This window comes from Cryptomeria japonica, chromosome 7 (genome assembly GCF_030272615.1).
Source record: "Cryptomeria japonica chromosome 7, Sugi_1.0, whole genome shotgun sequence".
Taxonomy (NCBI): domain Eukaryota; kingdom Viridiplantae; phylum Streptophyta; class Pinopsida; order Cupressales; family Cupressaceae; genus Cryptomeria; species Cryptomeria japonica.
Genome location: NC_081411.1, coordinates 639525601 through 639669779, shown reverse-complemented (window position 1 = coordinate 639669779; position 144179 = coordinate 639525601). Strand labels below are relative to the sequence as shown.

The 144179-nt window shown below is 35.8% G+C and overlaps 1 protein-coding gene across 1 annotated transcript; it reads right to left on the bottom strand.

The window, feature by feature from the left end:
- Positions 1 to 13956: 13956 nt before the first annotated feature.
- On the bottom strand, positions 13957 to 16380 carry LOC131057334 (U-box domain-containing protein 1). Its single transcript, XM_057991472.2, has one exon. It carries the CDS (start codon positions 16313 to 16315, stop codon positions 14252 to 14254), a length of 2064 nt encoding a protein of 687 aa, XP_057847455.2. The 5' UTR covers positions 16316 to 16380; the 3' UTR covers positions 13957 to 14251.
- Between the last annotated feature and the right edge of the window lie 127799 nt (positions 16381 to 144179).

Here is a 144179-nt window from a genome sequence, read left to right as displayed (position 1 = left end):
ACATACAGAGCATGCGCTGAAGTGTAGTGAGCCACGCTGAAGCGCCTACGCAGGCGCTAAAACGTCTGCGTACGTGCTGAAGCAAATAAAACTAGTAAAAAAAGATAACAATCAACACATAATAGAGAAGGGTTTTATACCTGTCTATCACATTGATCTGAATTGTTCACGCTGAAATGCGTGCGCTCGTGCTGAAACCTTGAAAATAAAAAACCTGACAGATTAGCAGGTAAAATTTTCAAAATTCAAATTTAAAAATCAGGGCGGGAATTTTATAAAAATAGTCACACTAATTTAAATCGCTCGCATCGAAACACTTGTGCACGTGGTAACCAGACAGACAGACAGAGATTTTTTAAATTTTAATAGGGGGCGGGAAAAAATTAAATGTTACAGGGCGGTCAAACTGATGCGTTTGCGCTTGCACCGAAATAGATTTTCTGTCACGCTAAACCTGAGTCACTTGAGTTGATTTGTAGTCTCTCACGTTGTTCTAGAACCTGCATCTCAGAACTCACAAAAACTCACAAAAATATTAGTTTTCAGGGACATGGGTCCCACCGGTCGTGCCAAAATGAAGAAGGTGAAAAGGAGAATGAGGTGGATTAGTTAGTAAACATGCAAATCAAACATGGAAGCATATGAAATCAAAGACATAACTCGAAAACACATAAAAATATGAATAACATGCATATACCTCACAATCTTTTTACTTCTCCCTCAGATTGAGTTTGATGAAGTGAAGGCGCCCCTTGATGATGCTCCACTTGATGTGCTCCTTTGCTTGTTTGATGTGGATGGCTCTCAAAATATTGTGCACAAATGGATTAAGATGGATCTTGAGAAATGATATGGATGAGATGATTAAGTGTGGATGAAAGATGATTTTGGCATGGTAAGGATGCTATGATGACTTTTCTAGGCTCAAACTAGCAGCATAATATTACTAAACTTGGAGATGATGAATGGAAGGATGGAGTCCTCAATTTATAGGAAGAGGAGAGGAAGAAAGGATGGCTAGGATTGATCCAATATGAAGGGCTAGGATTTCTTGTGAGTTCACACAAGGCCCAAGAGAGCGTGTGGAGACCAAGAGATATGCCTTAAAGGCATTTCTTGTCTCCACACTCCTCAAGGTACATTGGGAAGACTTCCCAATGTTTCTTGAGAAGAGCAAGGGATGGGACATTCCTCGAAGAATGGGGAGGAGGAATTTAAAATTCTTTAGAAAGGGATGATCATGGGGATTGGAGGAATAAGAAGGAATTAAAAATTCCTTGGGAGAGGAGATGCCTAGAGGAATGTGAGATTTTGAAAATCTCACATTCACCTAGGAAAATAGCATTTAAGGATAGTGGTTGGATGAAAGGGAGAACGAGTTAACTTTGTCGCTAATCATGATGATTAGCCACTAGCAACTCATTAGGAGGGGGATTAGATGTAAGGTTAGGTGGGATAGAATTTGTAGGAGGATTTGACTAGGAGAGAGAATGAGTGGAGGGAATTAAAAATTAGAAGAATAAGGTTAAGTGAGTTTAGAGAATTTCTAGAAGAATTTATTAGGTTAATGATGGATTAGGAAGATGATTTGTAGGAATCATGTAGGTTAACTAATTAATTGAAATTAATTAGCTAAGGGGAGGATTTGAGAAGATTTATTTTTTAGAAGAATAAAAAGAGGAGTTGATTTATTAAATAAATCAATCACATACTATAGTGACAATATTAATTATAATTAATTAATATTGAGGAGAATTAGAATTTTCATAATTAATTATGTGAGAAATTAAAAATAATTAAAATAATTATTTTTAAGTGTCTACACCCAGCAATAAATCTTGAAAGATCTGACAATTTCTCTCCAACCATATATGCCAAATAATAAAAGAAGGGCCAAGAGACCAAGCAACTTGAAGAAAAGAAGTTTTGGTCGAGGCCTTGCTCCAACGTGCAAAACACTCAGCCAAAGAAGAGACATGCCAACAGGATTGGTTCCATAACTCCCACCAAAAGTGCCAAATATGTCTAGTATAGGAGCATTGAAAGAAGAGATGAGAGACACTCTCTTCACTATTACAACACAACACACACATCGAGGGGCCCTAAAAACCATGCTTACATAAATTATCCCAGGTGAGGCACCAGTTGTTGACCACCAGCCACATGAAAAAACTACACTTTGGCCAAGAGAACTTATACCAAACTTGCTTCCACCAAGGGACCTGAATGTCCCCAAAAGTCTGCCACACCAACTCAACATAGCCAGTAGAAACAGAAAAATTTCCAGACAAATCATTACTTGCCCAAGCCAAAACATCATTCCCCACCAGGGTGGTACACTCACGAGACTCAATAATTTGAGCTAGCTCTTTTCTATCTTCCGCAAAACCTCCAAGTGGCCATTCAGAAGGATTTTTCCAATGAAAAAGAGCCACTAGCCCTCCATTATGAGAAATCTTATAATGATCAACAGTATCCCAACTAGCAACAGTAAACATATCAGAAAGAGACTGAAGATGAGGATGAGTAGAAAGGATAGGAGGATGACCATCCCAGGAATCCAGCCAAAAAAGAGCTTGAGACCCTGTATGAGACCCTGTATGACAGATCCAAAAGAGCCCGTTCTTAACTAACTGAGCCCCAAAATTCAAAGTATTCCAGATCAAAGAACCACGACCCTCCATGGGAAAGCGAGGAACATTAAACACATTAACATTTGGAAGATACTTATGGGTGAGAATACGAGCCCAAAGTTGATTCTGACTAGTGCATCAGCACCAATATAACTTAGTAGCAAGAGCTTGCCCATTTAAAATAGCAGAACGTAAACCAAGTCCACCCTCATTCTTAGGCCTTCACACTGTGTCCCACTTTACAATGCTCCATTTAGAAGTTGACAAAGTACCACTCCAAAGAAATTGCCAAGAGAGGGTATCAAATTCCTTAAGGAAATACATGGGAGCAGCTTGAACATAACATCTGTAAATAGGCAAAGCTTGAATAATAGATTTTAAAAGAGTCAATCTGGCAGTAGTAGATAGCCACCGATGAGTCCAATGATTAACCTTCTAACACAACTTGTCAAGTAGAATCTACCAAGAAGACCTGGGGTGTCTTCCAACAGTAAGAGGAATACCCAAATAAACAAAGGGAAGAGACCGAACCTGAAACCATAGAATATCAACAATCCTCCTCTGAATGACCTGAGTATTAAAGAAGTAGATGGAATATTTATGCTCATTGACTTTCTGACCAGAAGCAGCAAGGTAAATATCCAAGGCATGTCGAAAAGATTCAACCTCCCTAATACGAGCCAAACCCATAAGAGTAGTATTATCTACAAATTCAAAATGTGAGATATGTGGCAAACCATTGCCCCATGGCCAACCATGAATAAGGCCCTGAGAAGCACAAAAATTAAGAAAACGGCCCAAACCCTCAACCATAATAATGAACAGGTAAGGCGAAAGAGGATCCCCTTGGCCAAGACCACGAGAAACCCCAAAAGACTCTGAAGGTTCGTCATTCACAATAACCGAGAAAGACGAAGAAGTAACACAACTCATAGTTTAATTCACCCACTCTATGCTAAAACCAAAGGCTAAAAGAATTTTCTGAAGAAAACTCCACTTAACTCTGTCATAAGCTTTGGCCATATCCAATTTGATGAACATAGATCGCTCCTTTGAGGTCGCCATAGAGTGAATAACCTCAGAAGCCACCACCACCCCATCCAAATTTTTTTTACTAGCCACAAAACCCCCTTGCTCCTCAGAAATCACAAGAGGAAGACAAATTTTGAGCCTCTCTGCAATCAGCTTAGTGATAATCTTATATACCACATTACAAAGAGCAATCGGGCAAAAAAACTCAAGTTTATCAGCACCATCCTTTTTGGGGATGAGAATCAAAAAAGTAGAATTCAAAGCTCAGAGCATCTGCTTACAACGAAGAGATTCTTGAACCACCTCCAATAAATCCAGATTAATAATATCCCAAAACTCCTGAAAAAATTCAACAGGAAAACCATCTGGGCTTGGAGATTTACCTTTGTTCATTCCGAACACAATACCTCTAACTTAGGCAATGAAATCAGATGAATGAGAGAGGCATTCATAGCATTGGTCACTAGAGAGGGAATACAGGAAAGAATCAAATTCTCCTCATCCATAGCAGGAGGGGAATCTTTAGTAAAAAGATCAGAGTAGTATTGACGAGCCTCACGAGACAGAACTGACATAGACAAAATATGAAGCCCTTATGAGGTAACCAAAGAGGAAATATACCCCTTATTACGACGATCCTGAATAGAGTGGTGAAAAATAGCAGAATTCCTATCCCCTTCTTGAAGCCAATCAACCCGAGCCTTTTGTTTCTAGAAAATCTCCTCACGAAGCTCCCACTCCTCTACATTGTGCACAGCTTGGGATTCTACTTTTCCAAGAGCGTCTGAGAAACCATTATCCTGTATCTGGCAAGTAATCATAACAAGATGTTCCAAAGCACTCCTCTTCTAGGACTTAAGATGACCAAAGCATTACATATTCCATCTCTTAAGGTGATATTTGACATATTGAAGTTTCTTGACAAAGAAATAAATAGCTATGCCAAAAGAAGGACCTCCCTCTCTCCACCACTTAGCCACTAAGTCATGCAGTGAAGAGTCCTGAAGCCACATAAGCTAAAATTTAAAATGAGGATTCTTTGGAGCAGCAAAAGAAGAAGCAGAAAAATTAATAGGCCAATGATCAAAACCTTTCCAGTCTAAAATTTTGGAAATAGTAACCAAACTTCCGCCAACCCAGAAACAAGAGACAAGAAACCTACCAACCATTCAAAAATTGCCTCATCTCTATTCCATCTATTATTCCAAGTAAAAATCCCATTAGAGGGCTTAACATCCACTAAAGCAAGCCCATCCACCTGAGCTTGAAAAATATCAGAAGATGGACCCAAATTTGCAATCTAGGCAACCCTCCTCTCTTCTCCTCTAGACTCAACACAGAATTAAAATCACCTCCCAAGATCTAAGGAAGATAAGGAGCACAAGAGCAGACAAATCTGAGATGTGCCCAAAGCTGGAGTTTACCTCAGATATCAATTGTAGCATAAATATTAGTAATAATAATAGTCTCCCCAGAGTTCAATGTGGAAGCAACCATGGAGATAGAAGAATGACTAGAAATCCACCAAAGGGGATTAATCTTACAAGGATCCCAAAAAGAGCCAGACCTCCAGAATTACCGTGAGAGCCAATGCATTGACACTGACCAAAATACCAGATATGAGAAGCATATTGAAGCATGACATCAACAGAAACCTTAGTCTCCTGAACACAGGAAAAAGATGCCCGGAGAATTAACAATAATCAAATCATGAATAACCTTTTGATGAGAGGTGCTATTCAACCCCCTTACATTCCAGGAGAGAACAATCATGGAGGAGATGGGGAAAAGTGAGCATCAATGGTCTTAACAGACCCAGACTCCTCCAATAAATCTCCAGTAAGTTTAATCTTTTAAATATCCTTCTTTCACCCAATTGTAGAAGAATGAGCAAAAGAACCTTTCCTAAGAGGGCGTTACATTGTATGCCAAGACTGTGAGAAGAACCCTTACTCCTATCACAAATTGCCTTAGCCAGATCTGCAAGAACCATGTCATCTTGCAAAGGCTCATCTATGGTCACATTTTGATCCTGAACAACACGTGGAACATGCACCACAATAATATCTCGTGAAATGTGGGAATTAGAACCTGATTCCTTATTCAGAACAACATCCACCAGAATTCCCTCCTCTAAGGCCAATGAATTCAATACCTCAAATCGATTGAGGCCCTCATCAGTTTGCCTATCTTTGAAAGATCTTTTCTGGCTATGATTCCTTGCCCGAGATTTAACAGGAACACATCCTTCCTTATCCTTACCCAAATCAGTATCACTCATTGGAGCTTTCCCTGTGTTCTCTTCAACCTCCTTAAGTGGTGAAGAAGGAGAGGACCTATTAGAATGGGAATTTTTATTAACCTTAGGACATTATTGTTGAAGATATCCATATTCATGACAGACGCAATAGTGGAAAGGTAAGGACTCATAATCAAGTAGCTGAAAGCAAGAAGAGGAGCCAAGAGAGATTTCAAGAGAATCTAGCAAGGGGTTATTCAAGTCAATTTACACACAAATATGAGCGTAAGAAATTACCTTACGATCAAGGGTTTGTTGAGCAACCATAGTAGGCTTCCCAAGCAGAGTAACAATCCACTGCAGAATATCATCCCTCCAAAACTCCAGTGGAAGTCGCAGCAGGCGAACCCAAATAGGAACCCTAGAAGGCAATTCCTCATCAGAGTTAAAACTCATATGCTAGGGTTTGATAAATAGCCCCACATGATTATAGAAATAGGGTCCTCCATCAAATACCCGATTTCGATCAATATGATTGAAAAAAGAGACCATAAAGTAACTATTTGCAGCGAGAATAATATCCATTTCACTCTCAACCTGCCATGATTGTCTTATCCAGGCTTCTAATGCTGACACAAGAATACGAATGCTAAGAAATTTGTAAATGAGAGCATGATGACTCCAATACCAGACATCGTCCATAACTAAATCCAGAGAAATAACCAGAACCGGACGATCTTGACATCTAGGGAAGCAACCATTAACTTTCTTCATTTTTGAGCCCTTACCCTCATAAAAAGAGTTTGGTTTTTGTGCATGCAAACCCAAAGAAGAGCCATGCAGACCCGAAGAAGAACCATTATGGGGCACCTCAACACCAGCTACCACCAAACTGACGGATACCACCCACGTCGCCATGGACAAAACCATCGATAACCCACACACAAACTGCTCACTCCCCACACCCATAGTTAGCACACAGACCCCAACACATAGTAGCACACAACAACTCACACACACACACATCACACATGACAGGAAGCGTGGCTAGGGAAGCCCTAGCGTGCGCAGGAAAAACTCTGTGCCACAGCGCTCATAGAGAAGAATACATTTATGGCTTGTTCTTGCCCTTAGAGAAATACACTAACTAACATGCAGAAAGGGATAATTTAAAAAAAAATATATCCTAATGCAATCATTACAATTAACTACTCATATGCAATAAACATCCTTTAATAAATAATATTTAACCATCTTAACATAATCTTCAAAACACAACACAAATGGAAATAATCACAATACATCTAAGAATTCCCTAGGGTATCTCAATGCCATTACTTAAACTAACCATAAGCAATAACATAACATCATATGTATGATAACACACTTGCATACTATCTCTAATGTAATATATTATTTCCATGTACACATGATCGTTCACTACTCTATAACATGATTATATCCATCTACTAATCATACATTAACCATCCCTTTTAAGTTCATTTTAAAACACCAATACCAAATATTCCTAATCCTAATCACTTATACATTTTTATCATCATAAACTAATCCCACAATAATCTATCACATTTCCAATATTACATGAGATTATATGCATATCCATAAATCAATTTCCATTAATAAACCAATATCACAAGTTACATAATTTATTCTCCTAAAATGATATTCATCATTTGCATGAATACAATATCCTTCTCCAATAAGGAACATAGCTCCCATTACACTATAATTACATCACAAGTACAATTATATACATATGCCATAAGAATCATTTACATCAATCTACTACAAGTATCAATCCATAGTTGAGAAGACAAGATATCCGCATCCATGCAAGAGCATCCAACGAGGAACATCCCAATGAAAGAAGGCATCAAACCACCTGACCATGTTGAACCAAATAGGATCTACCCCCCATGCTAGGAGATGACACAAGATCACTCACACTCTATGTCTAGGCTGGCACCTAACAACCAAAGGAAAGACCAAAATAATACATGCAAGAATACAAGACATAGAATCCATTCTCAAAAATTCCAAACATGAAACCTCCAAATGAGATATCTCTAGAGGAAAAACATCCAAAACAAGGCTCAAGGCACTAGGACTTACATGTAGTGAAAGAGTGCCATCTTAAGACAAATGGGAACCTGGGCATGTATCCTGGCCATCCTAGATGCACACGCGGAGCCATCTTGACCTTAATGGGGGTAAGAGAGATTAGCTTACTTGGGTTGCCAGGGACTTCCCAATCCTATCCTAGATCTCTACCACTGGGTGAGGTAGAGAGGCCACCATCCATTTATTATCTTATTAAGATAAACTATTCTACCCAAACCAAAGAATTATTATATTAAGTTATCACTTGATTACAAATTCAAACTCCCAATGAGATATCTGTCGATCTAGACCCCAAGTAACCTGACTGTCCATCCTCTTGCGATCTCGATCACTCACTTGGAAGCCTACCCCCCCTCACATGCACCTAGACCTTAGGGTGGCAAATACATCAAAGTAACACCATAACCGCAATAATTAAGGGTCTCAATAGATATAAAAGTGCTCATTGCATCATAAAGAACATACTGCATGAAATAGGATACATAAGGCCTCATACATTACAATAGCCTTCACCAATGCATAACAATCAAAGAACCAAACATGAACATAAATCAAATATGAATCCAAATAATTTCCAAATCCTTAATAGAGAGGCAAAACACATTCCACTAGAGTCATAAGAACAATCCTTAATAGCGAGGAATTCCTCCCTCTTGCCGTAGCAACTCAATACTTAAGAAACACCTCAACGGTAGGGCTCAAATCCTTTCACTGGAGCACAAAAGAAATCATAAAAGATCAAATTATATCAAAGAAAACTCAAAGAAGCTCAACATAAACCACCCATGCCTCTAGAGAATGCACAAAACTCAAACAGTCACTCGTATAGCTCAAAACTGACTTTCTATGACCTCCAGAGAAGTCTAGAGCTCCCAAAATGTAGCTCAATGCCCCTAGAATGCAGTGCAACACTTCTAGTATGTACCATAGCATTCTAGGACCATATGGTAGCGTTTTGGGTGCATTTGATAGAGTTTTGGGTATTTTACTCAATTTCTCAGTTTTGGGACTTTAGCTCTCTTGGCACATTCCCCAGCACCCTTAGGATGCATAATGACATTCTTGGGCCATATGGTATCACTCCTAGTAGTTCCTATATAATTTTTGGGAAAGAGGTAAAAGACCATGCAAACAAGACTCATATGGTTAGGACACTTGCCTAGATCTGCAAAGGGGTCAAAAAAGACCCTCAAAACCAACCTAGTAGGTCTGAAAACTCCAAAAATCAAAGAGGGAATACAAAATTACAAGGTTGCAGACTCAGGGAAAGAAAACTGCATAAAGAACCTTCTCCCATAGTGCTCAAAATGGCACTTAGAACACAAAATATCAAAGGAAAGACCTAAGAGATCAACAACAACCTCAAGAGACATCACAATTGCTAAATCAAATTCAAATAAAATCACAGACCCTTCCAAATTAACTACATACAACATGTACAAGTTATAGTGGAATAAAAAGTCTTCCGACAAGCTATAGGGAGTTCAAAATCCCAAAATCACAAGTCTATAGCAAGGAGATACAAAGAATGCATCACACAAGGAAATACCATAACAAATTCAATATTATCATCACATCTCAATCACAAAGAGGATTAATAACTATTCATAGTGAAAAGACAAAAAATGCACTCCCGACAAGCAAAATTTCAATCTGAAATATAGATATCTACAATTTCTCTTTTCAAAATCCCTTTCTTCCCAAATATTTTCCAATTACAATTTCAATCTCTAAAAACCTTTCTAAAACCCAAGAAAATCTTTTAATCAGGCACGAAGTATACAAGCTTTCGAAAATGAAATTTGCAAAAGGAGAGATAAAAGTTCCAATCGGAAGATCACACTCCAAATAAATAGATAATTTGGCAAAGAACACAACAATCAGAAACCAAGAAATCAATTCCTCAATCTAAGCTTTAAGCAATTTGAAATCCATTCCAAAATTCAACCGAATGGTAACCTGACAACATTCTCAAAAAGCCAAATAAATAAAAATTAAACTTCAAATATAGGAAACTCTCGGCCAATTAGAAAGTTCATGGAAACCATATATTATACTACCATCCCAAATATCAATGCATAAATAATATTTATCCAACTTACCAAGCTACCGACCAATAGTAAAAGAGGGTAAGTAGGATAAATAATAAAAATAAATAACCAAGAAGATAAATAGGAACTAAAATAATATGATTATCCAATATAAATAAAAACCATGGGTATAATTAATTAAATAAACCCCATGTCTTCAGACATGTAGTTCCGCAGGTAAAACATTTCATTGGTGAAGCGACCACGAAGGTTCAAATCCCTGCTGGGCCTTTGTGCTCGCAAGGCCTTGTGCCTTCGCTGGGCTGTTGTGCTCGTGGCTTTGAACAAGTGAAGTGTGGGGATGAGGTCCCTTGTTTGTGGCCTCACTGGTTCATAGCTCCAAGTCAAAAGTGTTTACCCCTTAAATAAATAAATAAAAATAAAATAAATCCCATTAATTAAATAATCAAAATAATATAATTAAATAACCTCAATTAATCAAATTAATAGTAATTAATTAATCCCTGATAAATCATAATAATATTAAATCATTATTCTAAATATAATACCAAAGGACAAATAATAATTATTCCCAAATAATAATCACACATTAATATTTAAATATTTATATCAGCTATTTATTTAATTAAATATTATTTTAAATTATATTAATTCATTAATTAATTTTAACATTATTAAACAATATAAATCAATTAATCAATTAATTAATAATAATTAAACCAAACAATAAACACAACTCTACACCTCAAGAATAACCCAAGGAATCACGAGACGCTAAACAACAACTCACACCAAGACTCTAAAATGACAAGGCAATCAACTTAAACCTAGAGTATAGAGTGGGTTCTCATGTCATCTCCGATCAACTTGCCATTGGGATAAGACACGCTCAGACTTGTGAGGTGGAGTCGATGTTTGGTACCTGCAAACCTTTCATCACCAACACATATAGAACAAAATATACAATAATATTTCATAAAGTAAATAGACAAGTGAAAGGAAATCACAATGTCATATCATGCTTAGGAATGAGTGTTATGACATCATTCCTTATCACGAACACAGTAGAAGACACTCGCAAGCATCAAACAATATCATAGCCATCCTCATCATAAGATAGGGTTAGTACATAATATAATGCCATCAAATCAACCTAAGAAAACATGAAACACACATATGGAACAAGTACATCTCGATCATCAAAGAGTAATCCATCAACACAATAATCTAGGAATGTCATCGTCTCAAATAATCATGATGATACACACAATATAATATGTTTAATATTCATAATAAAGAATCTAAATCATAAGAAAAATCCATAAGCATCAGATCAAAACGTCACAATAAAGTCTAAGCTATGCTGAAATAGTCTAACGATGCATAAAACAAAATGATGAATCAAGGAGGGGCACTACATTTAATTTTGAAAAGATTGAAGTTATTTATTTATCTATTTAATTAAATAAGTCCACACACTTCCAATTGAATCATAAATGAAAGTCAAGCAATACTAGCACAAAGTAGTGATGAGTGATTCATTTGTCCACAATGATCACTATGAATAAGTTGTAGATGGCATTAGGCTCTCTATGCCTAGCCTAAAGCAAAATGACTTTGACTATGTTTTCTTGAATAGAGCATTAAAAAAAATAGAGCACATTATAGAAACTAACTTACATTAAGGTAGACAACAAGCACAATTCAATAGAAGAAAACATGACATTACACAAAAATTAGAAAACATTATAGAAATACATTAGTAATTAGAAATACAATCTAGAAGCTCATACTAAAATCCAAACCTAATTCATAATTGATGATAGATTGTTCCTTTTTTCTCATTGTGTAGACTACATATTCTTTTTATAACTATTTATTACATTAGAACGGTTCAAGTCTAGAAATTTATGTCACAAAGTTTTTAATAAATTTAAGTTCATTCTAAAATTTGAAAAATCCCCCTTTTTAAAGAAATCTATTTTAAAAAATTCTACATAATCTTACTTTCTATTTATTTAAACAATTCATCAAATGATATTTGAAGAACCTAACCTCAATATCAGGTATAAACATTCTTAATAGAAATAATTAATCACTTGACAATCAACCAAATAACACTTATTGTCAAAGTAGATTCCTAGAACACTCATGGACATGATCATTTAGTAATTCATGTCAACTATTAACAATCAACAATAAACAAATCACTTTAATGACATTCATTACCACCCTACGTCAATATTTATTATCTCTTTCACTTTTGGGCACGAGAAAACATCAATCGAACTTCTCGAAGAATGTGTTTACAATCGGCCAAAGAGATTCTAGCCCTACTTAAAACATAATCTCCAAAAGCTCAGTGAAACTTAAAGAGCCAAAAATAACCAGTCCATGCATAGATCACATACGCTTATAATCCATCATACATGTTTGATCCATATTATTTGAACCCAGGTAGAATTTAGTATAAAAATCAGATTAGAATATGGACAATAAAGCAAAATTTCCCAAGTACGTTTTGATTTTTATTAGAGTAATCTGGGTACAAGAACACTGTTAATCGACAGGAAAATATATTTGATTTTGTAGCTTCTAGCAAGATACACTTTCAGATGATCGTTTCCATTTTTTAATTGGGTAATTCTTAGAATGATATGCTTCACAATTTCTAAGAAAATATCCTCAATATATTATCAGGTGTAATATTCATAAAATTAGCCAAATAGTTGCATTCCCTTGTCAATGCACCAGCTAGTTATTTGGACTTGAGGAGGAATTTTGTAGGTATTGGTTAAAAAATTATCAATTCTAGTATACGTACTGGGATATCAATTCGACATTGTACTTCAGTCTCACTTTTGTTTTCATAAGTTAGAATTAAAGGGATGCACACATTCAATCTGAATCCTGGTTCCCCACATAATATAATACATATCCATTAACTACGAAAGTGAATATGAATGGAATTGAAAGATTTGCATTCAATCTAGCATAAGGGAGCCAGTTCAATTCAAAGTTCAAATTGCTTCAGGAATCCTATAACAATTTAACCAGGTGTTCTCTCTTCATTCCAGAAAGAAGCTATATCTAAGTATATTGATTTAAAATAACATTGAAAGGATAATTCTGCGGACAGAAATGACATTCTTCGTTCGTAGTATAATTTTATTAGACATATAAGCTTAGTTACCCATACTCTTATTTACAAAATTAAACTCGCTATACCGAAAGGAAAGATATCTCAACAGTTCTAGATTTTTTGGTATGTCAAGCTACAAGAGGCTGAGAGATCTCTGAATCTCCACACAATTGTTAATGGATAAGTTTCTCTCTCAATTCTTTCAACCCACAGGTTAGATCCTAATCGAGATTATTTTCTCAGTATTGATTAGAAGGATTAGGTTTTTACACACTATTAAAAGCTTTTGAATAAAAATATACAGCTGGTATGAGTTGTACACAGTTTACATAGAAGATTGTGTTTCTGATTCAATCGTGTTTATTTTTCAATTGATGGTTCAGATTCACTTTCTTCTTCCTGATGAAGAATGAGGAATATCAACTAATTCAAAAACGAAAAAAAAACAATCTTATCTAAAAATAGAGATCAAAAAGCTTTTCAAATTCGTTTAATTGGTCGTAAGATGATCGTTACAGGTTAGATGAGAAATAGCAAGCACATGATGAAAATCAACCCTGATAACATTGAGGGATAATGGTATCAGAGAGAAGCAATATAAAATTTATGATCCGTTGCAAATTTTTAATTTTTTTTTTTTGAAATAATACATAAATATTAGCATCTTTATTTGGATTACAATATTATTTTGAGGATTTTGAATCCTGATAAATAATATGATCTAAAGAACAGGACAATTGAATTCAACCAGTTAAATTACAATTTTATATCGAATTAGAAACCAAACACAATCATGACAATTCAAGCAACATGAATTTAACAGGCTAGATTCGGCAAGCAATAGACAATAAATCCTGTTATGTTCACAGAATGCAATTTCAATATACGGTGAAATTCAACAACAGAGCTCGGACTGTTTACAAGGGATGAAACTATACATAAAGGGGAAAAAAATCACTGTAACAATTCACTCACAACATTTAACATTTCATTCAAGAATCTCGAGCATGGCTCAGTGTAAATTAACAACAGTAAGCTTGTTTTCATACTGACTAAGGATTTTAAGAAGAGATGTCGCTTTGCGCTTGGCACGAACGGACCCGGAAGCAGCTAAGCTCTGGAGACTCTCAACACTGGAAGAAATCATCAACAAATGATTCACCATTTCCTCCCCACCACTCTTACAAAGCGCCAACAGCACCGAAATAGAGTTCTCCTTTCCCTTAGGTGACCCCAGCCGAAGGAGCTCCACAAGCACTGGTATAGCGGTCGTATGACCGAGCGCTCGCAAACCATCCACTGAAGCAGCCAAAATGGAGAGAACAGCAAGTGCATCATCTGTTATACCGGCCCGTTCGTCCGTTAGAAGCTCAACAAGAATCGGTATAGCGCCCGCCGCCACGACCAGCGGCTTATTTCCGTTATACAGCGAAAGATTAAAAAGCGCCGTTGCGGCGTCCCTCTTTCCCCTCGAGCTCCCCTGTTTGAGAAGCCCAACTAATCCCGGTATTGCTTTGGGGCGACTTCCGATCGTGATCTTGCAGTCGTCGATAACGGAAAGGCTGAAAAGCGTGGCGGCGGCGTTTTCACGGGACTCCATTGACGTTCCATTTTCCAGAACTTCGATGATTTGGTCCAACGCGCCGGCCGCCATTATCAGCGTCCTGTTGTTGTCGTAAATGGAAAGGTTCAGCAGCGCCGTTACGGCGTTTTCCTGCGTTCTGGCGTCTTTTGATTGGAGTAGTGAAACTAGAAACGGAATCGCCCCCGCCTCTGCAATGCACCGGCGATTGTCCATGCCCGATTTGGCGAGCAGTCTGAGCTCAAATGCTGCCTGCCTTTGTATGTCCAGTGATCCCGTCGCAAGCTTTCCGACCAGAAAAGCTGCCGTCATTTTGATGGCTTCTAGGGCAGCCTGGCTGCTGGAAATGGGATCTTTGCCTGGTTTTCCGACGGAATTTCCAGCGTTTAGTTCGAAAGGTACGCCGTTGTCCTCGCACCACTGCGCTATGAGGCTTCGCAGGGCAAAATTTGGGATGAGGCCAAGGTGCAGAAGCTTTTGCCCGCTTTTAGGACAAGTACAATGGCCTGATTCGAGCCATTGGGAGATTGAAATCCTGTCATATGTGTGCCCTGTGGCTACAATTACAGGGTCTTTCATCAGATCTAGGGAAATTGGGCACTTGAATTCGTCCGGGACTGTGAGCTTTTGCCGGCCGTCGGTGAATCCTGAGCTGGAGGCCTCGGAGAAGCTGGGAGAACAAGGCGCCAGGTCGTCTTCTTCTTGCACAACCCCAAAAATGACGCATTTTGCGTACAGAAGCATGCCGATTATGTTATTGAGAGTCGAAACCACGACCACCCCGCCGGTCCCCGCTTGCACTGTTACCTCTGCATGTAGCTTTCCTAGCTCGGCCTGGTAATCCGCCGGAGATTTGAACCCTAGACGTTCGAAAATGCGGGGAAGCCTGTAAATATCGGGGCTTCTTCTCTGTTCAAAGCTCTTCATTAGTTCAACTAATTCATTTCTGAGCCTCTCGTCTTCTGAATCGACATAGGGTTTCGCTTTCTTGGCCTGATTGTGCACCAGCTCCACCTGTTCTTTGATATCCGCCGTCACATCCAAAAGCCGAAGCGGCAAAAAATCTAGGGCTTTTACGATTTCCATCGTCATTTCATACAATTGCAAAGACACAGATTCATTTTCCATGAGATTCCAAATACAGCTCCGCTTCCTGCATGCCTCTATCATAAGCTTGATTTTCTGTATTACTATCGAAAGTTCTCTCAGGCATAATATTGCAGAGGGAGGCAGTGGGATGTCTGTGTCTTTTATCTCCTCGAATAGCACTGAAAGAAGCTTAATTCTTCTGGTAATGGTCGCCACATTTTGAATTTGAAACATCTTTGGCTTTTCCATGGCCGCAATGTCGCGAGACTGTTGAATTAGGGATTGAACGAGGGACGTTGGGGAAATATTTGCAGGCACATGAGCTGTGTCCGCCATGGAAGGCATGTTCAACCTCACTGGAATGTTTAGATTTTCTGGTCTTGATTCCCGAGATTGTTTTTCCATTCTTCTTTCTACGTTTCTTGTAGAATTGCATTTGGGTATTTTGCTTACAAAAGGATGGGAATTAGAATACGTCAAATTGTTTACAATTGTTTTATATATAAAATTCTCTCGTGTTCTTCCTAGTCGCCACTTGGAGGCTTTGCCCTTAAGGACGACTCTTGCTTCATCGAGGAATAACTGTACACTAATAACAAATGCATTAAAACAAACGCAAGCAGCTGTGACCGGCCCATTTGAATCGGCTTGTGCCGTCTACCAGCCTCTTTGTCCGATACATGGAAATCCAATGATTTAATATTGGATGGTTGACAACATAGTTTGTAGGTTTTTTTTGCGTTATTTATTTGCCTCTAAATTACTTAAGTCCTTTTTTCCTAGTTCAATTAAAAGTAGCAATTGTATTTATAAAGGTTTAATGGGGTATGTTGATAGGTTGTTTAATGGGTTATGTTGATAGGTTCGAAAATAAAATATAGAATTGTAAGCTAATGGGTTAACTGTTTTAAACTTTTATTTATTGAAAATGTAGAATAATTGAAAAAGAAAAAGTATCAAAAAAAAAAAAAAAAAGTGTATATAATATTTAAATTTATGTTTAATATTACTTTTTAGTTTTGGTTGTATTATTAGGACAACTTTTAATGTAATTCCTTAGCTTATTTTGGTTAGATGCTACTGCTCAACTTTTTGAGTAGTAATTTGTGGAACTAGTGGGCCCATAGATGTAAAAATTGTTGCTTGTTTTATAACAGTTTTGTCAAATAATATTTCTAAATGAAATTCATAATAATGTTTCATTTAAATAAAAGTTGGAGGCAAAATTAAAGGCAAATAAAAAGGAGAAAAAAAATGGTGAAATCATGTGTCATTTTTCTCAATAAAGAATTAATGCTTATTTCCAGCCCCTCCTTTTTTCTACACCTTATTTTCAATTATTAAGCACGAGCTACTCGACAAAAGTAGGAAAAGGTTCTGAATTTTCCTTTTCCTATAATTAAAAAATAACATGGGGAAAAAATAGACTTAAGTAGCTACATAGGGACATGGAGTTCTTATGAAAGGGAGGATACTATTGCATTCATTGATTTCTATTTTTTAATTAGTTTAACCAATGAATGCATACAGTTATAATTTTTCAACAAAAATATTATAGTCTAAATTGAAATTTAATTTTAATTTTAAATAATAAAAATATTATTTCTCTTTATTCTTATTGGTGTGTGTAAGTGTAAAATTCATGGGGGCTTCACTTAGTGAACCTAGGTTATATCACCTGCATTCATGGCATACTAAAGAATCCCCCTATTTTCAAAAAATATTGCCCTAAACTCCTTTTTTTCCACCCCCTCCCAATACACAACTTGAATTAAAAGCCCTCCTATTTGCACAAAATATTGCATTTTTTCATAGCCCGAATAAAAAACCCCCCTATTTTCACCAATGGGCAATATATTGCACCCTCATTTTGGGGATATTAAACCCCCCAATATGAACACACGTGATATGATATTTGCCTATTTAGTGAAGCCCCCAAGGTAAGATTCAATTTTCCTACAAAAAATACACATTATAATGCATAGAGAAGGTACATTATTTATTGCTATAAAGGTACATGTCTCTACATAAATTGCATTTCTAATATTACTATTAGCAAATTTTGTACTAACTTAGTGATTTGTTGGATTAGCGGATGATCAACTTTCATAATAGGAGAGTTGTGAAAATTATCACAAGCAATAGAATAATTGCTAAAGAGGTTGAAAACTTCAATTTTCATTATAACGTGAACAATAAATTTATATTGTTCTCCACTCACATCTTACCCTATATATTTCATGATGCTACAATACACCTGTTACAGGAGTTTAAAATTATATAATTTGTTTATTGTATGGGTCTACACATCAAGTGACAAATTTCTCATTTTTTTGACCTCTTTATTGTGAGATTGTTTGTCTTTCATAATTAAGTTCGACCACTAAATTATTTTGCTAATGGTTTTTTTTTTCCTTGCCAATGTCTATTTTCTAATGTCACATTTATCCTCATGTAGTTGTTAATTTTTCACATCTTTTAAAACCAACCTCATCAAAACTCATATTTTTAATTATATTCTAATATTGGCGAAATTAATTTAATAATTTATTTTCAATTATATCATTTTATTTAATTAATTTTTATGTATTAAATAGAATAATATAAATTTTATAATATTTCTATTGTATAAATTTAATATTAAATTATTTTAATATATAATTTAAAAAATAAATTATTTTCTATTGTATTGAAATAGATGTCCTAAATATATTTATTTAAAAGGTATCTAAAGATATGTATCTCTTTACAGTGTTTATATTAAATTTGATACTTATTTACACAACAAAATATTAATATTTAAACTTTTATCTAAGAAAAAAAAAATAGAAAATGGGAATTATTTTAAAGTTTGGTTTTACTTGTATTTTTAAATATAAAAGTTAAACTTTTAGCTTTAAAATTTTAAATATAATTTATTTTTAAAATATTTCTTTTGTTTAATTTTTAAAATTGAGCTTACTTAAATTAATTTAATAATATTTATGTTCAATTTTTTAATAATCTCTCTCTCTCTCTCTCTCTCTCTCTCTCTCTCTCTCTCTCTCTCTCTCTCTCTCTCTCTCTCTCTCTCTCTCTCTCTCTCTCTCTCCACACACACACACACACACACAACACACACACACACACACACACACACACACACACACACACACACACACACACACACACACACACACACACACACACACACACACACACACACACACACACACACACAAAGAAAGACACACATACATACATATCCATTTCCATTTACCTATCTCTACTTTCCTCTCTAACTATTAGTAGGAACTTGATACATTGCATCCCTTTTTAATTTGTGAAATCGTGAAAGAGGGTGATTTTGGTTGTTTGATTGTTCACTTGTCTTGTCCTTTCAAAAAAATGAATTAATATTGTCAATTTAGGAATTTTATCCTTAATGTGGTCACTAAAAGGAAACTATAAAAAAACATGAAATTCTATGTACATAAGTTCTACATCATCTGTGATAAACTCCACACTCATGCAAGAAACTCGTGTTGTGGAATCATTCTAACCTTTGTAAGATTGATTTGGATGTTTGTTTACTTTGAGACTTAGTTTACTCCACTCTCTAATGCATGCTAAAGTGTAAGGATTGGTTATATTGAAAAATTCCTCAGGGAAGTTGTTAGATTACAATGGTTAATATTTTGCCTTGTAAATTCCTCTATTTACTAGCTTTATGACCTTTCATGAATGATTAAAGATGTTAAACTCAAGTGTGAATTATCCTAGATGATTTTGATGTAAATGATGATCCCTTTTAGTGTTTCTAAACAAAATGTTCTTATGATTAAATTCTCTTTATATTATAGATGATATATGATTACTTGACGATGTTTAAATGCCTTAATAGGATCCCCATAACTAAAATGAAAGGGTGAGTTTAAACAATTTAAATTTTTTAAAATATGAATGTAATGTTAGTCATGCATCATATAGGATCAAACTCAATTAGCATAGGATTGACCTTAGATAGAGGATGTGGAATCTTGAGGTAACATGATTAGATGCATGAAATGTTAATTGATGTCAAGGTGAATGTGTGGAAACATGAGTAGATAGGAACATGATAAGGATAAATGTATGTACTCATGCATACACAAGAGTGAATGGGGATAGATAGGGATTGGTGAAGGATGCAAAATTAGAAAAAATGTATGTCATATCTCATTATTTAACCATATTAATGTATTCCATCAAAACTAGCCCAAACTCAATAAGAATTGACATAGGTAAGATAATTTAACCATTATATTTTTACCCCACTTTTAGGTGCATGCAAATATTAAGGTAAATATACATACACAAAAAGATATGGGGTACTTATGGATTAATGGAATTGACTCAATATATTTTTTTGTTCTTCATGTTTCACAAGCATGCTCCATAGGAACATGTAAAGGAAATAAAACATGTGTATTGATTTTCTTATATCATACATAAGTAAACATAATCATAACTACACATTAATTTTCCTATATACATAAAAACAATATTGTGCTTCACTTTTCCATATTGTTAGCAATAAAAATAAACGTTTTCTGACATTCAACATATCATATTGATCATAACAAATAAATGATCAAGAATTTAATGATTGATGTAAACTAGTGTTTTGTGTCATTTTCTTTGTACATTACTTAAATGCATGTGTGCGTGCATGTGCATGAACACACACAGACAAATACAATTTTAATAATCCTAACATTTTTGTTAGATTTTAATCTTTTGACTTAGTGTCTACTATGTGAATAGTTTATTTGTAGCCTTTTATTAAATATTTTATTTATTATTATATTTGTAGCTAGTTAACATAGAAATATACACCAAATTATTTTAACATTTTTCCTTTTCCTATTTATCATTTTTTTGTGTGTGTGCTAAAATAGAGTTATTGATGGAGACTATATTTTAAGGGTCACTCATGACCATCCTCTAATTTTCAAAGTTCAATTCATTAAAAAGGACAAACTGATATGTCCTAGGTGTCACTGATGAACCTTAGGAAAACCCTAATTATAAATAAAAGCACCCAAAACCATATAAATTCACTAAAAAAAAAACAATTACCCCAGAGAGGGTTACCTAATGTGACTACCTTTGCAACACATCTAGAATTGAGTTAAACTAACATCTCTAGCCTTGGGAATCACCTTTGGACTAAACGGACAACACGAGCTCTCGGGGTGAAACCAAACAAGATCAGTAGACACTAGCATGCCATAAGGACACTACCATAGTGAAATACTTTTATCTACCCACTTTGGTGTCCTTGGGTGATGCTAGAGTCTAAGAAACATATTGGTGTCCTCCTGACTAGTGTACTCATGCTAATGTCCCTCAGACACGTGTTTGTCCAAAACTAGTGAGCTTCTCAGTTGGGGTGTATGAAGAACTAGACATAATAAACACCCTATTGAAGTTTAAATGAACATTCAATCCCTAAATTAGGAGAAAATGGGAAAAGAGTGAGCAAATGAGTCAACCTTAGAGACACCAAATCATTAGACAACTCCTACAAGACAAGGCGGAGACTGAGTGGACTCATTTCACCACTACTTAATCCAATTCACCCACAAATAGAAAAATTAGACTCTCAATAGTCCATCATAACTAAAATCCAGGATTGTACTCCACGAAACACAAATCGGGTGGTTTTAGTTAAGCCCTGATTGGCTCGTAAGGGCTCAATCCAATAAGGGCTTGGTCAACACCTGATGACCACCATGGGAGATGACTAACTCTATGTCCAGTACAATAATAAATGCATCTACATTACTTTTAATCACTAAAACAAGCATTACTATGATAACATCATATTATATCATCAAATAAGAAGCATACACGATCATTCTTGGTGGCTAGTTCTAGCATCGACCCACTAAAGATACATCCATTTATAACAATATACTACAAGTTACATTCATCTTCTCTTGGAGTGTCCCAAATACAAATTCATCCATGATTACAATTATCGATACCAATAAAATAGGTTATAATTTGCAAGAAATGAGAGAAAGAGAAGAACACATGTTCAAGAAGGAGAATGATGTTGAACACTACCAGAGGCTAAGAGCGGGGGGGGGGGGGGTTGAATCAACATTCACAAAATATCATCAAATTAAATAGATTCTAACTTTACCATTCATCAAAATTAATGAGCTAAAAATAAATTACAGTAACAACCAAAACATTCACACCATGACACTAAATTTTTATGTGGAAAACCCAAACTAGGAAAAACTACTATGAGAATTAAATTCACAATATATAATAACGGTTTAACTATTGGCCAGTCTTCCTTCCAAAGAGATCTTATTTCTCCAGACATGCAGACTGAGATGCACAACCTTAAGAAAGATACAAAAGAGAGACTTTCTCTACTAAATATCACTTTTTTAGGGCAAGATACAAAAATTATCTCATAAACTGATAAAGAATATAGATTAAACTGTACAAAAAATGTATTTGTTAGAATGAAGATAATAGCTCCATGAATATACTTATTTGACTACTTTGTTGATGTAGGAGCATCCCTGGTTCATGACAATCTTGCATCAACCAAAATTATTTTCTTTCACTTTGTTCATGTTTTACAGTTTCGACATTTCTTTTTGCATTTCTTTGCATTTTCTCACTAGATCTTGAAAAGTTGGATTTTATTCATGGACATGTTCATCTACCTTATCCTAAGTTTACAGGACATTTGGATCTTCTTTTGGCAAGTTATCACTTCCGAAATCTGAGATAGTTTTTTGGTTTAGAACACCGAAACTGTTTGGATCTATTTGGCTTTTGGCAAATCTTGCGGATCACTTTTGTAGCTTGTGGAGCTTTATTTCGTTGTTTCCAAAGTCCCTTTCCATGTGGCAAACCTTCCCATGGGTCCGCACTTCGTTCTATGGATTTTTTGAATGGATCTCTTTGGCAAAGGCCGACCTAGTTGTTTTACACGTTACATCTTGTTCATCAGCTATTGTTTCATCCTGGGCCAATGTGGATCATTATTGATCATGTAAATCAATGAATTAAGCATTTAGAAAGTAGTCATTAGAGCATAGAATAATAATCCTGAGGTGAGGAGGTTCAGAGTTGGCTTGCAGTCTTTCTTGAGTCGAATGTTGCATAACATGCATGTTTTGTACTCAGACCTATGAGTTGAATCATGTGAGCCTGCATGTTGGCGGTAGTTGTAATTCATTTTATGATATAATATAGTATGTTTTTGCATTACCTCCATCACATTGTGTTTCTTTTGTTGTGTGAAGTCTTATTGCACAGTTCAGTCTATTCTTTTTGAGGACCCTCCTGTAGTGACTGCACCATTTGTATACCTCCAAATTATTTCTCTTTATCAAGTTGCATACCAGTCATCTATCCATCTTGTATTTTCATTACTTCTGCTTGTCTCATATACCTTTTTACTCATCTACATCTATTATCCACATCTATTACAACCAATATACACCAATTGGATCAAGAACAACTATCACTAGGTCAGTCAAGCATGTATGTGACGTGTATTTAGCATCAACCCAAAAATATATTTTTGAAAGGTAAAATGATAAATACCAAGTCGGAACTCCTTCCAACTAATATCAAAAATATTTTGCATCCAACCTCTTGAACCAAAAAGCAAAAATTGGTACCACCCAAGAACTGTCTTGTGCAACACACTACTTATCTCAGACCAAAAACAAATAAAGAGGTTCACCCAAGTGAGCCATAACATTTTTTTTAACGAAAAATAATCTCCTAAGATATATTTAGAACAAATACTTATTTCAATCCACAATAGGTTCCTCCAAAGCAATCACTAGAATTATTTTCTAGACCAATTGAGGAACAATAGACCTCCAAAAAAAATTGACACATCATTCCATATCTTCTTATCAACATAGTGTCAAGAGAACAAAAACATCTGGACCACCAACTAATCCTATCCAATATCCATATCACCAATAACAACCAAGGCAATATGAGATTGACAAAGGTTTGACATCAATGACAACAATGACATCCAAACGTGTAACAATATCCCCCCATGTCATTGATGACAAACCAAAAAAGATCTTCATTCTCTCACTCCCCCTAACACCATTTTCTCACTTTTCCATTTCTCCACCTTTGGCAACAATGACAAAGGGTAAATACCTTTTAAAAGAAAAAACATACAAAAGCAAAAACAACAATCTTCTTCAATGGAGAAATAACAAATAAGAAAGAGGAAAATGTCAATTAAACATTTCCAGGCCAGATGTCCTTGAGTTGATTCTTCAAACCAACAATAGATGAATTCCAAGAATACATAGTAGCAAACAACATCTTGTTCTGAGTCTCACAGTCAACACACAAATTTATATAAACATAAAAGATATCTGAATTAAACACACTTTTTTCAATTTTTTTGCATCACTCAACATTCTAGAAATAGGGACACACTCAATTCCATAGAAACTTTTAGTCCACAAAACAACTTCACATAGTCTTCCCTTTTCTTCTATCTCATCACTAATCAGGAATGAAGATCCTGAGCCTTAGCTCTAATGGCACCATTTGCATCTTTATAAATATTGAAGGTCAGTGCCAACTTTGTAAACTGAGACTCAATAGAGTCTATCTCATCTTTAAATTATTTTGTATCCATAGGCCACCTAACATAGTGCCTAGATATAATTGAGTTATAGTATCCAACATATTTTGAAAATTAACCAAATTCAATTTTATATCATGGTGTGCCTTCAAGAACCCTTAAGTCATCTTCAAGAACCCTTTCTTTTCTGGAAACAATGGCCATTCTCTCAATCTAAAATTCATTTAATGTTTTTGGAAGCAAATCTACAACATTCAGAGGAACAAGATTGTTCAAAAGAAAATAAGTAACACAAGCCTTCTCAATATTTTCCCGATCATAGGACATAACAATGAGATACAACTCTCTGACTCTTTTCAGATCATCAGACTTAGATAACATCTCAAAAACTTTCTTTTCATCAAATATGCTTTGAGGGGAGGAAATCACCAATTCTCTGACTAAAGCACTCTTCTTAACATTAGTCTTCTCTAGATCTTCATCATCACTTTCTATTTTAACAGCTTCTTCAGATCTCTTTACAACTCTTTTACCTTTTGATACTTTGGAGGAGGAAGCAACTGCATCGTTAGCTGATCCTTTCTTTTCTTTTTTTCCCTTTTGGTACCAATGTAGTTTCATTAAATCTTCTTCCACTAAACTTACCCACAATCTCTTCAAAGGTTCCAAATCTTTTTTCATTTACATCCTTAGGCATCTTAAGTAAAATTTCCATAATATCCATGCACTCATCTTTTGATACCTCATAAGGAATCTTGTCAACCCATGAAGTTCTAGGGACAACAACTTCAACAAAGAAATTTTCCTTATCCACAAGAAAAATGATATCATCTTTGTACCATTCAACAATCTTTGGAGGAATTTGGTTCCTCAAAATCAACTCTTTTCAAATATCTAAGAAAAATTTATGACAGATAGAATTTAAGTTACCTAGGTATCCTTTTATCTAAACATAATTGGAACCTCTTCTCCAAGAAATTTTATTAATTCTAGGAAAATCATTAAGAAAGTAGAATACTAAACACACAATAAGTTATCCATATCGGAAGGGATACAGTTTTGTCTTCATCAGTCGAAGATTTTCTAGCAATTTTCACCTCAAAAAGTTCGCACAAATCATAGTCAACATTCTCCTTTACCATCTTGTAAGATACATACACCATTGTAGAAGAGGTTGAACCCTCTCGATTCCTATAGAACACTTTGTATAAAATTCCCATGTTTGCATATCTTATAGCGAGGTTATTAATAGTGTCAACTCGCAAGGCTCTTTTGTCAGACACAACATAAATTATCTTGTTCACCTCATTATTCTTAATAGATTTTAGAGCAGGTATGGTTCTGAACAAACATAACCCAATTAAATCAATCAAGGCCAATTTAAAAATTTGATATGGTTGATCTAGCCACAAACAACCTTCATGAATTCTACTAAAAACTATTCTTATAATATCTTCATCATGAAAATTAGGAAATTCACTCCATGCATCCAAACTGTTGTACCCTAGAATAGCATATTCATCCCTAAATTCTTGTTTACCATCTACGAGATGAGCTATCTTGAAATTACTAAGCTTTCCATGATCACATTCTTCCAAGTGGACATGAATATAATTGAAAATATCTTCCTTACATTATTACATACCACATTGTTAGGAATAGCGGGAAATACTCCAATTTCATCATCACACACTGAAATATGTGGTCTAAATTCTGAAGTAGGTGTAACATTTTCATTGTTACTAATAATTCTAGGATTCTCCATTTGAGAAAAGATTTACACAAGAGAAAAATACCTTAAACTTTCTTCTTCACCTCTCCTTGCACTCTATTGCTATTTGATCACATATGCACAATTTTTTTTTGAACAAGTAATATATAATCGTTAATTAGGGTTTCAAAAAGCTAATACACTGTACACTCACAATTGCCAATTTTCTTTTACAAAACGTCAAAGTTGCTTAAAATTGACTAGAAAATACTTCCACACATCTATAATGATGAGAGAAACCCAACACTAATCAAAGAGGGGATGAAAGTTGTTCTTTTAAGATCTCCCCATCAGACACAATTGTCTGAGTTAATTACTAGTTGAAAAGGGTTTTCACCCATAGAAGGTGTGGATCCATCCATAGTCTTCTCTTCAGTCTCAACATCTGATTTCTTCACCCATTTCATCTCCATCTTCTCATTTTCCTTACTAATGTCAATCTTCCTTTCCTAACCATTAAATATTTTGTTCTACTTATGCAATTTCTCACAATATAAGCCATTATGTTACAATTGTGACATATAGAGCCTTTCTGAGATGTCCTATTATTCATCCTGATGTTCTCAAAGTTTCTAGTTGTCCCGTGCTCAACAACTTTGTGTCCAAATATTTTGTAAGCATAGAAAATTCCATTAAAAGTATGAACATAGTTCAAATTTCTATATTCATTCCTCTTTACTCTACTTCTACATTTGGTAGCCTTATGACTAAACTTATTACAAGAAAAAATCTTATGCCATTTGACCGATTTCTATTATAAATGTTGCAGTCATTACCTCTATGCCCAAAACTATTACAAGTGAAATAGTTACCATTAAAGGAAGAATACCTGATAGGGGTAGGAGGAGATTTCTAAGAATTTCTAAAGCTTCAGTTATTTTGAACTTTATCCTTAAATTTTTCTTTGCCTTTGTAATTTCCTGAGCTTTCACCTTCTTTAAACCCAAGTCCACTTTTATCTTTATTCTATTTCTAAGAATTTAGAACTACATTCAATACTTCACTGCCACCTTTGAGCTTTAATCCATTATCAATATGATCTTTTCCAATTTTTAGTTTTCTCTGAGTTTAACAACTTCTTCAGTGAGATTTTCATATTCCCTAGTCTTCTCATCAAGCTAGGTTTTGTATTTATTAATAACCTTCTTTCCTCTATCCAACAAGGTTCTTAAAAAAATCTTTTCAACTGCCTTCTTATGTTATTTTCCACTGCCATCTAGATATGCTAAAGTTGTTCTAAACTTGTCGTCCATGTCAATTATGCAATCCACATCATTCCATTAATTCCAATCCATATTATTCAATTATTTTTCAAATATAGTGTTCAAAATATAAGATCCACCTTAGTGGGTAAGATGACTCTTCAAGAATTAGAGTTCTGATGCGAATTGTTGAACACTACTAGAGGTTGAGAGAGGAGGGTGAATCAACATTCACAAAATATTATCAAATTAAAGACTTTCTAACTTCACCATTCATCAACATTAATGAGGTGAAAATAAATTACAGTAACAACCAAATAATTCATGCCATGACACCATGTTTTTATGTGGAAAACCCAAACTGGGAAAACCCACAACGAGAATTAAACTCACAATATATAATAATTATTTTACAATCAGCAAGGCTTCCTGCCAAAAAGAGCTTTTTGATCTCCAGACTTGCAGACTAAGATGCATAGCCTTGTTAGAAATTGACACTCATTGGATTCATATGTTGTCATTGATGGAAACATGGTAACTTGGCAACAAGATTCATAAGGAAGCATACACCGGTATTCACTAGCATTAGGAGGCATTCACCGACAGACACCGACATTGGAGAATTTAGGGTTACACCATCACCGACACTGGCTTCCAACACTTCAGTGAAGTCGACATCAGGCTTGGACCCGAAGGAAGTTTTATTTGTAAAATCATTTTGTATAAGGCCAACATAAGGCATATTGTTTGTGAAGGGTATATAGGTCAGTTTGTTAAGGTCATTATAGATATAGATGAAAAATATTGTAATAAGGATATAGGAGATTGTGTAATGCAAAGTATATGTATGTAGATCATTTTGTATGCGAATGTTATATCATGCAATGATCTGTAGATAGCTTGGAAAGCATTCTTGGAGGAAAGGAGATACCGATAGAAGTGTTCAGGGTTTATGAGCTGGTACAAACAAGAACTATAACCAGAACTCTTTCTGGCATAGCAGATGCATTTTGTGAGTTCATTATTACTGTGTTATTTCAGCATAAGCTTGTAGTCAGTGAGACTCTTTTGTGATGAGTAGTGTGCTCTAGGCAGCGTGCCTTCCTGCATGTGCAGGCCCCCATTTTATGTAATATCATTTCATATGGCCAATGAACTGATATTGTGGGTGACAAATCCCACCATGGTTTTTCCTCTTTGAGGTTTCCACGTATAAATTCTGTGTTATGGTGTTCGTTTATGTGGATGGTTTATTTGCTTCAATTTATATGTTTCTTCATTTACCGATTTATATGTGTATGTTATAAAAGGGTAAAATTATATCTTATTGGCAGAACACTGATTCACCCCCCCTCTTAGTGTTCTTGGATCCCAACAAGCCTCGGGTAAGATACAAAAGAGAGACTTGCTCTGTTGAAGACCACTTCTTTAGGGAAAGATATAAAACTGATCTCATAAAGTAAAAAGAATAATAGATTGAACTATATACAAAATACATATGTTATAATGCAAATTAATGTTCCATGATTATACTCATTCAACTACTCTGTATACCTCTGAATCACTTTTCTTACTTACTTCACATACTAGTCACTTATCCATCATGCATTCAGACTAGTTTTGTTTCTCTCATATACTTTTTTATTCATCTACATCTATTATCCACATCTATTACAACTAATATATACTAGTCAGATCAAGAACAACTATCACTAGGTTGCCCAAGCATGTATGTGACGTGTACATAGTATTGACCCAAAAATATATTATCCAAAAGGTAAAATGATATAGAACAAGTTATAACTCCTTCCAACTAATATCAAATACATTTTTCATCCAACCACTCAAACCAAAAAGCACAAATTAGTACTGCCAAAAATCTATGACCAAAAATAAATATCTGATTCACCCAAGAGAGCCATAACATCTGTCTTAACCAAACATACTCTCCTAAGATATATGTTGCAAAAATATTTATTCTGGTCCATGATAGGTTTCTCCAAAGAAATCAGTAGAAGTATTTCCAAACCAAGTGAAGAACACCAAAACTTCAAAAACAAATTGACGCATCATTCCATATCTTCTTATCAGCATAATGCCAAGAGCACAAAAGCATCCAAACCACGAATTAATCCTATCCAATATCTAGATCATCAATAAAAACAAGGGCAATATGAGGTTGACAAAGGTTTGACATCAATGACAAAAGTGACATCCAAATGTATAACAAACGAACTATTCAACCACTCATGATGCATGTCCTCCAATCCCCAATGGTGGTTGGCATTTCCACCCCACCATGTGGAACTTGTATGTCCACCCCATCATGCTCATCAAGATAGTAACACGACCTTAATAATCACACACTCAAGCAAGTAAGGTAAGTAGGCTCACATAAGAGAAAACATAGAGTAACACTCAACATGAACATATAATCAAACAAGAACATAGTGCTAAAACAATATAAGAATAGAAAGAGAGGCATAATCTTAATGTTATCCATTTGTATATCAAATATGAAAGCACTCAACAAGGAGAAATCAACACCAAACATATCAAGTATAATCCAGTCTCGTAAACCAATCACTCAAAGGAATCACAAGGCCAAATGGCTACCAAATATGGATACCTCTAGAATTTGCCAATAAGCACAATCACATGGAAGAAAAATCCCTTTTTGGGTGCTACTCATACCTACAAGGCTCGGTACATAGAGAATAAGAGCGAGGAGTTTCATCTTGTATCCTGATGGAATGGCTCACATAAAACTAAGTTGTCCTCTCATATGGATGAGGAGACTCAACCATGCCAAATCAATGTCCCATGAATGGCCAAGCCTTCCCAACTCATCCAAGGTCTAAACAAGAAATCAAGGCCACGAGAGGGGCATCCAATTTACCTTAGTTCATTTTATTAATGTTTCATTAGATTTCACTTGATTACTAAATGTCCAATGAGTTACCACGATGGTCCCTTTGTACCTCGACCCCATTGGACACCGCTCCCATCATTGGTCCTACTACACACCCTCGGCTAAAAGAAATCACTACATGAAACTCATAAAAAGATACCAACATGAAAATACAAATACAACAAAAATTGAGCTCAAAATTTCCAATATTGATCAAATGAACACGATACACATAATGGACATATTAACATGCATTCAAAATGTACTCGATTGGCCCTAATGCCAAGATAACAGATCCAAATCGATCTAACAATTAAATTAAAATATATAGTACTAATACTCCACATAATAGTTTTACATTTATAGCATCCAATTTGCACTTTTATCAAATGCTCAAAATGACCAAATACTTGTCATGGAGGAGGCCATCCACCATTGGTGGACCTAAAAAAAGCTTAAATTTTAAAACATATCCAATCAAAAGTTTAGGAAAACCCATTGGTACATAGGTGAAGAACAACCCAAAAATGCAATAAAATTGAAACAATAAAGGCATCCAAGAAAAATGGGGCATACTTTCCTTTTGTAAATCTTGATTTTTAAAATTTGATCAATATAATTAAATACTCAAAGAAAGAACTAAATTTCAATTGTAGAAATATTAGAAATCATTAAATAAATTGTATGAAATAAGAAGAAAACATCCCAATGAGAAAAAAAGGAGAAATTAAATATTCCTAAGTTCAAGTAGATAAAATCTTGAAAATTGAAAAAGAAGGCCAAAGATATTGAAGGAGATCACAAAATCCGAGCAAGATAAAGAGTTTCCCTGAGCCACAAATCTAAAGAGCTTCTACCCACAAAATTACTCCAAGAAATTCCCTCCCAATACAAAAACCAAAATCCCCATTGTAGGGTTTGAGAGCTCCAAAATTTTAAAATAAAACTAAGTCCTCAAAGATGAACTTCAAAATACAATATAAACTTACCTTTTTGGAGTTCAAATATAACAATATATACAATTAAACCAAAAGGGTAATTATCTCCCAAAATTCCCCAAGGGTAAAATCATGCAAATCTCAACAAATTAAATACATATAATGCATTACTCAGATTAAAATAGTAAATTACCACTATATTATTTAAATATCAATAATATAAGCACTACATTAGTGACAATTCACATATGACTGACTATGCACAAATAGTGCCATTCACAATTATGCATTGGGGTAACCACACATTACCAAATTGGTAATTGAAGGTATAATTAAATAAAATTAAGGAATATTATCCAAATTAGTAATGATCGCACATTACCAAATTGGTAATTGATGGTACAATTAAATAAAATTAAGGAATATCATCCAAATTAGTAATGATCACTTAAGGCTAGGCAACATATTTGGCTAGTGTGTTATCTCCTATAACCATTGTCGGGGATATGAGCATGCTTAGACTTGTGGTGCTAGGTGGAGTCAATTCTCTATACTTGCACCAACAAAAAAATACAAACACCTATGCATACATATACATGTAATATAATATAGTTGAAATAACCATTAACATCCCCCAATTGGGGTCACATAATAACATTTTTAGTAACATGATATCTCATCAAACTAATATAGCATCATCAAATGAACATACTGCTAGGCATTTAATCTCTTAAAAGAAATACAATAACATAAAATATGATTTATTACTTTTAAATAAACTAACCAAATTAACACCACTTGTCACATTCTAGTTCTGATTAATTAAGAAAAATAGGTTTTCAGGATCCGAAACCTTTAACAAAGGAAATTAAGATAAGTCATCAAAGAGTCCAGAGCATAAAAAATCGCTTACAAAATGACTAGCAAAAAAGCCAGCATACCAAAAAGATAACAAAGGAAAGAAACATCAAAGAAACTAGGAAGGCACTACACAGTTATAGTCTTCAGAAGGTCCTCTGCCTTTTTCACCAACTGGTCATAGGTGGCCACAACAACTTTGAGATCATCTAGGTCCTTATTAGGCTTCTTTTCTTTCTTTTTACCTCTGGTTCTAGTTACGGGTCCTTGAGCATCTCCTACGCCTTTAGTGTCAGGGTCAATATCCTGGGTTTCCTTCTCCTCGTCCAATTTGCTGATGAGAGTTTTAGTATTGCTAGAAGAAACCTTCAGGATGTCTACACTTTGCTTTGTAATACTCTTGAGGAAATCCTCAATTTTGCTAACTTTACTAATAGTGCCTGATATAGTTTGATCCATAGCATCAGCAAGAGTTTTCCTCTCCAGCAGGTCTTTCTCTATTTTCTCAAATCCGGGGTTGAAGGAGTCTCTTATATTTTTAGCTTTTGCAATAGTATTTTTTAGATCCTCAATATAATCAGCCATAGTCTTCCCTTCCCCAGTGTTGATAGTTTCTAGTATCTAAATTCTGTGGTTGAGCTTCTTGTTGTCATCCATAGCTTTCTTGTAACTAGTTATTAACACTCCATGGTGTCCATAAAACCTTTCATACCCTCAGGAGGAGGGTTCGGGGGAAGATCAATCTTACCGGAGTTGTCATGTTCCTTTTTTGGAGTGTCACTAACAGTAGCTATGTCATCAACCCTATGAACCTCTCCAATGATCACCTTCTCTAGGTTATGTTTAGCTTCCGAAATATTTTCCTTCTTATGAGCCTCCAACTCCTTCACATTCTCCACCTTTATCTTATGCTTGTTTCTAGTCTAAGTATGGAATTTAGTTTTCTTTTTCAGAGAACCCTGGGGTTTCTCCTTCTCTGATTCTTCAGAGACCTCCGAGGAGGAGGAGCTAATCTGGAGGATTTTGCCTTTAGGTTTTTAACCCTTTGAGGAAGAAGGTCTAGTTTGCATGTATTTCCTCTTCTTACCAATTTCAAATTATGAGTCATCCAAACTCTCCTCAGAGTCACTAGTTGGGTCACTGTCGGAACCCTCATCCATAGAAAAAATAGAGTCTGACCCATCCTCCTCAGACTCAATATAGGGTTGCGGGCGAGCAATCTGATTAGCCTTGAGATGGTCGTAAATAAGAACCATTAAGCCTTGATTCATGGTAGTGTCCCCATAGGGTTTTCTTTATAGGCCTTAATGGTGGCATTCATAGAGTATAACAGAAAATAAGGAAAGTTAACCTTCTCATCATGCCTAAAATCCTTCAGCAAAAAAAAATGGTAGCCGTATACTTTAGTAAATTGACCATCCAATGTAATACAGCACATTATAACAAAGAGGACCTCCCACCAAGGTTTAACAAAAGCCCTAGGGGAGAGTAAGTTTTACTTAGCTTCACTAGTCATTTTTTCTCCTTGTCAATTTTAGGATATCTGTCAATGGCCTCCTTACTCACTTTTTTGTCTCTATAGAAGTTGCTTCCTTCCCTTCAGAGACCCGTGGCTTGGGTGATAAGATCTTCATCTATGACAACAGACTGGTCTCCCATTTTCAAAGTGCCTTTTCTCCAGTTTTTGCAGAAGAAACTGGTGACTGTGCCATCTCATCCATGGAGTCTCTCCATAAATTTAGAAAACCCACCCATCTGCAAAATATTCCAGACCTCCTCCTTCTGCTTCCATTCTTTGCAGTTGCTAGGTTCGTATCGACGTCTGTTTCTGTCCATGTTTTCGCTGTTCAGATCAAAAAAATGAAACTTGCTGAAAGTTTTATACAGAAAGTTTCTCGGAGCTACCAAATTTACCCAGAAGGCATGGGAAGTGATAAAATGAGTATTATAATAAATGGTGCTAACAATATTATAATAACTCAGAGTACCCCATTTAATCCGTTTCATTATTATTTTTTCCATCAAAAATCTTTGGAGTGCTACTATATCGGTCATTGAAAATGATTAGTCTGACATCCTCAAGGAGTCCTTATTCTCCCATCCATGTAATCATTTCATCTTTATTGACCGCTGTGTTGGCTGCCCAGTCAGCAGACCCATTGGCTTCATGGTAGATATGAGATATGTAACCTTTTTCAAAAGTGATAATAAGGTCTCTAGCGGTTTTTAAAATATTATTGATAGACCATGAGGGCTTAGAGGTCCCCTTGAGACATTTAATGATGTTGTTTGAATCCCCTTCAATCCATATGAAGGGGCAATTCCATCTTTTAGCAAGGAGAATTCCTTATAGAGCTTCCATTTCTTCTGCTTTGTGGTTTGTTTGACTCCCTATTGGGACAACAATCGTTTCCTTTCATATACCTTTGTCATCTCTAAGAATAGCTCCACAACCCACAGGGCCCGGATTACCTTTTGCAGCACCATCAAAATTGACTTTGAACCAACCATGAGGGGGAGTTCGCCATCTTGCTTCAAGTCTTTTGTTTTGCTCGGGGTTAGAGCTGCCAGCATTATTCAAATTCTAGGAACTTAAAATGTTAGATTTCAGGGGGTTGGTCGAAAAACAGGGACCCCCAATTATCCCAATATTCTCCACAATTGCCAATTGTATTTTCTGGAACACAATATCCTGATTGAGGGATGTGTCCCTAAAGATATGATTGTTCCTTTCTTTCCATAATCCCCATAGAATGTGTGGAAGTGATAGCTGCCACAGAGATCTCAAAAAGGAGTTAGAGCAATGGATATTCTAGGAGTAGAACAACTCATTGATAGTTTTAGGAAACACCCAATCAATGCTAAAAATTTTAAGAAATCTTTCCCAAACCGAGGTAGAAAAGGAATAGTGAATAGCTAGGTGGTCCACTGACTCTTCCTCCTTAAGAAACAAAGCACATCTATTAGGAAAGGCAAAACCTCTACCCTTAAGGTTATCTAGGATCAAGATTTTATTTTGAAGAATAGTCCAATAGAAAAAGTTGATTTTGGGGGTCAAACCCTTAATCCAAGCTTTAGACCAGAAAGGATTATTAGGAGGGGTGGAGGAGAGAACACCATACATTGAAGAAATAGTAATGATACCTTTGGGTTCATATTTCCAAATGAGGGAGTCTTCCTCTTTGTTCAACCAGACCGAAGACAGGTGGATCTTGAGCTTTATAAGGTTTGGATGGATACTTTCAATGTTTTGCCATTTATTGCCAGACCAATACCCTTCAACTAAGGTGCCAAAAATTCTAATACGGGAGGGAGCATGAGAGGCCCATTCAGGGAAATCAGTCAAGGGTTTATCAAAAAGTCAGGGGTCTTCCCAGAATTTAACTATCCTACCATTTCCAAATTTCCATATAACTCCTTTAGCAATGCTTTCTCTGCATTAGGGGCATGATTTCATATATGGGACCCATTAATACTGATTTCTGAATTGATCAAAGAAGGAAGAGAAGAGGACAGAAGAGAGTACTTACTTCACCAGATTTTACACCATTCAGTATCTGAATGGAACATTCTCCAGACTTGCTTGGACAAGAGAGCTTCATTTAAGGTCCAGATTCTCCTTAGGCCCAAACCTCCTTTACTTTTCGATCTACATACCTAATCCCAATCCACAAAAGACATTCTTTTCTTCTCCTCAACCCTCGACCATAGATATTTTCTTTGAATTTTCTCAATTGCATCAGCATACTTAACTAGATTTCTGAAAAGGCTTAGGGCATAGATTGGTATTCTTTGAAGAGAATATTTTAGAAGTTCAATCTTTCCAGCTTGACTCAAAAGGGCTCCTTTCCAACCAACTAATTTTTTTATGAATTTTATCCACTAATGAGCTCCAAAAAGGATTAAGAGGTGCAATGCCCATGGTTCAACCAAGATAGGTCGCAGGAAGATCAGTAATCCTACATTCCAAGATTCTGTTGATTCTTTGTTGTCTTCTCTTAGGAGTATTGATGAAAAAAACTTCGCTTTTGACCCAATTAATGAGCTAACGAGAAGCTGAGGAAAACTTACAAAGAGTATTCTTCAGGGTTCTAGCTTCAAAGACACTTGATTCCCCCATAATAATAGTATCATCCATTAACTGTTGATGGGAGCAAATAAGGTTAGCAGAAGAAGGTTGGAGTCCCTTAAAAGATCCTCGCATAACCATATTTTTCATGGACCTACCAAAACATTCAGCCATAATGATGAAGAGGATAGGGGAAAAGGGATCCCCTTGCCTTAGTCCTCTAGAAGCTTGGAAGAAGGGGGAAGGGGAACCAACAAAAGAGGCTGGAGTTATAAGTTGGTTGAAAAGGTCAACACATTTTATGGAAAAACCATAAGCCATAAGAACCTTAACAAGAAAAGGCCATTCAGCCTGGTCGTAGGCCTTGGAGAGATCAAGATTAAGGATGAGACCATGCTTCTTGGCCCTAACAAGAGAATGAATATTCTCATGGATAGTTATAATGGAGTCAAGAATTTGTCTACTAGGGACAAATCCATTTTGCTGATGATTAATCAAAGAAGGAAGGACAGACATAATTGTAGTGGTAAGGACCTTGGAAATAATCTTATAACAAGAGCTGCATAAACTGATTGGTCTAAACTTGTCCATAGAGTCTACACCTTGGATTTTGGGAATGAGAGCAATGAAAGTACCATTGATTTCTTTCAAAAGTCTTCTAGCCCCGAAAAATTCCTTGATCCCATTGGAGACATCTTTCCTGACTATGTCCCATAAATCTTGGAAAAAGAACATGGGGAAACCGTCTGGACCGGGAGCTTTATTACCATCAAAGGAAAAAAATAGCATTTTTTGATTTTCAAGATTGAAGGAATGGAAGAAAGGGAAACATTCATCTGTTCATCAATGAGACAGGGAATATTTTGAAGGAAAGAAGATTGAGCATCAACATTCAAGCTGTGATCCCTCCTAAGAAGATAGGAAAAGTACCATTTAGCTTCATTCCTTATTTCTTACTCCTTGACCAAGTCCCCATTATCCACAATAAGTTTCGTTATCCTATTAGCCACTTTATGCTTGATAGTCGACATATGAAAAAATCATGTATTCCTATCTCCTTCCTTTAGCCAAATGCATCTTGATCTCTACTTCCAAAAAGTTTCCTCTTTAGCAATTCATGGTATTTTTAAAGAGTCTCATTTTCATCAGCAATGGACATAGTACTGAAACCATCCTTCTGAATTTGGGCATGTATTTTTTTAAGGTCATCTTGAACTTTACCTTTAGCCTCAAAGATATTCCCAAAGTTGGATTTGTTCCAGAGTCTTATGTTGTTCTTTACACATTTAAGTTTCTTTACAACTCTGTACATAACAGTTCCCTCAACTTGGATACTCCACCATTTCTGAATATTATGGGTGATATCTAGGTGATGAGTCCACATTTTTCAAATCTGAAAGGAAAGTGTCTCCTTCTATTAATAGGGTCAGTAATGAAGGTGATAGGAAAATGATTTGACCCAACCTAGATGTGGGCTGACATAGAACATAAATAATGTCTGTACCAGTCATTTGAGATGAGAGTCCTGTCAAGGTGAACTTGGATAAGATCATTGCTAGTTCTCCTATTAGTCCATGTGTAATTACAACTCTGTATCTCCACATCGTTGAGAGCCTGAGTGTTAATAAAGTCCATTAGGGCCAGTCTACTTTCCAACTGAGAGGGGCTTTCTCCAAATTTTTCCTCCTCTCTCAAAGGAGTATTAAAATCTCCCATGACCAGCCAGCTAAGATTTTTGAAGCTATCCCTAAATTCTGTAAGTTTTTTCCAGAAAAAATTTCTAGCTTTCAAGGTATTGGGAACATAAATGTTAGTGAGGACCCATGAAGTTCCATCTTTTAAATGCTCAAATCTAATGCAAGAGAAATTTTTCCTGAATAAGAACATGGCCTTTGACACTATTAAGGTTCCAAATGGTAGCTATGCCTCCTTAAGCACCTTCCAAACTACCACCGCTGATATTACCATTTTTGAAAAAATTCAAAGATTCAACTTTTTCTCTACTCATTTTTGTTTCTTGAATAAGAAAAAAATCAGGTTTACTGTCCCTTATCATATTCCTAATGATATCATGTTTATGAGGATTATTAAGTCCCCTAATATTCCAAGAGATAATCTTCATAGTTACTTACCGATTCCTAACTCCTTAAGAGTCTTCAGGGTCCCATCTGCAATGTTCTTACTGGCCTCCTTATCTCTAACTTTATGGCTGGGGAAGAGGAGATATACCCAACATCAACTTGAGCTATTATGCTGGATTTCCTTAGTTGAGAAGCCGAGGGAGTGGTTCCTTTCTTGTTCCTGTATTTTGGTATTTTCCAGTCAGCTTCTTTCTCTTGAGCCACTTCCGGGTTACTGAGGATTCTGGAAATTTCCTCTTCATTACCACAATTAGGGAGTCTGGAACCATTTAAATCACTATTTACAGTTTTTGAATTTTGGTCTGAATCCGAAAGGTTCATACCTAGTATTGCACATTTTTGGGCTTCTTGCATTTTAGAAATTTTCATGAGTGGTGAAGAGTCAGTCTTTTCTTCTTGGGAGCTAGGGATCTCCCCTTCCTCAAGTTGATCCTCTATCTTTTACGTTTCCTTTCCCGTATAAGTGTTAGCTACCACTTCAGCTATGACATTTGAAGATTCAGTCTATTCTTTCAGTTCCTCTATTCGAATCTGCTTTGTAACAAAGATATTACTTTGGTAGCCTCATCTCTCAATACTTCATGGGTTGGAGGATTGGAGACAGAAGTTGAGGACACTTCCTTATTTTCCCCCAATGGTTTAAAACAATTATAGTTAGATTCCTTATTCTCTAAGTTTTTAACTTGCCATACCATTTTTTCTGGAGCCTTTTTACTTTCAACCTAGGGTTTAGTCTACTTGAGCTCTACCTTCGGCTTGATTGGATAGGATTTTGCCCAGTGACCTACTCTTTTACAATGGAAGCAAGCAAAAGGGATAGATTCATATTCAATTTGTTGTTTCCATATTCCTAACTTTGACACTAGATCTATCTGTTCCAGCATATCTGCATCATGGGCTATCCCTACACAAAACCTAGCATGAGTGAGTCTCCTTTTTGAGGTTGTGACTAGGTCTATAGAGAGGAGTTCACCATAGGAACTTGCAATTCCTGAGAAGATGCTTTATGCCCAGTATTCAAGAGGCAAACCTGGGAACTTCACCCATACTGGGATTTGTTCCAAAAGAGAGTCATTCATGTTCAGATGCGGGTGCCATTTCCGAAGAACCAACGTTGTTTTTCCTACCATCCAGGGACTTCCACAAAGCATCCTTAATTTATCTTCTTCACATGAAAAAGTAAAAGAAAGGAGGCCTTTAGGCAAAGCCAAGATTTCAACATTACCCTTCAGAGCCCATTTTTGTTTGACATAAGTCCTAACAACTTTGATGTTTGGACGCGAACCCATAAATTTACCTACCAGGGAGTTTGACATACTGTTATATTATGATCCAAAACCAGATTAGGAATAGAGATAGCGAACTTTCCACCAGGAGGATCAGAAGTTTTCTTGACAGGAGGTAAAGAGGATTTACTAGATGGTTTTGTTCCAAAAAGGGATGACCATTTTCTAGGTTCTTTTCAATCTCCAAGGTCTCTTCACGTGGGCTGGGCCCCCCACTGGATCCCTCCCCCAAAAACCCGGAATCCTCTTTCCTCTCTGGCAGAGTACCGCCAGTCTATGGAATGTCAACAACCTTCAGAATGTTCGGAGGCTTGTCCTTCTCTCCCATGGGGCCAACTCCTTCATTATGGCCGCTCCCACCATTGGAACCAGAGTTCCTGCCTTGCAGAGAATTTGAATTTTGAATTCTCCCATTGCCGCTTCCTACTCCTCCAAGCTCTCCCATTGCTAATAACTATACTTGTCACATTCTAGTTATTAATGGAATCAACATTAATATTATAACACCATAACTATGATAAATGTTGCATGTAAAATAATTCATCTCTAAAGCATCAATTAGAATTTAAAGGGAAATCACGAATCCCTATCTAATCAAAGAATTCAAACAAACAGACAATGAAATAACACAATCAAATCAAAATAAGAATTATAAAGTAATTCAATTAAAAACTCCCTATTCCATGACTGCGTATAACTTCCATTTCTCTTCTCCTCTCTGTGGTATGATGACTCTTAGATATTGCCCTGACAACTTGCAATTGACACAAAGATTCAAAGTTCGTGATTGAGAGTAATTGTCCAAGATTGAGGAGGATTGAAAATGGAGATTGAATGCTCAATTTATAGATTATTGGAGAATATTGATTGAAAGGTGGAACAAAATGATTAAGGGGTGGAACTTAGGTGAGCTCACATGAAAATTAATAGTTGAGCTGCTCATTTGGAGGTGAAACATAATAGATTGAATAAATTAATTGAGTTAACTGATTGAGAAAAAACTGACTGAGGGAAGAAAAAGAATGATTGGAGGAAACTAAACAGATGACAAAGCTAACTAGAAGATGGAAATAGAGATTGGAGAGATAAATTATTTAATTAATTAATTTAGCATGTGCTTGCACTTTAACTTAGATTTTCAATTTAAATCTTTGCATGAAATTTATTCAAATAATTCAATTTATTTTAAATTCAATTTAGTATTTGAATATATTTAGAACTTGACTTTGATTTTCAATTTGATTTTTGAAATCATGCACATGTATTTGAATTTGGAAGAATTTGAAGAAATTAGAAGAAATTAGAATTAGAATTAGAAGAATTAATTAGTTAATTAAATAATTTAAAGAAACTATTTAATTATTTTAGAAATAGAACTTAATTAAATAATAAAGATTATTTAATTTAAAGGATTAAATCATAATTAATTAAATAGTAAATATTTAATTAATATTTAGAAAAGGGTTGAATGATTAGATAATTAGAGATAGAAATTGAAAATTAATTTATTTAAACAATAAAGATTATATGAATTGGGGAATTAATCGGAATTAATTAAATAATAAATTTAAATTAACATTAGAAAATGGTTAAAATGATTAAATGATGAAAGAATAGGAAATAGAATAATTAGTAAGATTATGAGGAAATATGAAATTAGAAGAATAAGATTAATTAACTTAATTAAAGAATTAAAGAAATATTTAACTAATTAGAGGAAAAATTAGTACATGATCAATGAGACATTTTTAGGTGTCAACATTTGCCCCTCTTTGAGACAATGTCGTAACGACGTTGTTTCAAAGAAAATAAAAAATTTATGCCTCGGTGGCACTTAGGGTGTAATGCCCCCTCGAGAGATTGTTTGTGCATTAAAGGTATGGATGATCTCTCGAAAAAAAAAGAATGTGAGATGAAAGATAGAAGAATGATTAGTTGATTAGAGATAGACATAAGTGATGTGAAGATGACATTGAGATAGAATATGAGAGAATGAACCTTAGAATGAAATAGAATAATGAATGAGAATTAGAAGCAATTGAAGATGATTGATATGAGATGATGAGAAAAGAATCAGCAAACTAGCAATAAGAAAATGAGATGAAGTGAGAATGATTGAATGAATCACGAACCTGTGTCATTTATTTTATTGCGCAATATATATTCATCACTGAGCCTTATTATTGAACAATGAAGCTTAGCACATCATGGTATAAGGAACCAAGATGTAAAGATATCTCATTGAAGAAACAAACACATAGCAGACAAGGAGCAAACAAAGAAAAAGATAATGCCCATCATGGCTCCTCTAGTCACTTGTGGACATCCTTTAGTAGCATAGGAACATAATCTATCACCAAATGATAAAAGATAAAGACTGACCCAGAAAAAGTTCAATAGCTATATATACTGACCTTGTGCCTTTGTTCTTAGTTGCTTGATGTGATGGTTGATAATGCCTGATCTCAAAAAGTTGCGAACCCCGTTTAAGATTGACCTGTCTGATTTTGAGTGTATCCTCTTCTATTTAAGACAAGATAATGGTCACTTTGATATGGATATGATACGATTGATAAGACAGTTCGATCAGTTGAGTGTAGATGTTTGACTGGATAGTCGTATCCTTTGTTAACTTCACGTGAAGCATTTGCTGGATATCTGCTAGGGTATTTGTTTCTTGCAAGACATCTTATTGCAAGTTTTTTGATTGATTTTTTATTTTTGATTGTTTAGTTCTTTTCCAAGAGTTTTTTCGATGTTTTTGGGATTATGTGGATTGATATTTGAATGTTTTTTTATTTTTTCAGGACATTTTTCCAGATGTTTTTGGTATTTTCAAAGGACGTTATGTGAATGTTTTTGGTATTTTCACCACTCTTTCCAATGTTTTTGGTATTTTTAAGTTTTCACATATTTGAATGTTTTTGATTAATTTTTTCAGGACATTTTACAAATGTTTTTGGTATTTTAAAATTTTCCACTATTTTGAATTATGTTTTTCACTATTTTTGGAATTTTAAGTTTATCACTATTTTTGGATTTTTTCAGGACTTTATTTGATTTTTTGAATTTTTTCAGTTATGCCCCCAGTGTGCAAACCTATATGACATGATGATCTGCAGAATGCATGTGAAGATAATGAATTTTTGACATGACCTATATTAATGAAATATGCATGATGACGATGCGTTTCCTATTCGAACAAGATCAACTGTGTTTGTTTGGCATTTTCTAATACACCAATTGAAATTGGAGGTAAAAAAAATTTCATAGATAAGAGGTCAATCGATCCCTAAGGTCCCTTGGAACATCCAAATCAACACACATAGTGACTAGGATTTACAAATGGAGACACAGAAAACTTCCCCATGGGTTCTTGAAACTTTGATCTTCTTTTGCCCATGTGTGTGCAAATGAGTTAATTCCCTCTCTTGTATTCACTAAAGATCCTTAGCATCCTATATGACTAGCTACATGGATTATCCTAACTTCAAAAGCATCCCGAATAGAGCCTCGCTGCCAGCAAGCTTTTAGAGCTCTGACGAGGTTATAGATTAGAATTTCTCAAATATTGCTCCATTGCCAGGAGGCGTTCATAGCCCTGATGGAGTTACTTGCATGTTCCCATAGTCAAGCTTTTTGTCGCACTTTGTATGCATGATATTTCAGTTATATATCATTTCTCTTTTGCCTTGAGATGGATATTTGGCATATAACTTTTTCTTTTTATATTTTCTTTCCTTGACTTGTAAGTAATGAAACCTACTTGGGTGTGACAATTACAATGGTACTAAAGTAGAATTTTAGATTTTTCACTAGTCATATGATCAACTAGGTGTCTAGAATGAGTTAAAGATTTTTTTATTGTGTTTAAGATATAGCAATTCATAATTTTGGGCTAAAAAGTCTCAAATAGTGAAATCACTACCCAACCATAAGTAAAGCATCATCACAGGCTAATGTTGAAAATGAATGACCTTAGGACCTCAAAGACTTCATGTTTGAATATCTAAGAAAGGAGATGACCCTTGTTTCTCTTAAATGCAAACGAATGACAAACTTGGACAGTTGTCTTGTTTTATTGGTGCTTCTATATGAAATTAAATATGATGTGCTTAGAAAGAAACTATATGTAATGCAGTGCTTTGAATAAAATGATATGCAATACAGAAAGTAAAACCTAAACTAACCCAACCCTTAGGTATAATATCGTTTAAGGTGCATGTTGTTCATAGGGTTAGGAAGTTTTGTGTAGGTAGTTCATTGGTCTTTGTTTGAAGAGTCGGATAAAGATATCTTTTCCAATAGGATATAAGGATTCAACTAAGTGTAGATGTTCAGTATCTCCAATGTTGATTTATTTAGTTTTTTGGATTTTGTGGAGCATCAGATGGAAATCCATCTCTGGAACCCATGAAATCAGCTATAGCATTATCATTTTCAAAGAAATCCAATTATGGTAGGTTCTCTTGCCCCCAGTCTTTCAAGTGTGGGTATATGAGGAAAATAGATTCTAGTTCAGAAGTTGTGACATGAGCGGGTGTTATGCTTGTTTCTATTGATTCTCTTGAAGAGGATGATGAAGTCAATGAGGTGTTGATCTCATTAGTTGGTATTATTCTTGTTTTTGTCACTACATTAGCATTTGATGATGGCACACATATAATTGTTGACAATTTGGTCTATGTGGTATGATCTAGATTGGTGATTTCATTGATAAGGGGTTTATGAACAACTTGTGTAGAGGGATTGGGATCATGAGGGAGACTAGGAGAAATGGTAATTTCATTTGAGAGGGAATATTGTGAAGAACATGGAGGATTATGACATGGAGATGAAGGGATGGAGGGACCTTGATCAGGATTGGAGAAATAATGGGATCTTGTTTAGGATATGAAGGTAAAGGTATGATTTGATCTTGTCTTGGAAAGGGATTATTATGAAGGATAGAAGGGATGTTCTGATCTTGTTTAGGAGGTGGATGTTGGATGGGACTTGAAAGGACACTTTGTTCTTGAGATGGAAGGGTTTGATTATGAATGGAATAGAAAGAGCGAGGGGATCATCATAGGAATCTTGGTCAGTGGGATCTTGATCAAAAATTGGGTAGGATGGAAGTGTTTGTTCTTGATCTTTATTTATTTCAGGACTCATTTCTTCTAATTTTGTATCATCCTCTTGACACGGGGAAGGAGTTTGGAAATGCATGGGAGATTGTTGGAATGTTTCAACATTTTGGCTTGATAAAGAAGGATTCTGAATGAGATCCTCTTACTCATGACTTGAATGAGATTGGATTTGTACGATGGATAGCCCTTGGGAGGTTGTGTTATTAGATAGAGATGGCATGGATTGGTCTTGCGTGACTTTAGGGGATGATGAAATGGTGGGTAGATATGGTTGATTTGGGCTTTGGTTGAAAGGGATTTGATTTTTGTTGAAAGGAGTAAGATTTTGGGTGAGAGATGTTTGATTTTGATTGAATGAATTTTGATTCGGACTTTGGTTGAAAGGGTTTTGATTTTGGTTGAAAGATGTTTGAATGTTGGATTGATCTGAATTTTGATTTGGACTTTTGTTGAATAGGGTTTGATTTTTGTTGAAAGGGGTTTTAATGTTGGGTTGGTGTGAATTTTTATTTGGACTTTGGTTGAAAGGGGTGTGACTTTGTTTGAACGAGGTTTGAATGTTGGGCTGATTTGATTGGTATGATTGATGTAGTGGGTTTAAAGGAAAAGAAGGTTTACATGACTCTAATGTTGGTTGAACTGAGGTAGGAATGATTTTGTTGAAGAATGAAGGTTGGCATGTTTGAATGGTCTCACAAGAAGAAGAAGAAGGTTCGCCTGATATTGATTCTCTCATCGTCATCACTTCTCTCATCATGTTTTCTAACCAGCCCCTATGGTTGTCAGGACTAGTCATGTCTATCACTTGTTGTTGCAAAGTATTGATTTGCTGAGCTAAGGTTTCTATGGATGGCGATGGAATAGGAATGGAAGGAATGAATCCTCGACCTTCCCTATGAAATGTATAATGCCAATCCATGATGTTTTCTTGGTTGGTTTGGACCTAGGATCACAACATGTAAGATGTTTTCTCCATTTCTCTGAATGTGACAATGTTTGATTGAACTTGACTATTACGAATCGTATTTTTTGATAATGTGTTATTATGAGATATAATGTAGGTTTTTATTTATGAATTGAAATTGAAACAGATAGGAGCATTCATTTTGATGATAATGTAGTTGTATACAAATAATAGGAAATGATGTATGCATTTTACTCATGCAATATGTAATTCGATATCTAGTATTATCTTAATTGGGGATCGTTAATGCTGATGAATTATTGAGTGCAAGTGATGCAGGGATAGGTGAACGAAGATTAAGGAGAGAACATGACTTAGGTAGAGTTGTTTTTATCTTATGACTTCAGTAGACTGGGGAATATCACACACCATAATAGAAAAATTGTTTGTGCAAATATGACTGTGTCAATGCATCATTGTTTGAATTGTGACTTCGTCAATGCTTATTTTTAAATTGAAATGATTTGAGTAAAAATTAGTTGTTATGTTGATTTCATATTTGAAAATGTCCAATAGTTGAAAAATTAGGGTTAATTAATTAGCGACTTAACATTTTTATTAAATCTGATTTAGAATGTAAACTTTATGTCGACATGATTTCAATGGTACGAAGTTGATTATTGTTTTGTTCATTGGGAAATGAGTATTATGGTCTCGTCGATTAAGTAATTGTATGTGAGTATAAATTTCATAATAAGTTTAATGAAATCAAAATATATATGTATATATATAAATTTCATATATATATATATATATATATATATATATATACATTATTGATTTATTTATCATAAGAAAATCATATTAGAATTTAATTTCTAGTGAATTAAAATGCAAAGTTTTTAATTCTATTATGTTATTGTTAATATTAATGTTATAAACCAAAAGGTGGCGGATGTTTGTTTTAAAAGGTGGCGACGGTGGGTATTAGTCGACTAGTGGTAGTTGACAAGGCCGACCTCACCAGCAAGTAAGCAAATCACCCACGTGACTGCAGATCAACCCACATAACTACAGATTACACCACATACAACAAACCACTCCTTGACCTTAGTTAATGTCTTGTAACCTGTGGGAGGGAGGAGCTAGTAGGCACGTAGTGCCATGGAGATTATTAATTGCAGATTGACCATGATCCATGGAATTAAGTTAGAAAAATGTAGACTCCACGATGATGGAGGAGAAGACCAACAATCTCTCCACTATCCGAGGTCAAACACTGCAAAAGATATTACTTAGCCTCCCACCTCTCCAAGATGTGTAGACTAGAGATATCACTAACTGGTAGCACTTTGGGGAAAGGAAGACGTGGAATAGTTAAAGCTTTAGACCTATCAATAATGTAGAAAAGACTTCAAATCAATAACAATAACTGAGCCTTAGCCATAGCAGATATCATAGGGAAATATAGTATAAATACAGGCATAGGTTCAATAGGTAGGGGGAGGAAAAAAAGATAGAAAATAGCAAGCAGAGCAGATAGAAAGATATTAAGTTAGAAGAGAGATTAGAGAGAGAGCATTTTAGAGCAGAGATAGAAGGAGAATAGAAGATCTGTGAGAGAACTTTTGAGCCATCAAGGAAGAAGTAGACCGATTTAGAGGAGGCACGAAAGAGCTCATTCCAAGCCAGTCTCAAGCGTAAGGAGGTAGGAACTTTATTTCATTTTGGTTATTTTGCAATAAGGAAGGTTAGTGAAATAAAGCTATGGTTGTAGCATAAGATTTCATTTATGATATTCCATGTGTTTTTTTTTATTGAATTTTTTTTATTATTCCTTGAATAGACATAGAAGGAAATCATTAGGTGGAATATATATTGAAATAGCTAAGATATGCAATTAAATTGTTTAAGAATGGTGAATAATGTCAATGGGTTAGGATAAATTTTCAATTAAAGAATATGTACTCAAATTGAACTCATTAATATGAAAAGAATCATACTTGTGTTGCACCTTCTTCTTACTTTGTACTTATTCAAATATTTTTGATGAAAATATATTTGCTTATCAAAGTTTCAAAGATTTTTTTCAATTAGGTGAAAGTAATGAAATAGTGTTTAATTTATGAAAGTGATAGGAAAGATGCTAGATCGATTAGTCAAAAGATTGTATTCTTTAAATGTATTCTTGTTTGTGTAACCAAGCTAGATAGGCTTGTGTATGGAAAGTTACCTTCCGGGACGGGTGTCGAATATGGAATCTTAGAGAGAATAGTTGCTTTTTCCAAACTATTTATTTTTGCTATGCATGGTATTATACTCAACCGAGTAATGAATTGAATTATCCATTGAAATAGATGGAATTCTTTATTTTATGCTCTCTACCATATCCTTGAATGATAATGCTTGTTTCTTAAAAGAATTAAAAAATGAAAATGCTTGTATCATCTAGGCATGCACCAGACTCCCTCTTGTCTTTCGAATTCTTTGGTTAAAACAATTCGTGCAGGGTCGGGTATTCTTGATTGACCAAGAATTTCAAGGAAGCGTAAGCTTCAAGGTTGGGCGGAAAGAGCGCCTGAATCTTGTTCTCATCTTCATTCGATGGACTGAAAGGATGCGACTCAGATTAGAGATCAATGGATGTATCTCACTTTCTTTATGTTTGTATAATACTTAAGGCAATTAGAAAGCCTAAGTATGGTATAATGATCTGTAATGAGAAATTTGTACCTTCCATTGTATATGAAAATTTTATCTAACTCTTTGATAGCTATGATTGTTTTATCAATTTAGTATACTTGTTTTATATTATTTATGAAATAGACTTCTTAATTGACCTATGAGTTTATTTATGATTAAAGAGTAGATTATGTCTTATAGATTAATTTAACTTGACCCACTTGTTTGAGTTGAGGTTGTGTTTGATTGATCCTCTGATTGTGTTTTGGACATTTGGGGTATGACTTTCTAGGATGATTATGCAAATGACGACAGACTAAGACAGACGTATATGGTGCAGGAGCACCTAGGACTTAGGCTTATATGATTTTCTAAATTTTGTCTTGTACTGACCCTAGCCAAGTTATGTATTGAATAAGGATTCCACGAGGGTCCAAGAGTGAGTGTTTTGAGTCAAATGTATGCCTAGTAGAGTTAGTTGCTTCCTAGGTTTGCATTTTGTGCATAGGTAGTGGTTTGAGTAGGTAATTGACCTTCTTGATGGTCAAAATTATCAAAACTGGGTATAAGAATTAGGCAGGGTTAAAATAGTCTTAGTAATTCTTGAAAATTTGTGAGTAATGACTTAGAATAGGTCTCATAGGTTGAAAAGGCAAAAAGTGCAAAAAGTGCAAAGTTGCAAAAAGTTGTCATGACAACTTTTGAAAGTTGTCATGATAATTTTTGTCTTAAAATGCTTAGCGATGGAGTTAGGGATAGACCCAAACCCTAGAATGCCTCCACACATGGGGAAAGCTATAAAAACCTTCTCTTGCATGGTTACCAAGGTTGGAGTTTTTTTTTATGAGATCAACAATCTAAAACTACTCATTTTTGGACTGTTTGTCATCATTTTGGCTTATTTTGCTCATATTGTGAATACTAATGGATTGAATCCATTGATCTAGTAATGGATTGAGTTTCTTTGGCGTATTTCATATTTTTAATTCATTTCAAGCTTTCTAGCTAGTGTGTGTTGGTGTTTTCTTGGTTTGGTTTGCAAACAACCAGTTTTGGCTTGTAAATAGCATTTTTGTGTAAAATGGTTGCCCCATGAATTCCCTCCGTGATACCATCATGACCTATTTATAAATGGAAGGAAACCACTTGTATAGTGTACATATGCAAGGACAAGTGTTGGAGATGAAGTTTGGTATGACTGTCACCTTGTTCTAGGTGAGTCCAGGAGCAACCCGGCTAGAGGAGATAGGGTGAATTTGGAGTGTAAAGTGTAGGAGTGGATTCAAGACCGCAAAATAAACTTTTGGATGGGTCAATGAAGTTCATACAAAGTTTCCTATGCAAGGACAAGCCTTGAAAAGACCATTTGATGCCCATACACAAACTTGACTAGTCATTGCCCGTTAGAAGGCCTAGAAACCCTTCAAAACCCTCATTTTTGGGTTAGGGTATAGTACGGTGGGTTGAGAAACCAAAAACACAAAAATCACTTGGTATTAGATGTATCATTGAATAAAATAAAGCCTTGTTGTAAGGTATTTTTGACCATTTTCTCTCAAGCCCTAGAAAACTGGATTTTGGAGGCCTAATAGGGCTAATTCCTTATAGCCCTTTTCTAGGCAAAATGGTGAAATCAGTAAGGAAGGAAATGAAATAAAACCTCAATTGGACCCAAAAGGTATTCAAAAAATGTTATAAGATACCTCCACACCTCTGTATCAACTCACAACAGTAGGAGGTCAAATTGATAAGTTGAAGCCAAGACAACCATAATGAGCACATGGGAAACATTGTAAATTGGTAGGGTTCCTAGTTAAAAACTTGAAGAAAACACCTTGGAATTGACAAGAAGCAAGCCCTAGAAGAGAATGAGAAGGACTTGGAGGTCTTAGAGCATAGCTAGGCCTGGAGAGTTGATGGAATTGAGTAGCACCAACTAGGTGAAGTGTGAGCAAGCTAGGTGAACCCCATCAAATTGGTATCAGAGCCTAAAACATTTGGGATAGGTAAGTAGATGTCCTTAGTGGAATCTATAGGAGACAACATCATGGTGAGAAATGTAGAGTTCGAAAAGAAAGTGGATGATCAGGAGGAGGAAAATAGACTCTTGAAGGAGAAGTTGCTAGAATTGGAAAGTAAGCTTGGTGAGGTTGAAACCAAGGCAGATGAAGTACTGGTAAAGGTTGAAGGAGTAGAAGGGCAGAGCAAAGAAGTGTCAGAGATTGAAAAAGTACTTGAACTTGACCCTATCCTAGAACAAGAACCTCTCCTGAAGGCATTGAAGGCCTTAAGTGGTAAATCACTAGAAGGATTGCCATTGTTCACTGGTAAGATGGAGGTAGAAGTGGTCTTAGAATGGATAGAAGGCATGGAGAACCATTTTGAATGTGAAGGCATAACTAAAGCCTAAAGAGTAAAGGTATCCAAGTCAAGGATGAGAGGAGCTTCTCTCACATGGTGGAAATTTGTGCAAGATGAGAGAAAGAAACTGGGAAAAACACCCATCTCTTCTTGGAAAGGGATGTTAGTCAAAATCAAAGAAGTCTATCTCCCTGATGACTATGAAGTGTAAATTCATAAGAAAAGACAAAACCTAAGACAAAAAGAACTTGATGTTAGTAGTTATATAGAGGAGTTCCATAAACTTAGCCTTAGATCTCATGCAGTGGAAGAAGAGAGTCTCAAGGTTGCTAGGTACCTAAATGGTCTACGGTGGAACATTCAAGAAGAAATCAGTTTAATGAGTCCAAAGATAGTTCATTAAACCTATCAACTTTCCCTTAAGGTGGAAGAAAAACTGAAAAGAAGACATGACCCAAGCAGTAATAGGGGCAGGGGTAGAGGAAAAGACAATAGAGGCCATAGGGGAGGCTTTGGAGGAAGAAGTTCTGAACAAAGGACACAAGGTGAGTCTAAATTCACTGAGCAGCAAGAGAGTGGCACTAGTAAAAGAGGATTAAATAGAGGAAGGGGATCAAGCAGTGTCTTTAGAGGAAGATCTAGTTGCCAAGGTAGAGGTTCTTCATATTTTGCAATAATGAAGTGTTACCATTGCAACCAACTTGATCATCCAACATATAGGTGTCTAGAGAAGGGGTCATCATCACAAGGTGGTGAAATAAGAGTGAACTATCTTCAAGAAGAGTCTTCAAGAAGAAAGACTTCAGAGGTTGCCTTAGAATTAGAGGTAGGTAACAAATTGATGATAAGGATAACTTTGATCAAAGAACTGGTTAGAGAAAAGCCAAGCCAAAGAAGGTCCTTATTTAGGATCAAATGCAAGATTATGGAAAAAGTTTGCAAAGTAATCATTCATTCAGGATCAATAGACAACATTGTGTCAGAAGAGGTAGTGAGTAAGCTCAAATTGCAAAAGATACCTCACAACAACCCTTATAGAGTCACTTGGTTGAACAAAGGCCAACATGTCCTAGTCAATGAGCAAGCATGGGTGGATTTTACCATTGGGAGGTATAAGGACAAGGTGTTATGTGATGTCCTACCCATGGATGCATGCCATCTTCTATTAGGAAGACCATGGCAATTTGATAGACAAGATATTCATGATGGAGCTAAGAATGCATACTCATTCAAGAAAGATGGAGTCACTTTCAAGATCCAATCTATCCTTGAGGAAGATGAAAAGAGGGCAGTAGGTCCTAATGTTGTTTTGGTGAGTGAAAAACAATTCATGGAGACACTAGAGGAAGGTGAAGGCATAAGATTTGCACTGGTAATGAAGCCTAAAGAGGAAGACAAGAAAGAGCAGCCAAAATTGCCAATAGAGGTTCAAGACTTGTTGAAGAAATTCAAAGGCATAGTGAGTGATGGACAGCCAACCACCTTACCTCCTAAAAGAACCATAAGCCATCAAATAGACTTCATTCTCAGAGCATCCTTACCTAACAAGGTAGCTTATAAAATGACTCCCCAACAAAATGTTGAGATTTCCAAGCAAATCCAAGAGCTCTTAGACCAAGGCCTAATTAGGGAAAAGCATTAGCCCTTGTGTTTTCCCTACCGTGTTAGCCCCAAAGAAAGGTGGTACTTGGAGATTGTGTACTAATTCTAAAGCTATAAATATGATCACCATAAGATATAGGGTTCCAATTCCTATAATAGAAGACCTAATGGATTGTTTAGGAAAAGCCAAGTACTTTACCAAGATTGACCTTAAAAGTGGATACCACCAAATTAGGATTAAGGAGGGTGATGAGTGGAAAACTGCATTTAAGACTACAGAGGGTCTTTATGAATGGCTTGTAATGCCATTTGGCTTATCCAATGCTCCAAGCATCTTCATGAGACTTGTGAATGAGGTGATGAAGGACTTCATACGTAAATTTGTGGTGGTATATCTAGATGATATTCTCATTTTCAGTAAGGATAGGGAAGATCATATTAATCACTTGCAAGATGTACTACAAAGATTGTATCATGAAAAGCTAACCATGAACTTGGACAAGTGTGAATTTGTTAAGCAGGAGTTGGTTTACCTTGGGTTTGTGTTGTCTTAAGAAAACCTCAAGATGGATCCCAACAAGGTTGAAGCCATTGTAAATTGGCCTACTCCCAAGTCAGCAATAGAGGTGAGAAGCTTCCATGGACTAGCTTAGTACTATAGGAATTTCATTAGGCAATTCAGTGATATATGTGCACCAATGTTAGAAACCATTAGAGGTGGAATGAAGGCAAAGTTTCAGTGGAGTGAACAACAAAATAGAGGTTTTGAAACCTTGAAGGAGAAGATAGCTACTCAACTAATATTTGTATTGCCTAGTTTTGAGAAACTTTTCATAGTGGAATGTGATGCAAGCAATGTTGCAGTAGGTGTTATCCTAAGCCAAGAAGAAAGACCAGTAGCTTTCCATAGTGAGAAGCTAAGTGATGCAAAGAGGAAATACTACTCTTATGACTTGGAACTATATTCTTTAGTGCAGGCTTTGAGGAAGTGGAGACACTATCTCCTTCCTTAGGAATTTGTAGTCTATACGGACAACCAAGAATTGAGTTTTCTAAACTCACAAGACAAACATAGTCATAAACACATGAAATGGGTGAAGTACATGCAAGACTACACATTCACAATCAAGCACAAGAAAGGACAGTTGAACTAGGTTGCTGATGCATTAAGCAAAAGACATTTGATAGTCCAAGAAATCCAATTGAGAAGCATAGGAGTTGACAGTTTAAGAGACCTATACCTAGAGGATGAAGACTTCTCAAATGCCTACAAGGTGTGTAAGGAGTATCAAAATTATTTCCATAGTGAGTATTCTGAATTTAATTTGCAAGATGGACTATTGTTTAGAGGAGGACAACTTTGTGTGCGTAGAGGCTCAATGAGAGAAAATCTCATACAAGAGAAGCATAATGGCAGCCTTAGTGGATGTTTTGGAGTCAATAAGACTCAAGAGTTGGTTTAGAGGTATTATTATTGGCCAAGGATGTGGAAACTTGTATAGTTTGCCAAAAGGCCAAGGGTACTTCTTCCAATGCCGGTTTATACCAACCTCTTCCCATACCAAATAGACCTTGGGAATGCATTAGTATGGACTTTGTAGTAGGTTTACCAAGGACAAATCAGGGATTTCACAACATTTATGTCATTGTGGACAGATTTAGTAAGATGGCCCACTTTATACCTTGCAAGACTACTCATGATGTATGCCAAATAGCTCATTTGTTCTTTAAAGAAATAGTATGGATACATGCTTTACCCATGAGGATTGTTTCAAATACGGACTCAAATTTCATGAGTCATTTTTGGAAGACACTTTGGCAAAATATTGGAACCAACTTATCTTTTGGATCAGCCTACCATCCTCAAACAGATGGGTAGACCGAAGTGGTGAATAGAAGCTTGGGGAACTTATTGAGGTGCCTTACCAAAGAATATGGTCAAACATGGGATCAAGTGCTTTCACAAGATGAATATGCATACAATGACACAATAAATAGGACCACCGACAAGAGCCCTTTTGAAGTGGTCTGTGGTGTTCACCCAAGAGGTATTTTGGAGTTGAGAGACTTAGGTAGTGCAACGGCAAGAAGTGGATATGCAGAAGACTTTTCTCAGCCAATGAAGGAAGTCCATGAATCAGTCAAGCAAGCCTTGATGGAGAACACAAGCAAACTCAAGCAAAAAGTTGATGAGAGAAGGAAGAACTTACAATTCCAAGTGGGAGATCTTGTCATGTTGAACCTAAACAAAGCAAGGCTACAACAAGGAGTGCCTAACAAGTTGCAAATGAGAAGGTTGGGTCCATGTGCCATTCTAGCCAAGTATGGAGAAAATGCATACAAGGAGGACCTACCTAGTGACATAGGATTGTCACCAGTTTTCAACATAGCAAACTTAGTTGCCTACAAGGGACCAATTCAATGTTTAGATTGCAGTCACTCAGAGGTATCAAATGATGTGAACAACCTTCAACTACCAACAAGACCAAATCCAAAGGTCGAGAAGGTGTTGAGTTCAAGGATCGCCAAGAAGACAAGGCATCAAATCTATTGGGAGTACCTAATCAAATGGCAAGGTATGGATGATGCTGAAGCTACATGGGTGCTTGAGATAGAGTTCAAGAAGTTACACATTGATCAGGATCTAATTCCCAAAGAGGTGACATGATTTTCTTTTGTTTGGGAGAATGCTGCAGGAGAACCTAGGACTTATGCTTATAGGATTTTCTCAATTTTGGCTTCTACTGACCCTAGCCAAGTTAGGTATTGAATAAGGACTCTAGGAGGGTCTAAGAGTGATTGTTTTGAGTCAAATGTAGGCCTAGTAGAGTTAGTTGTTTCCTAGGTTTGCATTTTGTGCATAGGTAGTGGTTTGAGTAGGTAATTGATCTTCTTGATGGTCAAAAGTATCAAAAATTTGTATAAGAATTAGGGAGGGTTAAAATAGTCTTATTAATGCTTTTAAATTCATGAGTAATGACTTAGAATAGGTCTCATAGGTTGAAAAGGCAAAAAGTGCAAAAAGTGCAAAGTTGCAAAAAGTTGTCATGACAATTTCTGTCTTAAAATGCTTAGTGATGGAGTTAGGGATAGAACCATGCCCTATAAAACCTCCACACATGGGTAAGACTATAAAAACATTCTCTTGCATGGTTACCAAGGTTGGATTTTTTTTAATGAGATCAACAATCTGAAACTACTCATTTTTGGACTGTTTGTCATCATTTTGGCTTATTTTGCTCATATTGTGAATAATAATGGATTGAATCCATTGATATAGTAATGGATTGAGTTTATTTGGTGTATTTTATAGTATTTTAATTCATTTCAATCTATCTAGGTAGTGTGTTTTGGTGTTTTCTTGGTTTGGTTTGCAAACAGCCAGTTTTGGCTTGTAAATAGCATTTTTGTGTAAAATGGTTGCCCCATGAATTCCCTCTGTGCTACTATCATGGCCTATTGGGAAATGGAAGGAAACCACTTGTAAAATGTACATATGTAGGGACAAGTGCTGGAGATTAATTTTGATATGACTATCACTTTGTTCTAGGCGAGTCCAGGAGCAACCCGACTAGAGGAGATAGGGTGAATTTGGAGTGTAAAGTGTAGGGTGGATGAAAGACCACAAAATTACCTTTTGGAGGGGTCCATGAAGTTCATACAAAGTTTCCTATGCAAGGAAAATCCTTGAAAAGACCATTGATGCCCATACACAAACTTGACCAGTCACTACCGGTTAGAAGGCCTAGAAACCCTTCAAAACCCTCATTTTTCGGTTAGGGCATAGTACGGTGGGTTGAGAAATCAAAACCACAAAAATAACCTGGGATTAGGTGTATTATTGAATAAAATAAAGCCTTGTTTAAGGGTTTTTTGGACCATTTTCTCTCAAGCCCTAGAAAACCGGATTTTGGAGGCCTAATAGGGCTAATTCCTTGTAGCCCTTTTCTAGGCAAAATGGTGAAATCGGTAAGAAAGGAAATGAAAGAAAACCTCAATTGGACCCAAAAGTTATTCAAAACATGTTAGAAGCCACCTCCACACCTCTACATCAACTCACAATAGTAGGAGATCAAATTGACAAGTTGAAGCCAAGACAACCATAATGAGCACATGGGAAACATTGTAAATTGGTAGGGTTCCTAGTTAAACACTTGAAGAAAACACCTTGGAATTGACAAGATGCAAGCCCTAGAAGAGAATGATAAGGAATTGGAGGTCTTAGAGCATAGATAGTCCTAGAGATTTGGTGGAATTGAGAAACACCAACTAGGTGAAGTGTGAGCAAGCTAGGTGAACCCCATCAGTATATAAAGTCTAGACAAGGACTTTATATGAGGATGATAATGAGGACATGAATGAGGAATATGGATGATAATAAGGATGTAAATGAGGAATATTCAAGGAATTAGGATGATGTAAATGAGTACTATGCAAGGACTTAGGATGATGTAAATGAGGACTATGCAAGGACTACCTATGGTCACAAGTGTATAAACTCTTGAGTTTTGATGTTTCAAAAATGGACTTCATTTTCAGTAATTCCATGTGTAGGAAAAGTTTTGTGGTTTTCCAAGTATGAGGATAATTGTTTGGAGGTAGATATAGCTGACTGAACTGGTTTTTCAAACAATCTTAGAGAATTCAGTGACTCAATACTAGTCGAATACAACGATACATAAAAAGACACAGAAGACAATCTTAGGCTAGAAATTGGAAACCATTCAGATGAGGCCCATAAGAAATACCGAAACAAAATGAACAGATAGAGATTTTGGCAACATTGGCTCCACTCCATGTCACACACTTCTCGGGCATGCTAGTCTCTCTTACCCCAAAGATCCGAAGATCTTATAACTGAGGGATTTCTATATCATAATGTAAGGTACATGAAGGGTATCTATGGGGTATGATCTGCACTCCCGGAATCACTGAATCTAGGGTTTTGGGCTACTAAGTTGGGTCTTATTGTAAAATTTTGAGGGGTCCCAATCCAACGATGGATTCTTAGAGCAAGCTACTTAAGACTCTATTTGACCTTATCAGTGTAGGGAAGGCCCCCACATATGTCGAATTCACTCAACACTCTAGCCGCCTGACCAATATGTTTATATAGTGGCTTGAAAAACCCGCTAGAGAGTACGTTGGGAGAGATGATATCCCCAACGCATCCCAATTCAAAGTATCTCTGTGGGGTGATGAAATCCCCAGTCAAAGATACTCCTCGCTACATGAAATAAAAAAAATTGAGTGTAATTGTTACCTCCTTCCTTTCTCCCAAGACCCCAAAGGCAGGTGGAAAGTTAGTTAATGCAATAGTAGGTCCACCCCAAACATGATAAAAGTTCTTTCCCTTAAGAAAATCACGTTCATTTTAAAGCCCAAATTGAGGTGTTGAATACGCATGTGCATGTCAATTTTAAACACCAAACTGAAATGTGAAGGCATGCATGTCAATTTTAACCATTGTTGATTTTAAGCCCAAATTGAAGTGTTATACATGCATGTCAATTTTAACCATTGTTGATTTTAAGCCCAAACTGAAGTGTTATTATGCATGCATGTCAATTTTAACCAATGTTGATTTTAAGCACCAAAAAATGAAGTGTGAGAACATGAGTGCAATTGATCTAATACTAATCTGATCCTTTTTGTAAATTTTTCACAGGCTGCAAATAGATGATTAGCAGTAAAATCAAATCAACAGAAAATAGAGAACCCAAAATTAATAGAAATGAATGCATTATGATACATGCGCGATTGCGTGACCCTGAATAGGCAATTGCGTAATTCTATCATATCAATTCCATGATCCTAATAGAGCAAATGCATGATTCTAATAGGTTGATTGCATGATGATAACAAGGTGATTGCATGACACACAGGTAGATAACACAAAAAATAAAAAATTGAAGCTAAATTGATTAGAAACCTGCAAAACGGACTATGAGGCTCTAGCTAGATCTCTCATCATCCATTCAATGTTAACCAAATCACATTTCACCCAATATGAGAGAACTAAGATATTGTATCTGTCGATGGTTGGTTGATCTTCCCAATCTTGTATTTTCTTTTCTGCTTTGAGAATTATTTGATAGTGTCTGGCTTGTCTTCTCTGCTCCTTTGTCCTTCTGGCACCTAAAATCCTGAATTGTACCTTACGTGCCATAAACTGTTATAACAAAAACATGCAATAAAAATAATTTGTTTCCATATTTACTCAATTCCATGCAAAATTACACAAATCAGAGAACAAAAAGGAAATAAGAATAAAAAAAATAGAACAACAGTGTTCCTAATGAATGCATAATAGTCTCAAAGCAAATGCGTGATCCTGAAAAAGTTGATTGCGTGATCATGAAAGGTAGATTGTGTGACCCTAAAAGGTTGATTCTGTGACCTCGAAAGGTCGACTGCGTAATTTTGTCTATGTGATTGCTTGATGATGCAACCACGAATGTGTGACGAAGAGATCTATTTTTGAAATCCATGCAAAACCTACAAAAAAGGAATAAATCCATAGGATTTGCAAAAATAACACAGAAAATAGAGAAGGTTAATTAGTTGTTGTTCATGTTGGGTTCACCAAAATGTCGCATATAAAATAATTCATCCCTAAAGCATCAATTAGAATTCAAAGGGAAATCACGAATCCCTATCTAATCAAAGAATTCAAACAAACAGAAAATGAAATAACACAATCAAATCAAAATAGGAATTATAAAGTAATTCAATTAAAAAATCCCTATTTCGTGATTGTGTATAACTTCCATTTCTCTTCTCCTCTCTGGGGTATGATGGCTCTCAGATTTGCGCTGGCAACCTGCAATTGACACAAAGATTCAAAGTTCGTGATTGAGAGTAATTGTCCAAGATTGAGGAGGATTGAAAATGGAGATTGAATGCTCAATTTATAGATTATTGGAGAAGATTGATTGAAAGGTGGAACATATTGATGAAGAGGTGGAACTTAGGTGAGCTCACATGAGAATTAATAGTTGAACTACTGATTTGGAGGTGAAACAGAATAGATTGAATAAATTAATTGAGAAAAAGCTGACTCGGGGAAGAAAAAGAATGATTGGAGGAAATTAAAAAGATGACAAAGATAACCAGAAGATGGAAATAGAGATTGGAGAGATAAATGATTTAATTAATTAATTTAGCATGTGCTTGCACTTTAACTTAGATTTTCAATTTAAATCTTTGCATGAAATTTATTCAAATAATTCAATTTAGTATTTGAATATACTTAGAACTTGACTTTGATTTTCAATTTGATTTTTTAATTCATGCACATGTATTTGAATTTGGAAGAATTTGAGAAAATTAGAAGAAATTAGAATTGGAATTAGAAGAATTAATTAGTTAATTAAATAATGTAAAGAAACTATTTAATTATTTTAGGAATGGAACTTAATTAAATAATAAAGATTATTTAATTTAAAGGATTAAATCACAATTAATTAAATAATAAATATTTAATTAATATTTAGAAAAGGGTTGAATGATTAGATGATTAGAGATAAATTGAAAATTAATTTATTTAAATAATAAAGATTATTTGAATTGGGGAATTAATCAAAATTAATTAAATAATAAATATTTAATTAACATTAGAAAATGGTTAAAATGATTAAATGGTGAAAGAAAAGGAAATAGAATAATTAGTAAGATTATGAGGAAATATGAAATTAGAAGAAAAAGATTAATTAACTTAATTAAATAATTAAATAATTATTTAACTAATTAGAGGAATAATTAGTACATGATCAATGAGACATTTTTAGGTGTCTACAATAATGATCCCAAAAAAATCCAATACCCAAACAACTAATCCATAAGTAATAGCACAATGGTCCTCACAACCAAACACAAGAAGAAAGCACACATCTCAATGTAGTAGCATAATCTTGATCATCATGAAGCTATCTAGAACATCATTGGCCCAACACAAACACAAAATATATATACAATCAAGGAATAAGGTAGGCACTCAAGGCCTTACATTGAAATCAAATGCAACATCCTAAATAATATCAAAGTACCACAAAAAGGTTTACATCCAAGAGCGAATGTCATAATCACAACCTCATAGCCAAATCAACATTGAGTATCAAGAATACAAAAGAAAAACTAGAAGGGCATTACATCCTCCCCCCTTAGGTTTAGGCTTACTCCAAGAATCCTACAATAAAAAACCAAGGCACCTTCAGTGTAAAATATAGCAATCACATCGAGTATACAAAATAATCCTTCAACGCATCAGCAAGTCTAGGTGACAACACACAACTCTCTTACCATCACCAAAGAAATCAAGAACTTGACTTACCATTTAGTCCACAAGAGAATAAAAACTCACTAACTCAAACAATCAAGCTACCACATGGTGCTAAGAACTCCTTCTAGCCACTTGCTCTGATAGAAACACACAAACTCAACCAACTCTACCACATCTCGAGGTAACCAAACATGAAACTATTCCCTTAATGATCTCTCCTTAGACCAAGGGACTGATCTCAAAGGGATTCCTCTTGAAATAAGAGGAGAAAGGATCATTCCACAAGATCCAAAAAAATCCATCATGCTCATCAAGAGGTCACTTAAATCTGGAAGGAATCTCACTTATTCCACCATGATCCTCTCACATCCAGGATCTCCTACAAAAAAAGAGCCTCAACAATCCCTAAGTGTAGACGCCTAAAATTAATTAAACTAAATATTTAATTAATTTATCCTTTCTACATAGTTAATCAATTTAATTATGTTACTCATATTCTTCTCAATATTAATTAAATTTAATTTAATTAATCCTGTCACTATAGTCCAATAATTGATTTATTGAATAAATTGATTATTTCTCATTCTTCTAAATATCCTTAGTTAATTAATTCCTTTAAATTCCCCTTAGTTAATTAATTCAAATTAATTAACTAAATCATGTGATTCCTACAAATCACTTTCCTCTAATCCTCAGCCTAATTAATTCTTTTAGAAGCCTACTTAACATTATTTCCTAATTTTTAATTCCTCCATGCATTCTCTCTCCTTTTGTCAAATCCTCCTAACTTTCCCACTTGTCTTCTAATCCCCTATTAATTTTCCTAATCACCTTCTTTAATCATTTTCTAGTTGCTAATCCTCATGATTATCCACAAAGTCAACCAGTAGCCATAAATGGTTTGTCCCCTCAACCTTCCAAACCTTAAATGCACCTACTTTGTGTTAGGGTTCCCACAGATACTAAGAGGGGGGTTTGAATCAGTATCTGACCGGTAATGAAATTTTCTTAAGATAGAACATGCAAAACATAAAGTAACAGTATACCGGTATGCAAGAATTAATATAATTAATAGAATCAAAAGCATCGACATGAAAAGAACACCATAACACAAGATGTTTAATGAGGAAACTCGGTGTGGGAAAAACCTCAGCGGGATTTGTGACCCACAATATTCACTTATTGGCCAATAAGAGAATATTACTTACAATAGGGGCCTGGACATGCAGGAAGGCCAACTGCCTAGAGCACACTGCTCAATAAGAAGTCACACTGACTTACAATGAGGATTAAGTTAATCCAATATTTTGTACTACTTTACAATAGCATCTTCAATGCCAGATTCAGTACCGGTTCTTGCTTTGTTCTTTACATATACCCTTGACCTATAATTCACACATTAGGTCTGCCTAATAAATTTCTTTATGCTTCCTATCCATCTCTTACAAATGTCTACAATGATCTCTTTTATATACAAGAGTCATTTTACAATTTTCCAAGTCGGCTTACAATAATAAACAACATATTACATATCAAAAATCCTGTCGGCCTCTGTTCCGGTATACATCTTTTCTTCTGTGTCAGTGCTAGTGTAGAGTGCTCTTGCTGATGCCGGTGCACTATCTTGCTTGAATAATGCTTTGCCATTAGAATGTCTTGCTGGTGCCATAGATTTGCAAGGTTGCCTATGTAATGCTTTGCTGTTATAATGTCTTGCTGGTGCCATAGGATTGCAAGGTTGCCATCAATGACAAAACCTTCAATCACACATAATGTCTCATTGGAGTGTCCATATGCCAACAATCTCCCCCTTTGGCATTGATGGCAACACTCATGAGAAATTTCAAAAGGATATCCAAAAATGTGTAGACCAAAAATGTTACCAAAAATGTGAGAGCTCCCCATGAGCATATAATTCCTATGTTTTGAATTTTCATCCTTTGGCATCAATGACAAAGGTTATCAAGATGTCAGTAGAGTTTGTAGGTTCAGCTATCCATATCCTCAACCTTGTAGTTGGGTAGTTATTATCTAAAAAAGATCTCCCAAAATTAAGTTTATACCATCCATAAACTTCTTACTGTCTTTTATTGCTATCTTAGTTCTTTTTACTGTATCGGTGAGATACTGCAAGTGCTCTGCCGGTGTTTTGCTTCCTTGTGTTAATGCCTCTGAAATTTCCTTCCCTAGAGATGCTAAATAGTCCAATCTTGGACTTAGTTTAGATCTCAAATATTTTGCCTTGTTTATTATTCTCTCTTTCTCTCTTTCCAATTTGAGCAATTCTTCCTCAAAATTTGCTATCTTCTCTTCAAAAACTGATAATGAATTAGGTGAGTTGACAAAATTGTCTACAAGTTTATTTATCTCATCCCGTGCCTTGCTTATTTTCTTGTCAATATCTACAGTCAAAAAGTTTGTTTTACATGTATCTTTATACAGGTTTTTGTACTCTTTTAACAAACTACACAGTTCCGGTAGAAGTGTGTCAAAATCTCTATTACACTTCTTTATTCCTTCCTTAAAGAATTTTTGTTTCTCCTTTTCTACAATTTCCTTTACAAATTCTACCTTTATTTGCTCAAAATTTCCAGAAATATATTTACATAGTGTATCCAACTGTCCTAAAGAATCTTTATTGTCTATATTACAATTAGGAGCTATTGATTTCAAAAATGGGATTGAATCATCTATTGCTTTGTAAGCTTGTGAGCTATAGTCAGTTATTTTCTTGATGGATTCAAGTAATACCTCAGTCACATTTGATGGTGACCCAACAAACTGAGTACCGATGGAAGTGACCATGCTTGTATTGACCTCTAGTAGGTCTATTTGTGTCTGCATTTCTTTAAGCAATGGTTTTCCTGCTTCATTTCTTACTGGTGGCATCTGTTCTGGAGCCTTTAGCTCTGTCGGTTTCTCTGTTTCTGTTTCAGATTCCATCTTTTTCCCTATATCCGCTGCCGGTTGCTCTGTATTTCCTATTACCGGAGGCTCTTTGGCTATATCTGATTTATCTGTTGTATCTTTATCTACCACTATGTTGGTCTTTTGAGTATCAACATTCACAGTATATAGGACTTCAGGATTAGTATTGCCATCCACTATATCCATGCTCTCAGTTGTCGGTTGATCTTCAATAGTTGTTGATTTTACCGATGGAATATTTAAAGGAGGTGGGGGTAAGTTGTCTCTAACCTTGATACTTGGTGGTCCACCAACTTTACCTTTCCCCTTGTCTCTATCTTTCTGATAAACCTTAATAGGTTTGGGGTTCCTGAACTCTTCTTGTTTTTCTTTCTCAACCAAGAATATATCCCATCCATCTTCTATTTCCTTTGTCACTTCATTAACTCTTCCTGCCATTAGTGAAATCTGCCGGTGTGCAGTAGAGAATACTGATTGGTTTGCTTGAGCAATTAGGTCATCAATTTCTTTAGGTGAGTTTACCGGATATACAACAAGTAATTTCTCAATTTTTATTTTCTTATCCAATTCTATCACTGCATGTCCTCTTGCCTCTAAGGAGGGCAACCGGGTGGGAGGGCTGGGGCGGCTTATATTATTCCATATAATTTTGAGGGAATCTCAACTGATTCAGATGCTGGGCTCAACTGGTTGAGGGAGTTCAAGCCTATCAAAATTGTGGGCAAATTAGGAAGGTCTTCACTTCTCGCCTGGAGTTCATTCTGACAACTCTAGTTGCTGCTCCCTATGCACCAGAAGTAAGGTTCTAGTCTTTGAAATAATTCATCTAGAATTTCATTGACTACTTCCATCAAAAACTTCTTGTACATATCCATATGTAATATAACACTATTTTCTACTTGTTCTTTCTCATCAGCTATTAAAGTGTCATATATTTTCTCTATGTTCTTCAATTTACCTTCCTCTATGATTTCATTTAACAAAATTTCTAGAGGTGCCAAGTCAGTTGTGGTCTTTTTCTTTTTCTTAGGGGTCAGCTTCTTTTTAGGTGTGACCTTTTTGATTAGAGATCTCACAACTTGTTTCTTCTACCTTGTCCTTCTAGGTGAAGGAGTGGTTGCCGGTGAGGGATCTCTTTTCATAACAACTCTTTTAAAAGTTGTTGGTATATCTCCTTCTAAGGAGGTACCTACTGGTGATAGATGAGCTTTAGGTTGTGGGTTTGCCAACTCATCTTCAGTTATGCCGGTTTTCTTTAATATATCTTCCTTTATGGATTTTGCTTGTTTGGATCCTTTTCTCACAAATGCCTCAACCTTTTTCACTCTTTTCTTAGATTGAATTTGACTTTCTATGGTCACAACACTACCAAATACTTCTTCCTTTGGTTCATTGGGGGCTTCCAGAAGTGCTTTGGCATAAGTTTCCACTATGTGGTCATCTGTTTCATACCCCATCTCTATTACCCACATTGTTCTTGGGATGACTGCTTCCATCCAGATCTCATCCTTTTTAATTACAAAACATATATCATCCTTGTATTTGTTGACAATTTCCTGTGATAGTCTGATTCTTTTGTTTATTCTGACCTTTAGTGCTTGAAAATACTCATTGATATTCTTTTCCTTGTTTTCACCCATGTTGTTGAATAAGTCTGATAATTGTTTTCCTACCGGTATGTCAAATCCAAAATCTTTGTTTCCTATACCGGGAACCTGTTTGGTTATATGTAGCATTAAGCATACAAGTAAATTTCCAAATCTAAAAGTTCCTTTCTTATCCTTCTTGATTTTGCCTAAGTTATGAATCAACTCATCTTTTAACCATTCACATACATCAATTTTCACATTTTCTTTTACCATATCATGAGCACTCTTAATGCATAAACTGGAAACTGAGTTAAGTTTGTTTGCATGAGTTGCTTTGTACCCTAAAATCATGCTAACAAATCTAACATTTATATCGGTCACATCATTAACCCTTAGAGACCTTCTGTCTGATGTTGCACCAGATAAGTTCATTACTAGGTCATTGGAGACCTTCTTAGTCTTGTCGGGTTTGTTACCAGTGGAAGGTAACCCTGTTACTGCTTTCATAGCTTCCTTTGTAATTTTGTGAACTGAATCAAGCCAAAAGAATGAACCATGTACCCTGCTTAAAACTATCCTAATCACTTCCTTGGGAAATTTAGGAATGCAAAGGATTTCAGTGAATCCTAAGGTTTCAACAACTTTATATTTAGGTTTTACATTTTTGGAGTTGTCACATATAATAGTCTTATACATGTTTTTAATTTCTTTATCTCCTAATTCTTCTATGTTGCAATGGATATAGATTCTAGGATCTTCTGCATAAACAACTCCTTTTGGAATTTGGGAAAAAGAACCTATATTGTCATCTTTCTTAGCTACCTCGGGAACTAGTTGAAATATGGGCCTAGGGCATTTTATAACCTTGACTACTATAGAGTTTGCTATGAATTTAGGTGCAGAGGAGGATGCCATGATGATAAATACCCTTTTCTACCTTTGGATGGATTGATTGCTGAAATGCTTTGCCTCTTTGCTCGAAATGCCTTAGCTTAGGAGATTTCACGCTCTTTGAATGTTTGAATGCTCGGTGAAGTGAAATGGAGCCAAAACCTTATTTTATAAAGTCTTTTCCGCTACCTACCACATTAATTGCTTGTCTGTAATGTATTAGCTTAACTTTATTTGCCGGTAATGAGTGATTTTCAACTTCTTTTCTCTAACCGAGGGAATAATAGCACGTGTCATTAGATTGCCAAACCCTCAAGATAATTTTCTTCAATTAGATGAAGAACTTCCTACCAGTGGAGCACTACTCTATCCTGCCGGTGGAGCATCACATTGTCCTATCAGTGGAGCATTTGTTGGTTCTATCGGTGGAGGAGTATTCCCAATATTTAGATCAGCTTTTCTAATCCATTGCTTTGAGAATTCTTGCTTAAACTCTTCAACCTTTTCTTTACCTTTCAAGCTAGTACTTTTGTTGTCTACCGATGTACCTTTACTTCTACAAAATTTAGCAATATGACCAATTTTGTTACATGCATAACAAGTTACATTATTTTTCTAAATAGCTTTCCCATAACCTATTTCGGTTTGTGTTCTGCATTGATTTGATAAATGTCCAAATCTTCCACAAACATAACATCTTACATTCATTCTGCAGTTTTTAGAGTTATGACCAATTTTGTTGCATTTAGAGCATTGACCAGTGGGAGGATTGATATTCTGATAGTTCCTAGATCTATATTTGTTTTCCCTATGACCATATTTATTACAGTTAAAGCATTTTCCATTGAATTTGTAAGTATTAGGAGGTCTTACCAGTTTGTTGTGATCCTAAGTGTTTGCAGTACCAGAGCATTCTCCAACTTCAAATCCAACTCCAGAAGTGTCACCTTTGGATTTTTGATTCTTCAATAAGGTACCAAGTTCTTTTGAGCTTTTCTTGAATTTTTCTTTGTGTTGATTTGCAGTTTCCAATTCCCTTTCCAAGATTTCTTTTTGTCTCATTAGTTCATTCGAGTCATTCTGAGTATGCATCAGATCTATCTTCAACATGTCATTTTCATAGCTAAGTCTTGTGTTCTCATTTGCTGCATCACTTAGTCTTCTGGTCAATTCTTCTTCATTCTTCTTTCTGTCCTCAATCTCTTTGCAAAATCTCAGTCATATCCTGCATTTCATTTTTTGTTGTCATGATCTCTTGTTTCAATTTGCTTATCATTAAGTGATTCCTTTTCATCATTCTCATTTTGCAATTTTTCACAAAGTTCTCTTCTCTTGTTTCTTGTAACAGTAAGATTTTGTTGAAGTGCCTTAATAATATCCTGAGTTGCTTTTAAATCATCTTCTAATTTGATATTTTTCAACTTCTCTGCATCATAGTCAGTAAGAGCTCCTTCAAGTTGCTTCATTAGATTTTCCATCTTTACCGGTGTCAAGATCTTCCTAAAGTTGTTAGGCTTCTAAAAATAGAGGACCAGGCTCTAATACCAATTGTTAGGGTTCCCACAGATACTGAGAGGGGGGTTTGAATCAGTATCTAACCAGTAATGAAATTTTCTTAAGACAAAACATGCAGAACATAAAGTAATAGTATACCGGTATGCAAGAATTAATGTAATTAACAGAATCAAAAGCACCCACATGAAAAGAACACCATAACATAAGATGTTTAATGAGGAAACCTAGTGTGGGAAAAACCTCTATGGGATTTGTGACCCGCAATATTCACTTACTGGCCAATAAGAGAATATTACTTACAATAGGGGCCTGCACATGCAGGAAGGCCAACTGCATAGAGCACACTGCTCAATAAGAAGTCACATTGACTTACAATGAGGATTAAGTTAATCCAATATTCTGTGCTCCTTTACAATAGTATCTTCAATGCCAAATTCAGTACCGGTTCTTGCTCTATTCTTTACATATACCCTTGACCTATAATTCGCACATTAGGTCTGCCTAATAAATTTATTTATGCTTCCTATCCATCTCTTACAAATGTCTACAATGATCTCTTTTATATACAAGAGTCATTTTACAATTTTCGAAGTTGTCTTACAATAATAAACAAAATATTACATATCAAAAATCCTGTCGGCCTCTGTGCCGGTATACATCTTTTCTTCTATGCCGGTGCCAGTGTAAAGTGGTCTTGCTGATGCTGGTGCACTGTCTTGCTTGAATAATGCTTTGCTGGTAGAATGTCTTACTGGTGCCATAGATTTACAAGGTTGCTTGTGTAATGCTTTTCCGATATAATGTCTTGCTGGTGCCATAGGATTTCAAGGTTGCCATCAATGACAAAACCTTCAATCACACACAATGTCTCATTGGAGTGTCCATATGCCAACACTTTGGTCATTTCAAGGATTTCAAAATTTCTCATTCTCCCATGCACTCTCATCTTCCCAAGGAATTTTTAATTCCTTTTCCCATTTCCTTTCCCCATGCATCTCGTTATTTGGGAACTTTAAATTCCCTTGTCCTCCCCCAAGGAATTTTTAATTCCTTTTTGTCTTTCCAATGTACTTGAGGATCTCTTCCCCATGTACATTGTGGAGTATGGAGACAAGAAATGCTTTTATGAAAAATCTCTGTATCTCCACACCATGTCCTTTCAATAAATATCCCCACCTTTCCTTCAATCTCCACCCTTCATCATCTTTTGATCTCAATTGTCCATTCATCTCCCTTCAAATCTATAAATTGGGGTCTCCTCCCCTTCATTTAACATCTCATTTTTATTGAATCTCATTTTCTCATTTTAGCTTTTGAATCCATCCTTGTGCATCACCGCTATAAGAAAATAGCCTCCAACTCCATAGTCATCCATATCCTCCATCCATTTACAAAAATTCATCCATCCTTTTTATCCAATTTTTTATGCATTGGAGAGAAACCCACATAAAATCAAGGAGCTAATCCAATAAAGTGGAGCATTGGGTACATTCCACTTCATCCATAGCTCAATCTGAAGGAGAAGGTAACAAGGTAAAATGGCTTAGTTTCTATGTTTCTAAATGCTTTTGTTTTCATTTTAACCATTATATCTCCTTGCTACTTTTAACCCTCTTCATTTTGGCATGCCTAGTGGGACCCACATCTCTAGTTTCTAACTTGAAATTGGAGTTTTTGTTTGTTTTAGCTTGCAGGTTCTGGAACAACGCCTATGCCTGCAAATCAACGTATGTGCTCGGTTGTTTCAACGTCTCCGCTATGGATCAACTTACGCATGGAAATTTAAATTTTCCCTAATTGCCTTTTTTGTGGGACTATCCTTCAATGTCTCCACAATATTTCAATGTGTTTTCTATAGTGTCTTTGGACACTCATTTTAGAGCTTAGAATTTCATTTTTCTTATCAAAAAAATAACAAAAATAGTACAAACAGTCTAAAAAGAACAAAAATAGCCTAGCATTAGGTATTTGCTTTCTGTTTTACTAATTTTGGGGGCAAATTAGTTAGACTTTTTGGGTTTTTGGCACATCAATTCTTACACAAATGATTGACATTTGCACATTGCTTCAATGTCTGCATTGAGACAGAAAAGCCCGCTTAGAATTTAAATTTTAAATTTCAAATTTTTAGATTTCAACTATTTGTTTAGCATTTAATTTTCCTACTTTGACATTTGTGTAGATGCTTAACATCTGCATGTAGATTCAACGTCTACATATTAGTTAGTTTCATATTCAAATTTTTAAATTTTTAAATTTTATCATTTTTCCACTTTCTGTTTTGGTAGGCTGTGCATGTCACAATGTCTACTCAGGCGTGTTTGCGTCTGCGCTTGTGGTTCAATGTCTGCACTGTAACCATAGAGATTTTTGTTACTGATCACATTTTCAATCTTTGCATGTTTTCTTGTTTGTCCAAGACCAAAATCTGAGACTACTAATAGTTTCTTTTGCAGCACTTCTTGTCAAAGGCAAAGTTTTATCACTAGCTTAGTTTACTTTTTTGCATCTTAGCATAGAAAACCTTACATATGGGACTAAAATAACAAATGTCTTATGTGTCTTGTGCACTTGCACACATGTTTGGGTGGACCCACCATTGTGCTTGAGTATCCTCTCCCCTCGCTTTCATGGATCTTGGGTGTAAGAGAAAGAGCAATCGACAACACCTATTTTTTTATTTTTGTAGATGGGTATTTTTTATTAGGGATTTTGTCACCCCACAAGGATACTTTGAATTGGGACATGTCAAGGATATCAACTCTTTGAGTGTGATCTCGAGTGGGTTTTTATGAGACACTATATAAATAAGTTGGTCAAGCGGCTGAGGTGCTGAGTGAATTCGACGTATGTGGGGCCCCCCCTGAACCGATAAGCTCAGTTATAGCCTTAAGTGGCTTGCTTCAAGAATCCATCATTGGATTGGTGATCCCTTAGAATGTACACCAAGAACTAGTTTTAGTAGCCAAAATCCTACATTTGATAATGCAGGGGATGTGGATCATACCCCAAAGTTACCTCTCATGTATCTACTCAGGATGAGACATGAATCCCCCATATAAGAGATCCTTGGATCTTCGGGGTAAGAGAATATGGTATGATCAAGAAGTGAGTGCACCGTAAGGGGGAACCAGTGTTACCAGAGTCTCTATCTGTCTGCCTGAGTGAGGTATCACTTGTGTGAGAGTCCTATCAAGTGGTTTCCACTTTCCAACCTTAGGTTGTATGTCATAAAAGTATGTTTTCATTTGTACAAGACTTGAAAAATCTGTTTGGGATAATCTAGGCCCCCATCACTTTCACTCTCAATTATTGAAGCATTACACTTGGCCAATGTGTATACTTTGCTTGATGTGTTCTTACCAAGAGTAGTTGGCAATCATCCATCTCTAAACATTTGCTAAATATTTTCCCAAATATTTGATAACCTTCTAAAACCAAATTTTCACAAGTCCAAATCATTTCCAATCCACTAATTTCCTTCATGCATCATATCACCAAGTCCCTCAAACATCCTAAAAGTTCCTTGTGTCGTCAAGTCAAGAAGAAGAAGCCTAGTCACAAACAACTCCTCAAGTGCCAAAATTTTTTATCCATCAATTGCAAACTCTTGCTTAAGCATAGACCCTTCTTGCATAGGTTCCACAATTACCTTCATGGTTATGGTAATGAGTTTTATTAGGATTCATTAAGAGCCCAAGCTTTCCAACAAAGAGACACTTTATCCCAAAGTACTAACCTTAGTGGTCCCATCAATTTGTCATACCTACCTGAGATTCCCATTACCTATTGAGTCATCCTAGGGTGACCTTTTCCTTGCACCACATTTATTTTCCATGATTAAATTCCTTTTCTTCCACATTCACCATGCAATCATCTTCTAAGGACTCAGAACAATCAAATCCAATCGATCCTTATCCTTAGTCAATCAATCATTCTAAATCCCAATCAATCAAATCAACCTCATCCAAAGGTTCACATCTTTGTGATAGTTTAATTTAGACCTTATCTTATATCAATCATTATTTGGCTTTGTTCTTGGGGAAGAATCTACCCCAAGTACCCTTTCTTGATCATTTGGGTTGATTGAAAGGCTAATATTTTTGCCCTATTTTTATTGGGAACACAAGTTTGTCCCACATAAGAGAAGGCCTAATCAATTGATCCTAATTCTAAGGTCTAAATTGTACTTATCCTAGTTGTTCCCTCGCTTGTGGTTCACATCAATCCCACATCTTCTAAGGTGTCATCCTAATCCAATCAATATTATTCTAATCTAAGGACCCTATCCAAACCAATTTCAATCAACATCAAAATTTCCTAAGTTCAATAATCACTTCCTCTTGTCTAAATCTCAAATCAATCCTTTATTATTCCTAAGTTCATCGATGCATGGTCTTGACTCGATCCCAAAAGGAAATGATAGCTTCCCAAGGCAATAACAATAATATGTCTAAGTATAGAGATCCTTTCATTCAAGATCCTCAACCCAAAGAGGAGCAACTTATCAATCAACCTGACCTCTCTCCATGTGTCCAATCATTCATAAATGATCCTTATAACCAAGAAATGATGGAGATATTCTTCAAACATTATGCCAATAGGCTTGTAGCTGATGTCATTGCCCAAGGGGCATGCTTGCCTCTGACTTTTACAGATCTATCCTTGATAGGCCATCGCAAGGTGACCCTATGAACAATTCAATTATTGATCTTCTCCTCCTCAATCCACAACATTTGCACCCACAACTTCCATTCTTGGGACCACATTACCTCTTCTCTCCATTCCTCCTAACATTTTCAACCCACCAGGTTCATTCGCCCCCCTTCACAACATGGCTAATTACATCAACATGAGCTTTCCTCCTATTACCTCAATTAGAGGATCACGACATCCTAACACTTCACAACCTCCTTGATCTTCATATCAATACATTGGTGGTGGTGGTGGTATCCCTTCCTCATCTTATCAAATCCCAATGAATCACTACATCCCTAATGTCCATAATCAACAACCTGATCTCCTAAAAGAGATTCAAGATATGAAGGACCTCATCAAAAACCTCAAAGAAGGGACAAACAAGAGACCTTACTTTTCCAAGGAAATATGTCCCTGACCCTATGACTCATCCATCATAGTCACTCCATATCCACCTAGTTTGGAGATGCCAAAGTTTAAGAAATACAAGGACGAAGGTGATCCTAGGCATCATGTTCGTTAATTCTATGTCTTATGCCAAGAAGTCACCTATAGTGGCATCTATCTCAAGAGGTTGTTCCCAAAAAGCCTTACTGAAGAGGCCCTCGCTTGGTTCTCTTCCCTACCCCAAGGTTCCATCACGTCATTCCCTGACTTGGTTGAAAAATTTGTGGCTCATTATGCCTATAATATTAAGAATGATGTTTCCATGATGGACTTGTGCAACACGAAGCAGAGGCCTGAAGAAACCTTTTCCCACTTCCTTCAAAGATGGTGGCATCTCATTAAAAGATTCCCTTGGGACATACCTGAGCCAAATCAAGTTGTTATTTCAACATAACTTTATAACAGAATTGTCCAAACCAATGACTTGTCAATGCTTGACCTCCTTTGAGGAGATTTCTGAAAAAGGTCTATCTTTATAGTGTGTGCTCCTAGAAGAGGGATCTTTAAACATTATAAAAAATCAAATCAAAATTCCTCCTTTTATAATGACAAGCCAAATTCTGGTGCAAGAACAAAAATATTGTCATTGATGGGGCCACCGACACCAAGCGCATCCAAACCATCACCGCACCATCCAAGCCCACCACCACTAGCAATTTCTTCAATAATTGGTTTAATCCTCACAACCAATCCAACACTCATGATGAATAACTACTTCACAACACTAATTCCATCCAGCGTCACCCTCCCTGATCCAACAATCAGCGTGAGTATACCCCTGTAGGTGAACCCATTGAGGTTATTTTCTAGAATCTTCTCAAGGCCCATTCTATTGTTTTTCTGATGACATGCCCTTTTGATCCCAACAAGCCTAAGCCCTGATGGTATAATGAGAATGAATATTGTGAATACCACCGGATCAATGGTGATGACACACATAAGTCTATGAAACTTATGAACAATATCCAAGGCCTTATTGATAAGGGTGATATTGAGGTTGATGTTGCAAAACCTGGTAACTCCAATGATAAGTTTAAAATGTACTAGGACCCATTCTCGAAACATGTTAAGGACAAGACCTCATCATCTAACAATGTCAATTATGACTACACTAATTATGTCTTTGATTTTGATTCCTTGGTAGGTCACATACAACCCGTCGATACCCATGTAAATACCATTAAAATCTAAGGGGCCCAGAATCATCCTCCCCCTTATAGACCCAAGGTTACAATCCAAGGTGTCCCTCCCCTACAATCATCTATTAAAACCTCTCAAGCCAAAATAGTCATTCAAGAAGTTGCACCCTCAAATTATTGCAATGTGACCACCCGCAGAGGGAGAGCAACCATCCAGGAAAATCATCCTCATCCCTTGCAACCTCCAATGTCATGCACCCGCTAGTATGATCTCCTTGATCATCTCAGGAAAACTCCTACATAGAAGTCCCATGGTGAAAACCTCTTTGAGGCACCTTCAGACACAGAAAAAGTAAAAATAAAGGACACATCTTCAAATGAAAACTTGGATCATGTGCTTGGAGATGAGGTAATTGACCTCCCTACCATGGTTCCCCTGCAACAAGAAAAGTCCCCTCTACTCATTGAGGAAACTAACATAATCAATATGGGCACAAAAGAAACCCTAATAATGTACTCATCGTCAAGTCACTCACTGATTGAGAGAAACATAATTTTATAATTTTTCTAAAAGAAACACAAATCAATTTCTCATGGTCACATGTTGACATCCCAAGCCTTGATCCTGACTTGGTGGCACGTAATCTTGTAGTTCATCTGGATACTAAACCTATTAAGCAGAAACTACGCAAGATGCATCCTCAAATTTCCCTCCTAGTTAAAGTAGAACTAAAAAATATGTTGGATGTCGACTTCATCAAACCCATTGATTATCCTAAATGGGTCTCAAACATTGTACCTATCGGTAAGCTCGTTGGGGGCATCAAGATTTGCACAGACTTGAGAGATTTGAATAAAGCATACCCTAAAGATGATTTTCCTTTGCCCAACATCAACATGATTGTGGACTTAAAAACAAGGCAAGAAATGCTTTCCCTCATGGATAAATTTTTTGGTTACAACTAGATTTGAATTATAGAAGAAGATCAACAGAAGACAACATTCACAACACCTTGGGGTACATTCTGCTATCAAGTCATGCGTTTTGGCCTCAAGAACATAGGAGCAACTTACCATGCACAATGACAACTATTTTTCATGATGTCTTGCACAAGATAATGGAAGATTATGTAGATGATCTTGTCACCAAGTCAAAAACAAGAGATGAACACATCCCAATCCTAAAGCGGATTTTTGAAAGACTGGAAAATATAAATTGCACCTAAATCCTAAGAAGTGTGTCTCTGGAGTCACAACGAGTAAGCTCCTTAGGTTCATTATATCTCGAAGAGGCATAGAAGTGGATCCTAGAAAAGTAAAATCTATAATGGAAATGCCTCCACCAAAGACACTCAGATAGTTGTGTAGCCTACAAGGGAAACTTCAGTCCATTTGAAGATTCATTGCACAACTAGTAGATAAGTGTCACCCATTTGCACATATTTAGAGAAAGGATACCAAATTCAAGTGGGACTATCTTTGTCAAAAGTCCTTTGATAATATTAAGGGATATCTAGCTTCTCCTCCAGTCTTGATGCCTCCTATCTAGGGACAATCACTTCTTTTGTACATATCAACAACCATAGTGGCACTAGGGGCATTACTAGAACAAATAGATGACCAAGGCAAAGAGCACACAATCTACTACATTAGTTGTACACTTGTAGGGTATGAACTCAATTATTCCCCCATAGAAAGATCTTGCCTTGCATTTGTCTTTAGTACATACAAGTTAAGACACTACATGCTCAACAATAAGACTAAGTTGATTGCCAAAATTGACCCTCTCAAGTACTTGTTGTCCAAATCTCCTCTCACTACAAGAACTACAAAATGGGTCATGCTATTGAGTAAATTTGACATGAGTATGTGGACCAGAAAACAATCAAAGGACAAGTTATAGTAGATCAATTGGATGACACTCCTCTCCAAGGTGATCACCCCCTTATAACAAAATTTCCAGATGACATCATTATGATTGTCACATCTTCAAAATGGTAGTTTTACTTTGATAGCTCTTGAACATAGAACGGATTGGGGGTAGGTATCTTTCTTGTGACACCTCAAGGAGATTGCATCCCAAAGTCATATAAGATTGCCTTTGCATGTACCAACAACATTGCAGAGTATGAAGCTTTAATCATTGGTCTCTGCCTTGCCATCCAATGGAAGATAACTGAGTTACAGGTCTATGGTGACTCCCAACTTGTCATAAAACAAGTAAATGATGAGTATCAAAAAAAGGATGACAAGTTACTACCCTATCCCAACATGGTAGAAGATATGCAACATTTCACTCTTATCTAGTTTAATCAAATTCCTAGAACAAACAATCATGTTGTTGATTCTATGGCTACAATTAGTTCCCTCCTCCAAATGTTTGTAAATAGTCAGAAGTGTGAGTTCTTGGTTGAGAAACTCCTTTTTGGCATATGACGTCCCTGAGTCTAAAATAGTGTGTGTCCTCGTTGGTTCTGAGTCCCCTTGGTATCAAGAAACCTTCTCTTACCTTTGAGACAATATCATCCCTCCACACCTCACTAAAACCCAACAAATAAACTTCATCCACCACTACGCCCGCTACACTATCCTCAGTGACACCCTTTTTCAAAGGCATTTTGATGGATCCCTCCTAAGGTGTTTAGACAAAAAGGAGGCTAAATGGGCACTAGGCAAAGTGCATGAAGGTATTTGTGGAGCACACTCAAGCAGCCTCACATTGGCTAAAAATATTTTATGCATGGGATACTATTGGCCTACAATGGAAGAATCTGAATACCATTATGTGAAAAAATGCATCCCTTGTCAGAAACATGGCAATAAAATTCATGCACCTTCTCAAGACCTACAACCATTCATTACACCCTAGACCTTCTCTTAGTGAGGGCTCAATCTCATAGGGAAAATCCATCCCACCTCATCCAATGGCCACAAGTTCATAATAAATTACATTGAATACTTCACCAATTGGGTGGAGGCCATACCCCTCACCTTCACCACTAGAAAGAAAATTTCTAAGTTTATTTTGAATTACCTCATCTGCCAATATATAATTTCTAAAGAAATCATCATAGATAATGGAAGACCATTCAAGAATCGGGATGTCAAAAAAAAAGGTCAAAAGTTTGGCATTCAACATCTCTTTTTCACTCCATACTACCTGTAAGGTAATGGTCAAGATGAGGCTTTGAATAAAACCCTCATCAAAATCCTCAAAAAGACAGTTAATGAAGTTGGTCGTGATTGAAACTTGCAACTCCATCCCACTCCGTGGGCCTACTACACAAGTATCCACACACTCACATGAGCCACTCTGTATTCCCTAGTCTTTGGTTTCAAAGCCATCCTACCCCTTGAGATCGAGATCCAATCACTAAGGATTTAACTGCAGAACATCCTCCCTGATGAGGAATACAAAGTTGTCAGGCTACAATAACTGAATTGCTGGATGAAAGGTGCCTCAAGACCTTAAATCACCTCCAAGTATATCAAAACTACTTATGGTTGAGCTATAACAAGAAGGTTTGAACATAGGAATTTGACATTGGTGATTTTGTGCTTCTCAAAAATTAGAGGAACCTATAGGACCATGAAAAGAAAGGCAAGTTTGAGCCTAATTGGCTTGGACCATATTTGATCACTGCAAAATATGGATCAGGTGCTTATCAATTGACCACTCCCAAAGGTGAACTCTTGGATGAGCCTATGAAAATTATGCACCTGAAGAGATTTTATGACTAATCCTCATAGGTCACTAGTTTTCAAAATAAAAAAAAATAAAAAAATAAAAAAAATCAAGAAAAGCAAAAAATAAATAAAAAAATAAAAAAAGTAAAGAAAAATCAATTCGTCCATCTGTGAAAACCACTTTGTGGCACTATGGGAAAGTACCTTGGTGAAAACCTGGTTTCGGGAATGAAGGTAAATAAGCTATATCCATTGTCTTCTTGGACAAACTAGATTTTCCACCACACACCCACCTGGTATCCATATTCCTTAAATCAAATAATCTGACATGCAAGAGCTCACCCTATGGAGATGATCAATTTAAGTGTGCAAAATTAATTGACATGACTCAAGCAGCCAAATTCATTATTTCAAATTCTCTAGCATGACATGAGTCATCCTGTCATCCTTCATCCCCCATCTTGCCTTTGTTTCTACCACCCACCCACCCACCCGATATCCATATTTTATATTGAATAATTTGACATGTTGCTTCCCATCATCCATATTTCAAAATAAAAATCAGATATTCTAACATCTTCTACAACCCTACAATGATAAGGATTGTACAACTTTACTTTCCAAATAAGGGCATCTATGTAGGATGACCTCCCATTTTTTCCCAGCACCTTCTCGTACACTATGAAACACATTATCTTTCACAAACTCCACCCTTCTCTCTTGCAGTTGGTTGTCTCCTTAATTGTTCAATCCATGCCACCCCATAAACCTTTGACCACCTCACTAGCAGATATCAAGGTTATTTGTATCTTCATGAGATGATGAGTCTTTGTCCCAGCCATGAATAATGATCATCCCAGCACACTGAGCTTCCATCCCATCATGTTGAGCTTCTATCCCATCACACTGAGCTTACCCCATCAAATTGAGCTTCTTCTTGACTATCAGATTGTCCAAACACCCATCCACATGAGCCTAATCAAATCTTTGCAGTCAGTGTCACATCTACATTCATATGTCCATACCACCTACTCTATTACCTATTCAGTTCTATCAGTTACTCCTGCCCATTGGGATGTATCATTCCCGTGTCTAGCAGTTCATCCATAATCCTAATTCCTACTCTGGCAAGAGATGTCAATTGGCCTTGTGCATTTTGTTTGCATGATTTGGTCTTTCAAATTCGATTTGCATCGTTATGTCCTACAACTACCCTTATCTATAGCAACAAGGATCATTCTATATCTTGGTATGTTTGTGGTGGGTGTATACTAGGGCATGTTTTTGTGGTATGACATGTTTGATGGTTTTTCTTGCACGAACCTACAAATCTATATCTACATCTATATGGTGCTTGCATGGTTGTGTGTAAGGGATACCTATTGTCTAAGAGTCAATCTACGTCTCAATTTTTCACAACATCCTAATTCCTATAATCAGTGGTATAGATCATCCTTGGCAATATCAAAACTATGTTTACTCTCCACATATGAACAATAACAAATCCCTCCCTGCCCATCCATTACAGTTTCACATTTCATCCCATCTTGCATTTTGGAAACCTCAATTTATTCACTTTTCCCTTTAATCTATCTAGTCTTGTATCATTGTATTCAGGTTGGCACATTCTCAAAAATTTTGCATTCTCATTTTCTATCATATAATTGCATTATCATCTTTCATATAGTTGCAAATACCATATATTTGCATATCATTGCATTATCCATTTAAGTGCATTTTCACTTATATTTCATATTCATTTTAGATGCATTACATTTTAGGTTCATTATATCCATAATAAATATTGATTTAGGTTTAATTAAATCTCATTCAAATATTAATATTTTACGCGAATGGTAATGTAAGTCACTAATCGAGGACAAGTTTGACATACTTTTTGTTTGTTGTGGCTATAATACTAGTGGCTAAATAAGAGTTTTCAATTCACTACAAGGCCATTATTATATTTATTCATTTAGATGCATCATATTATAAGTAATTACATCCATTTTTTAGGTACATTAAATCACATTTACATAATACATCCATCAAATCACATCATATAATATTACATGCATATAGGACATCCATTTGCATTACATACATCATCAAATAACAATATTGCACAATCATTAGGTCATAATCGTACATCATAAACATCACATGTGCATCATATAGGCATACATCATAAACATGCATCCTGCATCCACAAACATGTTAGGACCATCATATACATCACACAATCATCCATCCTACATCATAGATAGGTTAAATAATATGCATAATCATATCATAAATCATCATCCATCACATAATAGAACAATAATCAAAGTCCATAATAAAGTCCATATATACATGCATAGACCACCAAAATCACATCTCATATATATATTTCAAAAATGAATGTGTCAAGTTAGAGTACAATGATATATTCCCTGAGAGGTCAAAAATAATGTGTCACATACATGCTCAGAGTGCTATATCTCACTCTCACTATCTCCACCTACACCCCCTCTCCCTATGGATGTACTTATCGCTCCCCCTCCTGATGGACCTCCTCCTTATGGCTGAGGCACCCTCATACCCACTTAACCCCCAGACTGTTGGCTTTGTCCCCTATGTGAACGGATGCTTTGAATATACAAGGTAACTCTTTGCTCTGTTGGCACTGCCCCATGAGAGAAATCTCGTTAGTACTGAGCCTCCCATGCTAATTGCTCTACCTGCTGCTAACCGGATGTGACCTCAAAAAATACCTGCACCAATCCACTTGAAAACAATAGTTGTCTAGCCATATCCCACTCCCCACTAAGCCTCACTGTATCTACCTCTACCCTGCTCAATCTAGATCAATGACTCTCTACCTCATCATCCATCCTCTCTATCTCCTTCCTCAGCTGCCAGATGGCCTCCCCACTCCTCGCCTCCTCCAAAATTCTCTACCTCCTTGGTCAAGCAATCCAACTCGAACTGGAGACTACCTACTCTAGCCCTCTCCACCCCAATCTCCTCCTCTAATCTCCGCTCCCTCTCCCACACAACCATATCATGCTCTGCTCGAGAGATCCCTCCTACCTGTACTAACACCCATCCCTATACCTATTGGGCCTGTCCACCCTCATTACCCTATACCTATATATCAGGAATGTCCATGGGCTCATGTCCCTCCTCTCCTCCCTCCTCCTTTGTGGCCATCCCACCAATATGTACTATTGGTGGCTGAACCTATAAGGCTACCTCTACTCGAGGCACTTGTTGTCCCCCCTCATCCTCTATGGAACCTATCTCCACCCCTTATCTCCCTCTCCTCCTCCTCCTACCACTTTTCTATCTGCGGGCCCATCCTCCTCTCCCCCTACCACCTCATCGAATGAGGGTCATAGCTCATCCTCCTCCAAAAACCTGGGTATACTTAGTCATGCTGGTTTGTGTGCCTCCCACCAATAGGTGAAGGATCATATGCATCGTGGATCCTCCCTTTCCTGTAGGAATTGATCCCAAGTGACCCTCATTGTGCTATCCTAGCTAATCCGGACCTGTAGTGGTCCCACCGCATATCCCCAAGGACTTGTCTCTCATGTAATCCATGGATACAGTCACTCATGACCGACTATGTCTTGAATCTATCCAAACTACCTCATCACTCTGTGAGGTGCATAGTGCTCAATCACATAAATGATCCTGCTAAATAGCCAACACTCTAATTATGCCCACACAAGATGCCAGTCCTCTCGCCACCACTCGAAATCCATAAATGGCTTCCAGTTGAAGAACATCATCTCATTGATCACCCTCTGCTAATACTACATGGCTCCTACCCAGGTGTAGTACAACAACCCCCTATACCTGTCCACGTACAAAAATATCCTTCACCTATCTGCACTCTTATCGGTTGTGTCACGACAATGTGCTCTGAAGCTCATATGTGCAATAAGGTGACTCTTGTGCTGAGCTTCCTATAACCTCAGTAGACACAATGATAGATATCATGGAATAGATGCTTGAGCATAATTTCTCCCCATGCATAAATCGTGGCATCCTCGATCATGTAATAAACACAATGGGTCAATCCATAGGAGAATCCATGCCCGCTAAGGTCTGAAATCATGCGGCCACTAATCAATCCGCATATAAATAATACCAAATGAGGAATATGCCATATATGCATCACCCAACCAAGGTGCATCTTAGTACCCTCCTATAGTCGTGCATCATACTTGTACCCCTAGTGAAGATAGTAGTCCCCTCTAGCTAGTTTGTACTCTAAGATCATGCCTCTGATGAGGATCTTCAAGATCCTATAGACATCTAATAAAGTGATAGTGGTCTCCCTAGTTGGTAGATGGAATGTGCCTATCCGACTGTCCCAACGCTCTATGAGCGTTATCATCATCGCAGTGTGCACTCTAATATGTGGCCATCTTGCCACGAATCCAAGTCCCACTATGCTTAGAATCTCCCTCTCGTCAGCTCTTAGCTATCTGTACAACCACACCATTAGAGGCCAGTGCTCTCATGATGTGAGAGGTCCTGCCTCCTCCTAGAACCAAGAAATTAACCTCATTAGCTTATTATTCTATCCTATTTTGGCCTATCCTAACCTATTTCTATCCTATACCATCGTTGGGGCATGTATGAACCCTCTTAAACCCCTTAGATTCCCTCCCCATCCTTATTTTTCCTCTTCCTAGCCTCCCCAGCAGAGATGTTGATCCCCTTGACGGAGATGTCAAACCCGTGGTGCATGCATCGCACCATGGGCAAAGACATTGAACCATAATCTATGCACATCGATTCAACTCCCTAGCCATAGAATGACGTCTATGCAGATGTTGATCCATCCGCACAGGCAATATTCCCCCTTCCAACCCCCTTCAATGCATGCACAGGCATTAACCACCTCCAAAGATGTTGAAACAACGATCAACGTCTTTATCTTGACAACTTTCTAGCTTCATTAACTACCCTAATAAATGCCCTTACCTACTAAAACACAAAATGGGGTTGGGGTACATACCTATGGGCCATACTTAGTTGGTCTCTCATGTCATTTGACCCTCTCTGCATGATGCTCATGGTGTGGGATGTGATCCATCTTGCTCCTAAGGATTTGTGTTCTCCAAGTTCTCTAAAGGTGTATGTGATAATGACCCTTCCTTGGGCGTCATGTAACTTATATAGGGTCCCCTTGAGCCCCCTTCTCTCATTTTTCTCCCCTTTTCATATTTTTCCTCATTTTTCCCTCATTTTTCTTTTCTTTTCTCCCCCTCTCTCCTGCTCTAATCATTTTCTTTGTTTTTTGAGAATTTCCTTGAAAATTGTAAAATTCCTGGTTAAATTCTCGAGGGGGCATATAACACCCGGGTGTTCATGCTAGGGCATCCTTTTCTTATCTTCTACCCATCACCAATTTTACCACTACATAAAAGAGGGGCAAAATGTAGATGCATAAAATTGATTAAATTAAATATTTAATTAATTTATCCTTTCTACATAGTTAATCGACTTAATTATGTTACTCTTATTCTTCTTAGTATTAATTAAATTAAATTTCATTAATCCTGTCACTATTGTCCTATAATTTATTTATTTAATAAATTGATTATTCCCCATTCTTCTAAAGCTCCTCAATTAATTAATTCCATGAAATTCGCTTTAGTTAATTAATTCAAATTAATTAACTAAATCATGTGATCCTACAAATCGCTTTCCTCTAATCCTATTCTTCTAGAAGCCTACTTAACATTATTTCCTAATTTTTAATTCCTCCACTCATTCTCTCTTCTCTTGTCAAATACTCCTAACTTTCCCACTTGTCTTATAATCCCCTATTAATTTTCCTAATCACCCTCTCTAATCATTTTCTAGTGGCTAATCCTCATGACTAACCACAAAGTCAACGAATAGCCATAAATGGGTTGTCCCCTCAACTTCCAAACCTTAAATGCACGGACTTTGGTCATTTCAAGGATTTCAAAATTTCTTATTCTCCCATGCACTCTCATCTTCCTAAGGAATTTTTAATTGCTTTTCCCATTTCCTTTCCTTGTGCATCTTATTATTTTGGAATTTTAAATTCCCTTCTCCTCCCCCAAGGAATTTTTAATTCATTTTCGTCTTCCCAATGTACTTGAGGATCTCTTCCTGAAGTACATTATGGAGTGTGGCAACAAGAAATGCCTTTATGTAAAATATCTTGGTCTACACGCCATGTCCTTTCAATCAATGTCCCCACCTTTCCTTTAATCTCCACCCTTCATCATATTTTGATCTCAACCATACATTCCCCTCCCTTCAAATCTATAAATTGAGGTCTCCTATGGATTGATCTCAACCTATGGTGCAGTACCAGTTTAACTTAATGCATGAAACATAAAGAGAAAAAACATCCACAACACATAACACATAGATTTTGACGTGGAAACCCGGTAAGGGAAAACCCACGATGGGAAACCTTACCCATAATCAGATGATACTACTACAGATAGTATGTGTATACAAATGGGGTCTACACATGCAGAAAGGCCAACTGCTTAGAGCTCACCGCTCAATCACAAAATATGAGTCACACTGACTACTCAATTGGATGGTTAAATCCAATAATAATGTACTACTCAAAATAGCATCTCCAATGCTGGATTCAGTACCAGTTAAGCTCTAAACATAAGTGTCAAAACACCTTCATAACCTTCCTTCAACCTTCAAATAATGTCTGCATGATTCGCACAAGGATCTTCTTATTTTTGCTCTTCAATATCCACACTCACTCATGACATGATGATCTTCAATAAGATGTTACAATCATTTATACAAAACCTAAGACCAAATGAATAGGTTGGCTCACTAAAGATATTACAATTAAATCAATTACAAATGAGTTTTGATGTGATACAACATGTCAGCCCAATACATTTACCACAATAACCAATCAATAAAACAATTTCCATGATGTGTCGTGCTGATCTGGAGTACCGATCCATAATCTAGACCTATCTGCCGTTAAAGGCAAATCTATCAACCCAATTAGACCAATAAGAAAAACACCAAAACTAAACTTCCAATCCATGTCTTAGACCTAACCAAATGATCTCCAAGTTATTATCGTTGTTGGTGAACAATATAACCTGTTGGTGAACACATATCGGTGACTGTGCATAAGCCACTAACCATATCGGTGAACATAATGTAAACCTCCAAGAAGATGAGTGTTGACAACAATGACAAAACCAATGCAACACATGACAAAGTCATCCATCCTCATTAAGTTTACTCCTAAATACCCATTTAGTTCCAATTACATTTTTGTCTTTAGGACGAGGAACCAGTGTCCAAGTATTGTTCTTTTCAATTTGTTCTAATTCATCTTCCATTTCTTTTATCCAATGTTCATCCATACATGCTTCAATAATAGATGCTAGTTCAATTTGAGAAATTAAACATACCTCTTCATTTGCCAGTCTTCCTCTAGTCATAACACCTTGATTCTTGTCTCCAATTATCTGATTATCTGAATGATTCAATCTTACATACCTTGGTTTGTTTTGATTAACATTCATAGGCTGTTGTTCTTCAGTCACTGTTGATTTTTCTGATGATGTTGGTGTGACTGGGTCTACATTCTGTACTAGTGGAATCTGTGTTAGTTGATCTATGATCATTTCAACTGTCAATTCAACGGATCTTGAATCTCCTCTAAAGTGTTTATCTATCTTCACATTAGTACTCTCAATGATTTTTTGTAACCTTTTATTATAACATCTATATGCCTTGCTTTTAGATGAATAACCAAGAAATATTCCTTCATCACTTCTAGGATCAAATTTGCCAATATACTCATCTCTTCTAATGTAACATTTGCTTCCAAATATTCTAAAATACTTAAGAGTAGGAATATGACCAAACCATAGTTTATAAGGGGTCTTACCAGTTTCACCTTTGATGTGAACTCTGTTGAAAGTATAAACTAATGTATTCACTGCTTCTCTCCAATATACATGAGGTAGATTTGCTTCCATTAACATTGTTCTTGCTGCATCTAGAATAGTTCTATTCTTCCTTTCCACAACTCCATTCTGTTGGGGTGTCCGAGGTGCTGATAGTTGTCTTTTGATTCCATTCACTTCACAGAATGCATTAAATTCCCTTGATGTAAATTCTCCTCCTTGATTTGATCTTAAACATTTGATTTTTTTGTTGATTTCATTCTCTACCATTTCCTTGAATATCTTGAATCTTCCAAAAGCTTGTGATTTCTCCTTGAGAAATGTAACCCAACACATTCTAGAATAATCATCAATTATTAGCATAATGCATATATCTCCTTGTAGACTTCTTGTCCTTGCTGGACCACATAAATCAGTATGAATTAAATCAATAATATTATTAAATTTCTCAGTAATGCTCTTAAATGTTGTTCTAACTTGCTTTCCTATTTGACATTCCTTACATACCGGATTATGAGGTTTCACAATCTTAAGTAAATCCCTTACTACCTTAGTTGAACTGATCTTTACAATGCCATCAAAATTAACATGACAAAGTTTTTTATGTCATAACCAACTTTCATCAATGTGTGCAATCAAACATGTTTTATCACTGGTATTCAAGTGAAAGATATTACCTTTAGTCTAATTACTGGTTGCAATCTCCAATCCAGTTCTGTTTATGATTTTGCATTTTCCATTCTTGAACTATAACTAAAATCCTTTTTCCACTAACTGACCAACACTCAAAAGATTATGCTTTAAACCTTCTACATAATAAACATTGTCAGTATTATGCTTATTATCCAAAGATATAGTGCCTTTTCCTTTGATTAAACAAGCTTTATCATCTCCAAACCTTACTAGACCTCCATGAATTTCTTGAAATGATAAGAATTTTCTTTTATCACCAGTCATATGATGTGAGCATCCAGAATCTATAATCCATTAATCTTTTTCTTCAATTTTTGCTGCCAGTGCTTGCTCTACTGGTTTGACAATAGGTGTCAGTTGATCTTCCTTTATTGCAACAAAAAGCCCATCCGTTATTTTTCGGATCTTCATCTGAATCATCTGTAACACCTTCATCTACATAGTAACATGAATTATCTCTATTTTTCTTAAATCTATATCTTTGATATTTTTGCTTCTTCCCTTAATCTTGTATGTCTATCAAGACATCTACATGCCATATGACCAACTTTATTGCAATTAAAACATTTGAAAGGTGCTTTACCTTCATACTTACTTCATGTTGGACCTTTAGGCACTTTCCTTGCAAATAGTGCTTCAAGTTCTTCATTTTCTCTCCTCATATCTTCAAGTTCTTTTGCATAAAGTGTTTTCTAATCAGTTTTGTCAGATGATGATGATATGATTTGAAAGCTAAATCAGTCTTTATAGTAGCAACAAGACTAAATTCCTCAAGTTCAAATGCTGAAAGTTTTCAAACCAAAGTATCTCTAGAAACTGAAGTATTAGGCATTGTTCTCATTTCATTAATAGTAGTTACTTTCATTTTGTAAGCCGGTGGTAATTCTCTTAAAACTTTAGATACAATTTCATCTTCACTTAAGGATCCTCCACAATATTATATTCCTAAAACAATCTCATTAACTCTTTCCATAAATGCGGAAATTCTTTCATCTTATTCCCTTTTCAAATTTTCATACCTGACTTGGTAACATTCTAGTTTTGCAATTTTGATAGTGGTATCTCCTTCATTCAATGTCTCCAACTTATCCCAAATGGCTTTAGTAGTAGATCGGTTTGATAATCTCATGATTTGATCTAATAATGCACTCAAAAGTGCTTCTCTTGCTTTGCAATCATTCTCCATGTCCTTAGCCAATGTTGGTGGATGAGGTTTATTTAGAATAGGAGAAACATAGACATTCTAAGTAACATCCCATATATCTCTTCCAATGCAGTTCAGATGTGTTTCCATTTTGATCTTCCATATGCCATAGTTCCATCAAGCTTTAGACTATCCTTCCTGAAAATATTTGTTGACATAGGATCTCATCAAGCTATTAGACTTATGCAAAAAGAGGACTAGGCTCTGATACCGATTGTTAGGTCTCGAGGAGGACAAATGAGAGGGGGGGGGGTGAATCAGTTGTCAACTAGTTGTCAATAAATTGTAATCCAAATGTGAGTTATTCTACTTTAACCTTAATGTCGATAAACCAAACCTAAGTGTTGGTAAAACAGATTAACAGATATAGGAATACCAATTTAACTTAATACATGAAACATAAAGAGAAACAACATCCACAACACATTACATAGAGATTGTTGAAACCTGGTAAGGGAAAAACCATGGTGGGAAACCTTACCCACAATCAGATGATACTACTATAGATAGTATGTGTATACAAATGGGGTCTGCACATGCAGAAAGGCAAACTGCCTAGAGCTCACTGCTCAATCACAAAATAGGAGTCACACTGACTATACAATTGGATGATTAAATCCAATGATAATGTATTGCTCAAAATAACATCTCCAATGCCGGATTCAGTACCGGTTAAGCTCTGAACATGAGTGTCCAAACACCTTCATAACCTTCCTTCAACCTTCAAATAATGTTTGCGTGATTCACACAAGGATCTACTTATTTTTTCTCTTCAATATCCACACTCACTCATGAAATAACAATCTTCAATAAGATCTTACAATCGTATATACAAAACTTAAGTCCAAATGAATAGGTTGGCTCACCAAAGCTATTACAATTAAATCAATTGCAAATGAGTCTTGATGCAATACAAAATGGCAGCTCAATACATTTACCACAATAACCAATCAATAAAATAATCTCCATGACGTGTCATGCTGATCTAGAGTACCGGTCCATAACCTAGACCTATATGCTGATAAAGGCAAATTTGTCAACCCGATTAGACCAATAACAAAAACACCAAAACCAAACTTCCAATCCATGTCTTCAACATAAACAAATAATCTCCAAGTTATTATCGATGTCGGTGAACAATATAACCTACTGGTGAACACATACCAGTGACTGTGCATAAGCCACTAACCATACCGATGACCATAATGTAAACCTCGAAGAAGACAAGTATTGACATCAATGACAAAACCAATGAAACATATGACAAAGTCATCCATAATACCAACAAACATAACAACATAGGGTACTAGCTTGATGAACATGTGGAGCCATCTCAACCTATGAGAGATCAAGGGAGATTGACTTGCCATAGCAATGGCCTTCTCATACTTATCCTAAAACATCCTCCCTAAGATCAAGTCATGAGGTTCACATCAATTATTATCTTTATTAATGAATCTAGCTACCCATCCCATTAATTATTAGTTTATCATTATTTACAAATCATGGTAAACTCCCAATGTGCCCTGGCAGTCTAGAGTTCATGCATGCTTACATGGAACCTCATGCAAGCCTGTCTCTCATAACCCCGCTCATCAAATGGAAGCTCACTCCCCCTAACATGGCCCAAGCAATAAATACAACAAGAGGCTCATATCAACAATTAAATCTGAAATCATTATCATCATACAATCACACACATACATGGTCATCCAAAGGTCATAAAGCCAAAAAAACATCAAGGAGCGTCAATGCATCAATAAGATAATCAAATCTGCTCATCAAATGAAATAAGCATCAACAACAAGGCACATCAACTTGCTAGACTAAATGCAATAAATAACTCTCTCTACCATGGCTTCTCAACATGATAGAAGCATAAATCCAATATAAATATTTCCACCACAACATAGAAGCGAAAACCATAAAAGATTCATCAAATAGGTCAAATGCACAATCTGTAAATCATCATAAAACATCCAAAGAGCCTCTGGTATGAAATCGAAATCTGAAAATGACATCATAAATGACAATCTGGAAAAACACTAAAAAAAGACAGTTTAGCACATACATCCATTATTTTAGCACATAAGTCAAATCTTTTAGCGCATTTATCAATTTTTGTAGTGTGTTTACCCTCTGTTCTAGCACATTTGTTCACTATTATAGTGCATTCGTTAAACAAATTAGTGCATTTACCTTATTACATACACACAGTCCCATAGCGCATTTACACAAACATTTAGCGCATTTGTCATAGCAAATAGAAAACATGAAAATGACATTAAGTTTTGAACTTAAATTAAAATTCATAAAAAAATAATCCAATGCTAAAACCAAATGGTTCAAATTCGCCTTGAAAAGAATCAATTCGAGCAACAAAAAAATTGCAAAATCATTAACTTAAGAAGGAGAATTTGAATCTCAAAGCTCAAAAGCTTCCAACTCAATTTACACCAAAATCAATTCATAGAGAGCTCTAAATCAAATAAAACTCATTACAAAATCATTGTTTCATTCATATAAAACTAAGGAATCTCTCTAATCAAACAAAAATTAGAAAACAACTAAGAAATCTTCAAAAACTCCCTCATAGCAAAATCAATCAAATCCCTCCAAATCTGATACAAACTCTCCCAAATTTTCCAATAACCATCCAAAAGACATCAATCACAAAAGAAAAGGATTAAATTTTCATAGAATCGAATTTGCCAAAAAGTCATAGAGTCGTGTGCTCATGACAAACCAAACCAACCAATAAAAATGGATCATTTTTCCCCCGTCCTAAAGTTAAACTTTATATTAAAATCTAATGCACATAAATATTTATCCAAAAAGTATAGTATAAACTTTATAATAAATCTTTTCCCCAAAGAAAACCCACAAACAACAATTTTTGCAGACATAGAGAATACACAAGAAGCAAATTAAATATGAAAGAAGAGAGATCCAACCTAGAATTAGAAGTTAAGGAAGAAATTTGATGAAGAGATCCAAATCTAAATCCCAAACACAAGCTCTAGCAATCCAAAAACCAAATAAAAATCTAAATGTTACATAAAATATCCTAGAATAGTAACCTGACAACAAGCCTAGTCTACTGAATAAAAAGAAATCCAAAACAAAACTATAGCCAATGAAAATAAAACAAAATATAATATTTTCTACCAACCTCATGTTAGGTTACTTTTATATTTTCCATTTCAAATTTAGCCAATGAGAATGGAGGGTAGGCAAAAATAATGTAAAATCTTCTTATACAACTAAGTGGGAAGATATTATTATTATATTCAAATGTGTTTATACACTCCCACTAATAAAAAAGAGTCAACTATATAAATAAAACATAAGCCATAACTAAATAAATAAATAAAATGGGAAATTTAAAATCAAGAGCTCATAAATGAATTAAAGAGCCAAATAAATATTAAACATCAAATGAACTATTAAACCATAGGCAAAAAAATAAATAATTAAATATCAATAAAGATTAAACCACAAGTATTAAATAAATATTAAACAACAATAAAGATTAGATAATAAATAGCAAATAAATATTAGAATCACACAAAATAAATAAAGATAAAATATCAATTAATTAAATACTTAGAGTCAATAAATTAAATACATTAAAATAAGTATTATTAATTATAAAATCACACATCAAGGATCGTATAATTAATCTAAACATAATCAAATAAATCAACCATCTCTAAACATACTCACAATACTGAAAAGATCAGACTCACTAATTGACGTGGCAAATTACGCTGAGACGCTAATGACACTTGGTGAACATCTTAGACCTAGAGTATGTGAAGGGAACTCATGTCATCTCCGAACCACATAAGCCATTGGAATCAAAGACACACTCATACCTATGAAGCCAAGTGGAGTCGATGTTTGGTACCTGCAAGATCTTGCAACCACAAAAAAATGATACAATATATGCATATATCTTATAACAGACAAGTGATAGGGAATCACGATGACACATCCTGCTCGCAATGATTGATAAAACATCGTCCCTCTCAAGAAGACATTCATACAATAGTCAAACGCATCTCATAAACATCTCATCATATATAATCATGAAATAGGGTTAGCGTAATCATAATCAACATCAAATCCATGATCAACATAATCTATCAATGATCCATCACATAGTAAGCATATAAAAATCATTGAATACATATATCCATAAAATCACATGTTTAGTAATGATAGTATCAACATCCATATAGATCATCAAAATAGTATATGTCCAATAGTATCTAACATTAGTAGTAAGTAACTCAAACACATGAGTAATTATTGTCCAAATCATCACATATAGTCTAGATAAGTCTATCAAGCATAAAATATAAGTCAACTCTAGTCAAAATAGGTCAAGTCAAGGGTGGACACTACGAATCGATTCTGAAAGATTGTAGAAGGATTGAATCATATGTGCAGATGATATCCGGAAGTTTCTGAAGGATCGTGTACTCCGGTATGAAATTTCATGAAGATAATGATAACCGGTTGCTGCATTTATAATAGTAAAAAAAAGGTTTTTGAAGGAAAAAATTATCTCAAGACTTCATTTGTGACAATGTGATCAAGCGAGTAAGAGAAAAGGAGAGAGAAAAGGAACTTGGCGATCTCAACAAAAATTTCAGCAACTTCCAAGTGAATTTTAGTGCCTGGTTGTGAAGTAAGGTATCTATTTGTTCAGCTTTTCACAAACCCTAGGATTCGAAATGGCTTTAGTTTCTAGTATTGCGACTCCTTTGGTGGTCGAAATTAAGGATAGGGCTCATCCAGTCTCTAAGAAACATGCATTTAAATCGGTCAAGGATGATCTGGAAGGTGCATTCTCATCCATACCCTATGGTGTGCTGCACAATGAAGATATCAAGGCCTACATTCATTGCAACCTTGAAGAGCTTGGGAATGTAGACATGTTGGACCTATACAACAAGCATTTGGCTGATGGTTTGGGATATCTCAAACCCGAATATAAGGTGTTGCAGGATAAGGGTTTCTCACAGTTAGTGCATTTTCTATTGCTTGATGAGGTAGAATGGATCTGCTAAATCCTTAGCTACATGCATGATGAGTTTATATGGCTTGATAGGCCTCATAAAATCACCAAGCAAGAAATCCACATTGTAACTGGTTTAGTTGAAACCGATGATGTGCCTAGTTTAAGAAAAGTATAAAATGACATTGTCATAGCTACCACTAGATCCAAATTTGACAGCAGACACATGACTGTAAAAGACATTTTGGAGAATGATGTGAAGTTTTCTTCAATGGTAGTTGGATACAAGGTTTACCAGTCTAGCTGGTACAACTCTATCTTCGGTACTACTATCTACTTTGCATACCAAATGCTCAAAGAAGATAAGAGTTATGATGTACGCATTGCACTTTTGAATGAATAAATGAGCAATTTGAAGAAAATTAAGTAGGATAAAAAGAATAATTTTAAATATGGTGCACTCCTTATTTGCCTGGCATTGTACTTCCTGAATGAGATACCTAGTATCAATGGTAAGGTCCAGTGGGCATATGATAGACTTGTGGTGATGTAGATCAAGGAAGTTATATGGGGAGTTGGTGATTAAACCATAACGAAATAGGCCCTCTGGGGATATTTTAAAACCTTCCGAGCTGCAATGAAGATCAAGGAGAGGATTCTGAAGGAGGTAGTTGAGAAATATGAGCAAACCATTTGTTTTGTGGTCGATAAGGATCAGTTTCTAATAGAAGCAATGGATCCCCAGATAGTCTGGATCATGCCCATGGGGTATGAAGTTGACTCTAGTACACTTGAGGCATATGCACAACACCTTCTTAGTCAACCGGTGGATCCCAAGGAAGGGAGATTTGGCACATTCAAATTAAAGGACCTTAGTTTACATATGCAGTTCACAGCTCCTGTTTGGAAGAGAAAAGTCACTAAGATTGCAGAAGAAGTATCTGCTCAAATGGGTTTCACCAAGGAGGAGGTGAATAAAGTGAGATAAAAATATGCTCAAAAGGAGGCCAAAGAGGAAACCAAGAAACCCAAGGTTGATCTTGTTCCCTCCAAGGAAAAACCTAAGGTAACTAAGTATGCTCTTGCTCCGGTGGCACAACCTGCAAAACCTAGCCCTTCTAGAACAGGTGTACTAAAGCAGAAAAAAAACCCCAAAAGAACCTATGTTGCGGTATCTCAAGTGGCCTTAGAAACTGAATCTAAGGAAGAGGTAGGAAGAGCTAAGAAAAAGGGAGAGTTTGTAAGACTAGTGAGAAAGCCTCAATCTAGTGGAGCACAACAAAGAAAAAAGACCAAGTCAGATCTTGCTCTTACTAGAAGATCCCAAAGAGGTAGATACGTCAAAAGTCAACTCGACAAAGACCTTGATTCTAGAAACATACAAGGTAAGTACACAATCATTCCTCCACTATCTGCAGATCAGTTGATAGATTAAATATTAGTAGATGGAAACTTGAAGAATCTTAAAGAAAATTTTGAGCATTTTGATGATGGTGACCAAAGGAAAGTTGAGGAAGTAGTAGTATTATACTTACATAATTTTAGTAAGATATTAATTGAATTAGAAAAGTCTATTCCAAAGGACTTGTACAATTTAATAGATGCTAGAAGAATGTATGCAAGAAATATTGATAGAGAAATAAAGGAGAGAGAACTAATAAATAGATGTACTTGAATTACTCATGATGAAGCAAAGAGGCTAATTGAAGAGGCAAATAAAAAGGAATTCAGAAGTAAGAACATAATCAACAGATAGATTAGGAATATAGAGGAGGTGAGGAAAGAGACAAAGGAAATATGGAAAAAGATTATTCGGAATGACCCTCTATACAAAGATGCAGTTAGACCATCTAATCCGAAAGATAAGAAAGGTGATTCTGAAAGTCCGAAGGTTGAAACTATGTTTGAAGATCAATTGAAATACCAAGGTAATACCATAATTGATGTTGAGATCGGTGACAATCCTCTAGTGATAGATAGCTCTGCATCCTTGTGATTCAACAGATTGATATTGGGGACAAGGGAGACAAGAAGGATGTTGTGTCAAGAGAAGCTAAGGTAACTAAGGTAGAAAAAGGTAAAGGCATAGATGATCTAACAATTGACACTCCTCTAGCTATAGGGATCCTGCCTTAGATTTCGATCAATCTTGATGGCTCAGTTGATCTTGGGAAGATGTCTCCTACTGAGAAGCTTATGCTTGCTGCTATAATATGTTGGGACTCATAAAATTTTATTAGTTTGAGAGGCCCATTTCAAAATTCTGCTCTGCACTTTCAAATGGCACTTGATGTCAACCTGAATCGCCTGGTTTGAGGGCAGGTAAAATGAAGCCATCAATCCTCCCCTCGCATGCCTGTGAAACATGGGAAGTTAAAGAAACTTGGGGAAAATGAAATCGGCCATTGTAAAGCATTTTTATTTGGGTGCCAAAGATGGTTTTTAAAAGGCTAGAGATATTTCCATATAGATGCTACCAGGCATAAACATTTATCCCACATTGGTTGTGTAGGGGGCGTTTTTGGTATTTTAATACAAAGCCGAACACTTCTATAGTGTCAAAAGCTTAAGGGCTTTTGGCAAGTGGAGGCTCAGCATCGGTGGACCCTGCACATGTGTGCATCTCGAAGCAACCCAAATTTTGTGATAGGATGGTGAGAAGAGGCTAAGGGTCGTGCAAATCAAGAAGATCCAATGACAGATTCGAGGAAGATCAACGTTGGAGTAAAATTTCGGGACTATCAATGACTGTCACTATACCGCAGTTGTGAGGTGTCCAAAATGAATACCCTCGTGACATGGCAACCAAGTGGTGGGACCTGACAAGAGAGTGGCTAAGGAGAGTTAAAGGTTGAGTAGGTTGGAGGTGATCAGACGGTGATCACAGTGATCCAATGGTGGTTGCTAGGTCGCGATGGGAAGTTGCTCGTTAGAGTATCCATCACGACTTGGCGACAAGGCGAGCCCGAGTTGTGGTGGGTTCGGTGAAGGTGAGGTAGCGATCCAGTGGTAGATGAAGTGGCAGTCACGTGGCAGGTTAGGTGGTGGCCAGCTGGATGCATAGACAAACCAAAGAGTGACATGCAGTTGAAGGGAGCCACTCAAGCAAGGTAAAAGTTGAGCAAGATCAAGGAAGATCAGACAATGGTCATTGATCCATGATCGGAAAGTGCTCGTTGGTTAATCCTCATGGATTAGTGACAAAGAAGGTGTAGAAAAGGGGCAAGTTAAGGATCGAGCAAGCTCAAGGAAGATTAATGGCTGTCGCTAGACTGTGATGGGAAATGGCTCCATGAATATCCATCATGACTAGGTGACAAGGCGGGCCCAAGTCTAGTGGATCCAAGGGAAAATCAGAGGCTAACACATGGCGGGCTCGATAGAAGGGGAGAGAGGCAAAGAACAATTTGAGACCTCCTGACTTAAACCCAATCTCCAGCTCACTAGCATAAAATTCTAACACCAAAAAAACTAGGGACCTCACGAGCAAGCAGATCTGAAGAAGACCCAACAGTGGTCGCTAGGTCGCGATGGGAAACTGCTTGTTAGACTTTCCATCGTGACCCAGCGATAAATATGAGCTTCATTTTGGTGGTGAGTCTAGGTCATGCTGAGGTGGTAGGACAAGGACCTCGGAACCAATCAGGGGGTGCCACGTGGCAGAGTGTGGAAGGAGGATCAAGGCAAAATAGTCAAAATTAAATATATAGTTTCAGACTATAGTACAGAAATGCCAAAATTTAAATGACTGAACTTTTGAGAGATTGATGGTTGAGGGCTTATTTTTTTCCCAAATATAGACGAGTTGTATATCATTGGAAAGCTCTCGATCTGAGGAGTCTGTTTCTATAGTCAGTTGTTGCACACACCAAATATCTTGAGGGAAGTTTCCTCAAGATTTCAGAAACTTTTTGAGTTTGTCAGAGAAGATTTTTTGCAGGCCAAGTGTGTGAGTAGTTAATGTAGAAAGATTTGGGACAGTGGTCATTGTCAGAGATGAAATCCAAAATTATTCTCCCCTCCTTCTTATTCGGAGGTCTTCTCATTTTGTAGGGGTTCCATAATTTTTTGTGAGAAGAGCTCCATATTATGTGTTTCCAGCTCTGAGTTTTTCTTCCATAGTTTGTATAGTCTAAATGCCTCCTTTCAAGTAATGGAGTATATCTTCTTGTTGTAGGTGTTTCTAGTTTTAGGTTTATATGTATGTAAGGCATGCATAAATTCACACAAGATTGTCTCTAGACATATGTATTTCTTTGTTACAAATTAAATCCTCAAGGAGGTTGGAATTTGTCATCTCAAGGAGATTGTTGTCATTGTTTGCAAGCATTCTTCAAGGAAGAATTTAAATTCTATATTGAATCATAAATAATGGAATATATTTTCAAGATCTGATGATTTTGTGAATGGGTTGAGTACTGCATTTATGTAAGACATTAATGCAGGAATATTCGATGATGAAGATGGATTTGTAGTAGAGGTTTTCATTTACAGTTTGATGTATGACTCTATGCTCTTGGATAAGGCATTGATCTTGCAGATTCTGGGGATTCTTAGAGATTTTTAAAATTAAATATCCATTTACTTTTATGTTTGTAGTTTTAGTTTGTTCCACCTATCTCATGCTTCAACTTAGTTGATATGTCCATGTAGATATAGCCCATCTATAGTAACCTCCTAGTTGTTAAGCATTATGAGATCTATCTGCTTTTATTGATGCTATCATATGTGGGTAACGAGTCTGATTCAATACATCAAAGGTACACCCACCTAGGTTTTGTAGAGCCTAAAGAGTAGAAGGATTCATATCCTTGTTATGTTGTCCAAGTCTTCAAGTTTTTCATTGTATAAAGTTGGCTATTTCATAGATAGATTGGAGGTGAACTTGGTTTGCTCATTTTTGAGAAAAACATAGTACAAGCTCAAGCCAGTCAATATCTGGTGAGATCAGAGAATGTAGACAAAAAAGTAATTTTGATGTCTATAGATATTTTACAAAAGGTGGCTTCCAATGTATAGCTAGATTCGAATAACAACCCCTCCGGTAAATCATTACAATTGATTATAAGTGTATATACCAATTTTGATTCTTTGGAGAAGACAACTACTCAAAAAGTTTTGGACAAGTTTAAGAAAGTTACAAAACAAACTTTCCTGAAAATGGTTGAAGATGATAGGGTAACACTGAATAAGATATTGTAGACTATTTCTGACACATTATCAAAAGCTGGTAAATTGTATAAATCTTGTCTTATTTTTCTTAAGTTCACTATTGATGTTGATAAAGAGATAGGAGTTAGCCAAGGCAGGCTTGCTAGTATTTCTCAATATTTTGACCCTAATGTAACATTAACCAAAAGTATTGAAGGACAGATTATAGCCTTAAATGATTAGATCTCAAGCCTTCAAGCAGAGAAGGAGAAAGTTTTGAGGAAAGTGGGTGAACTCTGGAACGTGATCGCCATTCGATTAGATACCATGATAAGTAATAAGGCAGATTGTATAAAGGAAATGGACCAGCCTGTACCATCAAATTTGGGAGAATTAAAAATTCATGCTACTGTATTTAATGCATTTATCACAATTTTGGATAACCTGAAGAGTGGGTGGAATACTCACCTAAGATTTTAGAAGACTACTTATGCTGACATCTTAAAGTATTTGTAAAATATTTGTCATCTGTATATCAATTTAGGGCAGCACCCCATCTTTGGCATTGTTGTCAAAGGGGGAGATATGAGGTGAAAAATATACAGACTAATTGTGTATAGAGTGTATAGTTCGGTGATGTAGATTTTTGAATTATTGATCAAAGTCAGGGGAGCCTTAGAATTATTTTATTCTTTCATCTGATGTACATGTTTCAACACTTATCCATTTTTCACAGGTTTTTCCATCAATGCCAAAGGGGGAGATTGTTGGCAATTGAAACTCATCCGGTGACTTTTGATGTTTGATTTATGGTCTAGGGTTGTCATTGATGGCAACTCTTCTTGGTGATTCGATCTGGCGGTCATGATTCATCTTATCCAGAAGCTAGAGTTAACCGATAGGTAGTTAACCAATATAACAGGGTATTTCAGTAATGCTTTGATCCAGAATGATTTTCGATGATTGCGGTGTTTTTGTTGATTTTTTAAATGATCTTGATGATTGGGAAGACCCTTAGGAAGCATGTGATTATAATCTTTTGATCTGGTGCTATGTTTTGTTTGAGATTGAAGCCGGCTTGGAGCTACATGTTACACTTCTTGAAGCTGACTTGAAGGAGATTGCTTTTGTGTTAAGACCGGATATATAAGATCGATTTGGCAATTGATTTTTGGTGAGTTAGTTGTGTGGTGATCTATTTTGGTGCAATTGAGTGCAGTTTCAGATGCGCACTTTTCTTTCAGACCAACCGGTAGCTGACTGAGATAGAAAGAGAGTATTCAGAAGAGCAAAGACAGTCAAAGATTCAATGCTTAACTAGAACTCATTCTTGCATAGTTAGATGCTAACTAAGAGTTCATTTCATTGTATTTTCTCATTGTAATAAAATTGTAAGTCAGTGAGACTTACCTAAAGGTTGTAGCCTTTCGGGTAGCTATATTTGAGCAGTGAGCTCTAGGAGGTGATCCTAAATGCAAGTGCATTACCAATCTATATAATATTTATGTACTCCTGGCCATACTATATGAATATTGTGAGTTCTAGACCCACCGTGGTTTTTCCTTTTCTGGGTTTCCACGTAAAAATTCTGGTATTGTGGATTTGTGTATTCTTTGTTGCATGTTTATGCTCTTTTCTATTATGCATTTCTAACCGATGGATAAAGAATAATTTTGAGGATTTGATTTTTGGTAGATCACTGATTCACCCCCTATTGGGTCTCATTAAATTTGAGTCAAGTTTAGAGGCCCATTTCAAAATTTTGGTTTGCATTTCCAAATAAGTCAGTTTGAATGGCCTAGTTTGTGAGAGGGTAAAATGGAACCAATTGATTTTCAGAGGGTAAGGCTCGAAAGATATGTCCTAAACCTTTCATTTGGCCTATTCAGTGATGTGCAACTTTCAGAATTCAGTTTGGATAAGTTTATGAGGTACCCATTTTGAGGGGTGAGCTGAAAGTGCATTTTAGGCACAAATGCAGATTTTATCAAGTAGCCTACTTTGAGCGATTACATCTTTTTCCCTGTTGGTTGTCATGAATAAATTCAAAGTGAATTCAATTCTATGAATAAATGTGAGTCAGCCTACAAAATTTCAAGTCCTAATGAATCCATTTGCTCAGTTTTCAAAGCCAAATCTGTTTGCAGTTTGTGTGTTTTAGCAAGTCCCTGTTTCGACAGCTAGTCGGAGCCCTGTTTCACATAAGTGTAAAAGTTGCCTCAGTGGGTGTCATGTCATAATGTTTGTTCTGGGATAATTTTTGTATAAATGATGAGCTACGTTTCAAATTTCAAGCCTCTGCCAATCCGTTTGATCGGTTTTCAAAAGGGTTCATTTAGCCATCGTTTTCAGTTATCTGTAATTTCAGTGTTATATCAATTAAAGTAGCTATTTTTATGAGCGCGCCATTTGTATCCATTCAGGCTTTTGGTTGAATAGAGAATTCAAATATTTAGTATGTACTTCAAGGTACCTGTGTTTCAAATTTGAGGGTCTATGGAGGTCGTTTGATATTTTTGAGAAAGGCATCATGTGTTGCCAGAACATTGACTTCATAAGGTCCACAGTGTCGACAAAGCTAGTTGGTTATTTTTGCCAATTAATATCTCTTCACTCGGGACTCGTCTTGAGAAACTTCTTGGCAGAGTTCATCCTTGTATATCAAAGTACACGCCTGTCAGATCACGAGGTCCAGAAAGATGTTTTGACTGACTTGAAAAATACATCTTCGTGATTAAATGCAAAAATGTGGTGCAAGTGCCTGAAAGTTGTAAAATGCAATTTTATGATCTAAAAATGATGCCGATCATTTCTAGAGGTATGTTTGAGGTCCGTGAAGCTTTCTAGAGGTCAGTTGTATGAAAACAAAATTTTTTTTAGCCGGACCCACTTTGGGGCCCGACTTGGCTGGCCACTTCATGCATTTTTTCAGGCAAAGTTTGAATTGTTTTTTTAAATCATATGTTATATGATTTAAGAATAAAAGAGAAACATTTAGAGGAAGAACAAGCAAAAAAGAGGAGGAGAGGAACTGGAAAGAACAAATGAATCTTGTTCCTCTATTGACCGATGGAAGGCTCTAGCAGATGCATTGCCAAGTCAAAATGGTAGCAATATCCCTCTACATGGTGGTTGACCCAAGCGTATACAAATCAAGCAAATGCAATAATGGCAGATGCAGCTGCATTTGAGGTGGAGTATGGAGGAAATTCAGTAATTTTTAAAGCTTTCAGAATTTGACTTTGGCTGGTGTAAAGCCCAGATTTTACAATCTTTCAGCATACTCCTCTCCCCAAGTGGAAATTAATGAAGCCCCTGCATGGAGAGTGGGGAGGTTTAAAAAAAAAATGCAATTACCTGGTGTAAAGCCCAGCTCTAGTGCCTTTTTCCAGTCCTCCCTCCTTCATGTGAGGTGAGTGAAATTAAAAAAAACAAAAAATGAAACTTCCAGCCAATGCAAACAACAGTTTGACTATTTGCATGGAGTTTTGGGTGGGCAACATTTAACCAAATTAGAGGCAATGACAACATTCTCCTTGTGTGCAAGCTTGAGGATGGAGCATTGTGTGGGAAAAGACAAATGAATTCCCAGCAAATGCTATGTAGCAGAAAATTAAAAAATGAAAATGCAAATTGGCTGGTGTAAAGCCATCTTCCCAAGTTCCTCCCTACTGGAACGTGGTGATTGGTAGGGGGCAGTTTTGAAGTTATAAACCATTGCAAAGGGGCAGCAAGGAGTATAGCAATCCAGAGCAAAGAAAGTGCTCACGTGTTGAGGTTTGGCAACATGACGGGAGCTTTTAAGTAAATGCATTTGGTTGTTGTAAAGCCCAGCTTCTATAACCATCCCAGCATCCTTCCCCACGTGAAAGCCTTTGGTACAAGATGGCAAAGAAAATGTGACCAGCAGGTAACATGACATTGCCAGTGTTTGGTGGAAAGGGCACAAAATGAAAATAAACAATTGCAACAACAGTCAAACCCCCTAGCTCCCCTGCGTGGTATGTGGAGCAAACATGGAGTTTTTAGTAAATCGCCATTGGCAGCTGTTAAGCCAAAGTCTTGTGACTGGGAAAAGGGCCATGGAATAGTGTAAAAAAAGTGCATACTGGCGAACTTGAAGTTTCATATTGAAAATTTTCAAAAAATACATAGGCCCAGGCGAATTGATTTATCCCACATTCGCTGCACAATGTAATATTTTGGCATTTATAAGCAAAGCTCCACCCATTCATAGTGTCAAAGCTTTGGGCTTTTGATGGATGGTGCCTATGGGCGGCCAAGGTGAGCCCACGTGCAGGCACAAATCTCGAGGCGATGGAGGAGGTGACTGAGTGGAGACCAGGTGGACCCCAGATAGGCACGTTTCTCAAGGCAAATAGGCAAATTTTGCAGAGAAGGGTCAACTTAACCAGTGAGTAGGTTGGAGAGGATTCAATGAAGTGCATGATTTCGCGGGCCAAAGATGCACGCGAGTTACACCTTGCAAAATGGTGAAAAGAGGTAAAGATCGTGCATGTTTCAGGAGATCGGATAGTCTGCGTTGTTTCACAAAGGAAAGTTGCTCGTGAGTTAAGCCATGTGAAATGGCAAAAAGCCCAGGGCGAAAATGCAATGTTAAAGAGTGAGCAAGTTTGGAGCACATCGACGGCTCGCGCGATTTCAGAGCTTGAAGATGCACGAAAGTTAAGGGTCGCGAAATGGCGAAAGCCAGGTGGCAATGTGACATGGTGGTCCAGCAGGCGGGTCCCGTCCCAGTGGCGTATAGGTGGTGGTGACATGGCACATGTGTGGCATACAGGTGGACAGACAAGTGGCAGTGATGTGGTCGACAAGTGGTAGAATGATGAGGTGTCATCTGAGGTGGCACCCAGTGGACCCCATCGACCAATCAGAGGTTGCCACGTGGCAAGGCGTCAGAGCACAAAAGAGCCAAAAAATCAAAATTAAAATCAGATTAATGATATAGTTTCAACTATATTAAAAAATGAAAAATTTAAATGATTGTGTACACTTGAAGAATTAATTCGCTCAAGGCTCAATTTTTTGCCAAAATACCAAGTATTATATATCGTCGGAAAGCTCTCGGGATAAAGAATCTGATCAAGTAGTTTGTTTCAATAGATATGGGATATTTTGAGAGAAGTGTCCATGGGAATGAAGAAGATATTTTTGCAGTTAAGGAAAACGAAGATACATGGCATGTTTTGATGGATTCTGATACTTTTCCCTCTCCTTCTTATTCCCAATTCTTCTCAATTGTAGAGGTTCCAGTTTTTTTTGAGAGATTTTCTCCAAGGGAGAAATCCGAAATTGCAGGTTCCAGTGATGGGATCTCTTTATTTGTGCAAATGACAGTGTGTTCTTCTATGTTTTTAGTGTTGTCTTTACTATAGGTTTTGTTTCAGTTTGCAGGTTCACACATATGCAAGGCATGTGTGAGTTTCCATGAATTTGTCTCCAAAATGTACTTAGATTTATATAATTTCATATTATCAAGGATAATTTGAGTTGTCTCTTTTAGATTCCTCTAAGAGTGTAATGTTTGTCTTTTGGGTATTCTTCAAGGAAGGATTTAAATCCTAAAACCCAGCATTAATGATTTTGAATGCATATAGGATATATATATATATATATATATATATATATATATATATATATGGTTTTGTGACAGAGTAGAGGATTGTATTAATGTAAGGCATTGATACATGAAAAGTTAATGTTGAAAAGAACTTGCATCTGAGATTTCTCTTCCAGTTTTATGCATGACTCTGTGGTCTGGATATGGCACTGGTCTTTTGTAACATTGAAGGGTTGTCAGAACATCTTTTAAAAATCCAAAATCAGAATATCTTTTATGTTTTATGTTATGTGGAAGTGTCCCTCCATCTCATGATCCAAACATTGTTGAGTTGTCAATGTAGATTTAGCCTATCTACAGTACCCTCCTTGTTTTTGAACCGTTTATGAGATCTATCTGCTTTATTGATACTGTCATATGTGGGTAATGAGTTTGAATTTTAAGCATCAAAGGTATACTCACCTAGGTTTTGCAGAGCCTGAAGAGTAGAAGGATTCATATCCTTGTCATGTTGTCCAAGTCCTGAGGTTCTTCATAGATCAATTGCAGGTGTTCTTGGGTTATCACTTTTGGTGAACAACAAAAATGGCGACTCTGCTGGGGAATTGCTGAATAAGAATTGCCTAATTTCATATCCAGCCAGTCTGTTCATTGTATATGCACAGAGTTGAAAGTGAATTTATGAGTTAGAAAGTGTTCCTTATTCTGGATCTGCAAGTATCCATGAGTTTCATGTTATATTTTATGAAAGGTAACAGTAAATTGTATTTGTTCAAAGTTGTAAGAAGCTTTTGTAGTTGTATACAAACTTTTCCCCAATTCCTTATTGGGTGGCGACTCTGTGGTTCATACCAGTGTTAAATAGCCTAGAAGAGTGTTGATTGCATCAAGATTGAAAGAGAAATAGAGAATTAAATAAGTGTTGAATGGCGTTCTGCTGTTCAAAATATCCTCTGTGCAAGAGGTGGCGACTTCGATGTAAAAGACCGTGCTAAAAGTGAAGTAAATCTCCAGATCTACAAGTCTTACAGCTGCAAATCTCCAGGTATTTTCAGAGGTTTTAAATGCAAGATATCTCTTCTGAAAATTTGAATGTGTAATGTTGTTTTCCCATTTAGTGAATAGCACTAGTCTAGAGGGAAAGAAGAATCACAAAATAAATTTGCATAGCTATTCTGCAGAAATATCTAGTGTTTATGATCTTCCGTAGTGTGCAAATTTAGGAAAAACTTTGAGTCAAGCAATGTTATGAATAGTTTCAGTATAAGGATACTTTCTTAAAGTTTTTATCCAAAGTTGTATAATCATTTGTGGGAGTAAGAAGGAAAATGAACAGTGAAGTTTTTCAGCCTTGTGTATTTCCATATATGACCATGCCTAGTAAAGTAGAACGACCATGTAGTAGGAAGAGTTTCAGTATGAAGTATTATGCTGCTCTGAACTTTGAAGGTATTTCGAGTTACCCAAATCCCATACCCATAGAAATTAGAGAGTATTTTCCAATTTTCAATGGGAAAAAAATAGAATCAGCATGTCAACATGTTAAAAGATTTTTAGATTTGATAGGAGAATTTGAAATTTGTCAAGAAGATGTATGCATGAAATTGTTTGTTCAGTCATTGAAAGAGGATGCAAGGGATTGATTTTCTTTTTTGCCAGTAAATTCTATTTCCTTATGGGAGGAATTGACTTAAGATTTCATGGATCAATTTGATAAAAAGATGAGTGATTATGACTTGCTGAAAGAATTCACTTATATACAAATCGGGGAAGATGAATTGGTACCAACATTCAATATCAGATTTTCACAAGCTTTGTCTAAAGTTTCTAGAAAGTATAAACTTGATGATAAAGTATGTCTGGATGTTTATATGAGTGCATTTGATGAGAAGATGGGTTTCTTACTAAGAAACAAAGAACCCAAAACTTTGTATGAAGCTTTTAACACAGCTAGGGATATGGAAAATAACTTGAAATTTGGGATAGCCAAGAAATTCGTGTCTGCTGTTGTTTCATGCCAAAGTACCTTCAATGGTGAAATACCATGTGAAGCTAAGCAAGTCATTCCATGTCTAGGTGCATCAAGCTTTGGAGTTCCAAATGGCTTTGTTGATGCATGTGTTTCAGATTTGAATGAGAGTCAAGAACCTTTGTTGTTAATGTCGGTTGTCTCTCACAGTAAAAATGGCGACTTTGCTGGGGAAGTGTTGTAATAATTCATGTTGAATCGAATCCCATGAGTCTAGCCAAAATTTATTTGGCGAAGAGCCTTAGAAGTGTAGAAATCTGAAAGTCATTTTCAGATTTGGAAGTGTGTACCTTGAAAATTTTTGTTGCTAAGAAATTCAAAAATATTGTGTGACTCTGCTGTGTGGTGAGACCCAGAAATCTAAAAGTGTTCAGAGTGAAGATCAGTGGTTAAGTTTTATTCCTCTTCAGGGAGGTGGCAACTCTGTAAGAACGAACCTGAAATTTGGAGGAGTTCTTCAAATTTCCAATCAGAAGTGAAGTGAACAGTAGCAACAATTTTTCTCTGGGTATTCCTCAAAGTATTAATGAGACAATTCATGTTCCTTATGAGGTGAAAAAGTCACCGTTAAAAGGAAAAGAAATTTACAGTGTGCATACTTCATGTTTTTGAAATAAATTTCAATTAAATGATCAAAGAAGTATGTAGTTCTGAAGTTAATGACTGCAAGGTTTTAAAAGAATTTATAAAATAGTAAGATGCATGCCCGATGGATCTAGATGTAGTTCCTAGATCTCCAAATCCTTTGTCAAATCTGAAAGAGATTGACAAAGAGATTGCAATATGTCTTCAAGATATCCAAGATAAATTTGTTTGGTTTTTAAGAAGAAAAGTAGGGAAAAGAAAAGAAGAGTCATCATATGTTTTCTATGAAAGATTTATAGCTGTATTGAATGAGCTTTCAGCTGATGCTAGACCCCATGAGTCTGTTTGAGTTATTTTTAGAGTTTGATGAGCCTGATTTAGTTAATTGGTCTACAACCTTGAGAGAAGAAAGTGTCACATGTATCAAAGAATGGATGGGTGAGATTGAGCTAAATAAATCTGAAAATGCACATAATATTGAGTATACCAATGCTGACAGTGAAATTGGTGAATACCAAAGTAATGGAGATGAATCTGTGAATAGGGATATCTCTTGTGATTTTGAAAATGATTCTTATGATCAGCATGACAGTATCGAATTTTGTTCTCAGTATGAGGAGGATGAAAATATAGATTGTTGTTCTAATGTGCATGATTGTAACTCTCTAGAGTTTTCAGATTTGAATAGTATGAACGATAGTATTGTTAAGTTCAATCCACAAGATGTTTGCAACCCTAGTTATGAAACTATGTTGCAACATATAGAAGCACTTTATGAGCAACATGATAAAGGCTATGATGCAGATGTGAGTTGTTGTAATGATGAAATGAATGTGTATAAAGACATGAGTATTGCTGATCCAATACCTTTATCAGATTGGGACAATGTTTACAGCTCAGAGGATGAAGCCAAGGAAACTGAAAATGAAGAAGGAGGTTCACTATGTAGTGAGCAAATTTCAGCACTCTTAGCTGCTGATTTTCAGAGATGTGGATTCAAAAATGTGCCTAATCTTTCATACCCATTCAGTATATGTTTTGATACTGATGATGTTTTTGAGGGTGTGAAAAATGATACATATGATGTTGATTCTCTTCCTATGTTTGATAGACAAAATGATGATGCATATATGGTTGATAGGTATGATGATGTAGATTCATATGTTGATATGAACTCTAGTTTTGATATGCATTATGTGGATCTACCTTTTAAAAGACATGACAAATTTGAGGTATTTTTCTCAGATTTGCAAGGAGTAAATGAACCATTGGCAAATAAAAATCATGTATTTTCATGGGTGCAAAATGCTGATAGTTTTTGTGATCAGCAAGTTGAAGTGCAGTCATGTTATGAGGAAGTTTTCCTCTCTAGTTTGCAGGATATTATTGTGAAAGAGTGTTTATTATTTTAGCAAACTAGCAATAAGGATCTGTCTGATATTCCCAACTTTCGGAGGGAGTCAGATTACTTCTCATTTCAGCAGAGAAGTGATGGTAAAGAGTATGGCGCTCTTACGTCACCTAGTGATCAGCCCTTTCAGCATTTGTTTGGTTTTCAAGGATTTTATGACTATGAACATGCTGCTGATAATGCTTTATGTGACCAGCTAATTAGAAGTGGAAGTGTTTTTGATCAGGCAGATTGGAATGATGATCTCAACTTACCTCTGGTTAGTGGAAACGAAAATCAAGTGTTTGATAGAGGTAAGAATTGATTTCAGTTTTGATGGCCTGGGGCCATTTATAATTTGTAAATTTTGTGTAGTCGCTTTGCTTTCAGTTGTGTGGTTTTCAATAAAGTGCCCTGCTATTTGGGTAAAATAAGGAAGCCCTGTTTTCCAGAAATGAGATGAGAAGAGAAGAATGATCCGTTTTTGGGTGGTCTGCTTAACCAAAGATTCTATGTTCTTGTGTTAATCTTGCAATCAACCATCCCCAGTCAAAGCCACTATTGGGACTCATTAAATTTGAGTCAAGTTTAGAGGCCCATTTCAAAATTTTGCTTTGCATTTCCAAATAAGTCAGTTTGAATGGCCTAGTTTGTGAGAGGGTAAAATGGAATCGGTTGATTTTCAGAGGGTAAGGCTCAAAATATATGTCCTTCACCTTTCATTTGGCCTATCCAGTGATGTGCAACTTTCAGAATTCAGTTTGGATAAGTTTATGAGGTACCCATTTTGAGGGGTGAGCTGAAAGTGCATTTTAGGCACAAATGCAGATTTTATTGAGTAGCCTACTTTGATGAGTGATTACATCTTTTGCCCTATTTATTTTCATGAATAAATTCAAAGTGGATTCAATTCTATGCATAAATCTGAGTCAGCCTACAAAATTTCAAGTCCTAATGAATCCATTTGCTCAGTTTTCAAAGCCAAATCCATTTGTAGTTTGTGTGTTTTGGCAAGTCCCTGTTTCGCATAAGTGTAAAAGTTGCCTCAATGGGTGTCATGTCATAATGTTTATTCCAGGCTAATGTTGGTATAGATGATGAGCTACGTTTCAAATTTCAAGCCTCTGCCAATCCGTTTGATCGGTTTTCAAAAGGGTTCATTTAGCCATCATTTTCAGTTATCCATACTTTCAGTGCTATATTAGTTAAAGTAGTTGTTTTTATGAGCACACCATTTGCATCCAGTCAGGCTTTTGGTCAAATTGAGAATTCAAAGATTTAGTATGTATTTCAAGGTACCCGTGTTTCAAATTTGAGGTTCTACGGAGGTCGTTTGATATTTTTGAGAAAGGCATCATGTGTTGCTAGAACATTGACTTCATAAGGTCCGTAGTGTCAACAAAGCCAGTTGGTCATTTTCGCCAATTAATATCTCTTCGCTCGGGACTTAGTCTTGAGAAACCGCTTGGCAGAGTTCATCCTTGTATATCAAAGTACACGCCTGTCAGATGGCAAGGTCCAGAAAGATGTTTTGACTGACTTGAAAAATACGTCTTCGCGATTAAATGCGAAAATGTGGCGCAAGTGCCTGAAAGTTGTAAAATGCAATTTTATGATCCAAAAATGATGCCGATCATTCCCAGAGGTATGTTTGAGGTCTGCGAAGCATTCCAGAGGTCAGTTGTATGAAAACAAATTTTTTTTTAGCCGAACCCACTTTGGGGCCCGACTTGGCTGGCCACTTCATGCATTTTTTCAGGCAAAGTTTGAATTGTTGTTTTAAATCATATGTTATATGATTTAAGAATAAAAGAGAAACATTTAGAGGAAGAATGAGCAAACAAGAGGAGGAGAGGAACTGGAAAGAACAAATGAATCTTGTTCCTCTATTGACCGATGGAAGGCTCCAACAGATGCATTGCCAAGTCAAAATGGTAGCAATATCCCTCTACATGGTGGTTGACCCAAGCGTATACAAATCAAACAAATGCAATAATGGCAGATGCAGCTGCATTTGAGGTGGAGTATGGAGGAAATTCAGTAATTTTTAAAGCTTTCAGAATTTGCCTTTGGCCGGTGTAAAGCCCAGATTTTACAATCTTTCAACATACTCCTCCCCCAAGTGGAAATTAATGAAGCCCTTGCATGGAGAGTGGGGAGGTTTCAAACAAATATGCAATTACCTGGTGTAAAGCCCAGCTCTAGTGCCTTTTTCCAGTCCTCCCTCCTTCACGTGAGGTGAGTGAAATTAAAAAAAAAACAAAAAATGAAACTTCCGGCCAATGCAAACAACAGTTTGACTATTTGCATGGAGTTTTTTGTGGGCAACATTTAACCAAATCAGAGGCAATGAGAACATTCTCCTTGTGTGCAAGCTTGAGGATGGAGCATGGTGTGGGAAAAGACAAATAAATTCCTAGCAAATGCTATGTAGCAGAAAATTAAAAAACGAAAATGCAAATTGGCTGGTGTAAAGCCATCTTCCCAAGCTCCTCCTTGCTGGAACGTGGTGATTGGTAGGGGGCAGTTTTGAAGTTATAAACCATTGCAAAGGGGCAGCAAGGAGTATAGCAATCCAGAGCAAAGAAAGTGCTCACATTTTGAGGTTTGGTAGCATGACAGGAGCTTTTAAGTAAATGCATTTGGCTGTTGTAAAGCCCAACTTCTACAACCATCCCAGCATCCTTCCCCATGTGAAAGCCTTTGGTACAAGATGGCAAAGCAAATGTGAGCAATAGGTAACATGACTTTGCCAGTGTCTGGTGAAAAGGGCACAAAATGAAAACAAAAAAATGCAACAACAGTCAAACCCCCTAGCTCCCCTATGTGGTATGTGGAGCAAACATGGAGTTTTCAGTAAATCGCCATTGGCAGTTGTTAAGCCAAACTCTCATGACTGGGAAAAGGGTCGTGGAATGGTGTAAAGAAAGTGCATACTGGCAAACTTGAAGTTTATATTAAAAATTTTCAAAAAATACATAGTCCCAGGCGAATTGCTTTATCCCACATTCATTGCGCAATGTAATATTTTGGCATTTATAAGCAAAGCTCCACCCATTCATAGTGTCAAAGCTTTGGGCTTTTGACGAACGATGTCTATGGGCACCAAAGGGGGGCCCACGCATGGGCACGGATCCTTAGGCAATGGAGGAGGTGACTGAGTGGTGATCGGGTGGACCCCACATAGGCACGCTTCCCGAAGCAAATAGGTGAATTTTGCAGAGAAGGGTCGGCTTAACTAGTGAGCAGGTTGTAGAGGATCCAACGAAGTGCGTGATTTCATGGGCCAAAGATGCACGTGAGTTACACCCTACGAAATGGCGAAAAGAGGTAAAGATCGTGCATGTTTCGGGAGATCGGATAGTCCGCGCTGTTTCGCAAAGGAAAGTTGCTCGCGAGTTAAGCCATGCGAAATGGTGAAAAGCCCAAGGCAAAAATGCAAGGTTAAAGAGTGAGCAAGTTTGGAGCAGATCGACGGCTCGCGCGATTTTGGAGCTTGAAGATGCACGAAGGTTAAGGGTCGCGAAATGGGGAAAGCTAGGTGGCAATGTGACATGGCGGTCCAGTAGGTGGGTCCTATCCCAGTGGTGCATAGGTGGCGGTGACGTGGCACGCACGTGGCGTACAGGTGGATAGACAAGTGGCAGTTACGTGGTCGACAAGTGGTGGAGTGATGAGGTGTCATCTGAGGTGGCGCCCAGTGGACCCCATCGACCAATCAGAGGTTGCCACGTGGCAAGGTGTCAGAGTACAAAAGAGCCAAAAAATCAAAATTAAAATCGGATTAATGATATAGTTTCAACTATATTAAAAAATGAAAAATTTAAATGATTGTGCACACTTGAAGAATTAATTCGCTCAGGGCTCAATTTTTGGCCAAAATACCAAGTATTATATATCGCCGAAAAGCTCTCGGGATAAGGAATTTGATCAGGTAGTTTGTTTCAATAGATATGGGATATTTCGAGAGAAGTTTCCATGGGAATGAAGAAGATATTTTTGCAGTTAAGGAAAAAGAAGACACATGGCACGTTCTGATGGATTCTGATATTTTTCCCTCTCCTTCTTATTCCCAATTCTTCTCAATTTTAGAGGTTCCAGTTTTTTTTGAGAGATTTTCTCCAAGGGAGAAATCTGAAATTGCAAGTTTCAGTGATGGCATCTCTTTATTTGTGCAAATGACAGTGTGTTCTATGTTTTTAGTGTTGTCTTTACTATAGGTTTTGTTTCAGTTTGTAGTTTCACACATATGCAAGGCATGTGTGAGTTTCCATGAAATTGTCTCCAAAATGTACTCAGATTTATATAATTTCATATTATCAAGGATAATTTGAGTTGTCTCTTTTAGATTCCTCTAAGAGTGTAATGTTTGTCTTTTGGGTATTCTTCAAGGAAGGATTTAAATCCTAAAACCCAACATTAATGATTTTGAATGCATATTAGATATATATATATATATATATATATATATATATATATGGTTTTGTGACAGAGCAGAGGATTGTATTAATGTAAGGCATTGATACATGAAAAGTTAATGTTGAAAAGAACTTGCATCTGAGATTTCTCTTCCAGTTTTATGCATGACTCTGTGGTCTGGATATGGCACTGGTCTTTTGTAACATTGAAGGGTTGTCAGAACATCATTTAAAAATCCAAAATCAGAATATCTTTTATGTTTTATGTTATGTGGAAGTGTCCCTCCATCTCATGATTCAAACATTGTTGAGTTGTCAATGTAGATTTAGCCTATCTACAGTACCCTCCTTGTTTTTGAACTGTTTATGAGATCTATCTGCTTTATTGATACTGTCATATGTGGGTAATGAGTTTGAATTTTAAGCATCAAAGGTATACTCACCTAGGTTTTGTAGAGCCTGAAGAGTAGAAGGATTCATATCCTTGTCATGTTGTCCAAGCCCTGAGGTTCTTCATAGATTGAACTGGCTACTTCATAGATCAATTGTAGGTGTTCTTGGGTTATCACTTTTGGTGAACACCACCCTCCTCTCAATGATCTCTAATTCTAACATTGTATTCATGTAATTTAGGTATCGATGTTATGCCTCCGTTAACGGAGAGAGTTTTATGTGCGAACAAGTGATTTACGCTTTGGTGTTGAGTTTAAGGAGAGATTGGTGTTGCAGGGCCAATATATGTGCTTAAGAAAAACTGTAATCTAGCATTTGGAGATACTATTCTTTCAGATTGTAGTCCAAATCTTATTGTAAGTTAGTGAGACTTCCCTGAGGGTTGTCACCTTCTGAGCTATTATCTTTTCAGCAGTGCACCTGAATGCATGTGCATTCCTCATTATAATATTTTCAAATAATACTGTAGAGTATTATCTTATTTTGGGTAGGTCCCACCATGGTTTTTCCCTTAACCGAGTTTTCCATGTCAAAATTTTGGTGTTATGTTTTGTGCTTTCAATTTGCTTATCTATCTTATTACTATAGTTTATTAGATCTATGTTTTGTGATTAAGTTTTATATTCTAGTGAAGACTGATTCACCCTATGTCCCCTCTCAATCTTCCCTCTTGGCTGCTGCTAACACTTTGTTTATTCTACTAAGAGAAAGGTCTACCAGTGTTACAATAAGAGGTTGAAAAAGATAGTGGAAAGTGCAAATATGAAGGTTGATGATTGTCATGGAAAACATATCAAAGCATGTGGATATGAGTTTGATGATCAAGATGTTATTTGAAAGCCTATGCAGAATGAGATCTTAAAGCAGAATGCTCTGGTAGAGACAATTAATTTGGATATTTCTACTGCCAATGAAGAAGTTCAAGATCCTGAGAATCAGAACAATCAAAAGACTCCGAGGTATGTGAAATTGAATCATTTAGAAAATTTGATTATTGGTGATTAAAATAAAGGTGTGATGACTAGGAGAAGGATTGCTACTCAAGAGATATGTTTGATTTACAAGATTGAACCTAAAGATGTTGCTGAAGCATGTAAAGATGAGAATTGGATAAGAGAAATGGAAGAAGAGATGAACCAGATTGAGAAGAATAACATATGGGAGCTTGTTCCGAGACCTAAAGACATGAATGTGATTGGCACTAAATGAATGTTTCGAAATAAATTGAATGAAGTCAGTGAAGTGGTTAGAAACAAATCAAGGTTGGTATGTAAGGGATGTTCTCAGATGGAAGGAATTGATTATGAGGAGACTTTTGATCTAATAGCTAGAATTGAAGTTGTTAGATTACTACTTGCATATGTTTCTTACAATAATTTCAAGGTATATCAGATGGATGTTAAGTCAGCCTTCTTGAATGGTGATTTAGAAGAGAAAGTCTACATTGAGCAACTGGATGGATTTTCATTATCAAATGACATTGTATACAAATTGAAGAAAGCACTGTATGGACTAGAGAAAGCCCCTAAAACCTAGTATATTAGATTAGACAAGTACTTGATGAAGTTGGGATTCTTTAAAGGTATTGTTGATAGTAATCTATACTTTAAAGTTGATAATGATAACATTTTGATTTTTGAAGTTTTTGTTGATGACATTATTTTTGGAGGAGATGATGATTTGAGTATGAAGTTTGTTGATAATATGAAAAAGGAGTTTGAGATGTCTATGATAGGTGAGATGAAATTCTTCTTAGGATTGCAGATTACACAGACTAGTAAAGACATTTTCATTTCTTAATCTAAGTATGTGAAGGAATTGTTGAAGAACTTTGGGTAAGATGATTCCAAACCTATTGGAACTCCTATAGTGACTGGATGCAAGTTGTCTAAGAATGATGAATCTCAGAAAGTTAATCCAAATTTTTATAGATCTATGGTTGGTGGATTGTTGTACTTAACTTAGACTAGACTAGATATCATGCATGCTATTTTTCTTTGTGCTAGATTTCAGGCTGATCCTAAAGAGACTCATGTTACTACTATGAAGAGGATTTCTAGTTTTCTCAAAGGGGACAATTGACTATGGTTTATGGTATCCAAAGAATGATGATTACATGTTACGTGCTTATACTGGTGATGATTGGGCAAGTAATGTTTATGATCAGAAGAGAACTACTGATGGAGGTTTATTTTTGGGGAAGAAGTTGGTTTCATGGGCGAGTAAGAAACAAGATGCTATATATCTATCTACTGTTGAAGCTAAATACATTGCTTCTGCTAACAATTGTACTCAGGTAGTTTGGATGAAGCAGATGTTGAAGGAAACTAGATTTGTTTATGATGAGCCTACTATTATATAGTGATAATTCAAGTGCTATAAGTATTTCCAAGAATCTACTACTGCATTCTAAAATAAAACATATATCAATTAAATATCACTTCTTGAGGGAGAAAGTCAGTGATGAAGATGTCAAAATGGAGTATGTATCTACAAAGGATCAGATTGCAGATATCATTACTAAGCCTTTGCCTACATATACAATTTTATATTTGAGAGACAAGTTAGGGATTTTTGGCCATCCTGATGAGAACTAGATGCATTAAGATGCATCAATCTGGTGGACTTCAGAGTCTTATATTCTTATTTGGATTGATGAGTTGGTACTATTACTCAGTTGGAGTAGTCAATAAGTGGTTTAGTTCAAATTTTTGAATTTATCCTAAGGGGAAGAGATTGTCCTTCTCAGAGGGAGAGAATAATGATTCACATTTTGTCTTTGGAATTTTCGTTAAAGGGGGAGAGAAGCATGTGAAAAACTGCCTTATCTTTGAATCCTTGTGTGCATGATCTTAGGGGGAGATTGTTGGAGATTATTGGTGATGATTTATTCCTTTGCATTGATTTTTTTCACATTCATATGTTGCCATCAATACCAAAGGTGGAGATTGTTAGATATTGTTGCTGCTGGGATATGTTGTTGTCATTGATGTCACCATATTCATGTGTTTTTATGTTGCAGAGAATTGTTTTGGTGATCTGGTGATTGTAGTGAATTGATCTAGCTGGTTTATCTATTTTATATGTTGATTAAGCTAGAGATACTCTATTCTTTATTGATTTCTTAATGCTATGTGGTGACTTGATTGAGTTGTGGATTCCGGTATGAAGATTGGCTTTTCAATGTTGAGTGTTGCAGAGTTCTGGTGTTTGATCCGTGGTGCTCCGTTATGATCATATCTTTGGTTGTGGATTTGGGAGAGTGTTTGGGATGTTCGAGTGTATCTTCAATTTAGATGGTTCATTATTTGGTGCTCTACAAGTTATCTTTATTGTTTGAGTTGTTGGTGTTGAGTGTTCTTGAGTGTTAGCGTGTTGATTGATAAAGATTTGATTAAGTGGTGTTGGTGCAACTATTATGGATTGTTGTAACATGCTTGTTGGTGTTTCCAAATCATGTCCTATTTGTTTTGGTGGTTTGTGTTGATCATTGTGTACATTGATAAATATCTTATGGGTCCGATGATATTCTTCGTGTTATGTGGTATTTTCAGTGGTGAGATGTGTTGCGGTTGGTCTTGGTGAGATTTTTGGTAGTGATGCACATTTGAGGATTTGATTTGGGTCCATTCTATGTCATCTATGGCATTGCATTAGTTTGGTGGCTGATGTATGTATCATGTGATGCAATTTATGTAATTAGGTGTTAAGGGTTGAGTCGACCTTGTAGTCAAGGTTGATGATTTGTATAAATAGATGTTATATTCATGTAATTTGGGTATTGGTGTTATGTTTACATTATCACAGAGTGGTGTATGTGCAAATAAGTGAATTCATCTTTTGGTGTGGTGTATTGAGCAAAGAATATTGCAGGGCAGACAAATGAGCTTAACCAGAATTGTCATCAAGCATTAGGCGATGTTATTCTTTCAGTTCATCTTAACTGGATTGTAGTCTGAATATCATTGTAAGGTAGTGATCCTTCCTTGATGGTTGTACCATTTTGGGTCATCATATTTTCAGTAGTGATCTCTAGGAAGTGTGCCTAAATGCATGTGTGTTCCCCATTGTACTATTTACACATACTACTGTAGAGTATCATCTCAATATGGGTATGTTCCCACCATGTTTTCTCCATTAATCGTGTTTTCCACATCAAAATTTGGTGTTATGTGTGTTGTTGTTATTTATTTATCTTTGTTCTTATTGTAGTTGATTAGATCTAATTTAATGCTTAAATTGTTTGATCCAGGGAAAACTAATTCAACCCCCCTCTCAGTTTTCTTTCAACCACAAAACCCTAGCCTAACAAAAATATTGAAATACTGAATAGATTTAACCACAAAACCCTAGCCTAACAACAACAAAGATCCACCATAACATATGAAGATTACCTAAGACAATGTAAATCAACAAAATCACAAAGATTATACCATCACATGTCCAATAGGGTTTGGATCTCCATTCTTCCTATGTCCATTGATCTTGTTTGATATATTTGCTCTTAGATTTTATATGTGCACAAGAGCTCAACAAAGAACGGAAATGTGGTTACAAGTAGGCTTGATCACATATGAAAGTTCAAAAGCGTCGTTGGGGAGTTGAATAGTTGAATAGAATGATTAGGGTTGATAATGAAAGAGAGTATCCTCTTATATAGAAGACACTATAAGAAATGGAGGGATAATATTGAGAGGTGTAAAAGATAAATGGTCAGCTAGGATTAGAGGGTAGGTAGAGGAAATAAGAAAATAATGAGAGGGTAGGTAGTGTAGGAATTAAGAGACAAATGACACGTGTCATAAATAGAAAAGGCTAATGAATTAATTAAATAAATAAAGATTTATTTAACTAATAGAGGAAGTGGGATCAATTAAATAAATAAAAGTATTTATTTAAATGAGAAATAAGGCTAGAAGAGGATAAATGAATTAATTAAATAAATAAATATTTATTTAATTAATAGAAGAATTAGGCTAAAATAATTAAATAAATATAAATATTTATTTAATTAGACAGGACACTTTTAGGTGTCTACATTTTGCCCCTCTTTGAGACAATGCAGCTTGTTGCATTGTTTCAAAGAAGATAAGATGAACTGATACAAAGTTGACCCAAGATGGGAATGATATGCCCCCTTGAGAGATTGAATGAAAATGTTTGAAAATATCATAGACAATCTCTTGATAAAAAAGAAAGGCGAGAAAGGACTGACCGCATAGGATAGAGTGATAGAATCACGAGATAAAGAAGATCGACTCGGGAGACTAGGGCTAGTGTAGTCTATAAGATAGACTACAAGGGAAAACATTTTCATTGTCATCCACACATCTAAGAGATTAGAGTGCAGAGAGAGAAGAGAACAGTCATGAGTCAGCAGCGATGGCGTTGGTGCACAGATTCAATCGTATTCGTCGATATCAAAGGCCAGCAGATGCAGGAGAGTTGGTAAGTACCACAAAACCTCCTTGTACTTTGTTGCATTTGTAGACACCTAAAAATGTCTCATTGATCATGTACAAATTATTCCTTTAATTGATTAAATAATTCTTTAATTATTTAATTAAGTTAATTAATCTTATTCTTCTAATTTCATATTTCCTAATCATCTTACTAATTATTTTATTTCCTATTTTATCATCATTTAATCATTTTAACCATTTTATAAATATTAATTAAATATTAATTATTTAATTAATTATGGTTAATTCCCCAATTTAAGTAGTCTTTATTATTTAAATAAACTAATTATTCAATTTTTACCTCTAATCATCTAATCATTTAACAATTTTCTAAATATTAATTAAATATTTATTATTTAATTAATTGTCATTTAATCCTTTAAATTAAAAAATCTTTATTATTTAATTAAATTCTATTCCCAAATAATTAAATAGTTTCTTTAAATTATTTAATTAAGTAATTAATTCTTCCATTTCCAAATCCCCAAATTCTAATTTCATTTAATTTCTTATTTCTTCTAATTTCTTCCAAATTCAAATACATGTGCATGATTTCAAAAACCAAATTGAAAATCAAAGTCAAGTTCTAAATATATTCAAATACTAAATTGTATTAAATAAATTCAATTATTTGAATTAAAGTCTCATGCAAAGATTAAATTGAAAATCTAAATCTAAATGCAAGCACATGCTAAATTAATTAATTAAATCATTTATCTCTTCAACTTCTATTTTCCATCTTCCATTTAGCTTTTTCTAATTTAAGCTTTCTGTGTCATCTTCTTTATTTCCCCCAATCATTCTTTTCCTTCCTTCAATCAGCTTTTTCTCAATCAGTTGACTCAATTAATCTATTCCATCTATTGAGTTCCACTCCTACAATCAACAGTTCAACTATCAATTTTCATTTGAGCTCACCTGAGTTCCACCTCTTGATCAATCTGTTCTACCTTTCAATCAATCTCATCCAAAAATCTATAAATTGAGCATCCAATCTCCATTTTAAATAATCACAAACTTTGAATGTTTGTGTCACTTGCAGGTTACCAGTGCAATATCTATGAGCCATCATACCACAAAGAAGAGAAGAGCAATGGAAGCGATATGCAATCTTGGAATAGGGAGTTTTTATTGAATTGATTTATAATTCTTATTTCTTGATATTGCATTATTTCATTGTCTTGTTTGTTAGATTCTTTGATTAGATAGGGATTCGTGATTTCCCTTTTGATTTCTAATTGAATACTTGTTATTAAGATGAATTTTACATGCATACATTTTGGTGAACCTGACGTGAACTAACAACAATTTTATCTTTTTTGTGTTCTATGTGGATTTTGTAGATCGTACAATTTTTATTTTATTTTTTTGTAGGTTGCACGAATTTTGAGAAAATATTTTCCATCATGCAATCGAGCTTACATCATCACGCAATTGCATAGAGATAATCACGCATTCAACCCTTCAGGGTCACGCATTCATTCTGACAGGGTCACGCAATTGCCCTATCCAGATCGCGTGATCGTCCTTTCTGCATCACACATCCGTAGGGTTAATTGTTGTTTAAATTTTTCTTTTGTCTGTTATTTTATCTATCTAATTCTGTCTCAAATTAGGTTAATTAGGGATCAAATTGCTTTTATTTCATGATTTGATTATAACAGTTTATGGCAAGAAAAGTACAGTTTAGGATTTCAGGTGCAAGAAGGACGAAACAACGAAGAAGAGAAGCCAAACACTATCAAAAGGTTCTCTAGGCAAAAAAATTGATATAGGATTCGAAAGAGCAACTTGCCTTAGATAGATATAATAGCTTATTTCTTTCTTATATAGTTAAATACGATCTAATCAATATTGAATGGATGATGAGAGATTTGGCTAAGGCTTCACAATTGGTTTTGCAGGTTCCTGATCGGGTTTAGTTTCCTTTTATTTTTTTTGTTTTTAACTTTTACTGTTGTCTGCCTTCTGTCACACAATTACCTTGTTGGTGCTATGCAATTGATCAATCTTCATCACGCATTCGATCTATTAGAATTACGCATTAGTTCTATCAAGTTCATGCATTCAGTCTGTAAGTATCACGCAATCACGCAGGCATGATTATGCATTAGTTTCTATCAAATTTTGAGTTTCTATTTTTTGTTGTTTGGACTTTACTACTAATCTTCTGTTTACAGCCTGTGATGGATTTGCAAAGAGGATTAGATTAGTTATTTTTCATGCACACTTTACACTTCATTTTTGGTACTTAAAATAAACAACAGTTAAAATGGACATGCATGGATAACTTTGCACTTCATTTTTGGTGCTTAAAATCAACAACAGTTAAAATGCACATGCATGGATAATCTCACACTTCATTGTTGGTGCTTAAAATGAACATGGGCTTAAATTGATATGAATGTATCTCACACTTGGTTTTTCATGCTTAAAATCAACAAATGGTTAAAAATTGACATGTATGCCTTCATATTTTGATTTGGTGTTTAAAATAGACATGCAATGCATATCTAACACCTAAATTTGGGCTATAAAACGAACATGAATCAGGCTGCATTAGATTAAATCATTTGTCTTTTTCTTAAGGTAAAGAATTTTTATTGTGTCTAGGGTGGACCTACTATTGCACTAACTGACTTTCCACCCGCCTTCGGGGTCTTGGGAGAAAGAAGGAAGGTGACAATGACATCCAAATTTTATTTTATTCTACATAGTGAGGGGTATCTTTGATTGGGGATTTCATCACCCCACAAAGGTACTTTGAATTGGGATGCATTGGGGATATCATCTCTCCCAGCATACTCTTGAGTGGGTTTTTTGAGCCACTATATAAATATACTACTAGGTCCCAGAGAAAACTGAGAGGGGGGGGGTGAATCAGTTGTCTAATAAATTCAAACCAAAAACAACTTACTCAACTTAATGCTTAATACCAGTAAACCAGTTAAGTATGCCGATAGATAGTGTTAATAGTTAATTTCTATACCAGTAAATATTAATGCATGAAACATAAACACAAAGTCATCCACAACACATAACACCAATATTTGTACGTGGAAACCCTGTAAGGGGAAAAACTACGGTGGGAAACCTTACCCACAATCAGATGATACTATTGCAGATAGTAAGTGTACATAAATGGGGTCTGCACATGCAAAAAGGCCAACAACCTAGAGCTCACTGCTCAATCACAAAAAGGGAGTCACACTAACTATAGTTGGATGGTTAAATCCATTAAGAACGTAATACACAAAATAGCATCTTCATATGTTGGATTCAGTACCAGTGTAATGCTGATATGCTTCCACAAAAACCTAGCTTCACCTTCAAATGATGTCTTCATGTATAGCTCTACTTAATCTCACATATACCTTCTCACAATTCTTTTTCGCATTCCACATTCGATCTTACAAATAAGATCTTACATTTATATCATAACCTAAGACCAATTTTAGTAGGTCGGCTCTCCAAGATATTACAATAAAACATTTTACAAATAATATAATATCCGATGCAATAACCGATTAAACATGTTGGCTTAAAGCATTTAAAACAATAATTAATCATCTCCATAGCGTGTCATGCTGATCTGGAAAAGATAAGCCTACCGGTGTAACCCTAGGCATATAAAATGAAGGTTACTACTATAAATGAGTTGAGAACAATACCTAATACATCAGTAACTAGGGATACATTGATTGGAAAACTTTCAACCTTTGAAATTGAGGAATTTGGTCCTGTTGCTACTATAAAGATAGATTTGGCCTTTAAAGCACCAACATCATCTGCTCCATCATTTGACAAATCAGACCTGAAAGCCTTTTATGCAAGAGAACTTGAAGAAACCAGGAAGGAGAATGAAGAGCTTGAAGAACTTGAAGCACTATTTGCAAGGAAAATGCCAAAAGGTCCAGTTGGAAGTAAGTATGAAGGTAAAGCACCCTTTAAATGTTTTAACTGCAATAAGATTGGTCATATGGCTTTGAGATGCCCTGATAGACATGCTAGACTAAGAGAAGAAGCAAGGAGAACATACAAGCCTAATCTTGAATATTAGAGATACAAATTTAGGAAGAACAAAGACAAATCTTGTTACATTGTTGATGAAGGTGTGACTGATGATTTTGATGAGGATCCAGCAAACAATGGATGGGTTTTTGTTGGTATAACAGAGGATCAACCGACACCTACTGGTCAACTGGTAGAAGAAGCCCTAGTAGCTAAAGTTGAAGGAAAGGATGAATGGATCATTGACTCAGGATGCTCACATCACATGATAGGAGACAAAGGTAAATTCTTGAACTTTCAAGAATACAATGGAGGTTTAGTAAGATTTGGAGATGACCAAGCCTGTTCAATCAGAGGTAAGGGTTCAATATCTCTTGATGGTAAGCATAACATAGACAATGTCTACTATGTTGAAGGATTAAAGCATAATCTTTTAAGTGTTCGTCAATTAGTTGAGAAGGGATTTCAGTTACAATTTAAAAATGGAAAATGCAAAATCATGAATAGAACTGGTTTGGAAATTGCAACCGATAATTAGACTAGAGGTAATATCTTTCATTTGAATAACAGTGAAAAGGCATGCTTGATTGCACATATAGATGAAATTTGGTTATGGCATAAGAGACTATATCATGTAAACTTTTATTGCATGGTAAAAATTAGTACTTCTAAGGCAGTTAGAGATCTACCTAAAATTGTGAAACCTCAGAATACAATTTGTAAGGAATGTCAATTTGGAAAACAAGTTAGAGCTAGTTTCAAAAGTATTCCAGAAAAATCCAATAATGCTCTTGATTTAATTCACACTGATTTATGTGGTCCAGTTAGAACTAAAAGCTTACAAGGTGATAGATATTTCATGCTAATTATTGATGACTATTCTAGAATGTGTTGGGTTACTTTTCTTAGAGAAAAATTAGAAGCACTTGGAAAGTTCAAACTATTCAAAGCAATGGTTGAAAATGAAACCGGTAAGAAAATCAAATGTTTAAGATCAGATCAAGGAGGAGAATTCACATCTAAGGACTTTAATACATTCTTTAAAGTGAATGGAATCAGAAGACAGTTAACAACACCTCAGACACCACAATAGAATGGAGTTGTTGAAAGGAAAAACAAAACTATCTTGGATGCAGCAAGAAGTATGTTATCAAAAACAAATATACCACATGTGTATTGGAGAGAGGCAGTAGCACTATTGTCTATACATTCAACAAAGTTCACATCAAAGGTGAAATCGGTAAGACCCCTCATGAACTATGGTTTGGTAATACTCCTACTCTTAAGTATTTCAGAATTTTTGGAAGTAAATGTTATATTAGAAGAGATGAGTATATTGGCAAATTTGATCCTAGAAGTGATGAAGGAATATTTCTTGGTTATTCATCTAAGAGCAAGGCATATAGATGTTTTAACAAGAGATTACAGAAAATTGTTGAGAGTACAAATGTAAAGATTGATGAACAATTCATAGGAACTTCAAGGTATATAGACTTTGAACTGACAATAGAAATTGTGACAAATGAACCTACACCAAATCCACTGGTACAGAATGAAGCTCTAGTTACCTCGGTATCATCAGAGGATTCCAAGGTAATTGAAGAACAACAACAAACTAAGACACCCCGGTATGTAAGATTGAATCATTCTGAAGATTAGATAATTGGAAACAAATTTAAAGGAGTTATGACAAGAGGAAGATTGGCAAATGAAGAGGTATGTCTTATTTCTCAAATTGAACCATCATCTATCAATGAGGCATGTGAAGATAAATTTTGGATTAAAGCTATGGAAGAAGAATTAGCACAAATTGAGAAAAATAATACTTGGACATTAGTTCCCTAGCCTAAAGATAAAAATGTAATTGGAACCAAATGGGTATTTAGAAACAAACTTAATGAAGATGGTAAGGTTGTCAGAAATAAAGCAAGACTAGTGTGTAAGGGATATTCTCAGAAAGAAGGAGTTGATTACAATGAAACCTTTGCACCGGTAGCTAGAATTGAGGCAGTCAGATTATTCTTGGCTTTTGTAGTTCACAAGGACTACAAAGTTTATCAAATGGATATTAAATGTGCATTTTTGAATGGAGATCTTGAAGAAGTATATATTGAACAACCTGATGGATTTTCTTTAACAGATGACAATGATATGGTTTGCAGGTTAAGAAAAGCATGGATTAAAACAAGCCCCAAGAGCTTGGTATTCAAGGTTGGATAAGTATCTTTTAAAGATTGGTTTTACTAAAGGAAATGCAGATAGAAATTTATATTACAAAATAACTAATGATGACATCTTGATTATTGAAGTATTTTTTGATGATATAATCTTTGGAGGAGAAGATGGATTATGTAAAGAATTTTCTATTAAAATGCAGCAAGAATTTGAAATGTCTATGATTGGAGAAATAAAATTCTTTTTAGGATTGCAGATTTCACAGACTGATAAAGGTATATTTTTGAGTCAATCCAAGTAATTGAAAGAATTACTAAAGAAATTTGGGATGGAGAACTCTAAACCGATAAGCACACCTATGACTACAAATGACAAATTATCTCAAAGGGATGAATCTACACCTATTAATCCAACTAGATACAAATCTATGATAGGAGGTTTACTGTATTTGACACAAACCAGGCCTGATATTATGAATGCAGTATGTATTGTTTCTAGATTTCAAAGTAATCCTAGGGAAAATTATGAATCATTTATAAAAAGGATTTTCCGGTACTTACAAGGCATAGTAAATCTTGGATTATGGTATCCTAGAGATGAAAATTTTGACCTATGTGCATACACAGATGCAAATTGGGCAGGAGATGTGGATGATAGAAAAAGAACCACTGGAGGAGCATTCTTTCTTGGAAAAAGATTAGTTTCTTGGTTGAGTAAGAAACAGAGTTGTACATCTTTATCAACAGTAGAATCAGAATATGTTGCAGCAGCAACTAACTATACACAGGTAGTATGGCTTAAACAAATGTTGAAAGACATAAAGGTAAAATGCAAGGAACCCATTACTATATATTGTGATAAAACTATAGCAATTGATATATCTAAGAATCTGGCACTACATTTTAAAACAAAACATGTTTCTATCAAACTTAATTTTCTAAGGGAAAAAGTTGAAGAAAAAGAGATAAAACTGGTTTATGTGAATACTAAAGAACAACTTGTAGATATTTTCACAAAATCTTTGCCTAAGGAGACCTTTGAATATCTCAGAGATCAGCTTGGAGTCATACCACCACCGGTAGAGACTTAGACAGTTGATGATTGTCATCAACGAACAGAATTGAAAGACAAATCTTTTACTCCGGTCTTTGATGAGGAAGCTACTTCTCAGGGGGAGTAGTTGGTATTTTGTATGAACTTGATTTTTTTTGTAACTTTGGCATTTGATGTCAAAGGGGGAGAGATATCTATGGAAAAACACATTATCTTTTGAGGAGAGATTGGTATTAAAGATTAATCTTTGGATAAACACATGTTGCTCCCAGGGGGAGAAATTGTTGTTTAAAGGAGATTGTTGGTTTTCGGTATTTGGCATTTATGTTTTGGCACTTTGATGGTTTTTCCATCTTGTGTTGCCATCAATGCCAAAGGGGGAGATTGTTGGTATTTTTGTATGGTTTTGTCATTGATGTCAACACCTACTAAAAACTAGCACTTTGGAGATCCAGCAACATTCACCGGCAAGCAAGTAACTATTGCACAGTTACTGGTATATGGTTCACCGACAGGATATAATATTTACTGGTACCTAGAATGACATGGAAGACACTTGGTAATGACGAAGACATCGTGTGGATACTTTGTTTTAAATAATGAATCATTGGTATATTCATATTTGCATATTTGTTTTTACTGGCAAATAGGTCTAGGGTTATCTAGGGTTACACTGGTAGGTTTATCTTCTCCAGATTAGCATGGCACGCTATGGAGATGGTTTATTATTTTTGTAAATGCATTAAGACAATATGTTCAATTGGTTATTGCATCATATATTATATTGTATGTAATATGTTTTTTTTGTAAATATCTTGTAGAGCCGACCTACTAAAATTGGTCTTAGGGTATGGTATAAATATAAGATCTTATTTGTAAGATCGAATGTGCAATGCAAAAAAAGAATTGTGTAAAGGTATATGCAAGATTAAGCAAAGGTATACACGAAGACATCATTTGAAGGTGAAGCTAGGTTTTTGTAGAAGCATATCAGCATTACACCAGTACTGAATCCAGCATATGAAGATGCTATTTTGTGTAGTACATTCTTATTGGATTTAACCATCCAACTGTAGTTAGTGTGACTCCCATTTTGTGTTTGAGCAGTGAGCTCTAGGTTGTTGGCCTTTTTGCATGTGCAGACCCCATTTATGTACACTTACTATCTGTAGTAGTATCATCTGATTGTGGGTAAGGTTTCCCATCATGGTTTTTCCCCTTACAGGGTTTCCATGTACAAATATTAGTGTTATGTGTTGTGGATGACTTTATGTTTATGTTTCATGCATTAATCCTTACCGGTATAGAGATTTACTATTAACACTGTCTACCGGCATACTTAACTAGTTTACCGGTATTAAGCATTAAGTTGGTTAAATGGTTTTTGGTTTAAATTTATTAGACAACTAATTCACCCCCCCCCCCCCCCGCCTCCTCTCAATTGTCTCTAGGACATAACACTTGTAAGTACTGGAAAATCCTTTTTACTACTGATTCATGATTTTCTCTAGGATTACTTTGAAATCTAGAAACAATACATACTACATTCATAATATCAGGTCTGGTTTGTGTCAAATACAGTAAACCTCCTATCATAGATTTGTATCTAGTTGGATTAACAGGTGTAGATTCATCCCTTTGAGATAATTTGTCATTTGTAGTCATAGGTGTGCTTACCAATTTAGAGTTCTCCATCCCAAATTTCTTTAGTAACTCTTTCAAGTATTTGGATTGACTCAAGAATATACCTTTGTCAGTCTATGAAATCTGCAATCCTAAAAGGAATTTTATTTCTCCAATCATAGACATTTCAAATTCTTGCTACATTTTAATATAAAATTCTTTACATAATCCATCTTCTCCTCCAAAGATTATATCATCAACGAATACTTCTATAATCAAGATGTCATCATTAGTTATTTTGTAATATAAATTGTTGTCTGCATTTCCTTTAGTAAAACCAATCTTTAAAAGATACTTATCCAATCTTGCATACCAATCTCTTGGGGCTTGTTTCAGTCCATATAGAGCTTTTATTAACCTGCAAACCATATCATTGTCATCTATCAAACAAAATCCATCAGTTTGTTCAATGTATACTTCCTCTTCAAGATCTCCATTCAAAAATGCACATTTAATATCCATTTGATAAACTTTGTAGTACTTGTGAGCTACAAAAGCCAAGAATAATCTGGCTGCCTCAATTCTAGCTATCGGTGCAAAGGTTTCATTGTAATCAACTTCTTCTTTCTGAGAATATCCCTTACATACTAGTGTTACTTTATTTTTGACAACCTTACCATCTTCATTAAGTTTGTTTCTAAATACCCATTTGGTTCCAAATACATTTTTATCTTTAGGCTGGGGAACTAATGTCCAAGTATTATTTTTCTCAATTTGTCCTAATTCTTCTTCGACAGCTTTAATCCAAAATTTATCTTCACATGCCTCATTAACAGATGATGGTTCAATTTGAGAAATAAGACATACCTCTTCATTTTCCAATCTTCCTCTTGTCATAACTCCTTTAAATTTGTTTCCAATTATCTGATCTTCAGAATGATTCAATCTTACATACCGGGGTGTCTTAGTTTGTTGTAGTTCTTCAATTACTGTGGAATCTTCTGATGGTATCGGGGTAATTGGATCTTCATTCTCTACTGGTGGATTTAGTGTAGGTTCATTTGTCATAGTTTTTGTTGCCGGTTCAGAGTCTATATACCTTGAAGTTCCTCTGAATTGTTCATCAATCTTTACATTTGTGCTCTCAACAATTTTCTGCAATCTCTTGTTAAAACATCTATATGCCTTGGTCTTAGATGAATAACCAAGAAATATTCCTTCATCACTTCTAGGATCAAATTTTCCAATATACTCATCTCTTCTAATATAACATTTACTTCCAAAATTTTTGAAATACTTAAGAGTAGGAGTATTACCAAACCATAGTTCATGAGGTGTCTTACCAGTTTCACCTTTGATGTGAGCTTTGTTGAATGTATAGACTGTTGTGCTGACTGCTTCTTTCCAATACACATGTGGTAAATTTGCTTCGGATAACATATTTCTTGCTGCATCCAAGATAGTTCTATTTTTCCTTTTAACAACTCCATTCTGCTGTGGTGTCTGAGTGCTGATAGCTGTCTTCTGATTCCATTCACTTCACGGAATGTATTAAAGTCTTTAGATGTGAATTCACCTCCTTGATCTGATCTTAAACATTTGATTTTCTTACCGGTTTCATTTTCAACCATTGCTTTGAACAGTTTGAACTTTCCAAGTGCTTCTGATTTTTCTCTAAGAAAAGTAACCCAACACATTCTAGAATAATCATCAATAATTAGCATGAAATATCTATCACCTTGTAAGCTTTTAGTTCTAGCTAGACCACATAAATCAGTGTGAATCAAATCAAGAGCATTATTGGATTTTTCTGGAATACTTTCGAAACTAGCTCTAACTTGTTTTCCAAATTGACATTCCTTACAAATTGTATTATGAGGATTCACAATTTTAGGTAGATCTCTAATTGCCTTAGAAGTACTGATCTTTACCATGCAATCAAAGTTTACATGATAGAGTCTCTTATTCCATAACGAACTTTCATCTATATGTGCAATCAAGCATGCCTTTTCACTTTTATTCAAGTGAAAGATATTACCTCTAGTCTGATTACCGGTTGCAATTTCTAAACCAGTTCTATTCATGATTTTGCATTTTCCATTCTTAAATTGTAATTGAAATCCTTTCTCAACCAATTGACCAACACTCAGAAGATTATGCTTTAATCCTTCAACATAGTAGACATTGTTAGTGTTATGCTTACCATCAAGAGATATTGTACCCTTACCTTTGATTGAACAGGCTTGGTCATCTCCAAATCTTACTAAACCTCCATTGTATTCTTGGAAGTTCAAGAATTTACCTTTGTCTCCTATCATATGATGTGAGCATCCCGAGTCAATGATCCATTCATCCTTTACTTCAAGTTTAGCTGCTAGGGCTTGTTCTACCGGTTGAGCAGTTGGTGCTAGTTGATCTTCTATTATAGCAACAAAAACCCATCCATTGTCTGCTGGATCCTCATCAAAATCATCAGTCACACCTTCATTAGTAATGTAACAAGATTTGTCTTTGTTCTTCTTAAATTTGTATCTTTGATATTCAGGATTAGGCTTGTATGTTCTTCTAGCTTCTTCTCTTAGTCTAGCATGTCTATCAGGGCATCTCGAAGCCATATGACCAATCTTATTGTAGTTAAAATATTTAGAGGGTGCTTTACCTTCATACTTACTTCCAACTGGACCTTTAGGCATTTTCCTTGCAAATAGTGCTTCAAGTTCTTCAAGTTCTCTTTCATAAAAGGCTTTCCAATCTGATTTTTCAAATGATGGAGCAAATGATGTTGATGCTTTAAAGGCCAAATCTATCTTTATAGTAGCAACAGAACCAAATTCCTCAATTTCAAAAGCTGAAAGTTTTCCAATCAATGTATCCCTAGTTACTGATGTATTAGGCATTGTTCTCAACTCATTTATAGCAGTAACCTTCATTTTATATGCCGGTGGCAATCCTCTTAAATTTTTTGAAACAATTTCATCCTCACTCAAGGTTCCTCCACAACATTTAATACCCAAAACAATTTTATTTACTCTTTCCATAAAAGCAAAAATCCTTTCATCTTCTTCCATTTTTCAGATGTTCATACCTGACTCAGAAGCTTTCAAGTTTTACAATCTTGACTATGGAATTTGCTTCATTCAGTGTTTCCAAATGATCCCAAATAGCTTTAGCAGTAGACCTATTTGATAATCCCATGATTTGTTGATCTGATAATGTGCTCAAAAGTGCTTCTCTTGCTTTGCAATCATTCTCCTCATCTTTAGCTAAGGTAGTTGGACTGGGCTGACCAGCTACAGCAGCAGTATAACCTTGCTTTGTAACTTCCCAGATGTCTTTACCAATGCAATTCAGATGTGTCTGCATTCTGATCTTCCATATCCCATAGTTGGTTCCATCAAGTTTAGGACTTTTCTTCCTGAAATAATTAGTAGACATTGGATCTCCTCAAGTTGTTAAACTTCTGCAAAAAGAGGACTATGCTCTGATACCAATTGTTAGGTCTCGGAGACAACTGAGGGTGCAGGAGGGGGGGGGGGGGTGTGAATCAGTTGTCTAATAAATTCAAACCAAAAAAAACTTACTCAACTTAATGCTTAATACCGGTAAACTAGTTAAGTATGTCGGTAGACAGTGTTAACAGCTAATTGCTATACCGGGAAAGATTAATGCATGAAACATAAACACAAAGTCATCCACAACACATAACACCAATATTTGTATGTGGAAACCTTGTAAGGGGAAAAACCACGGTGGGAAACCTTACCCACAATTAGATGATACTACTACAGATAGTAAGTGTACATAAATGGGGTCTGCACATGTAGAAAGGCCAACAACCTAGAGCTCACTACTCAATCACAAAAAGGGAGTCACACTGACTACAGTTGGATGGTTAAATCTAATAAGAATGTACTGCACAAAATAGCATCTTCATATGTTGGATTCAGTACCGGTGTAATGCTGATATGCTTCCACAAAAATCTAGCTTCACCTTCAAATGATGTCTTTGTGTATAGCTCTTCTTAATCTCGCATATACCTTCTCACAATTCTTTTTCGCATTCCACATTCGATCTTACAAATAAGATCTTACATTTATACCATAACCTAAGACCAATTTTAGTAGGTCGGCTCTACAAGATATTACAATAAAACATTTTACAAACAATATAATATCCGATGCAATAACTGATTAGACATGTCGGCTTAAAGCATTTACAACAATAATTAATCATCTCCATAGTGTGCCATGCTGATCTGGAAAAGATAAGCCTATCGGTGTAACCCTAGGTAACCCTGACCTATTTGCTGATAAAAGCAAATATGCAAATATGAATATACCAATGATTAATTCTTCAAAACAAATTGTCCACACGATGTCTTTGACATTACCAAGTGTCTTCCATATCATTCCAAGTGTCGGTGATCATTATATCCTACCGGTGAACCATATACCAGTAACTGTGCAATAGTTACTTGCTTGCCGGTGAATGTTGCTAGATCTCCAAAGTGCTAGTGTTTTAGTAGGTGTTGACATTAATGACAAAACCATACCAAAATACCAACATATACTGGTAAGACGGCTAGAGTGTTGAGTGAATTTGACGTATGTGGGGGCGTTCCCTGCACCAATAAGCTCAACTAAACTCTTAAGTGGCTTTCTCTAAGAATCCGTTGTTGGATCGGGACCCCTCGAAACCTAATACTAAGAACCAATTTAGTTGCCAAAAATCCTACATTTAGTGAATCTGGGAGTACGGATCATACCCCGTAGATACCCCTCATGTACCTTACATTATGAGATAGAAATCCCTTGGTGATAAGATCTTCAGATCTTCGGGGTAAGAGAGACTAGCATGCCTGAGAAGTGTGTGCCATGGAGTGGAGCCAGTGCTGCTAGACTCTCTATCTGTCTGTCTTGTCTTGGTATTTTGTTGTAGGGGCCTCATTGAATGGTGTCCACTATCCAGCCTAAGATTGTATTTCATGATTTTTTATGTATCGTTGTGCTAGACCAGTATTGAGTCATTCCCTTGGGTTATTTCAGGCCCTATCCCATGTATCTCCGAATTTTCCAAGATTGTATGAAAATTGAGTCAGTCAGCTATACATACCTACCAGCCATTGTTCTCAAATTTAGAAAACTACAAAACATTGTCCCATACATGAAGTTACAAAAACCAAAGTCCATTTTGAAACCAAAACTCAAAAGTCCTTACATACTTGTGACTCTAGGCAGTCTTTTACATAGTCCTTGCATAGTCCCACTTACATCCTCATTATCGTCCTACGTCTTTTGCATAGTCCCACTTACATCCTCATTATCATCCTACATCTTTTGCATAGTCCCACTCACGTCCTCATTATCATCCTACATCTGTTGCGTAGTCCCACTTACATCTCCATTATCATCCTAAGTCTTTTGCATTATCATCCATATTGGTTACATTATCATTTACATCGCCATCTAGACCTCATATACGTCTACGTTCATTATCACTTAAAGATTCATAGAATGTGTCTTGATGGGTCTCCCAGGTGATGGTTTGCTCCGATTCAAGCAACCTAATCTAGTTCCAAATGGCGGTCAACGAGAAATCATTGATTGTCTAGCTAACCTATCTTGGGACTTGAGAAGAAGCACACCTCAATATATAGGAGTCATACACGAGATAAACATTGAGTCTAAGATTTCCCATAGAATTGATAGAGAGATTGAGGCTGAACAACTTATTCAACAAATGAAAAGACTTGCATTAGAGAAATCTAGAAATGCTAAAAATGTCTCACATCAAAATCCTCAATAGAGAGTCTAGTATAGCCTTGCATACCTCATAATTACGTCTACGGTCTAGTGTTAAGTCATCATCTTGCATAGAATCACCCTCATATAAGCAAATTTAGATGCCCATCACAAGGTTGCAAAAAGTGAAAGGAATAATGGACCCGAACAACACACAGTCTGTAAACCCTACTTGGAATATGGACATGTCAATAGGTCAACACTCAGGTACACAGACAATGTCCACCCTAAACGAATTACAACATCATTTGACAAAGGAAGAAATTGAGTCTACTCAGTAAGACCCACATGTCCTCATGATCCTAGATGCACTTATACATAGCGAGAGGGACAAGTATCTTTCATTATTAATACTAAATGGGGCAAAACTACCTAAGGATTTTGATGTCACAAAGATTTCACCACCAGGAAAATTTTTAGGTCAAGATAACAGTCAAACACCACCCTTGACACAAATACAAGCAACGACCTCCAGTTTTCATCAAAATGTACCTATCCAAACAAATGTCAACACAAATGAAAACTTTCAAACAAATGTGTCATCCTCAGCGATCAATGCTAGTATACCATCATAAAGCATACCGATAATATAAAGTGTCTCAGCACCTATTCAAACACAAGCAACAAGTGCAAACCAACCTCCAGTTTCCTATTCTATGGGATCAACATATAGTCATCAAAATGCAAATCTAGGTCTTCCCAACACAACAAGTACAACTCAACCAAACATGGGTTCGCATATCACCTATTTCACAATACCTAGTGGAATGCACAACACACAAAGTTATAATCTTGGTACCTTCCAACAACCTCCTAGTTATGCAACCACAAATCCTTTTGTGGGACATACACAAACACAAGTATACCTTTGACACAAACAGATATTCTGACACATCAAATACAGAATTTACAATAACAAATGATGACCATGCAAACTGGTAATGATAAAAAGAGCTACACAATGCAAGACTTATGTCCTTATCCATTTGGTCACACATTATACATGTCGCCTTTTCCACAACATTTTGAAATGCCCAAATTTGATAGATATCAAGGGAATCATGATCTGAGAGATCATATCAGACAATTGTTTATGGCATGTATAGAGGTTTCCTTAGAAGATACTTATCTAATGAGATTATTTCCTAAAAGTCTGGGAGGTCTGGCTTTAGAGTGGTTTTTACATTTACCACCAACTATCACATCATGAGGAGAATTAGCTGAACAATTTATTGCAAACTTCTCACACAACATTGACACACCAGTTACTTTGAAGGACTTGTGTGCCGCTAAATAATATGAGAATGAAACATTTGCATCCTTCATACAATGATGGAGGGCTCTCTATAGGAGGTGCAAGACAGTTATCCCATAAACAGAGCAAGTGGATATGTTCACAAAAAAATTGATTCCTAAGATTAAATATCCAATACAAATGCAATGTTTAACCATATTCAAACAAATCACAGAAAAGGCTCTCAAATGTGAGAAGGGACTAGTAGAACAAGGTCTTATTAAGTATGGCAATACCAACAACAATGACAAATCTAAGTTTTGATTGAAAAACAAAAATGTGACCAATAATGGTATTGTAGACACCATAACAATAAACAAAACTCAACCTATTTTATCTTTGGGAACGAGTCAGTCATCTAATCCATATATAGGGAATAACATAACCTTAGGAAATGTAAATGCTACACAAAACATGAACACAAGATTGTTAGTTAAATGAGAGGGGGGATGAATTAGATAAACTCACAATTCAATGTTCTAATCAGATTCAACCTTGGTAGAACTTACTTGACATGCAACTATGACTGTAAATCATTCAAACTCATAAACTGATAAAATTGAAACATCAAAACACTTTTAATACCATATTTAATGTGGAAACCCAAATAGGGAAAAACCACTATGGGATTTCGGACCCACAAAGAAAATATACTCCTCTAGAGTATGCTCGGTTAAAAGCTAATCCTGTTAAAGATTACATAAACACATTGATATATGTGACCTCGTCAAGGGATTTCCCTCAGATCTATTAGAATCTTGCACTTTGTTAGAAGTGACCTTGTCAAAGGATTTCAAACACAATTAGAATGTTACCTTGCTAGAGGATTTACAAATAAGACTGTTAGGTCCACTCGGTTAAGAGATTTCCTGTCACTTACAAAAATAAATAATAGTAATAAAATATATCTACAACTTCACATTTGAAATGTTATGGCACTCTATGTGCTCAAAATCATCTTGTCATAAGACTTATCTTCCTCCTTGCTAGACTTCTCACACTGTTCTTCAATCAGATCTTCAATCTTCTATACCCTGTAATCACTTCAACAACATCACTATTCTTCTATTTGCTCACATACATTGTTCATCAACTATTCCTTATTTATAAACAATTCCTAACTGCTTAATCTCCTTAATCACATTTCGCATGATTAATCTTAGCCATCAGATCTTCAAACTTGACTAGGTTCATTGAATCCTTCGAACTGAAAAATGTTTTATCTTGCCTTGAAACTTGTATTCCTTCCTTGGTACTTGTGCTCGGTTATGACCGTTCAATCTATGTTGTAGATCTAACTCTTGAATTTTCATTGCCGTTGATCCTTAACAAACTTCTTGCATGAAATTCCAATCTTCTATAAATCTCTAGCTCATTGGCATACTTCATTTAATAATGTATTTATTCATCCAATGCATTCTGTTACTACTCGGTTGATACTCAGTTAATTCTGAACTTTACTCGGTAGACATTTTGTATTTGTCTTGGTTACTATCTCGATAGCTTTGCTTGTTGATGATACTCGGTGACTTCTTTCTTCTTTAACTAACATCGATAACCTTGGAATTTACTGACTAGCTCCTTGCTCGGTAAAATAGAATAGTATCAAACCTTTACTCATTCTATTACATAAAATCTTTTCTCCTTCTTATTCAATCTTCGAATACACATATATAGGATATCAAAACAATCAAAATAACATAATCTCATCACTGTCTAACTTGGTAATAGTTGCCCATTGAATAACTTATTACTCCCCTTCATTTTCACATTCTTTCAGTGTCACTTACCGACATCTTTATACTCATCAAAACATACTCTTTAAGATATGGCAACATCATACTGAATCAGAAAATCAATTGCTTGACATCAATGACAAAATAATATCATTAAGACAGTAATCATCCTTTATCTCCAACAACCTTCTCAATATCATCATACCAACAAACTTAATATAATTCCAACAACCTCCCCTTTGGCATTGATGGCAATACCAACTTGATTTATTCCAATTGATTCGAACTGTTGTTATTCTTCTCTTGTTAACCTTGAGCTGTAAACTTCTCCTGTAATCTTCTCCCCCTTTGACAATAATGCCAAAAGTAAAACTGATCCATGATTACTTCCCCTATTAAGTAATTTCCTTGCTTGTTAAAACATATACAAATGTATCATCTCAGTCTTGGTTAGTGCATCTTGTCTTCATTCACTATTTCCTGCACAACTTTAGACAATCTCCTAAAGTGTGTAAATCAGCATCAACTCACAAATAGTATTCTGTAGAGTCATAGAATTGATGCTTTCACCGAACTCTATCAGTGAGTAATAGATAGGGGTAGGACCCCTAACTTACTTCTAGGATACTCAAAAGTGTTCCTTGGTAGTGGCTTTGTGAAGATATTTGTTATTTGTTCCTTTATGCTAACATATTCCAGCACAACTTTCTTTTCTTGAACTTCTTCTCTTAGATAATGATACTTTATAGAAATATGCTTTGTCTTAGAGTGCATTACTGGATTCTTTGAAATGTTAATAGCACTTGTATTATCACAAAATATAGTTATTGGTTCGGTAACTATCTCATTCATACCTTCCAACAGTTGTTTGATCCATGCTATATTAGTACAATTCAATACTACAATGACATATTCAGCTTCAGCAATTGACTATGAAATGCATCCTTGTTTCTTGCTAAGCCAACTCACTAGTCTTTCTCCCAAAAAGAAAGCTCCACCGCTTGTGATTTTCTTGTCATCAATATTTCCTGCCCAATCAACATCAGTATAGACTTTTAAGTCAAAATCATTCCTCTTTTTATATAGTAAACCATAATCTTCAGTGCCTCTCAAGTATCTGAAAAATTCTCTTGATTGCTGTCATATGGGTTTCTTTGGGATTTGCAGAAAATCTTGCAACTATACCTACTGCATGTGCTATATCAGGCCTGCTATGAACTACATATTGCAACTTTCCAATCATAGATCGGTAAAGTGTCTCATCAACAAATGCAGATTCATCATTCTTTGATAGTTTACAATTAGTAGTCATAGGAGTAATTACAAGTTCAGAATCCTCCATTCCAAATTTCTTCAAGATTTCATTTATATACTTGGATTGAGTAATGAAAATCCCATTTTTCATTTGCAGTATTTGTAAACCTATAAAATACTTTATTTCACCGATTAATGACATCTCAAATTCTTTGCACATTTCATTTCCAAAGTTCTTGCATAAAGAATCATTTCCACAAAAAATAATATCATCAACAAATATGGCTGAAATCAGTATTCCATTATCCTCATCATTCTTTATATATAGGTTGTTGTTTTCACTAGTCCTCATAAATCCAATCTTTATTAAGTAAGAGTGCAACCTTTCATACCATGCTCTAGGTGCATGCTTTAGGCCATATAAAGCTTTGTTCAACTTACATACCTGATATTTATTCTTCTCTTCAATAAATCCTTCAAGTTGTTCAATATAGACTTCTTCTTCTAGTATACCATTTAAAAATGCAGATTTAACATCCATTTGATATACCTTGAATTTTTTGTAAGCAACACATGCCAACAATGTTCTCACTCCCTCAAGTCTTGCCACATGTGCAAAAGTCTCACCATAGTCTATTCCTTCTTCTTGAGCATAACCTTTGCAAACTAGCCTTGCTTTATTCCGAATGACCTCAACTTTTTCATTTAGCTTATTTCTAAAAATCCACTTTGTATCGATTACATTTTTCTCTTTTGGTCTTGGGACCAGTGTCCATGTTTCATTTTTCTTGATTTGTTCAATCTCTTATGTCATAACATTCACCCAATCTTTATTGCCTAATGCCTCTTTTACTATCCTCGGTTCAAACTCAGATATCAGACATGTGTTATGTCTCAGTTTGTTCCTTGTCATCACTAGAGCATCCTTATCTCATATAATCTGAATTGATGCATGATTTCTTCTGACATATTTTGCTAATATAGGCTCAGTAGGCTCTATATGATCTTCTTCATCACTTGGTAACTGAGTATTTTCTTCATCGGCTTTCTCGCTTAGACTTCTCAGTTGTACATATACAAACTCTTCATAATCCTCTGGTTCTTTGGAATTACCTTCATCATTCCTTTCTGCAAATTCATCAATTTTCACATTTGCACTTTCCACTATTTTATTAGATGATTTGATCAGACATTTAAATGCTTTACTCCTAGAGGAATAACCAAGAAATGTTCCTTCCTCACTTTTCTGATCAAATTTTCCATTTCTATCATCTTTGTGAACATAACATCTACTTCCAAATATTTTAAAATAACTTACATTTGGTTTCTTGTCATACCAGATTTCATACGATGTCTTCATAGTTCCTTTCTTCAGATGTACTCGGTTTAGGGTGTAAACTGCAATGCTTATTGCTTCTCTCCAAAATATTTGAGGTACTCTCTTTTCTATCATTAAGGTTATGGCACAATCTAGAATTGATCCGTTTCTTCTTTCAACTATCCCATTTTGCTGTGGTGTTCTAGGTGCAGACACTTGTCTCTTTATACCATGATCATTGCAAAATAGGTTAAATTCATCTGAAATGAACTCTCCTCCTCTATTAGATCTTAGACATTTCAACTGTCTTCCTGTTTCAATTTCAACTCTTGCCTTATACCATTTGAACATTTGAAAGGCTTCTAATTTCTCTTTTAAAAACATAACTGACATCATCCTTGAGTAATCATCCACAAATAATATGAAGTATTTATCATCATAATAACTTTGAACTTTCATAGGACCACAAAGATCAATGTGTACAAGATCTGAAATTCCTTTAGAAGTGTAAGACTTACTTGTAAAGCTTGATTTTGTCATCTTACCCATCTGGCATCCTCAACATATTGCATTCTCAAGTTTTTCCAAGCTTGGTAGACCTCTTACTCACTGCATCTTACTTATTTTGATCAGGTTATTAAAATTTACATGACAAAACTTTTTATGCCATAGCCAGGTATCTTCTATTTTTGCATACAGACAATCGTTCCGAGTTGAGTCAAGATGAAATGTAATACCTCTTGTTTGAGTCCTGGTAGTAGCCAACTTTCCATGTTTTTGCGAAATCTCTCACTTGCTCCACTGTGATTTTCTTCAGCATACTCATACATTCTATCATTGTAATCATTAGATTCACCAAGATGAAAAGAATTGAATGTAGATTCAACTTTGTTTACCGAAGACCCACTGTTATCAAAATTACTTAACTCAAAAGCATGTAGCTTACCAATAGTAGCATCCAAAGAGACTGGCATGTTTGGTATAGACCTTAATTCATTAATTGCAGAGACTCGAATGGAATAAGCAGGTAGAAGTGTTCTTAGCAACTTACTTGTTACATCCTTTTCTTCAATAGTTCCTCCTACTCCTTTGATTTGATTGATAGTTTCCTTTAACCTTGTACTATATTGGATTATGTTCTCACCTTCATTCATTCTCATGGATTCAAGTTGACCTCTTAGACTATCTACTTTTTCTCTTTGAACATGTTCATCACCACCATACATAGATGTAAGCTTATTCCACATAGGTTTGGCATCATTACAACCTTCTAGATCATTAATCTCTGAGTCAGTTAATGCTGATGTTATTTCAATCATTGCTTGAATATGTTCTTGCTTTGCCTTTATTTCTTCCATTGTCATAGGGTAGGTGCTAGGTGCAGTGTAATCATTCTCCAGACAATATGTTGCATATTCTCCAATTCCTAATAAGTGCAGCTTCATCCTTTTCTGCCATGTGGTGAAACTTGACTTGTTCAACTTTGGTGCATCCCTTTTATACATCTTCTGATCTTGCCTCAAGTTCCTTTAAACTTTTCATTCGGAGTTCTAGCTCTGATACCAATTGTTAGTTAAATGAGAGGGGGGGGTGAATCAGATAAACTCACAATTCAATGTTCTAATCAGATTCAACCGTGGTAGAACTTACTTGACATGCAACTATGACTATAAATCATTCAAACTCATAAACTGATAAAATTGAAACATCAAAACACTTTTAACACCAGATTTAATGTGGAAATCAAAATAGGGAAAAACCACTATGGGATTTTGGACCCACAAAGAAAATATACTCTTCTAGAGTATGCTCGGTTAAAAGCTAATCTTGTTAAAGATTACATAAACACATTGATATATGTGACCCGGTCAAGGGATTTCCCTCAGATCTATTAGAATCTTGCACTTTGTTAGAAGTGACCTTGTCAAAGAATTTCAAACACTCAATTAGAATGTTACCTTGCTAGAGGATTTACAGATAAGACTGTTAGGTCCACTCGGTTAAGAGATTTCCTGTCACTTACAAAAATAAATAATAGTAATAAAATATATCTGCAACTTCACATCTGAAATGTTATGGTACTCTATGTGCTCAAAATCATCTTGTCATAAGACTTATCTTCCTCCTTGTTAGACTTCTCACACTGTTCTTCAATCAGATCTTCAATCTTCTGTACCCTGTAATCACTTCAACAGCATCACTATTCTTCTATTTGCTCACATACATTGTTCATCAGCTATTCCTTATTTATAAACAATTCCTAACTGCTTAATCTCCTTAATCACATTTCGCATGATTAATCTTAGCCATCAGATCTTCAAACTTGACTAGGTTCATTGAATCCTTCGAACTGGAAAATGTTTTATCTTGCCTTGAAACTTGTATTCCTTCCTTGGTACTTGTGCTCGGTTATGACCATTCAATCTATGTTGTAGATCTAACTCTTGAATTTTCATTACCATTGATCCTTAACAAACTTCTTGCATGAAATTCCAATCTTCTATAAATCTCCAGCTCATTGGAATCCTTCATTTAATAATGTATTTATTCATCCAATACATTATGTTACTGCTCGGTTGATACTCGGTTAATTTTGAAATTTACTCGATAGACATTCTATATTTGTCTCGGTTACTGTCTTGGTAGCTTTACTTGTTGACGATACTTGGTGACTTCTTTCTTCTTTAACCAACATCGATAACCTTGGAATTTACCGATTGGCTCCTTGCTCAGTAAAATAGAATAGTATCAAACCTTTACTCATTCTATTACATGAAATCTTTTGTCCTTCTTATTCAGTCTTCAAATACACATATATAGGATATCAAAACAATCAAAATAACATAATCTCATCATTGTCTAACTCAGTAATAGTTGCCCATTGAATAACTTATTACTCCCCTTCATTTTCACATTCTTTTAGTGTCACTTACTGACATCTTTATACTCATCAAAACATACTCTTTAAGATATGGCAACATCATACTGAATCAGAAAATCAATTGCTTGACATCAATGACAAAATAATATCATTAAGACAGTAATAATCCTTTATCTCCAACAACCTTCTCTATATCATCATACCAACAAACTTAATGTAGTGCCAACAAAGATACCCCAAGGTAAATGCTCCAAGAAGAAATTACACACCTCTAGGAGAACCTATTTAGTCAGCGCTCAAAAAGTTAATACAAGCAAACATGATCACTTTACCTGAAGTAAGAGTGTATGAACCAGGTCCTTTTAAACCCACAAGGTGGAATGATAATAATTTCTGTGATTATCATCAGACTAAAGGTCACAAAATAGAAAGTTGTTACAAATTGAAAAACTTGGTCCAAGATATGATAGACCAAGGGGACATCACAATTGATACTGATAAAACCTCATCAAACACAAATCATACGATTTTTAAGGATCCTTTTGTTAAGCATGACAAGGGGAAAGCTACCACATCAGGTACCCAAGACAATACAACTAACTACACAAAGGTCTCATATGACTACACTATTCATGCCATTATCTTAGGAGATATAGCAAACAATGATTCACTTCTATAACTTCGTTGGAGCTCTCAAGGCTTGCTGGCAGTGAGGCTCTATTCAGGATGCTTTTGAAGTTAGAATAATCCATGTAGCTAGTCATATAGGATGCTAAGGATCTTTAGTGAACACAAGAGTAGGAATTAACTCATTTGCACACACACGGGCAAAAGAAGATCAAAGTTTCAAGAACCAATGGGGAAGTTTTCCGCATCTCCATTTGTAAATCCCAGTCACTAAGTGTGCTAAGATGAATGTTCCAAGGGACCTTAGGGATCAATTGACTGCTTATCTATGAAATGTTTTGCACCTCCATTTGATTGATGTATTACAAATGCAAAAACAAACACAGTCAACCTTGTTCGAATAGGAAATGCATCTTCATTCTACATATTACATTCACATAAGTCATGTCAAAAATTCATTTGTCTCCACATACATTCTGCAGATCATCATGTCGTATAGGTCTACACATTGGGGGCATAATTGAAAAAATCCAAAAAATCATATAAAGTCTAGAAAAAATCCTAAAAATCAGATAACATCCTTCGAAAATATCCAAAAAAAGTGAAAAACATAAAATTCAAAAACAATGAAAAACATAAAATTCAAAAAATACTGAAAAACTCAAAATCCAATAAATCATATAATGTTCTGAAAAAATCATCCAAAAACATTAAAAAATGGAAAACATAACAACCAAAAACAATGGATAAAGTCCTAAAAAAATCAATCAAAAACATTCAAATATTGATCTACATAATCCAAAAACATCGAAACAAGCTCTTGGAAAAGAACTAAAAACTGAAAATCAATCAAACAGAAAAACTTGCAATAAAATGTCTTGTAAGAAACAAATACCCTAGCAGATATCCAGCAAACACTTCGCACGAAGTTAACAAAGGATACGACTATCTAGTCAAGCATCTGCAATCAAGTAATCAAACTGTCTTATCAATCATATCATATCCATATCACATGATCATTATCTTGTCTCAAATAGAAGAGGATACACTCGAAATACCAAAAACATATGTAGAATGTCCTAAAAAAATCAATCAAAAACATTCAAATATGTGAAAACTTAAAAATACCAAAAACATTGGAAAGAGTAGTGAAAATACCAAAAAAATTCACATAACGTCCTTTGAAAATACAAAAAACATCTAGAAAAATGTCCTGAAAAAATAAAAAACATTCAAATATCAATCCACATAATCCCAAAAACATCGAAAAAACTCTTGGAAAAGAACTAAACAATCAAAAATAAAAAATCAATCAAAAAACTTGCAATAAGATGTCTCGCAAGAAACAAATACCCTAGCAGATATCCAGCAAACGCTTCACACAAAGTTAACAAAGGATACGACTATCCAGTCAAACATCTGCACTCAACTGATAGAACTATCTTATCAATTGTATCATATCCATATCAAAGTGATCATTATCTTGTCTTAAATAGAAGAGGATACACTCGAAATCAGACAAGTCAGTCTTAAACGGGGTTCACAACTTTGTGAGATTAGACATTATCAACCAGCACATCAAGCAATTGAGAATGAAGGCACAAGTTCAGTATAGCTACTGAATTTTGTTTGGGTCAGTCTATATCTTTTATCATTTTGCGACAGATATTGTTCCTATGCTACTCAAGGATGTCCACAAGTGACTAGAGGAGCTATGATGGCCATTATCTTTTTCTTTGTTTGCTGTTTGTGGTGTGAACCGATAAAATTCTAGGGAAATTTCTCTAGTGGTGTCTGTGATAAGAGCCTTCACATCAAGGTGAAATCGCCACACATACCTCGACCCCTAGTGTAATTCCCAGAATGGACGATTCACTCCTTGTCTGCTATGTATTTGTTTCTACAATGAAGTATCTTTGCATCTTAGTTCCTTATACCCTGATGTGCTAAGCTTCATTGTTCAATAATAAGGCTCAATGATGAATCAATATTGATGCAATAAAATATGTGACACAGGTTCATGATTCCTTCAAATTTCATTCTCATTCTCATCTCATTTACTTATTGATAGTTTGTTGATTTCTCATCTTTTGTCTAAATCGCATTCTTTCTAACATTCCTTCTACCATCAATTTTTCTTTCTATCATCTAACTAACATTTCTTCAAGGTCTATCTGAGTTAAAATTGGTTCAACCATTATCATACAGATTCCATTAAGCATTCAGTTGCATTCATTATAGATTTCATTGCATTCATTTTAAAATCCATTACCATCATTAATACATACATGTACTACCATTGCATAGAATCAAATAGATATGCATCATAAAACTCATAGCATCATATAAGCATACATGAGAAGCTAAACATAAATAGATCACTACACTAACCCACATGTCATATCTATATAACTCAAAAATGATAATGTGTGTGAATACAATAAATAAGCCTGAAGGCTCAGATAACATGATCAACCAACACTACCTCTGTTAGCAGGTGGATCCTATCCACTAGATCCTGCCCCAAGATGTCGAGGTGGTCCCATAATGCCACCACTGCTAGTCCATCGTGAAGTAGATCTACTCGATCTCCTCCTCATAAATACACTAAAGCTAGGCTCTCTTTGACCCTCAGGGATGGCTCTCTCATATGCCTATCTACAATAAATAGCCTCCTTTGCAACAGTGAAATACCTATATGCCTAGTCGCGTGCATCGATATTTGCTCTAAAAAGCTGATCAAAGGTATCCATGGTAATCTGAAATCTCTGCACTACCTCATCTCTCTCCCTCTAGAGATGATCTCTTTCAGCCTCAAGGGCACCATAATCTGCATGATAAGTCTCTCACTCGATATCTCATCTAGCAACCTCATCCTCCAAACTCTAGACCCACGCTCTAAGAGTCT

Coding starts and splice junctions, on each gene's coding strand:
- LOC131057334 (XM_057991472.2), bottom strand. CDS start 16,315: ATGGAAAAACAATCTCGGGAATCAAGACCAGAAAATCTAAACATTCCA.